At 45.2% G+C, this 106,749-nt stretch overlaps 3 protein-coding genes across 6 annotated transcripts; 2 read left to right on the forward strand and 1 right to left on the reverse strand.

The window, feature by feature from the left end:
- Positions 1-7,489: 7,489 nt before the first annotated feature.
- Positions 7,490-13,661, forward strand: LOC140393841 (uncharacterized). Its single transcript, XM_072480360.1, has 2 exons — positions 7,490-8,263; positions 10,923-13,661. The coding sequence occupies exon 2, from the start codon at positions 11,437-11,439 to the stop codon at positions 12,853-12,855; it is 1,419 nt and encodes a 472-aa protein (XP_072336461.1). The 5' UTR covers positions 7,490-8,263; positions 10,923-11,436; the 3' UTR covers positions 12,856-13,661.
- Positions 13,662-14,235: 574 nt separating this feature from the next.
- rnpep (arginyl aminopeptidase (aminopeptidase B)) lies at positions 14,236-61,119 on the forward strand. Of its 2 annotated transcripts, XM_072480361.1 has the most exons (11): positions 14,236-14,641; positions 21,438-21,578; positions 29,004-29,155; positions 35,206-35,322; positions 39,752-39,987; positions 44,693-44,806; positions 46,575-46,687; positions 51,131-51,239; positions 56,217-56,441; positions 58,160-58,302; positions 59,256-61,119. In XM_072480361.1, exons 1-11 carry the CDS (start codon positions 14,261-14,263, stop codon positions 59,400-59,402), a joined length of 1,878 nt encoding a protein of 625 aa, XP_072336462.1. In that variant the 5' UTR covers positions 14,236-14,260; the 3' UTR covers positions 59,403-61,119. The 2 variants fall into 2 exon arrangements, with proteins under 2 accessions (XP_072336462.1, XP_072336463.1); XM_072480362.1 differs by lacking the exon at positions 21,438-21,578 and having other exon boundaries at positions 14,238-14,641.
- On the reverse strand, positions 59,863-81,464 carry timm17a (translocase of inner mitochondrial membrane 17 homolog A (yeast)). Of its 3 annotated transcripts, none has more exons than XM_072480364.1 (6): positions 81,350-81,464; positions 77,056-77,155; positions 72,690-72,753; positions 70,369-70,497; positions 67,637-67,747; positions 59,863-62,248 (listed from the first exon to the last, which is right to left on the reverse strand). In XM_072480364.1, the coding sequence occupies exons 1-6, from the start codon at positions 81,373-81,375 to the stop codon at positions 62,178-62,180; spliced, it is 501 nt and encodes a 166-aa protein (XP_072336465.1). In that variant the 5' UTR covers positions 81,376-81,464; the 3' UTR covers positions 59,863-62,177. The 3 variants fall into 3 exon arrangements, with proteins under 3 accessions (XP_072336465.1, XP_072336466.1, XP_072336464.1); XM_072480365.1 differs by lacking the exon at positions 81,350-81,464 and adding an exon at positions 81,146-81,293; XM_072480363.1 differs by lacking the exon at positions 81,350-81,464 and adding an exon at positions 81,086-81,135.
- Between the last annotated feature and the right edge of the window lie 25,285 nt (positions 81,465-106,749).

A 106,749-nucleotide genomic window follows, 5' to 3' on the forward strand; every position in this document is an offset into this window, starting at 1 on the left:
TGTCCCTTTATTTACCACCTTTCACAACTTCTGGAAGAGCAAATTGCTTCTCAGGTACAGTATGTAAGTGCCTTTGAAAGTGTAGGCATGATTATATCACAGACAATACACTAAGGCAATTATACGGAAGCAGGATTTCACAAACCTTTCACTATTCAGTCAAAACATGGTATTGCACCTTGGTTCAGGAACCAATCCCCCATTTGTAACATTGTTCCCAGGGAAAAACTGGTTCTGACTTACAACGGTTCACCTTACATAGAATTTCATAGAATTTACAGTGCAGAAGGAGGCCATTCGGCCCATCAAGTCTGCACCGGCTCTTGGAAAGAGCATCCTACCCAAGGTCAACACCTACACCCTATCCCCATAACCCAGTGATCCCACCCAACACTAAGGACAATTTTGGACATTAAGGGCAATTTATCATGGCCAATCCACCTAACCTGCACATCTTTGGACTGTGGGAGGAAACCGGAGCACCCGGAGGAAACCCACGCACACACGGGGAGGATGTGCAGACTCAGCACAGACAGTGACCCAAGTCGGAATCGAACCTGGGACCCTGGAGCTGTGAAGCAATTGTGCTATCCACAATGCTACCATGCTGCCCAACGACGTGGCCTTCAGGAACCAATTGTGTCTTAAGTCTGAGGGTTGCCTGTATGTGCTTTATTAACCATTGTCTTAACCTGCCCTGCCAACTGCAATGATTTATGCACATAAACACCCAGGTCCCCTTCTCCTGCACTCTTTTTAGAGTTGTACCTCCTATTTTATATTGTCTCTTTATGTCTTTTCTGCCAAAATGAATCACTTCACATTTCTCTGCATTAAACTTTGTTTGTCACCTGTCCATCCATTTCATCAACTTGTCCATATCCTTTTGAAGTTCTACATTATCCCCTTCACAGTTCACAATGCTTCTGAGTATTGTGTCATCTGCAAACTTTGAAATTCTGCCGTGTATACCAAGATCTCGATCATTAATATGTACCAGAAAAATCAAGTCCCAGCACTGACCTCGAGGAACCTCCCATTACAAACCTTCCTCCCGCCCAAAAAATATCTATTAACTGCTACTCTCCATTTCATGCCGCAACATATTTCTCTTCACCCCACATTTTCCTCTCTATTTTTGTGCCATCAACAAATTTAGCAATTTGATCCTTTTATCCAAGTCATTGATATAAATTGTGTCACTCCATTCATTACATGTTGCCAAAAATGACCCATTTATGCCAACTCTGTCTCCAATATCTAACCAATTCTCTATCCAAATTAATATGTTACCCCCGACAGCACAAGCTCTTATTTTGTGCAGTAACCTTTGATGAGGCACCTTGTCAAATGTCATCTGGAAATTGAAATACACCATATCCATAAGTCTCCCTTTTATCCACATTGCTCATTACTTCCTCAAAGAACTCTAATAAATTAGTGAAACATGATTTACCTTTCCCATATCATGTTGACTCTGCCTGATTGAATTGAGATTTTCGAAGTGCCCTGCTGAAACCTCCTTAATAATAGATTCCAACATTTCCTTATGACATATGTTGAGCTGTTTGAGGAAGTAACAGAGAAGGTTACTGAGGGTCATGTCGATTATGTAGTGTACATGGACATGCCACATAACAGGCTGTACTCATTGGAGTGTGGAAGAAGAGAGGCGACCTTATGGATACATATAGGATTCTCAGGGATCTTGACAGGTTAGATGCTGAGAGGATGTTTCCTCTTGTGGGAGAATCTAGGACCAGAGGGCATAATCCCAAAGTAAGTGGTCTCCCATTAATGACAGAGACGAGGAGGTATTTCTTCCCTCAGAGGATAGTGAATCTGTGGAATTCTTTACTGCAGAGAGCTGTAGAGGATGGGTCATTATGTAAGGCTGAGATAGACAGATTTTTAATAAGGAAGGGAATTTTTGTGAGGGCCACGAAGAATCCAGCACGAGTTTTAAGGATACAAAGAAATAAGATTTATTTATAATAGCATATATACACACAGCAGCAGCAGCAACTTCGCTTGCTGCTCACTCCTTCCTGCTGGTTCCAAACTGGCCAGCTTTATTTATACAGGGAGTCTGCTAATGATTTATCCGCCCCCCTCATTGGGAAAGCTCATACTCCCACAGGATTGTGGGATTGTCATTAGTCCCCAGTCAATGGTAAGCAGGCAGGTTATAACATCCCTCCCCCCCCAAAGTCCAAGGAATCCACTGAAGGCCCTGGCGAAGGAGGGTGTCGGACTCGTTTTGCCGCAGGCCGGACACCATTTGCACGAGGCGCTGGATCGGGTGGCGTGTAACGAGATGGAGACCGGCCCTTCCGTGATGAACAGCGTAACGGTTGTACATCCACGGCCCGTGGGCCCGAGGATTCTCCTTCTAATGCGTCCTGTGTCTCCACCTCGAAGTCAGAGTCTGCTGCCTCCGTCATCTCGGCGTCTCTACCTCCACACGGTTCTGTAACGACCTGCGCAGGGTTTGAGTGTGGCACCAGAGGAAGATTATGAGGACTACTTTCCATTGTCTCTAGTCTCTGTGGCTGTAGAAATGAGCTCCGGGGGCGGGGAACCTTTGGAAGGGATAGTCTTCTGGTCCGAACGTGGTCAATATGTTTGCGCTGGAGACGATCCTGGGCTTGCACCTGATAAGATATAGGGCCCGTTTGGCGAAAGATTACGCCAGGGACCCACTGGGCACCACCAGCAGAATTCTGAACGATCACTGGGTCACCGGGCGCAAACTGCCAAATCAGCCAATGCCGAGGAAAGCCACGTCCCTGCCGTTCTTGTGTGTGGCGTACTTTTGCGCCAATGTCTGGGAAAACCATGCTAAGATGGGTGCAAAGCCTCCAGCCCATTTGGAGTTCTGCGGGAGCTACCCCAGTCACCACATGGGGGGCGAGCCAGTCTCATGTCCATTGATCCGGAAGACTGCTTCTTTAGGCCTCTTTTGAATGTCTGCACTGCGCGCTCTGCCAACCCATTTGAAGCCGGGTGGTAAGGGGCAGTGCGGATATGGCGTATGCCGTTCATCTTCATGGACCTCGCAAACTCCTCACTTGTGAATGGAGTGCCGTTATCCGTGGCCAGCATCTCGGGGAGGCCATGGCATATGCCGTTCATCTTCATGGACCTCGCAAACTCCTCACTTGTGAATGGAGTGCCGTTATCCATGGCCAGCATCTCGGGGAGGCCATGGCGTATGCCGTTCATCTTCATGGACCTCGCAAACTCCTCACTTGTGAATGGAGTGCCGTTATCCGTGGCCAGCATCTCGGGGAGGCCATTTGTAAAAGACAAACGCATCTTCTCAATTGTTGCGCAGGACGTTGTGCCTTGCATCTTATGCACCTCTAGCCATTTAGACTGGGCGTCGATTAATAAAAGGAACATGGATCCTTGAAAAGGGCCTGCGAAATCTGCATGCAAGCATGCCCAAGGTCGCCCTGGCCATTCCCAGTGATGTAGGGGTGCGGCCGGTAGAAGCTGCTGATGCTCCTGGCAAATGGAGCAGTTTTGGGCCACCTTTTCAATGTTTGTGTCGAGGCCTGGCCACCAGACATAACTCCGGGCCAACATTTTCATTTTGGTCACACCTGGATGCCCATTGTGCAAGTCTCTTAGTATCAGCTCCTGTCCTTTTTCCGGGACAATCACACGCATCCCCCACAAGTATTCCATGGTGAATTCTGACAGCTTGGAGGAAAATGCCCGCAACTCGCCTGGGAGCTGTCTATGCTGCCCACCATACAGGACTATGTGCCGAAGCTTTGACAGGACTGGCTCCGTCTGGGTCCACTCACGGATCTGTGATGCCGTGACAGGCAAGGTGTCCATAAAATTTAGGGTTGCAACCACCTCACCGGTCGTGGGGGTCGACATGGGACCGGTCGATAAAGGCAATCGGCTCAGTGAGTCGGCATTCGCTATCTGCGTTCCTGGTTTGTGCTCCAGAGAATACTCGTATGCAGCGAGCAACAAAGCCCAGCGCTGGATCCGTGCGGAGGCAATGGCCGGTATTGGCTTATCCTCTCTGAAAAGTCGCAGCAGAAGCTTATGATCAGTCACGATAGTGAAATGGCGGCCATACACGTACTGGTGGAAACGTTTCACTGCCAGGCCCTCCTTCTCGATCTGCACATACTTTTTTTCCGCTGCAGTCAATGTGCGGGAGGCGAAAGCTATTGGCCGCTCGGCACTGTTCTCCATCTTGTGGGACAGGACGGCCCCAATACCATACGGGGATGCATCACATGTGACGAGCAAAGGCTTTCCAGGATCATAGTGGGTTAGTAACCCAGACGACGACAATTGTTGTTTTACCCGCCGGAAAGTGGTTTCTTGCGGCTGACCCCAAACCCAGGTGTGATTTTTCTTTAGCAGAAGGTGCAACGGGACCAGCTTAGTTGCCAGATTGGGGAGGTACTTCCCGTAATAGTTTACGAGGCCGAGAAAAGAACGAAGATGCGAAGTGTCAGTCGGGGCGGGGGCCTGTTGAATCGCGCGCACCTTCTCTGCGACGGGGTGCAAACCTTCGCGGTTCACCCGATAACCCAGGTAGACTACTTCCTTCGCCTGAAAGACGCACTTTGTGCGATGTAAACGGACTCCAGCCTCCGAAAAGCATCTAAGGACAGCCTCCAGGTTTTCCAAATGTTCCTGCTCCAACGTCCCTGTGATCAAAACGTCATCTAAGTAGATAGCGACACGCGATAAACCTCTCAAAATGCCCTCCATAATGCGTTGAAAAATAGCGCAGGCAGAGGATACTCCAAAGGGCAAATGTGTATATTCATACAGGCCCCGTTGTGTATTAATCATTACATTTGGTCGGGAGGCAGGGTCCAGCTCCTGTAGGTAGGTAGGCGTGACTCATATCTAATTTTGTGAATGAGAGTCCGCCTGCAAGCTTCGCGTTGAGATCCTCTCTGCGAGGCATTGGATATCGGTCGAGTCGGGAAGCCGTATTCACTAAGTTTATAGTCGCCGCACTTGCGAACTATGGCATCTGGCTTCATTACAGGTACAATTGGTGCTGCCCAGTCAGCGAAACGGACGGGCCTGATAATGCCTAAAGTCTCCAAATGAGTGAGCTCTCCTTCTACCTTCTCAAGCAAGGCGTAAGGCACCAGGCACGCCCGGAGATAGCGCAGCGTGGCTCCTGGTTCGACTTGGATATGGTCTACGGCCCCATCTATCTTCCCCAAACCGGGCTGGAATACATCTGGGTATCGTCCTAGCACCTCAGTCAACCCTCCAGAAACTGTTTGGAGGATGTGCTGCCACAGCAACCGCAAATGGCGCAACCAGTCCCGACCCAACAGGCTGGGCCCATGGCCGCGCACCATTATCTAAGTGGGAAACGCCCCTCCTAGCGTCCATAAACAACAGGGGTCATCGTAGTTCCTGCAATGTCCAATGGTTCCCCCGTGTAGGTGGCCAACCTGGCCTGTGTGTCGGTTAATGTAAGTGTCTGTATACCCTGCTTGATGTCGTCTGGGCGATCACGGAGACTGCTGCGCCAGTGTCCAACTCCATCTCAAACGGGTGACCATTGACCCATACTGTCACCTTAATGGGGGCCACACGGGGAGCTGCCACACAATGCAGTTGCAGGCAGTCGTCCTCTGTCTCCACGTCCTTAGGAGTAGTCGCTGCAGGTTCATCCACATGGAAGGTGCGGCCCCTGGGCTGGTCCCAGTTTCAGTCGGAACGACAGCTCCTCTGGTGCTCCAGGACCGGCGTCCGCGACGGGGTCAGCGCCTACAAGTCTGACACGGACGTGGCTGCTCATCCATTGGCTCTGGAGAAGGCTCCCTTCGGGGAGGAATGTCCGACGGCCACTGGCGTCGATCCGGACGTCGCCTCGCCCAAGGTACTGCAGTCGTTTTTGGACGGAAGGGGTTGCGCCCCAAGGCATGCACCTCCATTCCCTGTAGCTCCTGCACTCCTCGTTCTGCGCTCTCTCGGGCCAATACTATTTGAATGGCCTGTTGAAAAGTCAATGTTGGCTCAGCTAACTTTCTCTGGGCGGCCGCATTGTTAATACCGCAAACCAAACGGTCGCGTAACATTTCTGACAAGGTCTCACCATAGTCACAGTACTCCGCAATCCTGCGTAGCCTGGATAGAAAGTCGGCAAGGGATTCTCCTGGGGTCCTCTCAGTGGTATTAAATCGGTAACGTTGGACTATCGTGGACGGGGTTGGGTTAAAATGTTGCCCCACTAAATTCACAAGTTAATAAAACGTTTTGGTGTCCGGCGCAGCTGGGTACGTAAGGCTCCCAATCACCCCAAACGTATGCGGGCCGCAGGCGGTGAGCAATATGACCACCTGGCCCTCGTTTTCGGTGATATTGTTTGCCCAGAAATAGTAACACATCCGTTGTGCGTACTGGTTCCAGCTTTCCAGCGCAGCATCAAAAACATCCAAACGTCTGTACAGAGGCATGGTGTAATAGAAAACAACCTCCAACCAGTATCCGACAAAAATCCAGGGAAGTGGCTTCAGCAGTGTAGACAGCTATTCACTTTAACCCTCGTCGCCAGTTTTGTGAGGGCCACAAAGAATCCAGCACGAATTTTAAGGATACAAAGAAATAACATTTATTTACAATAACATTTATTTACAATGACATATATATATATCACGGGCTGGTTTAGCACAGGGCTTTGAAAGCAGACCAAGGCAGGCCAGCAGCACGGTTCAATTCCCGTACCAGCCGCCCTGAACAGGCGCAGGAATGTGGCGACTAGGGGCTTTTCACAGTAACTTCATTTGAAGCCTACTTGTGACAATAAGCGATTTTCATTTCATTCATTTCATATCAGCAGCAGCAACTTCCCTTGCTACTCACTCCTTCCTGCTGGTTCCAAACTGGCCAGCTTTATTTATACAGGGAGTCTGCTAATGATTTCTCCGCCCCCCCTTATTGGGGAAGCTCATACTCCCACAGGATTGTGGGATTGTCATTAGTCCCCAGCCAAGGTTTTCACAGGAATCAAGGGCATAAGGCGGAAAAGTGGAGTTGAGGAAAATGTCAGACCAATCATGATCTCATTGAAATGGTTGCGCAGACTCGATGGGCTGAATGGCCTACTTCTGCTCCTACGTCTTATGGTTTTATCCTGGGATTTTTAAGTAGGATCATATGGTGTGAAAACCAGGAGGTTATGATGAACCTGTATAAAAACCTGTTTCGGCCTCAACTGGAGAATTGTGTCTAACACTTCATGAAGAATGTGAAGGCATTAGAGAGGGTGCAGAAAATATTCAGGAGAATTGATCCCAGAAGTGGCACTGCAGCCACATGGATAGATTGGGGAAGTGGGGGCTGTTCCTAAGATTCAATAAGAGATTTCCCCAGAGACACAAACACAAATTCGCTCAGGTGGCCGCCAAATGCTGTGACCTGAATAAAACCAATGTGAAATATGAAGAGAAAATACCGGAGACACACAGCAGGTGTGTGAGAAATGAACATTCTGTGTTGTTTTAGTGTTGTTTTTACATGTATATACTCTGGTTCACAGTTAAGATGTCAACAATGAAGCATGATGGGAAAATTAACATGTCAAGTTCTGAGTAAGCTATAGTGAGCGAATTATTATAACGATGTACCAGAATGACCTTCGGGAAAGAACGGAATGAACAATAACAGAGATTGCTAAGCAAGGGGGAGATAGCAGGTGCAAGCAAAGGGCCCCATTCTTATCTTTAACTGCCGGTCCAAGGATGCACCAGGAGCGGATAGAACTCACTATGCAAGGGAGAGACCAAATAAGGGATCACTGATAAGGGGACTGCCCTTTCTATAGTTTGTGGGATGTGTTTCTCAGGGATGGGTTCCCACGGATTGTATTTGCATGGATTGTATATAACAAAGTGATGCTGTGTGAATTCTTTGTGTCTCTGCTGTTGCTTACTGGAGGCACCCGCTCTTGCAAGAACGATTTGAAAATAAATGCTTCTTCAGAATTTGACTAAGTGTAAATCTTTTATTAAGTGAGCAGTGTTTCTCACAATTGGGGGCTCGTGGCCGGGATAGTTTTTCATTGATCAGGGGGGGCGGCTCAAGAGGAACCGAGAAGACGCGTCCCGTTATTTAAACGGTCTCGTACTTCACCTTGAGTGGTTACCCACGGTCAACTGAACACGTTCCTAGGGTAGTCATTCTGAAGAAGCAAGTAACGGATTATAGTGGCAGGCACGCCGTGAGGGAAGTCAGGCAACTCTGTGCACGGAGCAAGGTAAGAAAAACGGCTTTTAAGTACTACCTTGTTGACTTGGGTTTGTATCTAAACATCCGCAGGGGCGGGTTAATGATATAAGGACTCTGGAGTTTATATCTAGACATCCGTATAAGTGTATGGGCGGATTGATGATATAAGTGCTTTCAGGATTGTGATTGTTGTGACAGGGTCATAACTAGACACTTTACTTAGAAATAAGTGAAAGTTGAGTACATTACAATGGGAAGTAAAAACTCAAAACAAGGTTGTGAGAAACAAGGAGACGGCGTTGATAAGAGAATCCCTAAGAATATCCCACCAGAAAGCCCAGTGGGTCGGATGTTAGTGAATTGGGATTTTGAGAGCCACGTACAAGAATATATATGTCAATGATAAAAGACCCTGTTCAAATAAAGAAGTAAGCTACGCGAGTTGTAGGCTTCCTAGCGGGAACGCCACCTGAATATATCCATTAATCCCACAGGGCGAAGACGTTCGCACAGCCCCTCTTAAATGGGACGTCCTAGATAATTTGCCACCCCCTTATAAGAATAAGTCAAACGACAAGGACTCGCCAAATGACCAACAAATGAATAAAGGCAAATCAGAGAAAGTCCCTGAAGAAGAAGGAGGGAGTAAAATGATATTAAGATCCACAAAAGGACAGATAAAGGAACCAGAAATAACGAAACTGAACCCCCTTCGGGAAGTCCCGATTGGAGATGGAGACATAGGATTTGTAAATTCTCCTTTAAATTCAGGAGAAGTCAGAGCATTCAAAAAAAAAACCAGAAAACGAAAATGATGGTTGCAACTGTAAATGAGGTAGTGAGCAGATACAGAGAGAGACAGAGAGAGATACAGAGAGACAGAGAGAGAGATACAGACAGACAGAGAGAGACAGAGAGAGATACAGAGGGACAGAGAGAGAGATACAGAGAGACAGAGAGAGACAGAGACAGAGAGAGATACAGAGACAGAGAGAGAGACAGAGAGATACAGAGAGACAGAGAGAGACAGATAGAGAGAGAGAGACATACAGAGAACAGAGAGAGAGAGAGATACAGACAGAGAGACAGAGATAGAGATACAGAGAGACAGAGAGAGAGATACAGAGAGAGAGAGACAGGCAGAGAGAGAGAGATACAGAGACAGAGAGAGAGATAGAGAGACAGAGAGAGAGAGACAGGCAGAGAGAGAGATACAGAGACAGAGAGAAAGATACAGAGACAGAGAGAGATACAGAGAGACAGAGAGAGAGATACAGACAGAGAGAGACAGAGACAGAGAGAGATACAGAGAGAGAGACAGAGAGAGACAGAGAGACAGAGAGAGACAGATAGAGAGAGAGAGACATACAGAGAACAGAGAGAGAGAGAGAGATACAGAGAGAGAGAGAGAGAGATACAGAGACAGAGAGAGAGATAGAGAGACAGAGAGAGAGAGACAGGCAGAGAGAGAGAGAGATACAGAGACAGAGAGAGAGAGAGATACAGACAGACAGAGAGAGACAGAGATAGAGAGAGAGAGAGAGACAAAGAGAGAGACTGAGAGATACAGAGAGACAGAGAGAGACAGACAGAGAGAGAGAGAGATACAGAGAACAGAGAGAGAGAGAGATACAGAGAGACAGAGAGAGAGATACAGACAGAGAGAGACAGAGACAGAGAGAGATACAGAGAGAGAGAGAGAGAGACAGAGAAGGCTGCAACATGCCTGGAGTCACTGTTTCAATACAGAGAGAGAGAGAGAGAGACAGTTTGTTACAGAGAAGGCTGCAAATACTGAACTATCACCCGTGGGAAGGCTGAAATAATCATTCGGGAGCAAATAGTTCCCCGATACGGGTTGGTAGAAAATATAGACTCGGACAGGGGAAGTCACTTTACCTCTGAGGTCTTATCAACCGCAGTGTCAGTTCCCTGTCCGGCAAGTTCCCAATATAGCATACAACCCTGCCAACCGCAGGGGCCCAACAACCAGGTATTTCAAAATAATTATTATAATTAATAAATTAATCAAATTTGATACTACTGATTCAGTATTAATAAATTATACAATATAATACAGTCAAACAGTTGATTGATCAGTAACATTTCAATAATAGTATTTCAGCTCAAATTCATCGATTGTAAGGGTTGGATTGCTGCCAAATTCCCGTTATCAGATGTCCCTGAACGATCTGTTTTTTTTAAATCAAAGTTGTTCTGGTTTTTTTTTAAAAGACCAGCTTCCACATGATTTGAAGTTTTGATTTCCAGGCTAATTCTAAACATTTATTTTGGAATATCAATCACAATAACTTATTAAACATATCGGTTTTCTGTAGGTGAATTCGTCGATTCTATTAAAGAAGTCACTACTAGAAGTTTGGAGATAAATTGGGACTTCCACACTCCTTGGCACCCCCCCCCCCCGCCCCCCCTCATCGGGACGGGTGGAAAGGATGAATCAAACTCTTAAAAATCGTTTGTCAGAAATAATACTAGAAACTAGGCTCCCCTGGACAAAATGCTTACCGATAGTCCTTTTAAGAAAAGATTTGGGGCTGTCCCCATACAAAATGTTGTTCGGATTGCCATACCTTGGAACAATGGGAGAATGACCCATTGCCGAATGTAAAGATATTTGTGTAAAGAAATATATACTGGCACTGTTCCTCATTATCATTCCTCAGGAGACAAGGACTGCTAGCGCAGACACCTCCCCTTGAATTCGCAGTCCACAAATTTAAACCAGGAGATTGGGTACTGGTGAAATCGTGGAAAGAAAACAAGCCTCAACCCACTTGGGACGGGCCGTTCCTGGTTTTGTTAACCACAGAGACTGCCATACGAACTGCTGAAAAAGGTTGGACTCATTACAGCAGAACGAAGGGTCCCATTAAATCACCACCTGAACAGGAACAATGGCATGTGGAGGCCACTGAGGAACCATTTAAGATAAGATTGAAAAGACACTAAATCCTGAACTGTTCAATAATATGACGAAACTACAGCTAAAATGGACTATGCAATGTATAATAATATTAATGATGTGGGAGTTTGGAATCGGTCGTATGATTACATTGACAATCCCAGAAAGTCAGTACCCTCAGGTAATACGAACTGATCTGTGCACCCTCAGACTGCGTGTCAGCGGGGCAGGGAAAGGAGTTTAGGGTAGACTCCCTTCATTATTACCGAGGGGGGATGATTACGGAGAGGGAGGGTTGGCTGAAATGGTTCTGCCAATTGCCCAGAGGGGCACCACCGGTTGTCTCCATTCACCAGATTAATGGTTATTCCCCCTCAACGTGCAATGCTGGTACTTGTCACCCCGTATACATCACCGTAAAACACACGGCCTGGATGGAGTCTGGCAATAGGGTTTGTTCACTTAGAAATGAGATATTCGGGGTGATCATGAGAAATGGCAAGACTGAATGCTGCTTCCGTATTTTATTAGACCAGGGAGCAACTCCCACTAATGACACTAGGGGCAACACGGCGAAGAAAGAGAAAGAACAGGGAGTCAAAATAATTGAAGTAAAAGATTTAGAGCAAGCCTTTGAGATAGAGACCGGCTATGAGGAACAGAATGTGTGGATTGAGTGGGTGAGGTATTCGGCCCAGACGCTGAAGAAAGACAATTGTTATGCTTGCGCATCAGGTAGACCACAGGCCCATATGGAGCCCTTTCCACTGGGGTGGACAGACAATAGAGGGAGCATGGAATATATGATGGCCCTGTACCAAGATGCGACAGCCTGGGGCAACAAGACCTGCACTGCCCTATCTCTGATGTTTCCTCCTGTTAATAAGAAACTATCAGCAAATCCTCCCTCCTTCTTGGTTACCATGGCGCATCACAAATCGTGTATAAGTCATTCTGATACGGGGCTAAGTAAAGATATGGGAGACCTCAAGACTTGTATTGAGACTAAGAACGTGACCACCCAGGGCAATTACTCATCACTGAAAATACCACGTGCAGATATATGGTGGTATTGCGGAGGAAAGATTCTAAGGCCCACTCTACCCCCCCAATGGAAAGGGACATGCGCATTAGTTCAGCTCGCCAGTCCGTTCAGTATAGCCTATGAAAGGCAAGAGGAGAGGGGGAGTGTAAAAGGGGGACAATCTAAACGGGGCATACCTGCCTCATTTGATGACAGGATTTACCTGGACTCCGTTGGCATTCCCAGAGGAGTACCAGATGAATTCAAAGCCCGAAATCAGATTGCAGCTGGGTTCGAGTCCCTCTTCTGGTGGGTTACGATCAATAAGAATGTGGATTGGATAAACTATATATACTATAATCAACAGAGGTTCATCAATTATACCAGGGACGCCGTGAAGGGCATAGCAGAACAACTGGATGCAACCAGTAGAATGGCCTGGGAGAATAGATTGGCTCTGGATATGATTTTGGCAGAGAAAGGTGGTGTATGCATTATGCTCAAAGGACAGTGTTGCACGTTTATCCCCAACAACACGGCACCCGACGGATCGATTACCCGTGCGCTACAAGGGTTAACCACTCTGGCTGTGGAAATGGCACACAACTCAGGGGCAGACACATCCATGACTGGTGGCTTGAATCATTGTTTGGGAAATGGAAAGGGTTAATTGTATCCATCCTCACTTCCATCATCGTGGTGGTAGGAGCATTGGCGGCAATAGGCTGCTGCATCATCCCGTGTGTAAGAGGCTTGGTACAGAGGCTCATCGAAACAGCCTTGACCAAGCAGATGCCCCTGGGTCAGGATACCATTTGCCTACTAGAAAGTGGGGAGAATGAAGGGGGGGGGGCGGCCCAATAGAAAGGGAAGTTGAGAGGATGTTGGACAATTTTGGGGTAGCTTAGAGGAGACTACAAAGTGTAAAAAGCAACAACAGTAAAAAGAAAAAATGGGGATTTGTGAGAAATGAACATTCTGTGTTGTTTTAGTGTTGTTTTTACATGTATATACTCTGGTTCACAGTTAAGATGTCAACAATGAAGCATGATGGGAAAATTAACATGTCAAGTTCTGAGTAAGCTATAGTGAGCGAATTATTATAACGATGTACCAGAATGACCTTCGGGAAAGAACGGAATGAACAATAACAGAGATTGCTAAGCAAGGGGGAGATAGCAGGCGCAAGCAAAGGGCCTCATTCTTATCTTTAACTGCCGGTCCAAGGATGTACCAGGAGCGGATAGAACTCACTATGCAAGGGAGAGACCAAATAAGGGATCACTGATAAGGGGACTGCCCTTTCTATAGTTTGTGGGATGTGTTTCTCAGGGATGGGTTCCCACGGATTGTATTTGCATGGATTGTATATAACAAAGTGATGCTGTGTGAATTCTTTGTGTCTCTGCTGTTGCTTACTGGAGGCACCCGCTCTTGCAAGAACGATTTGAAAATAAATGCTTCTTCAGAATTTGACTAAGTGTAAATCTTTTATTAAGTGAGCAGTGTTTCTCACAGGTGGAATTGGTAATTGAAATTAAAGTAAATTAAAAGTTTTAAAACTTTTGAAACCAGCAATTGAGAGGCGTGACAGTGGTTGGAGCGAGAGGGGTGTGGCCATGGCGAGAGGGGTGTGGCCATGGCGAGAGGGGTGTGGCCATGGCGAGAGGGGCGGGGTCATTGCGAGAGGAGCGGGGCCATTGCGAGAGGGGCAGGGTCATAGCGGGAGGGGCGGGACCACAGTGAGCGAGCGGGGCAGAGTGAGGGGGGGGCAATACTGAGGGGCGGGGCTATGCCGAGAGAGGCGGGGCCTTAGTGAGGGGCGTGCTATCGCGCGAGCGGATCAAGGCCTGAGCAATAGGGGCGGAGCTACAGAGAAGGGTCGGGAACAGAGAGGTGGTGGGCGAGCCCAATGCGTGAGGGGTGGGGCCAGACAGAGAGGGGTGGGGGGGGGCAGAGCGAGAGGCGGGGCCAGAAGGACGGAGTCAGGACAAGAGGGCGGGGCTGCGCGGAGTGGGCGGGACCGTTGTAAAATGGGCGGGGCTCAGCGCGTAGTCGGCACTGCACGTGAGGCGATGATGGCGGCGGAGCTAGTCGGGGGTTCGGACACTGCCACCTCCTCCAGCTACCGACACTTTCGGGTCCGGCATTTCCACTTGGAGCTGCGGGTGGATTTCGACCGGAGGCAGCTGGAGGGCCGTGAGGTGTTGGAGCTGAGCTGCGTGCGGCCCGGTGGCGGCGGGGGGGAGCGGGAGCTCCGCCTGGACACTCACTCCAGCCTCTCTGTCCAGTCGGTGACGGCCCGCTCTGCCGGCGGAGATGCCCAGTCGCTGCCCTTTGAAATCCAGCCCTTCACCAACTATGGCGCCACCCTGGTGCTCACCTTAGCCGGCCCCTGTCGACATGGTGACCAACTGGAAGTGACTATCCACTACAAGGCCAACGATGGACCCGGGGTGAGTTCATAGAATCATAGAATTTACAATGCAGAAGGAGGCCATTCTGCCCAACAAGTCTGCACCGGCCCTTGGAAAGAGCACCCTACTTCTGCCTCCACCTCCACCCTATCCCCAGAAACCCCACCCAACTTTTTTGGGTGGCAATTTAGCATAGCCAACCCACTTAACCTGCACATCTTTTGACTGTGGGAGGAAACCGGAGCACCCGGAGGAAACCCATGCACACACGGGGAGGATGTGCAGACTCCGCACAGACAGTGACCCAAGCTGAGAGTTGTTGCTGCTTCAGTTTGAGATTACCTCCAGAGTTAAAATATCCCTAAACTGAGATTGATGTTGTTTATTGTTAGCCTGGGTACTCTTTGAGTTGAGATGCAAATCAGACTTTAACAATCTGGAGAGCCTGAATGGTCCCTTCCTGTGACTTAGTAACTTTCATTTATGGAGCATTATTTGAACGCCAAACAAAATCCCTTCACAAAAAAAATCTGAATGGAAGAAGGGCAGAGGTTGAGTTCAGAGGTTGAGCATTTGCAAGGACAAGCTCTTTTTTTTTAGAGATTTGGGGTTTGCTGAAGGTTGTAGAAGAGATCTTTAAGAAGTGGAAGGATTTAAGGAGATAGGAACTGATGTCCATCTAAATATGGGTGTGTGTTAAACTCTCAACACATTAAACTGGATACGACATCCAACATTTGAAAATTGTGAAATGATTTGCTTCAATGCAGGCTGTAAGTATTCTACAGACCTATTCAAATTTTAATGATTTGGAGGAGGAGAGATAAATAAATTTTGCAGAGCCTTGGGGAAAGAACCAATAGTGTGAACAAAACCTGTTGCTGTGGCTCGGGCACCTGGGGCAGGTTGGTGAGATGGAAACTCTGAAACAATAGCTGTGCAATGGGCAGGTGTGATATGGAAGGTTACACCTGAAACAATGACTGTGTTCTTACCTGATGCCACTGCTCCAGTAAGAGCAGGTAGGTGCATGTGATGAAACATTCAGCCGGTAGGTTGCTGAACCTCTATCTTTAAGCTGAATATAAGAAATCACATCAATGCTTACTAAATTATGGCCTAAGCAAGTCCCTTAACAAGACACTGATTAATTTTACATTTAGAAATGTAAATGTGCAAAGACTTTATAATATTTATATAGGGATCTGTGATTACCAAACCAAAACAGAACCACTGGCCTAGATAAATAGTTTGTGAAATCTATAGATTGCAATGACTGCAAATTTGGACTGCCTTAATAGCTTACTGGTTTTGTAAAATTTCAGTTTCAGTCCTCTTGTGAAACTGGTCCATTCTTTCTGGATCTACTGAGAGGTACCTGCAAAAAGGGGGGTGGTTAAAGATATAGGCTGGAATGTTACGGCTGTTGGGATTCCCTTTTCCTGCCGGCAACGCACCCCTGCTTTCCCGGCTGCGTGATGTGGCTTCAATGGGAAATCCCATGAATAAGCGGCGGGAAGAGAGAATCCCGCCATCAGTAAACGGTGCGCCGTCGAGAAACATGGCTGGGGGACCAGAGAATCCTGCCCATAATGTCAAAAATAAACTATTGAGTGCCCCAGGTATGCAAGTGACAGTGGCACAATAACTGATTTTCTATTTTTTACTGGTCTCTGATACATGGGTTCTAAATTATATTACCCACTGGTGCAGAGAAGGTTGAGTCCATTTAATTGAGATTTTTAAAATTAAGGGGTGTCTATAGTTTGATTGGGGATTGGTGATGTCCTCTTGGGGAATCGGTGATGAGGATTTATCCACTCAAGGTTGTTGCTAAGATTAAATTGAAAATTATATTTTTTGTCATCATGGGTGCCTGGTCAAAGGGATTGATTAAGGCAACATTGGATAAATATTTGAAACAGGACGATTCATTAGGAAAGAGCAGGGCAGTGGTATTAGTTTTGAATTGCTCCAGCATGGAGCTGGCACAGATTCAATGGGCCGAACAGCCTCATTCTGCACTATACATCTTTATCCTTCTAATGATGTCACCATGTTTTAAAATTATTTTCTGAAATTCAGACAGATTTCAGACACCACTTTGGTGTGGAGCAATACATTAATGTGGTTTAGATGATTGGCTCAGCATTTGCTTTTTTTAAACTTTCATTGTCATGTGCCTTGCACAAGATGCTGATGTGTTTCTTTTAAAAAACCTTTTGTGTGCAGAAATCATTGAGTGTAAGGCATCACCAATGAATATTATCTCTTTGTAATTCTTCTCAAAAGCTAAATATATTTAACCTATGCTAGAGATTCATATTCTCAAACCTAACTTACAACTAATTGAATTCAGCTGCAAAACTCTGCAGTGGTTTGGTTATGGTATTTTTAAAAACTTGTGTACCTATCATGTGTAATTTGGTTTAAAATTCATGTATCAAGTAACATGTTGCCTTTTTTGATACTTTGTAAAAGCGTACAAAGATAATTTTTCCTAACTTGAAACTTGTTGCATGTAGTAATGGTCCATAACTTCATTCAGCTGTATTCAATCTAAATGAATCAGAAAGCATTGGCATTCTGAGTGTAGAAAATATGAATGCGAATGAATGGCTTTAAACATGGAATGAGAAAAGGAACACTCATTTTTTAAAAACCTTTTATTGTTACAAGTAGACTTACATTACAATGAAGTTACTGTGAAAAGCTCCTAGTTGCCACATTCCGGTGCCTGTTCAGGTACACCGTGGGAAAATTCAGAATGTCCAAATTACCTAACAGCACTTCTTTCGGAACTAGTGGGAGGAAACCGGAGGAAACCCACGCAGACACGGGGAGAACGTGCAGACTCCGCACAGACAGTGACCCAGCTGAGAATTGAACCTGGGACTCTGGCATTGTGAAGCCACAGTGCTAACTACTGTGCTGCCCATTTCAACAAACCTGTTCCTTCCCCAAACCATATGCAATTCATCCTGTCATGGTCTCCACTTCATCTATTTAATCTCTTGAGAGGAAAAGTTGTATACAATTCTCAAAAGTATTCAGTGAAAAGTGCAGAACGTCTGTTCATTTACACTTCTTATTTGAACCCTGGCCGTCATAGACAAGTGCACCGACCACAGACACAAGCACACCCCTCCCCCAACCAGTTCCTCTGCTTCTTATCACGCTAACTTTTGAACGCAATTTTAATAAACTTTGAAATTGTGCAACTGATTACTGAAGTATAAATACTGGCTTTGTTTGGCTGAATTTCCATCCTCCACTGTAGTGGTGGCACAAATTAATTTATTTTAAATGGGCTATCGTAGAAAGAGAAATCTCCCAAATTGTTAAATATTTGTATCTAAGTAACATAATGGAGCAACTATTCAGCTTTTATTTAAAATTGAACCTTGACAAAATTGAAAATTTTATGGTGCTAAGATGATTTTGTCTTTTAATAATTAGCCAAATTAATTTGGACATGCAGCTTCTGAGGCTATTGTGCCTGTAGTAGCTACTTCAAAGGACAGATTGCACAGTATACCCAATTACCCTGATTAATGACATGGCAATCATGTGCAGTTCGCAGATCTCACATGATATTAAATAAAGTGGATTTCCACATTGTTAAACAAATTGAATTGCATTAAAAACAAAGTATTGTAAATGCCGAGAATCTACTGGATGCCCTGTTTAAACAATCTTGTTTTGTGGGTTGTTACTGAAACCCAAGAGCAAATGAACTATTTTTGAACACATCACTTTAATGGGGAGAGCTGAAGACTGGTACTTTTTTAATGCCCAGTTTTGAGTAGATTTACGGTCGTGGTTCAGACCTTGAAGTTAACACTGATCCATCAAACTGGATTTTATTGGTGACGCTCGTACCAAAGCACTTATAGACAGTTAAGTACTTTTTGATGTGTAGCCATTATGTGGTTATTTTAGTTGCTGCTGTACTCAAATTGCCATAAACAATATTGCTAAACCATCTTTAAAAAACATTAAGCTGGTTTACGTGAAAAACTGCTGGCTGTAAAATTTCCCTAGTTTTGTATCTTTAAAAAAAAAAAAAAAAAAAATTTTATTCTCCTTTTTCACATTTTCTCCCACATTTACACCCATCAACAATAAACATTAATCAGCAAGATATGTCAATCCCCATAATAACAACGATCCCATCCGCCCACCAACCCCCAAACCTCAGCCCACATGTTTACATAAACAAATGACAAAAAGGAATCTGGGATTACCCATAGTCACCCTTAATCTACACAGCCCCCCAACTAATGTTCGATGTTATCCAGTTCTTGAAAGTGCATAATAAATGGTGCCCATGACTTGTAGAACCCCTCCGAGCTTCCCCTCAATTCGAACTTAACCTTCTCAAGGGTCAAGTATTCCAACAGGTCCCCCCGCCATGCCAGGGCACTGGATGGAGAGGCTGCTCTCCATCCCAGCAGGATCCGCCTTCGGGCGATCAACGAGGCGAAGGCTATGATATCTGCCTCCGCTCCCGTTTCCAACCCTGGCTGGTCAGACACCCCGAATATGGCCTCCTGGGGACCCTGGTTTCACACGCACCACCTTGGAAATTACCTTAAACACCTCCTTCCAGTACTCCCCTAGCTTTGGACAGGACCCCCCCCCCCCCCCACAACGTGCTCACACATCCTCTACTCCTTCGGCTCATCCTCGCCCTCGTGAGGTGCGCTCTATATACCACCTTCAGCTGTATCAGCCCCAACCTCGCACATGAGGTGGAGGCATTCACACTCCGGAGCACCTCACACCAGACCCCCTCCTCTATAACCTCTCCCAGCTCTTCCTCCCACTTTGCTTTGATCCCTTCCAGTGGTGCCTTATCCTCTTCCAGAATAGCTCCGTACACCGCTGACACTGCCCCCTTCTCCAGGCCCCTTGTCGTCAACACCTCCTCCAGCAATGTGGAGGCCGGTTCCTCTGGGAAGCTCTGTATCTCCTTCCTGGCAAAATCCCGAACCTGCATGTACCTAAACACTTCTCCCTGCTCTAGCCCATACTTCGCTTCCAGCTCCCTCAAACTTGCAAACCGACCCTGAAGAAACAAATCTTTTAGCGTCTTAATCCCCTTCTCTTCCCATTTCCGAAAACTTCCATCCCACCTCCCTGGCTCAAATCTGTGGTTCCCCCGAATCGGCATTTCCCTTGACCCTAACCCCAACCCGAAGTGTTGGCGAAACTGCCTCCAGATTTTCAATGAAGCTATTATTACCGGACTCCCTGCATATTTCCCCGGAGCTATCTGGAGCGGCGCTGTTGCAAGTGCCTTCAGCCCCGACCCCCTGCACAAACTCTCCTCCATTCTGACCCACTGAGAATCCACCCCTCTGACCCAGCTCCGCACTTTCTCCACATTCGCCGCCCAGTAGTAGTACAACAAGTTCGGGAGACCCAAACCCCCTGCCTGCCTTCCCCTCTGTAGCAGCACCTTTCTCACTCTGGCCACCTTCCCTCCCCATATGAATGAGGTAATCCTTCCCTCAATCTCCCTGAAAAAAGACTTTGGTAGGAAAATCGGTAGGCATTGAAAAATAAACAGGAATCGCGGCAACACATTCATTTTAACTGCCTGTACCAGACCTGCCAGTGACAGAGGAAGGCCGTCCCACCTTGCCAGATCGGCTTTCACTCTCCTCACCAAACTAGTGATGTTGTACCTGCAAAGCCTCTCCCACTCCCGGGCAACCTGCACCCCCAGATACCTAAAATGAGTCCCTGCTCTACGGAATGGCAGCCCCCCCCACCCCTGCCCCCACCCCCGGCCGAGACACCACAAAGTACTCACTCTTGTCCAGGTTCAACTTGTACCCCGAGAAAGACCCAAATACCCGCAGTAGCTCCAATATTCCTCCTATTGACGCACTCGGCTCCGACACGTACAGCAGCAAGTTATCGGCATATAAGGACACCCTATGCTCTATACCCCCCCGCACTATTCCTTTCCATGCTCCCGAACTTCTCAATGCGATGGCCAGCGGCTCAATCGCAAGTGCAAACAGCAGGGGGGACATAGGACATCCCTGTCTCGTCCCACGGTGGAGAGAGAAATATCTCTAACTGATATATTATTTGTGCGGACACTCGCCTTCGGTTCCTTTATATAATAGCTTTACCCAGTTCACAAACCTTGGTCCAATCCCAAACCGCTCCAGCACTGCCATCAGGTACCCCCATTCTACCCGATCAAACGCCTTCTCGGCGTCCAATGCCACAACTACCTCTGTTTCCTTTCTTTCCGCCGGTGCCATAACAACGTTCAAAACCCATCTAATGTTCGAAAACAGCTGCCTCCCTTTCACTAACCCTGTTTGATCCTAGTTTTGTATCTTAACCCTGTCATGGCCCTCTGCACCACACAATTTGAGAACTGGGGTCCGAGACGGTGCATTTTGATCATTACTGGAATTCCACAGTATCACTCGAGTGTGACGAGACTCAGTGAGAGTGATGTAGATAACAGAATAAAATGATGCTTCCCCATTGGGCCTTCATTTCCTGACAGCCCTATTTATCCTCCACACAGCCCCAGCCCCAAGCTGAACATCTTGCCATTCATTATTTTTTCAAAGCAAAATTTAATTTGTACTTCTGCCTCTTGCCACTCCAAATTGCCTGGCTTCATCCGGTACTGACTGCCAACAAAGAGAAGCCTTTTCTGTATACATCTGGCTTTCCTGTGCACAATTTTTCTTTCCCTCCTTCCACACTCCAGGCACGAAGAGCACGTACTCGGCTGCTGTGCACGTAAAATGCTGCAAATCTGCATGAATATGGCTTGTCATTGTGTTCTTTTTGTTAGGTTGTCTGGCTGGATCCTGAACAGACAGCAGGAAAAGTGAAGCCATACCTCTTCACCCAAGGTCAAGCTGTCTTGAACAGGTCCTTCTTCCCTTGTTTTGATACTCCTGCAGTTAAGAGTACTTACTCTGCCTCCATTAAGGTAAAGCCAATGATTTTATTTCCCTGTAAGTTTGATGTAATGTAATAATAACCCCACGAGACCCACAGGGAAACCTGATTGATCGCCCTGTGGGACTCGGAGAATATGAGCTCCCCTGCTGAGGGGCGGAGCCTAACAGCCTCCGGTGGCGGCATGTAGAGGGGAAGTTGCATGTTGGGTAGCTCCTGTTTGAGGCGTGGTTTTATGTGTTTTAAATCCAGTCCTGGGGGCAATTCACGAATGATTGGATATAGGAAGATATAAAGAATGTCAAAAGGTTTAAGGGAAACCGCCGTGAAGAAGGGAGGGAGTGAATGTTCACCGTCGAGTGAAAGGGCCAACCAGGAAGCTAGCAAGATGCTGGACGCTGGGCTGATGGGTGGGGCTGCACTGCTCACAGATGACTGAGGTGGTATCTTTGGAGTTGGAGAAGCAGTTTGCGAAGCATATGGAGACGTTGAGGAAGGTGATGGTGGTGGCTTTGAAGGTATTGGAGGAGGAGGCAATTGCTCCGGTGAGAGTGGCAAAGACATCGGCCGAGGTGAGGGAGCAGGGCGAGAAGATGAAGGGAGTGGAGGAGGCCATGTCACAGCACAGCGATCAGCTCACCTTGATGGGGGATGAGCTGCAGTGGGTGGTCAAGGCCAGTAAGGAGCTTCGAGCAAAGCTGGAGGACATGGAGAACCGCTTGAGGTGGCAAAATTTGAGGATTGTGGGCTTGCCCGAGGGAATGGAGGGCTCGAGGTCAACTGTGTACTTCGCCAAGATGTTGGCGGAACTGATGGGGGAGAGAGAGGAGCCCTCGGTATGAACTGGACCGAGCCCATCAGTTTCTGAGGCCGAAGCCAAAGTTAAATGAGCCGCCAAGGACAGTGATCATCTGTTTCCACAGGTACCACATGAAGGAGAAGGTTTTGAACTGGGCGAAGCAAAAGCAGGAGGTGCAGTGGGCTGGTGCTGGTGTTCATATTTACCAAGACTTGACAGTGGAGCTGGCAAAGAGACGAGCGGCTATCGGCCAAGTGAAGACAGCATTATACAACAGCGGAGTGCGATTTGGAGTGGTGTATCCAGCGAAGCTGAGGGTGACCTATAATGCCAGAGATGTCTACTTCAGGGCAGTGGAGGCATTCGTGAAGGCAGAAGGCTTGGGACAGAAATGAAGCAAAGAACTGTGGACTTTGAAAGAGGAGTTGGGAGAGGGTATAAATGTGTTTTTTTGACCGATATTGATATTTTTTACTTCACGCTGTTATAGAGGTTAAGCTTTTTTTAGAGCATAGAACAGTACAGCACAGTACAGGCCCTTCAGCCCATGATGTTGTGCCGACCATTTATCCTAATCTAAGATCAACCTAACCTACACCCCTTCAATTTACTGCTGTCCATGTGCCTGTCTAAGAGTCGCTTAAATGTCCCTAATGACTCTGGCTCCATCACCTCAGCTGGCAGTGCATTCCACACACCCACCACTCTCTGTGTAAAGAACCTACATCTGACATCTCCCCTATACCTTCCCCCAATCACCTTAAAATGATGACCCCTCGCGACAGCAATTTCCACCTTGGGGAAAAGTCTCTGGCTATCCACTCTATCCATGCCTCTCATCACCTTGTACACCTCTATCAAGTCACCTCTCTGCCTTCTTCGCTCCAGTGAGAAAAACCTTAGCTCCCTCAACCTTGCTTCATAAGACATGCCCTTCAGTCCAGGCAGCATCCTGGTAAATCTCCTCTGTACCCTCGCCAAAGCATCCACATCCTTCCTATAATGAGGTGACCAGAACTGGACACAATATTCCAAGTGTGGTCTAACTAGAGTTTTATAAAGTTGCAGCAAAACCTCGCCTCTCTTAAACTCAATCCCCCTGTTAATGAAAGCCAACACACCATACACTTCTTAACAACCTATCAACCTGGGTGGCAAATTTGAGGGATCTATGTACGTGGACCCCAAGATCCCTCTGTTCCTCCACACTTCCAAGATAACCGTGTATTCGGCATTCAAATTCGACTTTCCAAAATGAATCACTTCACATTTATCAAGGTTGAACTCTATCTGCTACTTCTCAGCCCAGCTCTGCATCCTGTCAATGTCCTGTTGTAACCTGAAACAACCCTCAACACTATCTACAACTCCACCAACCTTTGTGTCATCGGCAAACTTACTAACCCACCCTTCCACTTCCTCATCCAAGTCATTTAGCGTGCCAGTGCTTATGTAGTTACATTGTATATGTTGTGTTGCCCTATTATGTATTTTCTTTTATTTCCTTTTCATGTATTTAATATGTTGCACTGCTCGCAGAAAAATACTTTTTACTGTACCTCGGTACACGTGTCAATAAACAAATCCAATCCAAGAGCAGTGGTCCCAGAACAGATCCTTGCGGGATACCACTGGTCACCGACCTCCAGGCGAAACACTTTCCATCCACTATCACTCGCTGTCTTCTTTCGGCCAGCTAATTCTGTATCCAGACAGCCAAATTTCCCTGTATTCCATGCCCCCTAACTTTATGAATGAGCCTACCATGGGGAACCTTATCAACTGCCTTACTGAAATCCATATACACCACATCCATTGCCTGACCTTCATCAATGTGTCTCGTCACATCCTCAAAGAATTCAATGAGGCTTGTGAGGCATGACCTACCCCTCACAAAGCCATGCTGACTATTTTTAATCAAACTATGTTTTTCTAAATAATCATAAATCTTATCTCTCAGGATCCTGTCCAATATTTTGCTCACCACAGACTTAAGACTGATGGGTCTGTAATTCTCAGGGATTTCCCTATTCCCTTTCTTGAATAGGGGAACAACATTCGCCTCCCTCCAATCATCCGGTACTATTCCAGTGGAGAGTGAGGATGCAAAGATCATTGCCAATGGCGCAGCAATCTCCTCCCTCGCTTCCCGTAGTAACCTTGGGTATATCCTATCAGGCCCATGGGACTTATCTATCCTGATGCTTTTCAAAATTTCCAGCATATCCTCCTTCTTAATATCAACCTGTTCGAGTCTATTAACCTGGTTCACACTGTTCTCATGGGCAACAAGGTCCCTCTCTCTCTCGTGATACTGAAGCAAAGTATTCATTTAGGGCCACCCCCATCTCTTCAGAATTTAGGCACAAGTTCCCTCCACTATCCCTGATCGGCCCTACTCTCACTCGGATCCTCCTCTTATTTCTCACAAGTGTAGAACGCCTTGGGGTTTTCTCTAATCCTTCCCGCCAGGGCTTTTTCATGCCCCCTTCTAGCTCTCCTCAGTCCATTTTTGAGTTCCTACCCGGCTACCTTGTAACCTTCCAGAGCCGAGTCAGATCCTTGCTTCCTCAACCATGCGTAAGCTTCCTTCTTCCTCTTGACTAGAAGCTCCATTTCTCTTGTCATCCAAGGCTCCTTCACCTTGCCATTCCTTCCTCGTCTCAGTGGGACAAAACTATTCAGCACTCGCAGCAAGTGCTCTGATCCATAGCTCTGGTTCCCATCCCCCTGCCAAACTAGTTTCAACCCTCCAGAAGAGCTCTAGCAAACCTCCAACCCAGGATTTTGGTGCCCCTCCAGTTTAGGTGCAATCCGTCCTTCATGTACAGGTCCCACCTTCCCCAGAAGATATCCCAATGATCCACATATCTGAAGCCTTCCCTCCTGCACCAGCCCTGTAGCCACGTGTTCAGCTGCACTTGCTCTCTGTTCCTTGCCTCACTTGCACGTGGCACCGGTAGCAATCCTGAGATCACTACTCTGCTTGTCCTGCTCTTTAGCTTACAACCTAACTCCCTCAAATCACTTTTTAGATCCTCATCCCTTTTCTTAGCTATGTCGTTGGTGCCTATGTGCACCACGACTTCTGGTTGCTCCCCCTCCCCCTTAAGAATCCTGTAGACTCGATCCGAGATATCCCTGGCACCCGGGAGGCAACATACCTTCCGGGAGTCTCGCTCGCGACCACAATCTCCTATCTATTCCCCTAACCATTGAGTCTCCTATCACTATCGCTTTTCTATTCTCCCCCTTCCCTTCTGAGCCACAGAGCCAGACTCAGTGCCAGAGACCTGGGCGCTAGGGCCTTCCCCCGGTAGGTCATCTCACCCCCCCCCCCCCCCCCAACAGCATCCAAAACGCTATACTTTGTTTTGAAGGGGAATGGCCACGAGGGATCCCTGCACTGTCTGCCTGTTCGTTTTCCTTCCCCTGACTGTAACCCAGCTACTCTTGTCCTGTACCGTGGGTGTGGCTACCTCCTTGTAACTCTTCTCTATTACCCCCTCTGCCTCCCGGATGATCCGAAGTTAATCCAGCTCCAGTTCCCTAACACGGTCTCTGAGGAGCTGGAGTTGGATGCACTTCCCGCAGGTATAGTCAGCGGGGACACCGGTGGTATCCCTCACCACCCACATCCAATTTTGATTGTTATTCTTTGTTGCAACGGTTTTCTTTTGTTCAGATGCTTGGGTTTGATTGTTTTCCTGGGACTGGAGGGGAGGGGACGGAAAGCCTTGGGTGGGGTCCCCCACGCTAGCTAACTTAAGTCAGCTAGTGAACGGAGGTGTGGTGGGGGAAGGGACTGCCGACATTGGAGTCTGGCGTGCAGGGTTCGATGGGCCTAGGAGGTGTGTAAAGGGGAGGGGATCGATACTAGGCAAAGTTTCTTCGAGAGGAAGTGTAGAGGGGATTCTGAGATGTTTTGACCTTCGCCTGCAGAGAAATTGTTTTTCACCTTGGGGAGATTAGGTCATTGCTGGTTTGAGCCCAGAAAAGCAGAGAGGCAGTGAGTTTTGGAGAAACTTTGAGAGAGGAACAGAATTCTGATGTGCTGGATCCTGAGTCCACAATTCTTTCCCAGTAGGATAGTAAAGAAAGAGTAATATTTTAAAGAAGAGCAGTCTTGCCTGAAGACGAAGAAAAAGCTGAAACAACCAAGTTGAAGCAGCCATTTGAAGATATTCAGCCAGAGCCTGAAGGGGTTCCAACCGGAACCAAATCTGTTTTATAAAGCAAGTATTACTCTATGCCCTGCTAATTTGAAGATGGATTAAGATCTGTATGTTTATTTTCTTATTTAATAGGAAATGATATAATCTACAGTGCGTAAGGAGGCCATTCAACCCATTGAGTCTGCACCAGCCCTTGGAAAGAGCATCCTACTTAAGCCAATGCTCCACCCTATCCCTGTAACCTAGTAACTCGACCCAACCATTTGGACACTAAGGGGCAATTTAGCGTGACCAATCCTCCTAACCTGCACATCTTTGGACTGAGGGAGGAACCCGGAGCACCTGGAGGAAACCCACTTAGATAAAGGGAGACAATGCAAACTCTACACAGTCACCCGAGGCCAGAATTGAACCCTGGTCCCTGAGCTGTGAGGTAGCAGAACTAACCACCATGCCGCCCATAAATATATATTATATATATATATATATATTTTTTTTTTTTTTCTATAGTTGTGTTAAGTACTAATTGTAAGCTGTTCTTTTTGTGTGTAAGGTTCAAAAATTATTGCATTCATAATAACTTTTTAAAGAAATACCAAAGTCCAATTTGTTCATGCAGTAATTCCTGGAGGGAATCATTCTTTCTGCACAATCGTGAAATAAACTCAAATATTGGGGGTTTCAGTCCAGTACCCAAGCCACTGTTTGGGTCTGGCCTGGGATCGTAAGACTAGATGAACTCACCGCCGCTTTGCATTTACTTGGTGAATAAGCCCCTCTGTTCAAATCCTTCTCGGGACTCCAGTGATTGTAATACATAACAAAGGTAATGGGGGTTGAAAACGGCAGATACTTCGAAAATATACCCAGACAAAAATTTTATGGATCATTTTGAAATTAGTCCAAAACTATGTGCATGATCTTCAAATGAAAAGGAATATTGAACAGAAATGCAAATTACTGCGGTTGCTAGAATCTGAAACAAAAACAGAAAATACTGGACAATCTCAGCAAGTTTGACAGCATCTGTGGAGAGAAAAGGGAGCTAACGTTTCAAGTCTGGATGACCCTTCATCAAAGCTTTGCCAAAGAGCCATCCAGACTCGAACATTAGCTCCCTTTTCCTTCCACAGATGCTGTCAGACCTGCTAAGAATATTGAACAATCCTACATTAAAGTAGTACAGTTTGATATCTTATGAGAAGTGATTGATGATCCGTTTAAGCCTTGTTCATTTTAATACATGCAGATAGATTTATCAATTCTAAGTCACAACATGATTCTAAATGTTTTAAACACTGATTTATTTGTTCATGTCATTTTTGAAATTCACAGTTTTAATGCTACAAAGCTGAGGTCATTGAGGCACACTACGCAGTATTTCCTCTTTCAGTGGTGTCATAAACGTGGTGCCATGAATTGGAATATCGACACATTGCCCTACACCGCCACCTTTAATCCTATTAGAGCATATTTCAAGACATTGAAGGGGGATAATTTACGCAAAGTGTCTGCCTCTGCAAAGCAATTATTGAGATGGTGACAATGGGAAAGGATAAACAGACTACAGCTGTGGTTCTTTAATATTCAGATTTGTCAATTGCTGCAACAGATGTGAAGTTGAAAATATGATGTAAAATTATGTTGGAGTAAAAATGTTCCATAGATTCCACAGGATCAAGAGCACATGAATTAAGAAATACCCAAGCAGTCTGGGCTGAACAAATACACACTTGGCTATGTCTGACACTGGTATTTAAAATCCAGCAATTCTCAGACTGAACCAAATTTGAGCTGTGTTTATAGACTGATGAATATTCAGTGCAGGTCATTTCAAAGCACAGAAGACAATTGAAAAATGGTTTCCAAGTTCCATACTGAAGGAAATCCAAGTATCCCCTCCTCAACAAATAGGTAACCAAACTAATTTGTCTTGGCAGGATGTTTCCTTGCATTGATATTTTCTATGTAAAACATTAAAAATAACAAGTGCAAAATCAACATAGAGGTTTGATACTGCTTACGAAAGCAAGATTCCATGCTTGAGTCATTCTTTAGTCTAGCTGCCCCAGCGCAGGAATGACACTCATCTGCAGTATGACCAATTACAAGGTACATGTTCTATCTACAAAACTAAAGACCAATCTAACCTTTAAAAAATTTTTTTTTTTAAATTTTAGAGTATCCAATTATTTTTTTCCAATTAAGGGGCAATTTAGCGTGGCTAATCCATCTAACCGGCACGTCTTTGGGTTGTGGAGGTGAAACCCACACAGACAGGGGGAGAATGTGCAAACTCCACACAGATGGTGACCTGGGGCCGGGATCGAACCCGGCCTTCAGCACTGGGCCACCGTGCCGCCCTAGATCAATCTAACCTAACGAGTCCATGATTTTTGTTTCAATACGGAAATAAACTAATTATTTTTACTAATTCTTGGACAAATTAGTGTGGAATTTTTATTGTTACTTGTCTTTTTAGGTTCCTGAAGGATTTACAGCAGTTATGAGTGCAACTAAATGGGAACATGATCAAAAGCAAAACATATTCCACTTCAAAATGCATCATCCAATTCCTTCATACCTTGTCGCTTTAGCTGTTGGTGACATTGTATCTGCAGAGGTTGGACCGAGGTGAGTTCTTTCTCTTTATCATTGAATCCCTACAGTGCAGAAGATAGCTATTCAGCCCATCGAGTGCACCGGTCCTCTGAAAGAGCACTCCACCAAGCCCATTCCCCGCTCTATCCCGATAACCCCTTTGGCTAATCTACACATCTTTACACTAAGGAGCAATTTAGCATGACCAATCCACCCAATGTCACGACACCCTGGACTAGTGCATGGTCAATTCCAGCCCCGGAGTCACAACACAATTGAAATTAACTATTAATTTTTTTTTAAATACCCGAAGTCTTTGGTCTTTGGCTGCCTTATAAATACAGTCACCTGGTTGGTAAATTTACACAATTCTTTTATTAATAACAGTAACTTTAATTAAATAAGCAGCAAATACAACTGGTTAACTATTATCTAATTCCTAAACCCACCCACCCCCTATACATGCACACAAGACAGACGAACACCGTGTGGAAAGAGGGCTGTAAAAGAATATCGTTAAAAGTAAAAGGATAAAAGTCTCAGTTTCAAATGGGCATCTTCTAGTTAGATTATTTTCGTCTAGGCCTTCAGATGGGTGTTCTAGTTTTCAGTCTGTAATGGTTTTCACTGTAGATTCATGAAGACTTCTCTGCAGAAACAGCAGGCAGAAAGCATTTTTTGGAGAAAGAGAGAGAGCAACTCACAGCTTCTTCTCCCAGCATTCAGGACCATTCTCCTTCCTGGGTCCTCTGAAAAACCCCACCTGGCTAAACCTAAAAGAGTCTGGTCTCGGGCAGGATACGGTCCTGAGTCAATCCATTGGCTACTTCTATAAGCATATAAAGAGGAAGAGAATAGCTAAAATAAATGTTGGCCCTTAATTGGACAATACTGGTGAGGTAATTATAGGGAACACTGAGATGACGGAGGCACTGAACCAATATTTTGCTTCTGTCTTCACGGTAGGGAATAATAATTTTGCAAGAATTGCAGTTAATGCAGAGGAACTTAGTGTAATAACCATCATTAGGTAGAAGGTATTGAATAAACTAATGGGACTAAAGGCAGATAAGTCTCCAGGACATGATGGCCTGAACCTTGGGATATTAAAGGAGTGGCAGCAGAGATGCTGGATGTATTGGTTATGATATTTCAAAGTTCCCTGGATTCTGGAAGGTTCCGGTGGATTAGAAACATGCTAATATAACTTCCCTATAAAAAGAGAGAGAGGTTAAAAAGTACGAAACTATCGACCGGTTAGCCTGACCTGTGGTGAAGTTGCTGGAATCAATTAAGGAGGAGATGACTGAACATTTCAAAAGACAACAGATCCATCCACCATTGTCAACATGGCTTTATGAGGGGTATGTAATGCTTGACAAACTTGCTTGAGTTCTTTGAGGATGTAACCAGTAAGGTGGATAATGGGGAACCTGTGGATGTAGTATATCTAGACTTCCAGAAGGTGCCGCATAAAAGATTGATCCAGAAGGTGAGATTGCAGGTGGTTGGAGGTAGAATACTAGATTGGATTGAGGATTGGCTGACTGACAGAAAGCAGAGGATCGGGTTAAATGGGTCCTTCTCTGGCTTGCGAACTGTAACTAGAGGGGTCCGCAGAGTTTAGTCCACGTATCTCAACAGTTTAAAATCTATATAAATGATCTGCAAGCAGGGACAGAGTGTAACATAACAATACAAAAATAAGTGGGAAAGCAGGCAGTGAAGAGGAGATACCAATATAGATACACTAGGAGATTGGGCCAAAATTTGGCAGATGGAGTTTAATGTGGATAAGTGTGAGGTTATCCATTTTGGCCAAAAAACTAGTCAGGCAAATTATTATTTAAATGGAAAGCAGATTCAAAATGCGTCTGGCAGCGGGATCTGGGTATATTTGTTCATGAATTGCAGGTACAAAATGTAATCAGAAAGGCAAATGGAATGTTAGTGTTTATTGCAAAAGGACTGGAGTATAAAAGTAAAGAAGTATTGTTGCAGTTGTATAGGGTGTTAGAGTGTTGGTGAGACCATATCTGGAGTATTGTGTCCAGTTTTGGTCTCCTTATTTAAGGAAGGATGTGGTAGCATTGGAAGCAGTTCAGAGGAGGTTCACCAAATTGATTCCAGAATTGAAAGGTGTATGAGGAGAGATTAAACAGTTGGGCTTATACTCGCTGGAGTTTAGAAGGATGAGGGATCTCATCTGGGTATATAAAATGCTAAAAGGGATTGATGATAAAGTAGATGTAGACCAAATGTTTCCCCTTGTCGGGCAATCTAGAACACGAGGTCACGGATGTCGGCTGAGAGGCGGTAGATTTAAAACTGAGATGAGGAGGCGCTACTTCTCACAGAGGGTGTTGAATTTATGGAACTCTATGCCCCATAGTGCGTGGAGTCTGAATCATTAAATGGTTTCAAGAGGGAGATCGATATATTTCTGATTTTGAAAAAAGGGTTCAAAGGGATGTGGGGAACAGGCAGTGAGATGGCTTTGAGACCAGGAAGAGATCAGCTGTGATCTGATTGAATGGTGGAGCAGGCTCGAAGGGTTGAATTGCCTACTTCTGTTCCTAGTTCCTATGTACCAGCCAAACCGAATCCCTCCAATCTTTCGGGTGCCAGGAAGTCTGAGTTCTTCTGTTTAAAAATCTAAATCTTCAGAGCACTGTGTACTATGTTGCAACTTTTGAGTTTCCTTCTTTCTGCTCGACTTAAAGGTATATATCCATTAAATATCCATGGATCAAAAGTGATAACCTCAAAGTAAAAGAATAGGGGGATCGACAGGAAGGGCCCTTACACTAACCTGTACATCTTTGTCTACCTACTTCAAAGTGGTTTGAGGTTAAAAGAACTGATTTGTCCTGTTTTTGTCAGTTTGCCACTTTAACATCGCTCAATTCCCATTGATTTTTAAAAAAAGTTTTTCGGTAGGATGTTTTTCAGGTACGATGAGACAACTATCGGACTGATTCTCTAGTTGGGGAACATGCATTTGGGGCAGACTGCAGATGTCTTCAGAAATAGCAGTGCCTCTGCATTTTCCACGTGCACAGGGGCTGTTATGGTAGCAGGTGGCTGGGGAATGAGGAGTGCAGGAGCTCTTTAAGGACTGCAGTTCATTTTTCTGGGGTGAAAGCTGGAGGGAATTTTCGGTCTAAGGGAACTTTTCATCTTTACAGGAAGAAGTCATTACTTGGCTTAGTAAGTGTCACCAACGTCTATAGGTCTTTGAAGTGCTCACTAGACTGGGGAAAAGTATTAGTATGATTGGCTAAAGTGTTATGTGATGTTTGTACCAGCACTGAGCCCACCATAAAATGAGATATAGTGCAGTGTCAAAGCATTCTATTTGCATATGTGGCACTTACAAAGAAAATGAGACTAGGGACACACTACACTCTGATCAAAGGTTAGCAACAGTGAAGAATGGACATTGAGCAGGTCAATAAACTGATTGCAGCTTCTGTAAAACACATATTAGATTTATTGCCAAAAGGGATGCTTGAATGTTACAGATGGCAGGAAATCAAAAGCTTTGATAGTAAAAATCATGGTGATTAGAGCATATTGTTACATCGTCCGTGTAGGAAAAAGAGGGCTGTTTTACTTTTTTTATTTTTTAAAAAGAGGGCTGTTACTGTAGAGAAACTATACTTTCTACTTCCGGTTCTGTTTGTGATTGTGCAACTTATACATTGGTTAAGAAAATCTTTGATTCGTATCTGCTGCAGGGTTGCTTATACGGTTATCAATGGTCAAGCACTTGCCATCAAGGCTCTGCACTTTGTGGAAGGCTTGTGTAGCTTTCCTGTTCTTCATGGGCAAAGTAGCAAAATATTTCTGTTTTGACATGGGGAATCTTTGCACTGATTGATCAAATAGTGCACCAGAAGTCTGGCTAATATTCCAGTGGTGAGTTGAAAAGTTCCAATAAACACTGACATTTTAGCAAGCAATGCTCTTAGAATCATTGCAGTGAAGAAGGATGCCATTGGTCCATCAAGCCTGCACCAGCACCCCCCCCCCCCCCACTCCCCCATAATAACCCTGTGTAACCCCACCTAACCTGCACATCTTGAGACGCTAAGGGGAAATTTAGCATGGCAAATCCACCTAACCTGCACATATTTGGAATATGGGAGGAAGCCAGAGAACCCAGCGGAATCCTACCAAGACACTGGGAGAAGGTGCAAACTCCACACTCACCCAAGGGTGGGATTGGATTGGATTTGTTTATTGTCACGTGTACGTAGGTACAGTGAAAAGTATTTTTCTGAGAGAAGCTCAACAGATTATTAAGTACATGGGATGAAAAGGGAACAAAAGAAAATACATAATAGGGCAACGCAAGGTATACCGGCATTAGATGACGCATACAGGGTGTAGCGTTAATGAGGTCAGTCCATCAGAGGGTCATTTAGGAGTCTGCTAACAGCGGGGAAGAAGCTGTTTCTGAGCCTGTTCGTGCGTGTTCTCTGACTTCTGTATCTCCAGCCCGATGGAAGAAGTTGGAAGAGTGAGTAAGCCGGGTGGGAGGGGTCTTTGATTATGCTGCCCAAGCATCGGGACCTAATTGAACCTGAATCCCTGGCGCTGTGAAACAGCAGGGTTAACCAATGTGCTACCCTCCGAACTATTCAAGTGCTGTCAAGATCTAGCACAGGCTTCAAGGGATGGCAACATTTAGGGGAATACCACCATCAACAAGTTCCCCTCCAAGCCACACCATCCTGACTTGGAAATATATTGCTGTTTACTCACTTGCACTGGGTCAGAAACTTGCACCTCTCTCCCAAACAGCATTGCAGGTGTTTCTACACGGATTGCAGCAGTTCAGGGTGCCGGTTACCACTGCTTTCTCTGGGGCAATTAGAGATAGACAACAATTGCTTGCCTTGTTAGCGATGCTCACATTTCATAAACAAATTAAAGAAAACAAATCAGCCGATATCAAATCATAGAGACAGTGAAGGCTGTTTTCTCTAATATGGCCGAGGTGTGTTCTGTGTGTAAATGCAAAGCCTCGGAGCTAATTGTGAGTGGGAAATTGTTGTCTAAGGCAGACATTTTTTTTTCTCTTTGCATAAGTATCCTTTTCTCTGCGAAATCCATTCTTCCTGCTTAATTCTACACTGCAACAGTAGGAATTAAGTCTTTGTAGAAACCGGAGTATGTTTGATTCTTTCTCTCGTGCTTCTTTCTGTCTTGCCTTTTCCTTCCTCCTTGCTCATAGTCTTTCATACGTCCTTTTTCATTCATGTATTCTGTTCCACTTTTGCTCGCATCTTTTACTTTTTCTTTTTCTGAAGATGCTTTAAAGCATTTGTTGAACTCTTTCAGTTGGTATGATGGTCCCCTCCCTGGTTATTATTTGAACCATTTCCACAATGGACCTCACGTTTTGACTTTGTAATATGACAGACAGATCACAACTAAATAACAAGTACCATTACTTCAGGTTAACCTGCACATTTAAGCTTCAATAAGAACATAAGAACTAGGAGCAGGAGTAGGCCATCTGGCCCCTCAAGCCTGCTCCACCATTCAATGAGATCATGGCTGATCTTTTATGGACTCAGCTCTTCTTTCCGGCCCGAACACCATAACCCTTAATCCATTTATTCTTCAAAAAACTATCTATCGTTATCTTAAAAACATTTAATGAAGGAGCCTCAACTGCTTCACTGGGCAAGGAATTCCATAGATTCACAACCCTTTGGTGAAGAAGTTCCTCCTAAACTCAGTCCTAAATCTACTTCCCCTTATTTTGAGGCATTGCCCCCCCCCCTAGTTCTGCTTTCACCCACCAGTGGAAACAACCTGAACATTCAATGAATGTTCTCAGAAAATCGCCACAGTATGTGATAAAAGAGAGGTAATAATAGGATCTGGTTGCCTTTAGTTCTGTCTCCTGGGGAAATGATATTAAGCTGGCTATGCTAAATAAGGTTTACTTTCTTAAGAATTATAATGTCTGTCATTGAGTAGGGAAATTATATCAACGAAAGTGCTTGGTTTTCATTGTTCCATTCTTACTGATGAGCATTAAGAGAGTGATCTTATTTCTGGAACAGGAGTCGTGTCTGGACTGAACCCTGTCTGTTAGACGCTGCTAAAGAGGAATATGATGGTGTAGTTGAAGAGTTCTTGAATGCTGGTGAGAAGCTGTTCGGGCCATATGTGTGGGGAAGGTAAATCTGTCTTTCTGCTATCTGTTTTGGTAAAACAAACTTGTCCTGCCCATACACCTTGCTTCACATGCTTTTATTTCAACATTTAAAATTGAATGGGCAGCAAAGTAACACAGTGGTTAGCACTGTTGAATCACAGCACCAGGATCCCATGTTCTATTCCGGCTTGGGTCACTATCTGTGCGGAGTCTGCACGTTCACCCCGTGTCTGAGATTCCTCTGGGTGCTCCGGTTTCCTCCCACAAGTCCTGAGAGACGTACTGTTAGGTGAATTGGACATTCTGAATTCTCCCTCCGTGTACCCGTACAGGTGCCAGAATGTGGCGACTAGGGGCTTTTCACAGTAACTTCATTGCGGTGTTAATGTAAGCCTACTTGTGACAATAAAGATTATTATATTATAATTTTGGAATTTCCTGCGCAAACATTGTATAATCGCATTTTCCATGTAAACAAATTGCTTGTGTAGGACCTCTTATTTTCAATAAGGGAGGCAGTGGCGTAGTGGTATCGTCACTGGACTAGTATTCCAGAGACCCAGGGTAATGCTCTGGGGCCATGGGTTCAAATCCCACCAGCGCAAATGGTGGAATTTGAATTAAATTTTAAAAATCTGGAATTAAGTCTAATGACGACTATAAAATCATTGTTGATTGTTGTAAAAACCCATCTGGTTAACTAATGTCCTTTTAGGGAAGGAAATCTGTCATTCTTATCTGGTCTGGCCTACATGTTACTCCAGACCCACAGCAATGCCGTCAGGGGTGGGCAACAAATGCTGGCCAACCAGCGATAGCCACGTCTCATTAACCAATAAAGTCATTTTCAAATAAGAGACTAGAGTCCAGTGGTCATGCGAGAGTTTTATTGCAAAAACTTGGTTAGTATACTTCAAAAATGCAAACAAAAGAAACATAAGGAATAAAACAATAGAAAGAGAACAAAGATGAAGAGAACGAGCAACATGTGCGGCAGTAAGTTCCAGCATCTGCAGTACTTTGCTTTTATTTACTTTTGTGTTCAATACCTGCACGGCCTGATACTGCCCCCCCCCCCCCCCTTGCACCTATTGGCTTGCAAGTTTTGAATTGTGACTTCTGAATAGTGGTGCTTACCATCACTCACATTGGCATCGAACTTACTGGCTGTATACATTTGCAGTCTGGATCCTAAAAGGTTAGTTAACATTTAACTTTTGTCACCGCCAAGCTGCAAATTTATAATCTGACCTTGACTAAGAACAATACAAGCTTGTATTTCGACTAGTTACAATATTTTCAAAACTTGGTTTTGAACTATTTCTCTGCACTTGTCACAGACTGTTATTGAATCAACTGAGATACACAAGAAAAATAATATTTTTTAACTGAAATTAACTCATTAAGGCAAGCTGCCGTCTTTCTCTCTGTATGAGCATACCTTCCTCCTCCAAATCTTTGCAAATTTGCCAAGTTACAAGCTGCTTGTATATTGACTCTTGTGTGCATATACAGACTTATTAATTTCACCATTTCCTAATGCATTTTTCTGTCTCTCTCTTGCATGTACTCTCTCCCGTGCCTTCTCCTTGATCGTCCTTTTCTTTAATTAAAAATCCAAATAAAGGGAATTTGCATCGTCAATCCACCTAGCCTGCACATCTTTTGGGTTGTAGGGATGAGACCCACGCAAGCAAGGGGAGAATGTGCAAACTCCAAATGGACAATGGCTTGGTGCCGGGATCGAACCCGGGTCCTCGCCGCTGTGAGGCAGCAGTGCTAACCACTGCACCACCTTGCCGCCAAGTTTGTCCTTTTCTTATCTCTCAAAAACCCTTCAACTATAACTCTTCCAATTGCGTTGTCCTGTCTTTCATTTTCTGTTTCCCCTTTATGTCTTTTCTTTTAAAAAGTGCTCTGTAGCATTCATCATACAACTCATAATGATTCTATTAAACAATTACATTTTCTTGTATTATTATGTACTTTTCATAAAGTTCTTATTGACTCCTCCTGCAGTCTGTCTTGACAGCTTGGACTTTGGATATATTTACCATAGAATAATAAGACAGTTTTTTAAAAAAAATCATCTTTATTGTCACAGGTAGGCTTACATTAACACTGCAACAAAGTTACAGTGAAAAGCCCCTAGTTGCTACATTCCGGCACCTGTTCGGGTATATAGAGGGAGAATTCAGAATGTTCCAAATTACTTGTGGGAACCGGGGCACCCGGAGGAAATTCGCGCAGACACAGGGAGAACGTGCAAATTCCACACAGTCACTCGTGGGCGAAATTGAACACGAGTCCCTGGTGCTGAGCCAGCAGTGCTAACCACTCTGAAACTTCTATTATCAGTTTAAAAATCATTCTGTGATCTGTCATTTTCTATGACATTGTTCATTAATTAATGATTTAGCATCTTGTTCTGAAGAACAATTTGCTTGTCTTGCATTTACTGCGCCATATGGGAACAATGTATGCTACATGTGTTGATATATTAATATATGTTGAGAGATTAATTCTGCTGTCTGTTCATTTCGTATATGCACTTTGTCGAAGGGTCATACGGACCTGAAACATTAACTATTTCTCTTTCCACAGATGCTGCCATACCAGCTGAGTATTTCCAGCATTTTCTGTTTTCATTTCAGATTTCCAGCATCTACAGTACTTTGCTTTTATTTACTTTTGTGTTCATATTAGCCATACCTAACAGCCTCCACTCCACTTTTGACAAAGAATATGATGTAGTAATTTATAAACTGGTTACTCCAATATTTCATTTTTATGACGGCAGTTAATGATTAGGATTTCAGTCATTGACCATGGATCGACTGAATTGGAATGCAGTGCTGCAAAGAAAAATGAAAGGAATGGGAACTTTGAGGTAGTAAGTCTATTTGTTTGACAAGATATTGGGTTTGTTAAAATTTCTTCTCCAAAAATAAATCTCCGTTCACTTTCAGGGTTCTTACAAAATTCATAACGTCCGTGTAACTCAGCTTCCTTTGAAAATTCCGGATTTATTCCCTGTTATGGATTTAAGCTTGCAATCTAGGTTATCCCTTCAATGGAGTACTGTGGGGAAGCTGCACTGACAGGGGCACAATCTTTCTAACAAGATGTTAGGTAGCTGGATGTCAAAGATCCCATGGCATGAATTGGACAAAATTTGAGAGATTTCCTGATGGCCTGACTGGTATATTTGCATGTTGAAATTATTCAGTTGTTTACTGTCTGCTTTGAAAGTCGTGAGAACATGATAAACTGCATATAAATGCATGTTTTGACAATAAGTTTCTTTCTTAATACTGATTCTATATGTTCATTGTACGTCAACTGGTACCGGTGAGAGTACAAGTCTGTGGTGACATGCATGTGTTTCTCTGCTACTCGTTGGATTGCAACTGATTGCACAGGGCTCTCAGCTCGATTGCTGTTGTGCTGTTTAAAGCCTGGCAGTCAAATTAAAATAAAAACCTGTTTAGAGGAAGATAAAACTCTTAGCAGGGTATGTGCACATTCTTCAACGGCACACCCATAAGATTGCACGTCTTTGCAGTTACGAAATTAATTGTTGCCGAGGGAATTGTTTTATTGCGAAGTGAGTTCATTGTTTTTGCTACTGTACTGGGCTAACTTATGGGAATTGCTCTTGTCTGACCAGTTAGACTAAGTGTTTGTTATTTTTTCAAAACTTTTGAAAGTTGATGAGTTATTTTCAAAATCAAGGGTGGAGCTGAACTGACAATTGGGTTCCAGAGGGCAAAACTGCACAATGCAGTACAGAAAGTAAAAGCAGAATTCTGAAATAAAAACAAAAGTGCTGGGAACACTCAGCAAGCTGGCCAGTATCTGTGGTGAGATAGAAACTAAAATAATGAGTCCGGATGAAAGGTAAACAATCTGAAATGTCAACTCTGTTTTTCTGTCCATGGGTGCTGCCTGACCTGCTGAGTGTTTCCAACTTTTTTTGTTTCTTTCTGTTAGCCGAGAAAGTAAACTGTGAGTGAATCAGTACTGACAGGACAGCGATCCCACCAGCACTGTCATTAAGCTTGATTTAGCAAGAGATCACAAGGTTTTTTAAAAACGTGCATGTCTTGTTGAATAGACAAACCGATAAAAAGAAGCAAATCAGAGTGCTGTATCTTCACCAAGACTGTTGGTTGCAGCCCACAGTATATAGCTCTGCCCTTATTAATTGCATCAGTTCTTGCATAGTTTATATGTTTTGAGACTGGATCATTCCAACAACCTACCACATTAACTGTCGCCGCCTTCAGAACTAATTTTTGGTGATTAGTGCCATATGTCATAATGAGTGAGGAGGAAGGCAGTACCCCTGTATTGAGTAATGATCTAGTGTAAAAAGACTGAGTATGCAGGTGGGATGGCATATTTTAAGGAAAACCTTGGTAACCCTGAGTTTCTTGTAATATTCTAAGGTATGACCTCCTCTTCATGCCTCCATCTTTCCCATTTGGTGGGATGGAAAATCCCTGCCTTACATTTGTCACTCCGTGTCTGCTGGCAGGAGATCGATCACTGGCTGATGTCATCATCCATGAGATTTCTCACAGCTGGTTTGGGAATCTGGTCACAAATGCCAACTGGGGAGACTTCTGGCTCAATGAAGGCTTTACAATGTATGCACAGCGGAGAATTACAACAGAACTTTACGGTATGCTACTTGAAGAATATACATTATAATGATTCAGAATTTCAATCTCCCAATTCTCATTACTGAAAATGTGATGAGATGCTCACTATTTAAATGTTCTTTTGTACATACCATTCAAGTATATTGCTCAATGAGGTAGAACTGCTACGACACTCTGGGCTCAGACGTGGTCAATTCCAGCTCCACTTGAACAGATACAACTGGTTAACTATTAAATTACGAACCTTGCCCCACCCTCTATTTACGCACAAACACAGAAAAGAGGAGTGTGACCAAAAAGTAATGCTAAAGTAAAAGGATAAAAGTCTCTGTTTTAGATGGACATCTTCCAGTTAAATACTTCTGGTCTCGGCTTTCAGTTGGATGAGGTCCTTGCTTTCAGTCTGTAATGGTTTTCACTGTAGATTCATCAGGATCGTGAGACTCTTCTGCAGATTCAGAAAAACAGACAGGAAGCATTTTGGAAAGAGAGAGAAACTCACAGCTTCTCCCAGTGTCCATGACCTTTCTCCTTCCTGAATCCTCTGAAACCCCCCACCTGGCTGAACCCAATCACTGTCTGTTGCCAGACAGGGTATGGTCCTTGGCAAATCTATGCCTACCAACCAACCGATCAAACCAAATCCCTCCAACCTCTGTGCCAGAAAGTCTGAGTTCTTCTGTTCTAAATCTTCAGAGCACAGTGTATTATTTTGTACCTTTTAAGTTCCTCACTTCCTCTGCTCGACTTAAAGGTATATGTCCTTTAAATATCTATGGACTAAAAATAATATTGACAAAGTAAAAGATACAGGAAATAAGGGAATCAACAGGAATGGCCCTTACACAAGGTTTTTTTAAACCATTTAATTTTTTTTGTTTTCTAAATAATGCATCTCACTATTTAAAGCATATATCTTTAAATGTTAGTTGTTTTACTAGTGTCATGCATGACTTTTGTAAAGCACCAGTTTTTTTTTAGACAAAGTCAATAAAGGGGATTGTTTGCCACCAAAACGTTGCAGCGACCACATTCATTATGGAGATTTTCCTGTGTGAAACATTGTTAATCTACAACAGACCCACAAGGAGGAACTGACTGGAAATTAGTCATAGCTCCACCTTGCAGAGTAGCTGAGAGGAGTTGCGACTCCGTCTCAGCAAGTCATAGGTCAGAGGAGTGTGCGAATAGGTTTCTGTTTGCCTAGTATTTGTTTAAAAAGGTTATTGATAGCTGCAATGTAACACTGTTAAAGGTGGGGTAGGACTAATCAATGTACTGTCATTGCCTTGTGGCAATCCTGGAGAGCTTGATGGAAGGCAAGCTCACCATTGAACAAAAAGATTGTTGTCTGTTCCTCCTTTTTCTCTTGCCCTCCAGATCCGTCTCCTGCCAAACTGACAATGTCCACTTTTTAAAATTAGATTTTTTTCATTATAGATTTTCCAATTTTACAAATAATGCAACACACCCTCAAACCGGTACAAGCACAAAAAAATGCTTTGTGTGCATGAATACAGAAAAAGACAGGAGGACACCAACACAATTGGTTCACCTTAATCATTAAACTTGGTTCCTCTGATTACACCAGAAAAACGGCAGACGGATAAACTAGAGAATGGGGAGAAGAGGATAAAGCCATGAAAACATGAAAAATTGGCACACACCTCCACGTGCAGCAATTGCTCAAACAGCCAAAGGAAATATCGGAGATTTTTGCACCTTGTTCAGGTGTGCACCAAAGCATACCTCCCCCAACTCCAATTATACCAGAGGCGCCAAGGACACAATATAACGTATTTTTCTCAGATCAGACCAGCCTGTACCTCTGCAGGAGCCAGTTAAGAATTAGTTAATCCCAAAACAAAGAAAAAGAAATGCAGAAAATATCTGCAGACATTAATTCTAAGAGGCTATTTTACACATAACCACAGAGTGATCATTATTCCACATAAATACAACGATCAGCAAATATTCATAGCTTATCAAACATAGCAATCATCGTGGTTGGTGTCTCCATACAGAAAACACAAGGATACTAAAAAGAGCAGCGGATCTCAGGATACCAAGATAAAGCCATAAACATATGACCCTATGGTACACACCCTCCCACAAGGTAAAACCTAACTCAATCTCAAGACTTCCAAGTAATGAAAGGATGCCCCAGGAAAAGGGAGACAACAGGATGCTATGGGTTGTGACTTGGTAGTGTACATTCTTTATATACAGGAGCCAGTAAACCAAGGATACTTAAACCATGCCAAGACTGTTTACACAACAGACCTCGCTCCTGTCCTGCCAAATCAGAGGCACCATTACCGGCCCCGCCAACACCGGAAATCTTAAAACCATTTTCCTGCGAGGAAACCCCATCGACGAGGAATCATCAAGACCACCATCAACGGGGGTGTCTTGAGAAGTGATGCAACACTCCTTTCCCCCAACAGGTTGGGAGATCCCCCAGAATTAAATATAAAAAATCAGAGCCTGTATCAGTGCCTCTCTTACCCAAATAAAGAGAGGGAATACCAGGATTAGATAATAGATGTCAGATAAGGTCTAGCAATGTACATTTTTGCAAAAGGATACCAGGGACAGAACAGCATAACCTCATTACAAACAGGACATTGCCTCCCCAAGGAAGCCACCACCTCAAGAAGGAGGACAGCCTGGAAGTCCCTAAAGAAGGCCACTTGAAGGAGGGCACCCTATTCCATCCAAAACATGAAAAACTCTACAAAAATGCTGAACCGAAGCACTCAGACTCACGCTCAGGCCCTGCAGATTGCTTCCAAAGGGGGACCAAATCTTGATGGGGAGAAGTCCAGGAGCCCCCAAAAGGGGACATCTCCAGGGAGGGTGACCTACTCCACAACACAACATACCCTCCACCTGACCCAGGTAAACATAGCTACTACTGCAGTCAACTACTCGCAGTCAAGAGATCACTACCTGTGCAGCCAAGTAAATATAGAAGACCAACCTAAGAAAAGCTAGACATCCAAGGATTAACTACTTTGTTCAGGTGTGCACCAATACATATTTCCTCCTACTCCAACTCTACCAGATGCGAAAACTACAGACAAAAAAGGCACCCAATCTTCTCCAGGATAGAGGATCTATCAGGAGACGAGCAAGGATTCCATCAGATCAAAAGTACAAAAGAAAGACACAACAATAATAATTCTAACGGGGGTGCTTCCTCACTCAAAATGAGGACTTACAAGACCATACCAACCACCTCCCTGCTGTGACGCTACTCACCTTGTCTACAAATAAAGTGAAGATTACCTAAAAAGTGTGCTCCCACAGTGTAAAAGGAAAGATTCTAGCACAGTTTAAAAAAAACTACATAAATACTGCATAACCCTCGTGTCATACAACCAACTCAGCACGATTTTCACGATATTAAAGGATAACCGTCGACAAACACCCCTGTGCTCCTATATCATACACCCGTACCAGGATAAAAGGCAATAACCCAAAATCTCACACATAATCACAAGGCATCAAAGTTCGGGATTAGTGATGAGCTGCAGGATAATATTTGTTTTAAATTTAGTGCACCCAATTAAGGGACAATTTAGCATGGCCAATCCACCTACCCTGAACATCCTTTTGAGTTATAGGGGTGAGACCCAGGCAAACTCTGGGAGAATGTGCAAGCTCCACAAGGACAGTGACCTGAGGCCGGGATCGAACGTGGGTCCTTAGTGTCGGGAGGCAGCAGTACTAACCACTGTACCACCATGCTGCCCTACTGCAGGATAATACAACTATCCACGGAGCTTGTAACAGCCAAAGCCACCATGACAGGATCATAGAGCAACATCCAGGCTTCATCTAGAGTTTCACCAAAGCCCCTGTATCTCCGCCATGTCGTTGCCCGGAGCCCCGGTAATGAGGAAACTAGGCCCTGGCCCTGGCAGATGTGAGGGCCTATCATGCTCGGCTGCCTCCAATGCTTCTCGATAAACATTGAAGACAAAGTGACAGAAGACCAGTGGTCAGGATCCTCGACCAGGCCTCGAAGACCGGATACAGTACTCCATTGAATTAGAAATGCCCAACCTTCAAATTGAGATTGTGAAAGCATAGCAGCCAGTTCTCCGATTCGGCCGGGAGTTCATCCCAGCTTCCCTTGGGAGGTCGGGTGCACGGAATTTCCTTCTCCGGCCCATCTCCCTGAATCAACTAGGAGGTTTGGCGTACCATGCGGCAGGACTTTCAAGGGCTGAAGGTGAGCATCCACCAAGGACATTGCCCTATGGACTGACAGGATTCTCTTCTCTGCTTCATCCATTCTCTATAGGATATCTTACAATTCATCAATGTGAGCGAGCATCAATAACCTGTGCCAAGGAGCTGAGACTGTTGTCACAATTTCATTAAATGGCAGCCATCGACTCAATGCCAATGTCATCTCCGAAGCGTAGACCTGCACCCCAGCAAAACCGCCACTGCGAGCTTGGTCCCACGCCAGCTGCCTCCGGCCCACTCGATCAAACAAGGATTTTCTTGACTTGGTTCCCCATTACCAAAATTCAGCCAGGATCTTCCAGGAATATAGCACAGATCATACATACAGGATAAAATAATTATGGGTTGTACATCATTATAAAAAAAGGATTAAAGGATGAGTAGCGCCACAGCTCACGAAAGCTCAGCTGCTCCCTTGCTTACATCAATTACAAGTACATTTTACTTGTAATGTTTATTTCTCAGGTGCAGCATATACTTGTCTCGAGGCTGCGACAGGAAGAGCCCTGCTTCGTCAACACATGGATAACACAGGGGAGGACCATCCACTCAACAAATTGAAGGTCAAAATTGAAGCAGGTGAGTGCTTGGACACAAGATCTGTTCAACCTGATTTTAATTCAATTTGAATAAATCTTGACACGAGGTTAGTTTCAAGACTCTTAATTAGTGAGTCTCATCTTGTATACTTTTTTTTACCATTAGTAAGTACAATTCAATCCATTTAAATGAATATTTCTACTAAGTGAACAGAAATTAAGGATTGCAGACCCTTTGCTATTTGTATTCCTATCTAACAAGTACTGTTTTGCCTAGAATTGTGTTTTCTATGGTTGTTGCGCTGATTAGACCAGACTGGTTTATTTCTCGCTGTTATAGCCTATTTCCCTTCCTCAAATTTTTTTTAATTAATTTCAGTTTCAATTTCAACTGCTTTATTAACTCCAGTTCCCCTCTCCCGCCCCACCCAAGTATATTAACATAACTCTTCTCTCCTGCTCTACTTACATCCTCCACAGGAATGCGGATGTAATTTTGATTCAGGAAAAGGCTTTCCTTTCAGCTAGCCATCCCTTGATCTAGAACTTAATCCAATGCCCACCCTGCTAGTTGTCTGTCACAATTTATCATTCCTTGCACCTGACACACTTTGTGTGTCCTTAACCCTCGTACTAGGGAAACGGTATTTCATTCAGAGCTTCTAATATTGTATACAAAAAAGGCTGTCTGTATCCTTGATTATAGAATCTTGCACTATTATGTAATTTAGTTGCCTGGGGGCAGCATGGTGGCACAGTGGTTAGCACTGCTGCCTCACGGCCCCGAGGTTCCAGGTTCGATCCCAGCTCTGGGTCACTGTCCGTGTGGAGTTTGTACATTCTCCCCATGTTTACGTGGGTTTTGCCCCCGCAACCCAAAGATGTGCAGGGTAGATGGATCGGCCACGCTAAATTGCCCTTAATTGAAAAAAATGAATTGGGTACCCTAAATTTATATTATAAAAAATGTAGTTGCCTGTCACGCTCCTGGCTAGTCTCTTGTTTTCTGCTGCCAAAATGTACCTCCCGAGTCCATCAAATATCTACAGTGCAGATGGAGGCAATTTGGCCCATCGAATCTGCACCGACCCTCTGAATGAGCACTCTACCTAGGCCCACTCCCCTGCCCTAACCCATGACTCCACGCATTGTTCATGGCCAATCCACCCAACCTGCACATCTTTGGATTGTCGGAGGAAACCCACACAGACATGGGAAAACATGCAAACTCCACACACAGTCCTCCCAGGTCCAGAATCAAAACTGGGTCCCGGTGTCGTGAGGCAGCAGTGCTAGCCACTGTGCCACCCCGTTATCGCTGTTCACCTTGTACTTGATACATCGTGGAATTCTTTGGCTGTTTTTCTACAGAAGGATTTGTAAAATTGCTTTTAAATACTTAATGTGAAACGTAAATGTGTATTCTCAAGTTTTGTTTTGATAAAGGCACCACCGAGATGAAAGATATTAAGATGATTAATGTGTTATATGGAAACTTTTTCCAAATGCTAAACAATTAACCATTTGGTAAACTGTGGGTAATCAGAACTTACTTCACATCCATTTTGTTGAAAAGGAGATATAAAATGGGGATTGGAAAGGGGCTGAGAGATGCTTTTGAAAAATTGAGAAGTGCTGGAGACTTTCAAGCAGCGAGGGGCTGCAAGAGGGATTGATGCATTGCAGGGAGAGGTTATAAAATTAAATGAAGCAAGATCACTCATTGAAATGACGTAGCATAGCCAATTCATTATTGTTAGATTATTCGGAAAATTTATTTTCCTTTAATTGGAATTTTTTTTATATAGGTATTGATCCTGATGAAACGTATAATGAAACTCCCTATGAGAAGGGTTACTGCTTTGTGTCATATTTAGCTCACCTTGTGGGTGATCAGGAGAAATTTGATGCTTTCCTGCGGGTAAGAACCCTTTACTATCAGTAACGTGTTGTTTTGCTTTCATGATGAACTGATTAATCACTTGCCTGGTCCATTTTAGGCAAATTTTAAGGGAATCCGACATGAATTGTCATAGAATTTACAGTGCAGAAGGAGGCCATTCGGCCCATCGAGTCTGCACAGGCCCCTGGAAAGAGCACCCCACCCAAGCCCATACCTCCACCCAATTCCCGTAACCCAGTAACCCCACCCCATCTTTTGGACACTTAAGGGCAATTTAGCGTGGCTAATCCACCTAACCTGTACATCTTTGGACTGTGGGAGGAAACCGGAGCACCCGGAGGAAACCCACGCAGACACTGGAAGAACGTGCAGACTCTGCAGACAGTGACCCAAGCCGGGAATCGAACCTGGGACCCTTAGAGCAACTGTGCTAACCACTATGCTAACGTGCTGCCCATGAAGTTACAGCAATGCTCTAAAATGCCATTTATTTTGTGATGCCCACTCCTTCTCGAGCTTAATTCAGGTTGCTTTTGCCTTTTGAGTCCAGCTATAAAGTCTTAAAATGCTGACTTGCTCTCAAATATGTTTCTCTACTTTCACTAAAAGTGGTAGCCTCCATCGACAAGTCCACATTTTCTGTTTTGTCTTTGAGGCTTTCACCTAGATATTTGGCTTGTGCCCTGTGCTTAAAACCACTCCTATGCAAGCTCCCCTGCTTGCCACAAAGTAGAGTGTGACTTTATACCTGCAATATCTGATAATACAGAAATTCCCAGCTAATGCAATGATAACTTGGTAAATTTGAGACCAACCCTTGAGCAATGCCCTCAAATGAGGAACAACAAATACTGCTTAGAATGTAATTTATGCTTTAACATATATAACTGGCTAGTTAAAACTGACTGATGTGCAGTAACAGCAACTTACACAGTTCTAACTTCCACTCTCCCCTTCAATGCAAAAATAAGGTCCTGACATTTTGTTAACTGAATTGATATTACTAAACCTGAGATGGAGGCTTTAATGTAATTTATACATGGCTATTTGTAATGGCCCATGGAGTTCCCTGAGGACATCTCCATCCGAGCTACAGTATTGGTCCAGTGAACTGGGAGCATGCTGCTTTACGTCACCTGATGTGCCCTTCCAAATTGATAACTGGAACAGAGGAGAATAAAAAGTTACTTCAATTGTTGAATGAAGTTTGTCAAATGAATGAATGTTTTCTAAACCCCACCAACGACTTACCTTAATTTGATTGATTTCAGGACAAAGCAAGCAATACTATGCTCTGTGATTTCCACCAACCTTTTAATAAATTTAGTTGAATAGCGATAATGCCTTTAAACTAATATTTTATGTACCAGGCAATAATGCATACACAATCTGTCTGGGGAAGGCAAGTTTGATGTAACTAAATCTAGTTATCTGAAATGTAACCATGTGTTTTAGCATATGGAAAATATTGTGCTAGAGGAGAAACTATTCTCTCTTGTGCAGATTTATCGGTTAATCTGTAGGATCCCACCGTATTTCACAGCGCGTTAAGGATGATATCAGACATGTCTGATAAAGGGCTTATCTAATTGTATGTATTCACATGTAGATTTATTTAGAGAAACAAATAGTTGAAGTATGATAATTGAACAGTTCAGTAGCGTAGTGAAAGTCTGGTGACCAAGCAAAGATGCAGTCTTTGCTTATCAATTGACCTTAAACTGTTAACATATAAATGTGCTTTCTTCGTTATGTTATTCCTTTCAAGAAAAGGCTTTGATTATTTGTCAGAATATGGGGCGAGATTCTCCGCACCCCCACCGGGTCGGAGAATCGCCGGGGGCTGGCGTGAATCCCGCCCCCGCTGGTTGCCGAAGTCTCCGGCACCGGATATTCGGCGGGGGCGGGAATCGCGCCAGTTGGCGGGCCGAAGTCCCGGCGCTAAAATGCCTTTCCCGCCGGCGTAGATTAAACCACCTACCTTACCGGCGGGACAGGGCGGCGCGGGCGGGCTCCGGGGTCTTTGGGGGGGGGGGGGCGGGGCGATCTGGCCCCGGGGGGTGTTCCCACGGTGGCCTGGCCCGCGATCGGGGCCCACCGATCCGCGGGAGGGCCTGTGCTGTGGGGGCACTCTTTCCCTTCCGCCTTCGCCACGGTCTCCACCATGGCGGAGGTGGAAGAGACTCTCTCAAATGCGCATGCGTGGGAATGCCGTCAGCGGCCGCTAACGCTCCCGCGCATGCGCCGCCCGGAGATGTCATTTCCGCGCCAGCTGCCGGGGCACCAAAGGCCTTTTCCGCCAACTGGCGGGGTGGAAAGTCGTCCGGCGCCGACCTAGCCCCTTAAGCTTGGGGCTCGGCCCCCAAAGATGCGGAGCATTCCGCACCTTTGGGGCGGCGCGATGCCCGACTGATTTGCGCCGTTTTGAGTGCCATTCGGCGGACATCGTGCTGTTTCCGGAGAATTTCGCCCATGATGGTTAATTAAACACCAATTATTTTTCAAAAAAATAGCATGGAAATGACACCAGTTTAGGAAATTTGATTTCATTTCAACCTACGTAAGAAATGTTGACATCCTATTTGTACCTGGTTCAAGCTGCGGAATGGGGTTGGGGGGGGTAATTTTTTTTTTGAGGAGCCCAGTGGCTTTCCCCTGATTTATAAAACACCTTTTGAAATTATAAATTTTCTGATTAGAAGCAAGTAACCTTCCTTTCTACAACCCACCCTGATGGACAAGATGAACGTTATTCATTAACAGGTTTGCAATCAAAAAATTAGCAAGTCACAGGACCATTCAGGATGGGCAATAAATGCTGGCTTTGCCAGTGACTTTCGTAATCCAAGACCGAATGGAAAATAAAATTTTTCTGCTCTTCATCGCTGAGTAACTAGGCTGATTTTAATGACGGTATTGAAAATCGATATTCAAAATTTAAATGTAAACCACTCCTCTTAAGGTTTTGACTTTCTCCCTTGAATTTCTTCATTTAATTTCCTTCTGGCAATCCCCCTGCTAATTGCAAATTGAGCTTTGAGGTGTCCTTTTCTTGAGAAACATTGAAGTTGCAGCACATATTTCCCGAAGGTTTTGCACCCAATGACAATCCTATTTGAAGGTCAGTTTTCTAGCTAATTGGAAGTTAGATTAAACTATCAGATTAACTCAGTTCTGCTCTTTTGAGTCAGAAGATTATGATTTGCAGTGGCAGTTTGGTAATTGAACACTTAATGAGGCAAAGTCCGAGAGAACGGTCGCATTGTTACAGGTGCTGCCCCTTTCGTGAAACATTAAATCAAGTTTTCTGTCGAGTTTAGTGATTTAGGTGGGCATTAAAAATCATAAAGTACTATTCAAAGAAGAGCACAGAATTTTCCCGGTGTTCTGACTGACATTTGTCCCTCAAACAGCACCACAGATTAGCTAGTCATTCACCTCAATACTGCTTGCAGAGTTTCTTGTTCCTATGATTAATGTGTAGAAACTTATCCAAACCTGGAAAGACATTCATTGATGAACATACTTAAGATATTTCCCAAGCCAAATACACCCTGACAAATAACTTGCCTGTGGTGACCAGAGTTAAAATCGGTGTATTGCGGATTAAATTCCCTGGCAAGTAGGTTTCCAATGGACTAAGAAATATCATGCAAAAGATACCAGAGGATGTACATTCTGCCAGATGAGGGAAGCACATGGTGTAAACAATAACATGATCATAGATCATAGAATTTACAGTGCAAAGGAGGCCATTCGGCCCATTGAGTCTGCACCGGCCCTTGGAATGAGCACCCCAATTAAACCCCGCATCACCCTATCCCCTTTATCCCCATAACCCAGTAACCCCACCTAACCTTTTTGAACACTAAGGGCAATTTAGAATGGCCAATCCACCTAACCTGCACATCTTTGGACTGTGGGAGGAAACCGGAATACCCTGAGGAAACCCACGCACACACTGGGAGAACGTGCAGACTCCTGACAGACCGTGACCCATGCTGAGAATTGAACCTGGGACCCTGGAGCTGTGAAGCAACTGTGCTAACCACTTCTGCTACCGTGCTGCCCTAACACTTCACTGTAGAGTTCGCATATTTGTCCCACGTTTGAGTGCTTTGCTACTTTCTCATTGAAAACAAATCCTATTTCTTTCATGGGATATGTGCATCGCTAGCCAGGCAGGCATTTATTGCCTAACCTCAGTTGCCCTTGAGAAGATGCCAGTGAACAGCCATGAGCAAGTGCACATGTGCCACCCACAGTACTGATCGGGAGTTGCATGATTTTGGCCAACAACAGTGAAGGAATGGCGATAATGTTCCAAAGTCAGAATGGTGGGTAGCTTGGAGGGCAACTTGTGGGGTGGTGGTGTCCCTACCTGCTCAGTATTCCCTTTTTGGCATTTGTTTTCATTTGAACAAACTCTTGTAATCTTAATGCACTCTTGTTTGGATGCAGGCCTATGTGGAGAAATTCAAGTTTCAAAGTATTGTAGCAGAGGATACCTTGAATTTTTATTTAAATTATTTCCCAGAACTAAAGGAAAAGGATATTGAAAAACGGCCAGGTAATGCAACATTTATTGAATGTATACTTATTTAGATTTAATCCTCCTGTTGTTACTAATGGGTCAATGACTTATGGTGGTTAGTTATGGTTTTCATAGATATTGTTGCATGGTCTTGTTAAATTTCAGAGACCAACCTGACCCTCATATGGATTTACAAGCATGTAATGAATATGTTTATGGTGCATGTAAGGGATTCTGATAATGTCCGATTTGACATCGCAAGCTCCACTTGACATCTTGTCATTTCATAATTGATAACTCCTTAATACATTAATCATCTGATATGGAGGAAATTACTTAAAATATGTATTTGTTCTCCTTGCCTATTACAAATAAATAAATGACTCATTGCAATTACAATTATCCATTTATGGGGTGTATTAAATATTAAAAATTCTGAGTAGGTTCCAACATTCCATTTACATTTGCATTGAAGATTTGCATCAGACCCTGCAGCATTGAGCATCAAGATTTACCTGCAGAATACTTCTCCAGATGACGCAGTGATCTGTATCAGTAACATAAAAATTGTGCTTCTCAAATGTTTTAGTCTGCAGGACAATCAAATCTGCAGACTCCACCCACTTTAGCTTGTCACTGCAAAAGAAAGTCATCAGAATAAAATAGGAACTATAAATTTTGCTGCCTTGTTTTGCTACTAACTGCAATTAACGTGTGCGAATTTTTAATTAAATATATAGAAATGTTTAATTCATGCCAGAAACTAAAATTTAGACATTTTCATTAATAAAATAAGAGCACACGTTAATTTAAAGTATTCTGATGTTGGAAAATCTTTGCAATCTTTTTCTAAAAAAACTAATACTTTGCAATTATATCAATTAAACCATATTAACTAACATAAATTTTGCTTATTAAAAAAACTGCATTGTTGCTCATGCTTATATTGACTTGTGCCACACAAGTTTGGAACTGATGTGGTTTATGACATTGTACAAATGGTGGAGATTAGGGTTCTGGCTTGTTCTCTCGTGTGGCCTTGGCCATGACATTGCATGTCACTTGGATTTTGCACCTGGAACACACTTGCGAACCACGCTTTTGAGAATTATTGTGTTTTACAAAAAGGAAATCTGCCACGATAATGGCTCCACATTCAGCTCTGAAGTTATATTTTTGCTCACAAAGTCTGCATGCATTCAGCATTGTGCATAGAAATTATAAAATGGAAATAGGCTCTACCACAATGAACGGTTATTAATTACAGTTTGCTACTGTATCCTACTTCCTCATCGTATTCACCTTGGCCACGGAGTTAAAAAAAATCTTTCACTTAACTCGCCACCCCCAAAGCTTAATGTAAGATCAAAATACAGTTGAAGCAACTGTTTTCTACTTCTGTAAGTTAGCTTACAATTTTATACCAATCCATCTGGTGACCACGGGAATTTGTTGTTGATGCAGATTTTGCTCATGACGAAGTATTTACAGAGATTTATGTTTTTTTGTAGAAATCAGTCTCTTTAAAGCCCAGCCATCTTTATCCCAGTTTGCACAGATGCCCTCAACCCACGTCTGTATGCCCAGGCGTTTTATTTCTGTGGTAGATGTTAGTAACAGCTGATTAAGTAGCTTAATTTCTTTATAATGTTGGACTGCTTTTGACTGCCTTGTGTAACATGATGAACGGTGCTGTGATCCAGGATTATTAGCTCAAATTCATCCTCACTCATTGACCTTTCTACTTCCTGCTGGTTCCTTGCTTGATTTGGAAAAAAAGGAGTGTCTCTGCAGGAGGAAGAGCAGGGAGGTGTAAAGCTGAGGAGCTTTACTGCAATCGTTATTGGGTGCATGTATTTCACAATTGTGAGTTTACATAAAGTTTCCATTATAAATATGAACATGGGAATTGATAAGGGGGCAAGTTAGCAAAAACATGAAAACCGGAAGTAAGATTTTGTAGAGGGGAATTAAACATACGTTAAGAATTTTTAAAGATGGGGGCAGCACGGTGACACAGTGGTTAGCACAGCTGCCACACTGCGCCGAGGATCCAGGTTCAATCCCGGCCCCGGACCACTCTCCGTATAGAGTTTGCTCATTTCCCCCCATGTCTGTATGGTTCTCACCCCACAACCCAAAAAATGTGTAGAGTAGGTGGATTGGCCATGCTAAATAGCCCCTTAATTGGAGAAAAAGAATTGGGTACTCTAAATTTATTTATTTAAAAAATTTTTTTTTTAAAGCTATTGGGGTATTGTTGGGCACAGTCATCAATATTTGCATCTTTTTTGAAAATATTTTTTGCCAAGCATCTGCCCAAACACCACCACAACATGCCGCTGCGATAGAGTCTGCATTATTGGGCAGTGCTTTAACATGTAACTTTTAAATAAACTTCAAAAAATTATTTTATAGTTAAAACTTGGAATACAGCAGTGGGTGGCAGTGGTTAGCACTGCTGCCTCACAGCTCCAGGACCCAGGTTCAATTCCGGCCTCTGGTGACTCTGTGGACTTTGCATTTCTCCCTGTGCCTGCGTGTGTTTCATCCGGGTGCTCTGGTTTCCTCCCACAATCCAAAGATATGCAGGCTAGGTGAAATGGCCATGCTAAATTGTCCCTTAGTGTCCAAAAGATTAGGTGGGGTTACGAGGATCAGGTGGATGCCTGGGTGCTCTTTCCAAGGGCCAGTGCAGACTCAATGGGCTGAATGGCCTCCAGAACTGTAAATTCTATGATTCTATGAATATCAGTTTACCCAAAATAAATTTGCAGTAATCCAACTGTGTCAATCCAACACCCAATTTTTAAATTGCTGTAAATGACTCTTTAAGAAACATATCTTTTATTTTTTAATTAGATTGGGCTACTCTAGTCAGATCTTTAATATATTAAAAAGTAAAGTTAATTCAAAACCATTCAAAATAGTTGAACTATTCAGCTTAACTATTGGTTATACTAGGGGGTCGGTTAGCTCAGTTTGCTGGATGGCTAGGTTCATGATGCGGAGTGACGCCAACAGCGTGGGTTCAATTTCCGTGCCAGCTGAGGTTATTCATGAAGGCCCCATCTTCTTAACCTTGCCCCTCACCTGAGGTGCAGTGAACCTCCGGTTAAATCACCACCTGTCAGCACTCTAAGGAGAGAGCAGCCTTTTGTCCTCTGGGCCAATTGGTGTGCAGAGTAGTTTATTGAGCTGCCACTTTATGTGCGAGTCTTTGGAGGAGCTGCAAAATTATGTTAGCTCCTTGAGAATTGTGCTACACAGCCCAGTGCAGAACTGCTCATCAGAGACAATGTTTTTGGAGTTTATTCACTGACTTTCCTGATCCAGCCCAAGGATCAAGTCATTCAGCACTCCAGACCAGATACAAGATTGATTAAAGCACAAAATGCTTGCTGCATTCAAAAATAATTCAGTGTAAAAGATGCACTCTGAAGTGTTGCAAAGACCTGGGCCAAAATACCCCAAGATATTTTGATAAATGGATGGCACATTTTTTTTATTCGTTCACGGGATGTGGGCGCCACTGGCTAGGACAGCATTTATTGCCTATCCCTACTGCCCTTGAGGTGGTGAGCTGCCCTCTTGAATTGCTACAGTTCCCGAGGTGTAGATACACAGTGCTGTTAGGGAGGGAGTTCAGGATTTTGACCCAGTGACTGTGCAGGAACGGCTATATATTTCCAAGTCAGGATGCTGAGGCACTTGGAGGGGAACTTCTAGGTGATAGTGCTCCCAGCTATCTGCTTTTGTCCTTCTAGATCATAGTGGTTGTGGGTTAGGAAGGCGCTGCCTGAGGAGCGTTGGTGAGTTCCTGCTGTGCATCTTGTAGATGGTACACACTGCTACCACTGTTCATCTATGGTGGAGTGATTGAATGTGGAAGGGGGATCAATCAAGTGAGCTGCTTCGTCCTGGATGGTGTTGAGTTTGAGTGTTGTTAGAGCTGCACTCATCCAGGCCAGTGCAGAGTATGAAATTGAAAGATGAGATGAAACTGATTTTAGTGGTTGTGGGTCGAGGAGCAAAATGTTGAAGACTTGTTAGCATATGCTAAAGGTTTTTTTTTTATAAATTAGAGTACCTCATTCTGTTTTTGTCCAATTAAGGGGCAATTTAGCATGGCCAATCCTAGCCTGCACATCTTTGGGTTGTGGGCATGAGACCCATGCAGGCACAGTGTGCAAACTCCATACGGACAGTGACCCGGGGCTGGGATTAAATCCAGGTCCTCAGTGCCGTAAGGTAGTAGTGCTAACCACCGCCACCGTGCTGCCCCATGCTAAAGGTTTATCATGTGCTGAAACCATGTGGTTGGATGAAGAAGCTGTTGGGGATTATCTGAATATTGATGATATTCTGGTTCACTTCCAACTCTTGACAGTGAAATATTGACAGGTCATGAATAAGAATGAAAAGAATAAGAGTGATTATGATGCAGGAAATGAGCAGTGGATGAACAGGAAAAAGTGTCTTAATAACTGTTGCATAAGCAACAGTTGATGTGGGGCAAGAAGAGTTTCAATAGATGGCAGCATATTACATGGGTCGACAAAATACAAGAGGGGCCAACATGTTTGGACTGACGTAAGCTGCAGGACATGTTTAAAATAACTATAATGGAGCCTAATCCTCCACCTTCTGCAGCCTGTGTCTCTTCAGCAGCTACCACCCCTGCATTCCTCCTGGTGATGACTCTTCCTCAGTCGAGATGTAATTTTTAAAAAATGAAAAAGTAAAATAAAACAAAAGTACATAACCCTTTTATTATTTCCCATACTTTATTTCAAGTATTAAAATTGCACAAATCTGATCCCAAGGTTCCTGGATAAGGGGACTAGTACCTGTATTATAATAAACTGCGAATGTCAAAAACAGTGTTCCAGTGATACTGAATGCAGCAGAGTCAAACAAGTCAAGGTTGAGACAAAAACCAGGACTATTTCATATGAGTGAAACATTCTAGTACACTAGCTGCTGAATCATCTCATTTTCCTCTTGTTTAAGGGTTTGAATTTGATGGTTGGTTGAACACACCTGGATGGCCACCTTACCTACCAGATCTAACATCTGGTGATACTCTCATGAAACCTGCAGAAAACTTGGCAGCTCTGTGGCTAGCTGCAGATCTGAGCATGGATGCTATCAAAGCCATCGATATGTCTTCATGGAGAACCTACCAGATTGTGTATTTCCTTGATAAACTCTTGGAAAAATCACCTTTGCCTCCAGGTAACAGCTCATAATTATATCCATCATGTAATAAAGTTTAATATTTCTTCATTACTCCGAGCAAAACATGAAACACACTTGGCAACATTTAGACTGGTATCCTTTATCATTAAAAATATTTCCTTTCAGGAAATTAATCTTTTAAAATTGTGTATTCATAGGTTTGTTTCAGTAAGTCTAAACACTATGCACCTAAATTGAATGTTATTTAAATAAACATGTGGCCCTTGAGTTCAAAATGATTCAAGCTCCTGGGAACACGAGTAGCTTCTTCCGCTCAAGCCTGTTTCACCATTCAATGCAATCATGGCCACTCTGTATCCTAACTCCATCCACCCAACCTTGGCCCCACATCCCAGCAAAAACCTATCAAAGATTTCAAATTATTGAATTAGAATTTATTTCTATGGGAGAATTCCACACATTTAAAGATGGCAGCAGTGTATAGGTACAAAACCTAATGATCAAATTCATAGTAAAGATTAAAGATACAGATAATCTGTGATTATACACTTTTACATTTAGCCTTAGCTCAATGGTGGCACTAAGAGTTATGGTTGTGCATTCAAGTCCCATTCCAGATACATTAGCACATAATCGAAGTTGATTCTAATATCGGCAATAAAATTTGCAATCTGGTTTTGTAGATATTACAAAGTTAGCTGAAATGTACCCAGCGATAACAAAAGCTGAACTATTTATTCACTGGGTGCAGATTGTGAAAAATATCCAAGGGCCACTTTTCAGCATAGCAGAGGGAGGACTGCAGGGTCAATTGTGCCATCTTTTGGACAGCATATTAAGCTGAAACCCAATCTACCCTCTCAGGCGGATATACAATATCTGTTGGCACCCTCCGTGGAAGCCTTCTGATGTCCTGCCCTTTAACCAATGCCATAAAGTTATTAATCTCACTGATCTTTGGTTGGACCTTGTGCACAAATTGTCTGCCAGATTTTCCGACATTACGAAAGTTAACACCCTGCATCAGTACTACTTTGACTATAAAGGTCAATGTAAGTGCAATTCTCTTTTTTAATCCCATCCTTTTCTGCACATTTCTATGTCACCAACACCCTCAGACCGTTCTTTATGCATGCGCCTGATAGTGAGTGTTAGCAGGTGATTCAGCTATCATCGTTGGATCGCTTAGCTTAACAGATATGTAGTTGCTGAATGAGGCTACTTGTTACCATTTAGGAGTGGAAACCTTTGATCTTTTTTATTTTCCATCCCTCCCTTAAAGGGGTGCTCAAGCGTTTTTATTATTTCCCCAGTTCAAGTTTGCTAACTCAGTGGAACAAGGATTGAATCTAAAGTGTATTGCTTTTTATGGTTTGATAGTCACAAGGTTGTGTTCAGGAACAGGACCACCTTCCACAACCACCCCTGCCCCAGCCCTCTTACACCTCCAAACCTTAGGCCAGGCCATTTGTGACATTCTTGCTGTTAGACTGCTAACTCTGCAGGCCAAGGTTTGGATTTGAGATTTTGCTGATCTGGGTGGTTCAGGAATTCCAGAGTATGAAACATGGGAAATTACTGAAGTGAAATGTCTTACATGTACGCATATACTGAAAGGTGGTGTGATATTATTTGGAACCCTTAATAATGCAAAAAGGTATTGTTTCAAAAAAACTATACTGTAGATGAAACATTATTTGCAATATAACGATAATGGATGTAATAAAATTTGAATCCTGCTAATCTTTCTGTAGGTAATGTTGCAAAGTTGGCTGAAACGTACCCTAAGATATCCAAGGCTAAGAATGCTGAACTGCGTTTTCGCTGGGTGCAGATTATTGTGAAAAATAACTATGAGGAAGCATTTGATGAACTCAAGAATTTCCTCCATAGTCAGGTACTTAAATGAATATACTATACTGAAGCCTCTTTTCAGTGTTCTACAAAAACTCTATGCAAGATTATGAAAAATGTAAAATCATTATAGATACACATTTGATGTGGAGTACGTTATTTGTATCTTGTACATTAAAATTGAGTCATTTCAAAATGCATTGAAAACTCAGTAATAACGGAGAGGTGATTACTTGAGGGTAAGTGAGAGATGGAGAATGGGGAGGGAGAGAAAAATCTGGGGAGTAGAACCAAACATTGAAGGACAGAGCTACATAGATTGGTATCACCAATAAAGACAGGTTGTCACAGAAAGAATAAGATTTGAGACATTAAGCGGTTTAGAAAGACCATGTGAGTGAGCTGGGGAACAAAGACAAAGTTGAGAAACAGACAACTTAGGTGGGAGGCACAAATCGGAAAACAAGACTGTGGCACAGAGAAAAATAGTCAAGAAATAGAGACTGACGGTGGGGCAGTGGTTAGCACTGCTGCCTCACGGCACCGAGGTCCCATGTTCGATCCCGCCTCTGGGTCACTGTCCATGTGGAGTTTGCACATTCTCCCTGTGTTTGCATTGGTTTTGCCCCCAAAACCCAAAGATGTGCAGGGTAGGTGGATTGGCCATGCTAAATTGCCCCCTTATTGGGTACCCCAAGTCTATTTATTTTTAAATGAGAGACTGGTTAACATCAAAAAAATTGAGACTAAGAAAGATGGGTTAACATTTCTGCTTATTACTATGCTGTCCCTGTCCTATTATTTCAGTGTAGTATAAAAATGGTCACCATAACAAAAAAGGTGTTACACCACTGGAATTCTGTGTTGCCGAAATGGTGGCCAGGATAGCCATGAGATGACGGTCACTGCTTCACTAGTAGTCAGTCAATAAACCTAGCATTAATTCTGTTTAGTTTCCCTCAAGATAGTAAATTTTGTCACTTGCTCTCTTCACAGGGAAAACAAAAGTACACCGTTCCTGTTTATCGAGCCATGTGGTCTGAAACTGAAGGGACACGTAAACTGGCAGAGGAGACTTTTGCAGCCACGAGGAACCAACTCCACAAAAATGTTCAAAATTACGTGAAGAAAATCTTGGTGTGAAACTATTACGATTCACCTATAATTCCAAGGAAAATTACGTACCTTATTTCACAAAATAGTTTTTTACTTCCCAGCACTCTTTGGAATATTCATACTTCAGCTTTGATATAAACATGATTACTGTCTTCCAATTTGTGTGGATAAAATCAGGTAAATCATTCACTAGTTTTGAATCTTTAAGAGATGTTTGTATTACATTTACAATGAGTTATATACAATGTTCACGTGATTATTTTCCAAAATAAGTCTGTGTCAAGTCTAATAAATTCAACTGCTTGTGGCAAACACACAAGATCCCACAGAATCATTTGTAATACTTTTTTTATACCGTTTAACTTGATTGAAATCCTTCTGGATCTCAACTGTGTCTGTAAAATCTCAGACACTTCGACCAGTTTACTATTCAAATGTTTTACCGAGGTGCCCTTACTTGCAAAACAAACAAAGGACAAAACAGGTACACGGTTTAAATGCAATTTTATTCACAATTCTCTCACACAAAATATGACTCAGACTCACAGCGGAGCTCTAGGTATTAACCGCACTTAGTGCAGAGGCTGGCCAGACTACAATCATTCGATGTGGATATCTTCTCTGGGCTTAGAAACTCAAGGTCCCTTCTGAAGGAATAAACATCTTACCGAAAACATATGAAGCAGGTTTGTCTGATAACGCACCAGCATGAATTGTTTCATCTCCCCTTATGCCTGTAAGACTTTAGTGATCACTGCTCATTATACTGCAAATGTGCATCTAATTTGCTGGCAAACGTTAATCAAAAATAGTTGTTGTGGGCTAGGTACAGTATCTCTTACCAACGGACCAAAGTCACAGATCAGCCCTGATCTCACTGAATGATGAAAGAGGCTCAGAGATAAAAGGCCTGTTTCTATGTTGGGAGGTAGGTTAACTAGGCCCATGGAGCACATCTGGCCCTCACACTGCAGTGCGTCTTGAAGTTGTATGTCATGTTTCTCCGTTCATTGACACAAAAAAGTTCTTAGCTAAGGATTTGAATCAATTTACATGTTAGAAAAGTGGAAAAGGTTCTTTGATCATTTCAATCTCAAACTAAAGTTTCCAACGGATTTTGATGCTGTGCTCAAGTTTCAGCTCATAATGGGTGCAAAACTGCCTTTTACAGCTGCTTCTATGGGATGACAGTGATGCTTCTGCACATTCAATGGCAGGAAAGACACTCCAATATCAGTGTTCTCCCTCAGACCAACATCCCCAGTATTGAGACACTGATCACAGCCAATGAGCTATGGTGGGGAGGCCTCATCACCTGCATACCTGACAAGACTCCCAGACAAGCTCTGTACTCCAAACTTTGCACAGCAATGTTTCAGGGACATCCTCAAAGCATCCCTGAAAATATGCAACATCCCCACTAATCTGTGGGAGTCTCTTACTAGAGACTGTCCAAGCGAAGGCAGCACCAATTCCAAACATCTGACAGGCCCAGGTGGAGGCCAAGTGTAAACAGTGGGAGGAGTATATCTGGACAGACATATCAGCAGTCAGGTTCTTCTGTAAAATTAATTTAGTTTCAACAGAAATAAGTTCTCCCACTGAAAGGCTACAAGACAGATTACATGGGAAGACTTCAATTGCACCTTCTGGCAAGACAAATCAGCTGTTGACTGGATTATCCCAGCCATAATAAATTCTAGGAATTTGGGGGGGGGGGGGGGGGGGGAGAAATCAACAAAAAGCACCAGACTAAGACAAATATTTATTGAGGATATACACTTTCAGTCTGGTAGAACATTCTATTAGTGAAGAAACAAGATCTCATCACACACTGCTATTCTTCACTGCCACAATTGTAGCTCCTAATGGAAATTTGGTACGGTACTATCAAGTGACAAGTTGCTTTGTGCTCAATTTAACACAAGGTGTTGGAAGGACAGCACTTAAGTGACATTTATAAGTACATTGTATTGACCTAGAATGATTGGGTTTTCAAATCTAAAGTATTTCTTGTCAATATTGGAGCCTCAATTTCCATCTTTCATTTGTTACTATGAAGTTGATCTTAGTTTCTTCGCTGCTCAAATGTATGAATTTGAATTCAACTATAAATAAAGTATGTCAAATAATTATCAACTTTATATAACCTTGGAGTCTTAGAAAAACAGTCAGCTCACAGCAAGTGTATTCATAAACGTAGCAGCCAAAGTAATAAATAAACTAAATCCATAAAATTGCTACCAAGTGGATGATTTGGCCTTCAATTTTTGATGTAATGAGATGAAACTCTTGCTCTCTCAATAATAGTTATGACCTTACTCGTTAAAATCAATGCCTGAAAACTACCCTTCTTAGGAAGAGACTGGATGTTGTGATTATATTTTGTTGGATTTGAAATAACAAAAGGGACACTTTCATTAGATTATTTGACCATACAGTTTACAAATATATTCACCAGAGAACTCTATAAAACTCAGGCATAAAATAATCTTGGATTACATAACAGTTCTGATACAAGAGTCTTCATATCAAGGTAAGATATGGTATATACCATATGTACATATATTCCAAGACCATTGGCAGAAAATCATTTTTTTACATGAAATTTTCTACAATGGCCTTTTTTTCTTAAATCACACCAGCCCTGCAGTAACTCACATCAGCCACCTTAAATATGGTTACATATGACTACGTAGGATGGTGCGTTCTTCATAGGATGTCTGGAGTAACTTATTTGTTCCCGTAATAATACTATTAATCCTTCAGCATCCATAAAATTAAAGTATTGCAACCCATTTGTCACTGATATTGCCTATATTCACCAAATGTTGGATTTTGTAGCTGAGTTGGGTCATCTGAAAACTGTGGACCTACACGGGGGAAAAAAAACTCCGATTAAAAAACAACTTTCATATGTTCTCAAGCTTCTCTTCAGTACTGCTAAATCTGATCACTGGTTTTGGTTCAACCCTCGCAAATTCATGCTATACACTTTTAATATCACCAAATACAGAATACTATAGTGCAGAAGAGGCCCCTCGGCCCATCGAGTCTGCACCAACACATGAAAGACCCTGACCTGCCCACCTAATCACACTTGTCAGTACTTTCCTTGAATGTTATGGCATATCAAGTACTCATCCAGGTACTTTTTTTAAAGGATGTGAGGCATCCCATCTCTACCATTCTCCCAGGCAGTGCATTCCAGACCGTCTCAGGGTAAAAAGGTTTTTCCTCAAATTCCCCCCATAATATCCCACCTCTCACTTTGAATTGTGTCCCCCTCATAACTGACCCTTCAACTAAGGGGGACTCCTGCTGCCCATGCCCCTCATAATCTTGTACACCTCAAACAGGTCATCCCTCAGACATCTCTGCTCCAGAGAAAACCCAAACCTATCCAACCTCTCTTCATAACTTAAATGCTCCATCCCAGGCAACATTCTGGTGAATCTTCTATGCACCCCGTCCAGTGCAATTACATCCTTCCAGAATGTGGTGACCAGAATAGTACTCAGTACTCCAGCTGTGGCCACACAAAAGTTCTATACAGTTCCATCATGAGCGCCCTGCTTTTGTAATCTATGCCCCGATTGATAAAAGTGAATGTTCCATATGCCCTTTTCACCACCTTATTAACCCGCTCTTCTGCCTTCAGAGATCTATGGACAAACACGCCAAGGAGCCTTTGTTCTTTGGAACTTCCCAGTGTCAGACCTTTCATAGTATACTTCCTTGTCAAATTATTCATTCCAAAGTGTACCAACTCACATTTTTCAGGGTTAAATTCCACCTGCCCATTTGACCTTCCCATCTATATCTTCCTGTAACCCAAGACACTCAACCTCACTGTTAACCACCCGGCCAATATTTGCAAATTTACTGATCCTACCCCCACATAGTCACCTCAGTCATTTATATAAATGACAAACAATAGGGGGCCCTGGACGGATCCCTGTGGTAAGTCACTGGTTTCCAGACACTAAAGCAGCCATCTATCATCATCCTCTCCAACCGCTAAGCCAATTATCAAATCAACCTGTATCCCATGTGCATTCTTAATAAGTCTCCCATGTGGGACCTTGTCAAAGGCTTCGCTGAAATTCATGTAAACTACATCAACTGCACTACCCTCATCTACAGACTTGGTTACATGCTCAAAAAATTCCATCAAATTTGTTAGGCATGACCTCCCTCTGACAAAGCCATGCTGACTTTCTGATCAAGCCTTGCCTCTCCAAGTGGAGGTATATTTTCTTCTTCAGAAACTTCTCCAGTAGTTTCCCAACCACTGACCTGAACCTCTCTAGTCTGTAGTTAGCTGGCTTGTATCGACAACCTTTCTTAAATAGTGGGACCACATTAGCTGTTCTCCAGTCCACTAACATCTTCACCGTGGCCATTTGTGTCAGAGCGACGGCAATCTCCTCCCTCACCTCCCACAGCAACCTGGACACAATTCATCCGAACCTGGAGATTTGTCCATGTTTAAGCCTGCCAATGACTCGTAACTCCCAATGACAATTTGCTCAAGAACCTCACAATCTCGCTCCCCGAGTTTCATAACTACCTCCTCATTCTCTTGGGTGCAGACAGATGTCAAATATTTGTTCCAACACCCTACCAATGTCCTCTGGCTGCACCCACAGATTTCCCCCTTGGTCCTTAATGGGCCCTACTCTTTCCCTGGTTATCCTCGTCCCATTGATTGACTTATAGAATATCTTGGGATTTTCCCTACTTTTACCAGCCAGAGCTTTCTCATAACCCCTTTTGCTCTCCTAATTGATTTAAGCTCCATCCTGCACTTTCTGTATTCCCTTAATACTTCTGCAGACTTGCTCCCTTTATGCTTGTTAAAAGCCTCTCTTTTCCTTCTCACCGTATCCTCTGGTCATCCATGGTTCTTTAGAACTAGGTCACTGCCACTTTCTTGCAGTTGTATTTAACTTTAGAAGTTTGAGAACTAGTGCAAATTCAAACTATTGCACATCATGACTATGGCTTGTTTAACTCTTGCCAGTCTTTTCAACCAATTTTTCATACTGCAGTCAGATTTGCATTTTTACAATCTAGTAAATTATAACCATCAACATACAAGAAATTGGGGTTGTTACTTTATTTTTCTCTTCAAAACTTAATGGTTAATTTTCATATATGGAATCATCCAAGTCTGGCCGCTAGTTCATTTGATCTTTACATGTTTATGTTCAATTTAAATTCTAATCTTTCCTGGTGTAATTGTCCTTTGTCACTTGGCTAGGACAGTTTAAAGAGCCATGTCTGAAATTTCTGCCTTGGGTATCATCGGCGATCTGGGCCCAAATTGCACTTGGTTTCTTTTTTTTTGTTCAAGTTTCTGCCCAACTTCATTATGTATTGTTCATGGGCAAATCTTCCATAAACATGCAAAAACTGAATAGTGCTTTAGAACTTGTTATTTTTAAAAATTACATTAATACGTCTTGATGGTGGAGTTTAATTTATACAGCTAAAAATGGACTTAGCACAAAAATAGCATTTTTAATCAATGTCAAGATCAACACCTGTGAATTTAAAAGTGGAAAAAGACTTAAAACTTCAGAACCAATTACTAATGACATTGGTGTACAGCAGTTAATTTCTCAGCAAATTAAAAAGTATACTAAAAGCTTTCAAAGCGTATCTATTAGGCTTTCAAAGCGTGTCTATTAGTGTTCTTCCAACTAAAAACAAACAGCCTCTGTGAAAGCCCATAACGGGTGCAATGCAGAAATTCACAATGCTGATTAATTTGATCGGAGGATGGGGCAGTTTTGTGAGCGGGATTGGGGACTGACTTTTAACACTATGTACTTTAAATTAATGTCACAGATAGTGGAAATTCAATTTGCATTGGACATATTTGGTGCTCGAAATATCTTAAATCTTTTGCACTTTGACCAATTTCAGGCAATTTGTGCTGTGAAAAGCAGCACAACCTAGTGGAAACTCCATGCCATGTGTTTTGAGGGTTTTTCTTTAGGGGGTGATGGTATGAGGAAGTGAGCTCAATTTTTCTTTGTAAGTCGTATGTGGTGCAATCTGTCACGATTCTGAAGATCAGCTATAAAAGTTTGGACATCCCTGACCTGCAACATTTAAATTTTATTTTAATTATTTTGTCAGTAGAAACATAACAGACATATGAAAATTTGTAAAGTCCAACCAAAGTGATTCAAATAACAATACTAATTACATACTTATGTCTTCCAGATGATATAACGTTTACTGAAAATTTCAGCTACAAATATTTTTATTTAAAATTTTTTTCCAATTAAGGGGCAATTGCCAATCCACCTACCCTGCACATTTTTTGGGTTGTGGGGGAGAATATGCAAACTCTACACAGACAGTCACCCGAGGTCAGGTTCGAACAAGGGTCCTGGGCACATGAAGCAGCAGTGCTAACCACTGCGCCATTGTACTACCCCAGCTACAATCATTCTAACAAACTGTGGTAACTTAGTCCACAAACAAGGTAGTCAAATGCGTTAAGATCTTCTTTATATCAATAAATAACAACGTTTAACAAAACAGTAGTAACAAAGGAAAACGGGAGCACTAGAACAGGTATGAACTTGCAGAATTCTCTCTTGTAGTCTGAAGCTCCACCCAAAAGCCCACACATTTTCAGAAGGGAGAAAGGCCCACACAAGCTCAGAAGGGAGAAAGGCTTTTAAGAACTTCTCCCCCCACTTAAATTTCAATCCCCCATTGGGATAGAAATACAACAAAAGTAATGTCTTAACTGTCCAAAAGCCTGTCAGGAGCTTTGTGGTTGCATTGCGATCTACACAATACCATTGATGAATCTTGTAGTGGTGGATCTGGAATCATAGGTCAATAGGGAGATTGAGAATCTGCACATCAACATTTCTCTTCCCCCTTCCACAGCAGAGTCAACTGACAAACATGGAAACACAGGAACCACTTCCTGGTGAACTCCGAAAGCAGCATTACCTTCTGCCACGCTATCAGTAACTGTTGCTGACTCAAACTTTTCCTGACTCGGGGTAATACTGCAAGCGAATATGGTCTTGGTATCTGCAAACAACTCTTTCGATTTCCTGTATTATGCCCCAACTCACCAGACCACTTTGGTTTGAAATTATTCCCAGTAACTACCTCTGGTTAATACAAACATTTCTGATGTAGACCTGATCATCCGGTTTGAACTGCCTCTTTTTGGAATAGAAGTTGTCTCTCTTTCTGCTTCTCTTGTCTCCAGCTCACTTTTGCTCGGAGATCTGGATGGACGAAGCAGAACCAGATGAGACTTCGGCCTTCTCCCCAACAACAATTTCGCAGGAGAAAGTCCTGTAGTAGATTCTGATACGATAAGTCTTGAGAGTTTTGTTCTTAAAGCATCACCTGCCATTCTTTTTAGTCCCTCCTTCAGAGTTTGAACAGCTCTCTCGGCCAAGCCATTTAAAGTCGGATGAAACGACACAGTACACACATGACGTATATCATTCTTTTGCATGAATTCCTAAAACATCTCACTGGTAAACGTAGTGCCATTATCTGAAACAAGCAAATCTGGTACCCAGGGGTTGCGAAAATTTGATGTAGCATATCTATTGTCGTAGGAGCTACAAGGTTACTCATGATATGTGCTTCCAGTGTTGGAGTGTTCTAAGCGTTTCTCCCTTCTGAGCGTGTGCTCAGAATCCAAGGACCAAAGGAGGTTGCGTGGGAGAGACCGATCATGTGCGGGCTTTTGGGCGGGACTTCAACATGCAGGAGAGTCCTGCAAGTCCAGACACATTCTAATGCTCCTGTTTTCCTTTGTTACTTTGTTATTTATTTACATAAAGATGATCCTTCTCTTAACACATTTTTGATTACGTATTGTGGCCTCAAGTTACCACACAAATGAAAATGCCTGTTAATAAATATCATTGAAAATTAACTTTTAATGTATTAGCTTGTGCATCTAGTGCAAACGGTTGTTTCCCCAAGTTCTTTTGTACTGCAGAAAGAAAACATCTGATATTACATTTGCAATAATATTGAAATTTGTGCTGTACCAAGTAATGAAATGTTTTCATCACCCCAATCTTAATGAACAATGATATCAACACATAATTCAAATGGGGAGCCGCACAAACTATCAGCAAGAGGAAAGGAAAACTGTCTGAGGGAAGAACCTAAATATCCACCTAGTGGGTTCACTCAGGCACTTATCTAACCATTCGTCCAGGTAAAGCAAAATGCTGTTGTACTGAAGTATTTACCTGTTGGGAATTGTGTTGAAGCAAACCTTGTCAGCATTATTCCAGCTCCTTCAATCAAGGCAAGAAGTATACCTCCCATAGCAGCTGACCCCACCATTGCCATTGGACCATCTAAATGAAAATGCCCACATAGTTTATGCATTATAATAAATACTCCAGCACACAAAGTGAGAATATATCAATCCAGATTATACTGATGATTTACAAACAATTTATTTCATCAAGAGAAGGAATAAAACTGGCTTGTGGTCTTGGTAGTTGAGGGAAATGCAGTGAAAATGGTAACTTGAAGAAAGTCTCTGATAATCTTTTCCAATACTATTCTGTCTGGAAGTTTAAGGAAAATGAAGTTAGGGGAACAGCAGTTGGGCTAAAAGCGGACTAGAAGAGAGAAACTTACAAGTTGAGCAGTTTCTCAACGGTTAAAAGAAGATACCCATGTCCCACAAGATTTTGTTTTGAGATTACAATCATTCACTGTCTACACCAATTATTTGGATAAAGAGCTGAGGAACTAGTGTTCAAATTTGCAGGCAATACTGAAATATGATACATACTAAATGAATCCAAGGACCAAAGGAGACTCCATGGAGAGACTGATCAAATGATTCATTGGACCAAAAAGCAGGAAATGGAATTCAATGTCAGCAAGGATGAAGTAGTACATTTGGATTTTTTAAAAAAACTTCTAATTGGAGATCATTGGATGATGAGGAATTTAGAGGTTCAGATTCTCAATACATTAAAAACAGCACATGGATAAAGCCATAATAAGCCAATGGCTATTTTATGACAAGAGGTATTGAATATAAAAATCAAGATTCAATGGTAAACCTATACAAAACCACAGATGACTTAATTTGGAGTTCTATATTCTGTTGTCCCCAAACCATTGGAAAGATGCCATGAGAGTACAAAGATAAAACTTATGACTTACTGGGATGTTTTTCTGTTGTGAGGAAATATAATTAAATGTAAGACACTAAAAATTAGGTCTAATGGAAATAATAGACAATTTAATAGGTGTTTAAAATGTTGGAGTTGGGTAGAGCAAACAGAAATATACTTCCAGAGTTAAAAGGGTCAACTACGAGGGATAGAGTTGCAGGATAAAATATTTAGGATAAAGTTCAAAATAATTTGTAATTCTATGGAATGAATTATTGAAATTAGTGATAGAATCAATGACCATGCTGTTTTTTGATAGGTTAGATAAGTGGATGAAGCTAAGTAGGATAAAGGCAAATGGAAATCGAGCATTATCATGTGATATTTCCATTATTGCAATATTTTGCTGCTGTGAAATTGATGAAACACGATTAAAGGAGAGATTAGAAAGACAGCATTTTCATTGGTTTCCTGTTTGTCTCAAAAAATAATACATGAAGTCAAGGTTCCAGGGAAGTTAAAATCAGTGGATATTGTTGTAATATCATCTTCAACAAATGCTTCACACCATGGCTATGTCCTAGAGCAATCATATAAGCTTATATATCAAACACATTTTATTTGAAGACAGTAAAATAGAGAGTTGGGTTTCACAGCTTTTAAAAGACATATTCAAACATTCTTAGAAATAGAACATTTTTATAAAGGAATCAAAGCAATGGGGATTATCTCTGGAAGTATTCCAATATGGAGAGCTATTCTTCAAATTCCAGCTAACAACTATAAATAAGGTGCTACAAGACTCATTCAGAATCAAGGATCAGAATATAATCCCTCCCAAATACAGCTCACTAATATGCAATTAAAAGCATTCTAGATGTTTGTGCAGCTTTTGGGGACCACAGGCAAATGTAACTGAAATCCAAACTAGCATTAGAAATTGAGGGATGATCAGCAGCCAGATTTTGCATTGAGACAATTGGATTAGATTTGTTGGGGGGAGGGGGGGGGGCACCACTTGCACATGAAGTACATTTCAAACCGTCATCTTCTCATAATCCACTGAAAACCAATTTTTGGACAATAAAATGGTAATGGGTGGATCTGCAGGCTACATTCAGATTACAATACAAAGTGTACAAACAACTTTGGCATGCAATCCAACAAGTTCAGAGCTAGAATTACGTTGGTATCTCCATGAGCAATATCTCTGCAAGACATTTATTGTGAATGTGAAGAGGTCTATAGAGTCAATAGATCAATTATATTTCAAATTCTAGATTGTGTAAAATGTTCTTTCAAAACAAAGGTGATACAATTCAGCTTCCAAAATTCCCTGACAGCATATAAGCAACAATATTTTTGGATGCCAATAGGTTCTGTCTTCTTGGGTTTGTTGCAGCTTTCAAATTCCTGTTTTTTGTATAAAAACACAGCTAAATAAAATGATCCTAAAATAAGATTCATGGTTTTTATTATGACCCTGATAGTGGTAAATGACAGAACACAGCAATGTGGAAAAGTACGCGGAAATAACAGTGACTTGCAAAATTCAATTCGCCTCCTGAAATGTGTCCCAACAGGCCATTTAAAAAAAAGGATTCTAAATGGCAGACTCCGGTTAAGTCGAGGTATTTATAAAATCAGCTATTCAGTGAAACGCAAAGGATCATCTGTGAATCTAAAGTCTCTTAAGATTCCTATTCTTTACTAATACTACCATTGCCTAACACTACCATTGCCTAACACTACCATTGCCTAACACTACCATTGCCTTGTTGTTGCACACCAAGTTGAGGCATCACTCTGATTCGTGGTTACAAAAATACAGACGTTTCACTTACTTCGTGCAGCTAATATGGCTCCTGTTAAGGCTCCACTGGTTATAGAATTCCATGGATCTTCTTTACCTCTGACCTTCACTAAACCACAGTCAATTGTTGAAAACAGCCCACCCCATATAGCAAAGCTGCCTAAAATAAAAAAAGCGTACGAGAGACCATTAAAAAACTGGTCTAAATTATTGCAAATATTTTGCAGCAGAAAACTGAAACATTCAGAAGCATATTACATGATTAAACTATATAGTACTTTTGCCACAAATTGGAAAAAGTTGTACCTCAGTAGTGAAATAACATTATACAAGTAATAAAAATCAATATCTACATAAAACCCTCGATTTGCTGCCGCCTGATCACAATGGAAAAGGAGTTAAGATTTCACAATAGTTCACATCATTAATTTATTAGTTTTGTTATATTATTAAGCAGTGGAACTGCCTTAACAAAGATAATTTTTTTCTTTCAATCGGGTGTTTTCAATTAGGAAACTCCTGATGCTTGGCAGGCATTAGCATTACCTCACAAATAATACCGGAAATATTCCAATCAAATAACAGTAACTCGTTGTATAATTAAAGTTGTACCATTCAGATCCGCTTAAAAAAACATTATTTGCATTTGTTGGTTATGATAAGGATCACCAGCAATAATAAATGTAGTACTCCTGCAGCACAGAATATTGACAGCTCTGGTGGTGGCAACAAATACTTTGTAGAGGAATGGCCCTCTGTGTGTCTCATTCAAAGCTTGTTTTTTATTGTTAAGAGGAGTAAATATACAATGGCGGCCCCTTTGCAGGACCCGTGCAAAACTCTTCACAATCAATTAATTACTTTTGAAGTAAAGTGACTTGTCATGAAAGAAAAAATAGTTTCCAATTTTTACGTTATTGTAAGGTGCATTAAGTAAATGGTATGAATAAATAGTCAATTCAATTTAGTGGTGTTAAGTGAGAGGAATCTGTAGAATCACTACAGTGCAGAAGGAGACCTTTTGATGCATCGAGTCTGCACCAACCATCCGAAAGAGCACTCTACATAGGCCTAGGCCCATTCCCCCGCCCCATTCCCTGTAACCCCGTGCATTGATCACCTAACCGGCACATCTTTGAACTGTGGAAGGAAACCAGAGCACCCAGAGGAAACCCGCACAGACACGGGGAGAATGTGCAAATTCCACAAAGGTAGTCAACCAAGAGCGAAATCGAACCCAGATCCCGGGCGCTGTGAGGCCCAGTTAGCTAGAACACTGGATGGGCTCCCTACTTTTCTTCAAGTTTTTCCCTCTTTACATCGACTTGAAAAGGTAGGTGATACAATGATGCCTGCTTAACTTCTCACCCAAAACCACTGACAACAACACAGTTCCTCATAGGCACCCTAGATTAAGTGCCCAAAACCTAAAGTAGGCCATAAACTCACAGGTAAAAGTATTATAAATTAAGCCATGCCAAAAAAAGGATAGCTTTGTTGGTATAATTTATTAAATGGTCAACACTCCCAAAATACAGTAAAATAATTTAACAGAATGGCTTTCAGAAAGCCTGACAGAATCCACTTTTCAAACAAACTTTGCCATGGATAAAAGTCATCACAAGGCTCAGAAACCCAGCTCGAAAGACTGCTACATTAAACCACCATTGTTGACTTATACGATTCAGATGGATTTCCCCCCCCTGCCCTCAAGGTATCTCAGCACCCATCTTGCCACTCTAATCAAACAAAGTGTGTACTGCCTGGGCTGTTTCATGTCTGAACAGCCTGGAAGTGTAACAGTAAAGAAAGCCTTCTTTATATTATCATAGAATTCATAGTGCAGAAGGAGGCCATTCGGCCCATCGAGTCTGCACCGGGTCTTGGAAAGAGCACCCTACCCAAGGTCAACGCCGCCACCCTAGCCCCATAACCCAGTAACCCCACCCGACACTAAGGGCAATTTATCATGGCCAATCCACCTAACCTGCACATCTTTGGACTGTGGGAGGAAACCAGAGCACCTGGAGGAAACCCACGCACACACGGGGAGGATGTGCAGACTCCGCACAGACAGTGACCCAAGCCGGAATCGAACAAGGGACCCTGGAGCTGTGAAGCAATTGTGCTATCCACAAGGCTACCGTGCTGCCCCTTTGCAGGACCCGTGCAAAACTCTGTATATATGCCTGTATATTTCAGTATTCAGCTATAATTGCAATAGGCTTGCCGTTCATTCATCATGCATCGACTTATTTCTTGTGAGAAGCAATATAATTCAAAACTAAACTTTTATATTTTTTTCTTTAACTTTAATAGTAAAATGCAACTCATATAACAGACATAACATACCTCCTAACTGTGGTGCTCTGATCTTAACTGCTGTCAGACTGCCATGAAGTCTGTGACTCATTCCCTGTTGTTTAACCAAGAAAAATGTACGTTAATAGCACTTGAAAGCTTAAAGAAATGCAAGCAAATACAAAATTCAGAAGCACCTGTATTATTACAAACCTGTATTGATATTCATAATGCAAATACTTTGAAAGATACTTCACAATAACAATGCAAGAACCTAAAACCAAGGTAAGTTAGAACAGATATATATTCGGGTCACTCTCCACTTTTGTTCTTGTACGCATATTTTTTGGAAGGTTCAAACCAATTCAAGACTACATATGTAATTCATCCAAACTGTACAAAATCAATTGTTTCACAGACTGCTACAATGGCACTGCATACCAAAAATAGTGGATGAAATTGATGATTTTTGACAAACAAAAGCAAAACCTTCCGAAGACGTAGAAGCTGAAACAAATGTACAATAACAACTACGATTCGTATAGCATTTAAAAAAAAAAATGTTTTTATTCTCCATTTTCACATTTTCCTTCACAATTTACACCCCACCCACAAACAGTAAACGGTAACAAATACAAAATCAATCCTCTTAACAATACGAACGATCCCATCCTCCCACCACCCCAAACAACGGCCCACCTGTCAATATATGCATCCAGTAAAACAAACCCTCCCATGGTGGAAACAAAAAACAAAAGAGAAAAAGGAGTCCGGGACCACCCATGGTCACCATTGACCTATAGAGTCCACTCCCCCCCGCCCCCCCCCCCCCCCCCCCCCCCACTCAATGCCATCCAACCTCTGAAAGAGTACCCGTACATGATACCCAAGAGTTGTACCCCCCCCCCCCTCCCAAGTCTCCAACTCCTCCCATCCACTGCCTCTTGTAAAACTTCCCCCCCCCCCCCCCCCTTCAACCTCGGTTCCTTCCCCCCCAACTTTCCACCCCGGCTTGACCACTCGGACCCTGTTCTGCCAGGCTCCAATGGCCGCAGCCTCTCCCCCCCACCTCACTCCCGTTCACTGGCCGGCTTAAACCGGCCAGCGTGGAGGCCGCCGCCCGGGTCCCTTTCCCGGCCCTAGGAAAGCCCAGAAATCCCCTTTTAGCACACAAACCCCACATATCCACCTGCACCCCAAAGAGCCCTCAAGTGAAAGTCCCATCACTTCCCTTGTCCACATATATACAACATTGGCTCCTTTAGCCCATACACCCGCACGCAGTGAAACAAAAAAAAAGAAAATACAGTCAGTCATGAGGTCACATTGGCACATGGCCATTTCTCAATTTCTCAGTTCTGCCACAGTCCTTCTGCCTTCGCAAACTCCTCCGCTGCTTCCGCCGTTTCAAAATAAAAGTCCCTGAGCTTGTAAGTCACCCTCAGCTTCACTGGATATACAATGCCGCACTGCACCTTGCTAATGTACAGTGCCCTCTTCATCCGGTTGAAGGCAGCCCGCCTCCTCGCCAGCTCCACCGTAAAGTCCTGGTATTCACGTATACCAGCTCCAGCCCACTGCACCACCCACTTCTGCTTGGCCCAGCTCAGGACCTTCTCCTTCACACTGTACCTACGGAAGCACAGAGTCACTACCCTTGGCGGCTCACTCGCCATTGGTGCAGGCCTCCACAACCAATGAGCCCGATCCAGTTCATATCGGGAGGGATCCTCCCCCTCCCCCAATAGTTTCGCCAGCATCATGGCAAAATACTCAATCGGCCTCGGTCCTTCAACTCTTTCGGGCAGCCCCACAATCCTCAAATCTGTCGCCTGGATCTGTTTTCCAGGTCTTACATTTTTCCTCGCAGATCCTTGTTAATGTCCATCACCTTCCGCATCTCCTTCCCCATCGAGGCAAGGTGATCACCGTGCTGCAATAACGTCTCCTCCACATACTTCAGCGCCTCCCCTTGCTCTCGCACCTCCGCCACTGCACTCGCCACCGCCGTCATCACCGGGGAAATCGCCTCCTCCACCAGCGCACTCAAAACCTCTCTCATCTCCTTCTTCATTGTCTCCATGTATCTTGTAAACTGCCTTTCGAATTCCGCAGCCATCACCTTAAGTTATTTCTTCAGCCGTAAGCAATGCGGCCTCCCCTGGTGCTCCAGTCTCCATTTTCCTTGGTGACCTTTCCACTCCCCGACAGACCTTCAGCTGTTTTCTTTACGGACGATTTTTTGCTTACCCTCGACATTTTTCTTCACTGTGCCTTCACTGTTTCTTCCTGCTTTTGCCGCCTCCGTGGACCCTGGGACCGGGCTTAAAGCCCCGAAAATGCCGTTCCCGAACGGGAGCACTCCACTGTGCGGCCGCCTCCCGCCTGCCGTCACCGGAGGTCTCTGATTCATATAGCATTTTTAACATGTAAAAACATGTCCAAGGTTTTCAGAGGCACAAGAAAAAACATGTTAAAGCAAGGATGAGGTAGGTCTCAAAGAGGAAAATTTTTAAGCATGGCCAATCCACCTAACCTGCACATCTTTGGACGGTGGGAGGAAACCGGAGCACCCGGAGGAAACCCACGCAGCACGGGGAGAACGTGCGGACACCGCACATCAGAGAAAGTTAAGCGTTTGAGAGAGTTGGTGGTAGTGAGGTAGAGGTGTCATCAGCATTTATGTTGAACCTAATGGGTTTTTGGACATAGATGATAAATATGAGTGGGGGATGGAACAATAACAGATCTTTAGGAGACTCGACAGATAATGATACAGGAAGGAAAGAGAGAACTGTCTCTGGCAGTGAAAACCAGAAAGATCTTAAATTAGACCCAAGCCATTTGGGAGAAAATTAAGGGAACATTTTGTCATACAATGGGTAGCGGAAATCTGGAACTCTCTCACACAAAAGGCTATGTATCTTGGGTTAATTGAAATTTTTAAGACCAAGTTCAATGGAGTCATGAGAAAATGCTTGAAATAAAATCTGATTCTTAAATCCACTGGTTGGAAACCTAAATTGAACTTTTTAAAATATAAACTAAAAAGTGACTTCAGCTTGCAACTAAAATGGCTACACAATTTGTATTACTGTATCTTCCACATGCCAACCTATTTAGATGGAGACCCAAAGTCTATAAAAAGACAATGACCTCAGGGGAACGGATGAACCATTTTTCCTGTCCCCATTAAGACACTCGCCCGAGGTACTCAACTGGGTGGAAGTGAACCATTAAAATCAATCATTTGGATAATGGAGCCCTGGCAAACAGGGATTTCCAGACATGAACTAATCATGTTATAATGGGAATACATTAGCCAAAACAATGTTTGAATCACTGGGCGACTCATGTGTACAGCCCAACCTTTGTGTTTTAACATCTGCTTTTGTTGCAGTACGGGTTAAGCAGTCACGATGCTGAAGGACAATGACCAGAATGGGGTGCCCTCCTTGCTCTCTCTCTTTCCACCCAACTTGCTAGTTTTTGAGCCCTGTTTGCTGATTTTTACTACCCAGGTCCACAGACAGAGGCTTCTTAAAGGAAATCAATCCTGCACTTTTGCCTCCACAAGAACAGGCAAATTATCCATCTACATCTTTAAATTGCCTGAACGAGGGAAGCAGCAGGACTACCAAATTCAGCTTGAAGCCAGCCACGTCAACAACCCCCACAGACTCTAACTTCCCCCTCTATTTGTAGTCTATTTGTGTATGTGTGTGAACGTTGACTGTCTGTGTGCAAAAAGTAAAGCATATATTATTTTTACTTGGATCAGGTGAAGTACAATAAAGCTACCCTCTGTTAAATCTCAAGAAAACCTGCCTTTGTGCGTCTTCTGTGAACACAACATGCAAACAGTTAAACACTCACTGAAATGGCAAGTATATCCTTTACAAAAAAACTATTATGGTCAAACGAGTGGAAAAAGAGGGGAGCCATTCGACCCCTCCTCACCTGATTGTAAAAATGGGTTTTTGCCATGTGTGGGGATTAGGCATATGGAACAACTGAGTTATAAATCAGCCATCTAACTGGATGACAGAACAGACACAAGGAGCTGAACTTCTTATTTCTGTTCTGCGACAGGCAAGCTGGACTTGGCTCAGGGCAAGATATGAGCATTAAAATCTTTGGATGAGCTGAAAGTTCTTGAAGGTTGATGATGAAAGATCAGTATTGGAGTAATCATGTCTGGTAACAATGAAAGCAATACTAGAGTGGAAAGTGAAGAGATTTATAGAAACTGTTCCCTTCCTCAGCTCAGGATACAATACACATTGAAATTAACAACCTGGCATTACAAGTCATCCACCAGAAGCAAAACAAACGATGGCCAGAGTATGAAATAACTGAACTTTTTTATCTACAAAGATCAATATACTCATTTTATCAGGGTTGTGAAATGACTTACCACTGGAGCATTTCTGAAGCCTTTAATAGACTGGAAAATTCCACCACCAATGGCACCCATTGTAAAGGCACCACCACAGTCATCAACTATCCTCCATGGGCTAATAAGAAAAAATAAATACATTACTCAGATGCTGCATATTCAAAATTATAATTTGATCATGTAAGTTGTCCAAGGAGGTACGACAAAGGCACAAATTGGCAATTCACCAATACCTCCGAATGGTCAATTCCATCGCTGCTCAACTGTAGCCTCTGTTCAGCTTAGAATAACCACAATGGACTGTACTTTGTTAAAAAGGCTCTCCACAAAGTGTATTTTAATGTTACAGCAAACTATCAGTGACAATGTTCCTGGAAAGTTATTCCGCAGGAAAAATGGCAAAATTACAATCATTTTCTTTATATCCTCAGTTCATTAAACAACTTGACTTTTCTCATGCCATGGCAGATCACAAACATCACAAGCACTTAGAACATCCTGGGGGTTACCAGAAACTAAACTGGACGGTAGCACAGTTGCTTCACAGCTCCAGGGTCCCGGATTGGATTGTCGGCTTGGGTCACTGACTGAACGGAGTCTGCACGTTCTCCCTGCGACTGCGTGGGTTTCCTCCCACAGTCCAAAGATGTGCAGGTCAGGCGGATTGGCCATGATTAATTGCCCTTAAGTGTCCAAAAAGGTTTGGTGGGGTTACTGGGTTAAGGGGATGGGTTGGAGGTGTGGGCTTAGGTGGGGTGCACTTTCCAAGAGCTGGTGCAGACACGATGGGCAGAATGGCCTCCTTCTGCACTGTAAATTCTCTGATTCTATGACTCACCATATAAATACTGCGGCTACAAGAGCAGGTCAAAGGCTAGGAATCCCATGGGGAGGAACTGGCCTCCCGTCTCCCCAAAGCTTGTCCACCATCTACAAGGCACAAGTCGGTTACGAGGATAGGGTGGGGGCATGGGCCTAGGTAGCTAGGTAGGGTGCTCTTTCCAAGGGTTGGTGCAGATTCAATGGGCCGAATGGTCTCCTTCTGCATTATAAGGATTCTATGAAGTCAGGACTGTGATGGAATACTTTTCCTCACCTGGGCGAGTACAGCTCCAACAACCCTCAAGAAACTCAACACCATCAGGACAAAGCAGCCACTTGATTGGCACCCTACCACAAACAATCTTCACACCCGCCACCACCAACACTCAGTAGCAGCAGTGTGTACCATCTACAATGTGCACTGCAAGAATTCACCAAGGCTCTTCAGACAGCACTTTCCAAACCCATGGCCACTATCATCTAGAAGGACAAGGGCAGCAGATACACGGGAAACACCACCACTTGGGCGTTCCCCTCCAAGTCACTCACCATCCTGATTTGGAAATATATTGCTGTTCCTTCACTGTCACTGGATCAAAATTCTGGAACTCCCCCCCGCCCCCACCCACCCCACCCCCACAACACTTTAGGTGTATCGATACCACATGGGCCGCAGCAGTTCAAGAAGGAGGCTCAACACCACCTTCTTAAGGGCAATTAGGGATAGGCAATGAATGCTGGCCTAGCCAGCGAAGACCATATCCCTTGAATGAAAAAAAAATGACAAAAGTGCAATGTTTAATGCAGCAATTTTCAGTAAATTTGCTCAATTATTAAAGCAGTTCTGGAAACTGTAAGGTTTAGGGATGTCATTTTTACAGGTTACATGGATTCTGTACAAAGCCCTTTGAAATCAAACACACAGAACAATGTCTTAACAGCTTCAACAGTTGCCAAATCAGTCGCATCTCAAAGCATTTCACATATAAATTACTTCAGAAATGAAATGAGCAAATGGCTTTGCAATTTTGCATGTGGCAAGACCCCACAAAGACCAACAACTGCGTCGTCTGATTTTGGTACAACGGTCGAAGGAGGAATATTGGCCGGGGTACCTTACTTTTCCATCAATACCACCATGCACTTTTAAAATATCCATCTGGATCAGTTTGACATTTCATATGAAGTATAGCAAAATAATGCAGGACTCCCTCAGCTTGGTACAGAAGTGTCAACGAAGGGTACATGCACAAATTTTGAAGCAGGCTCCAACCCACAATCTTCCAAAATGCTGCCATTGAGATCAAACTGACAATTCCTAATTCAGCATTCTCTAAAACTGAGGTCGGCTTGGTGCGTGCAAAAAAATTCTTCTGTAGCCAGGCAAAGACCACAGAATGTCATGAAACCTTTGTTCCCACAGTTGACCAAGTTCAACTCAACTCTGACATGCTGAAAACATGAAGCCTGAGTTCCCAGTAAACTATATATTATCGTGATAGCACCTGCATTCCTATAGACCGGTGGTGGGCAACCCATCAGGGTTCTGAGTGTGGTCTGAGTGATATTTAGCTGACCGCCATCCACATGCTGCGTTTTCAGATTCTGCTGGTATCCATCTGCGTAGTTTTTCCCCCCCAACCGGTATTACTAAAGTGATACGTATGTAAAGGGCATGTGAAGTGAGGTGTGCGTTGATTGCACACATTAACCGTGAGAGCTGTGTGCTCCTTGTGTGTCCAATCAAAGCCCAATGGGTATGATGCAAGGCCAGCATGAATATTTACTTTGATTTTACCGTTTGAATTTGATCACAGTTTTATTAATAAATGAATGATTAAGCATTTTCTATAGCTCGTTATTACATATTTGTATTAAATGTATTTAACCTTATAATAATCTTTATTGTCACAAGTAGGCTTACATTAACACTGCAATGAAGTTACTGTGAAAAGCCCATAGTCACCACATTCCGGCAACTATTCGGGTACACATCGGGAGAATTCAGAATGTCCAAATTACCTAACAGCACGTCTTTTGGGACTTGTGGGAGGAAATGGGAGAACCCGGAGGAAACCCACGCAGACACAAGGAGAACATGCAGATTCTGCACAGTGACCCAAGCCGGGAATCGAATCTGCGACCCTGGTGCTGTGAAGCAACAGTGCTACCTTGCGGCCCACCAAGATGAAGGAGGGTCACTCATGCGGCCCACTCACAAGTCAAGATTGCCCCTCAATTTTCACCCCACCAGCCTCCGCCAATTCCAGCACGATGCCACCACAAAACATATCTTCCTCTCATCACCAAGCCAGCAATCCACAGGTACCCTACCGCCATGACATCTGGTCCACTCCACCATCACCCCAAACTCCTCATTCTTCCCACAGCACCTTCCCTTACAATCACAGATGGTGTAACATATGCTCTTTTACCTCCTCACTGTTCCAAGGCCCCAAACACTCCTTTCTGGTGAAACAACATTTCACTCACACATCCTTCAATTTGGTCTTCCATATTCACTGCTCCCAGACTGGGTGGCTGCTTTGCAGAAAACCTTCACTCAGCTCATTCTGCAAGCAGAACTCCCAAACTTCCTGTTGCTCCCCATTTCTACTCAGCATCTTGCTCCCACAATGTCCGTCCGTCCTTGTTCTGCTGTAAATGTTTCAGTGAAGCCCAAAGCAAACTACAATGGCAGAACCTCATCTTCTGATTATGCACGTTACAGCCTTCGGGACTCAACGCTGGAGTTCAACAACTTTACACTGTGAACTTTCTCCTCTATCTTGAACCCATTTTTTAATCCTCGCCCCCCCCCCCCCCCAATAAAACCTGGCTATCTGCCATTTGTTAAGTTTTGCTTTCATTTAGCATTGACCTTTATTCTCCTAGTAACTTACCTTCATGCTGCTATCAGTCATTCACACTGCCATTAACACACACTCTGTCTCATGCCCTACTGCACACTGCATGGTAGCACAGCGGTTAGCACAACTGCTTCACAGTGCCAGGGTTCGAGTGTTAATGTAAGCTTACTTGTGACACTAACAAAGATTATAATTTATTATCCACGGTTGTCACGTTAACTCTGTTTCTCTCTCCACAGATGCTGCCACACCTGTTAGATTTTTCCCCAGCCTTTACTATTCTTAGTTGTGGCTCCTCCACACAATTACCACCCAGCTCCCTCCGCAGAGGGCCAGGATACCGCTCCCCGGCCTACCTGCCTCCAAAGGCCAGATACAACCCTCCCGTCATCGCCCCCAGGGCCGAGAACTCGCACCTCCACCCCAGGCCTCAGCTGGCCGGACACAGGCTCCATCCCGAAGGTCACGGACGCGGCCGCTGAGCCCGGTTTCCACGATGGAAGCTTCTGGATCCCCCCGGGCGGGAGGCACGCCGTTACACGGACCAACAACACCCTCCGGGCCCTGCTGTAACCCCTAATTCTAGGCCTGGACTCTTTCCCCCACCGACACCGGCTCACCAGGGCTCGCGTGCGTATTCCTCCATCTTCCTCTGTGACGTATGTCCTCATCCAGCGTGAGCTGCGGCAAGGCTCGTTTTGTGCGCATGCGCTGAAGCTTTACGTTTCTCCAACCCTGGTGCATGGGATATCTGAAAGGGGTCCCAGTTCATTTCTTCCTTGCTCAAAGGGTGATTTTGGAAACACAAAGGATAGCCGTTATCTGTGGTTCAGAGATAAATTAAAAGTCGAAAGGTTCTTAGGAGCAGCGAAATGCTCTGAGGATCTGAAGCAGCCACGTTAGTCCAATTACCCAACCTTAGAATCAGAGAATCTCGGCAGTGCAGAAGGAGGCCATTCGGCCCATCGAGTCTGCATCGACCCTCTGAAAGAGCACCCTACTTGGGCCCAATCTTCACATCTTTGGATTGTGGGAGGAAACTGGAACAACCGGAGGAAGCTCGCACAGACTTCACATAGACAGTCACTCAAGGCAGGAATTGATCTTGGCGCTGTGAGGTGGCAGTGCTAACCACTGTGCAACCGTGCCACCCCTTATCCCTCTACTCTATACAAATGGTTTACGTGTAGGCTACGTCCCATAGGCATACTGACAACAACCAGCTTTTGTTGCTAACTTTGGTTGGCTCTTAATTTGTTGCCCGTTGTGTCATTACTTAATTTGCTCTGTTTCTATAACCTGTGCTCCAGAGTCGCCAGGTAGCTTTATGATACCGCCACGAGGTTCAAGTTCAAGTACTGATCAATAACTCAACACACCAATTAGTAAGATTCAAATCAAAACACATTTATTATACACAGTCAATCACTACTCATGCATAAAACTCTACTTACTAGACTGTCTCTAACACTAAAAGGCCTATACTTAGCTTCGGAACTGGCCCACCAGGTCAGGGGAACAAATGGCCTTTCGTTCTATTCTGAGTCTGCAGGATTCAAAAGCTGGTGTGGACTGATAGCTAGGAGCGCCTATCTCGTAGCGTGCGTTGATTGGAGACTTACTTGGTTGGTGCGACAGCGAGGCAGGTCACTGTCAAGGGTTGGTTCGAGCTGCTGAGTGACCCTGCCAAGAAAGACGATTTGAATTTGGGGACTACTTTATAGTCCCCAGGGGCTTTGCGCCGTTTGGGGCGGACCCCGTATCTGGTTCCAAGTGATTGGACTGCGTTCCGATGACTTGGATTGATTTCTCCAATACTGGAGCTGTTCCCTGATCGCTGGGCGGTCCCTAGGTGTCCGTTGGCCTTCCTTTGTCTTGGCTCCTGCTGGCGCCGAGGAGTCTGGCTTGGCCTTATTCACCTTAAATGTTTCAATTGTTCCCGGGAATCGCTCATTGATATGCAGATGGCTGATAGTTTCAGCGCTGTCTGGGTTTCTGCAAAGTCTAATACACAAGAGACTTTGCACCTGCTAGATTTTGCCTGTGTTGGCTGAATTTCCCTGTAGTCTTTGCGGATCTCCATTTTAAGTCGGGAAGTGGCCAACCCAGGTGGCTACACCCCCTCCTTGTGATCCCTAACGCGAAGCATGAAGGATCATATAACTGCGTTGTCTTCACTTCCTGACCCAGCGAGCACTTTTCCATGGCCTCTACACTGACCATAACTATGTATGAAAATTTTTAACTAACAATTCTAAGTGGCGCTATGTCACAATAGGGACATGCATTACAACATAAAAGAAACGGTACCTCTAACTATCCTCAATAAACTATCCTCACTCAAACAATCAAAAATAATCTACAACACTTTAAATGTACAAATAGCAGCAACACAGGTTTGTCTGGCTTGGCAGTCAAGCACAGAGGTTTACATTCTCTCAGTTATTCACAAAATGGCGGTGAACGAATGTCCTTTATTGTAGATCAAGGGGTTCGGGGGCCTGGTGAAAACCGAAAATAGGGGATCTCATCTGTGTATACCGGGGTGCGAGAGCGGTAGGCTCTCCTTCGCCATTTTCCTCATGCGGATAGTCCGCACGATGCTGCAGAATATCGCCAATACTAGAAGGGATTCAATTACGTATGAGAGTGAATACCAGGTTATAAACGTATCACACCATGATGGTGTGTTGTTACTTGTCACTGGGCTCTGGGTGCTATGGGGAAGTGAATCATTGACGGCCGCGGGGGGGGGGGGGGGGGGGTGGTTGGGGTCAGGGGGTTCGCATTCACGCGGAACCGGATACAAATTACAATAACGACGAAAAACACGTATGATGTCTTCATTGTTGTCTTCTTCTTTTTCTTCTTTTTCCTCTGGAGTTCCTGAGGTTCCGGAGTTCAATGGACACAGGCATAATATATGTTACTATCTTGTGTAATATCTTGAATGTTAGCATGTCTGTCTTTTTGTGCCAATTTCCCTTTATAATTGGTCACCATGTGTGACTCCCTCAATTTTTTTTTAAACCGAAAATTTGGACTAGACATCTAAGAAAATACTGCCGTACTGCAAGCCGTCTCGCAGCCTGTGTCATTTACCATCCTAGTGTTTGAGGATGTAAATAGCAGAGGGAAGCAACCATAGGTTGCCAAAACCAAACAAAAGAATTTTGAACATAATGAGCCAAAAATGGGGTGCGTATGGGCCGCGGAGGGTGAGATTTGGATGGAATCCCCGGGTAGGACGGTGATCAATGCCGTATGTGCTCTACCCGAGCGTAGCTGACCAGAGGGGGGTCCTCAGGCAGGGAGGGGACCAATGCCGTTTCTTCACTGCCTGAGCAACCAGCAAGAACAGGTAGGAATGTGGTCGTCGTGGCGGCTGCCTCTCGTGATTACCTTCGAATCAGGAGAGTAGTTATGATTGTTGTCTGCCGACAGACTAGGTCCTCTGAACTATTGTCTGGGCCAAACTTGTACCTTTAACAATTTTCTGTCGACAGACTAGTTCCTCTGAACTATTGTCTGGGACAAACTTGTACCTTTAACAGCCGGGTGGCGTTAAAGGAGTGGTGACGTGGGGGTCCTGAAAACTTTCTAGTTTACACACAACACTTAACGATAACATTAACAAACAAACATTGAACAAACATGCTGCAGGTTTCATCAGAAAGGACATCGTCAATCACATTTGGACTGGGGTGTAACTAGCATATGGAGGCAGTGTAGTGTGGCCGAAGAAGAGAGGAAGGAGGAGTGAAACAAAAATGAAGTGGCCTTGCTGAGGTGTCCCTGCCAGGAGAAGTGGTGGGTAAGCGCTCACAGTTTGCATGGGCAGCTGGGACCTTGTAGCTGTTGTGGGTGGTGTTCTCTTTCATATCTGGGGGCTAGTCTAGCTTGTGGGGGTCTCCTGCAATCTCGGGCGAAGTGTCCCGGCTGCCCACAGTTGTAACATGACCCCTGGGGCACATAAGGTGGAGCAGGTTCTCTGGTGCATTGTTCCCTTGGGTATGGTTCCCTGGGTGGGTGGTCGGGGCTGTTGGTGTAATTGCTGGTTCGGTGGCCATTTGTGGGCTTATTCCGTTGCTGTTTCAGCGGGGCTTGACATTCTCGTGCGTAATGTCCTAACTGTCTGCAATTGTAACATTCTTGAGCTTTGGGCTGGTGTTGGCTGTTCCTGCCCTCATTTACCCATGCGGGGTTCTGATGTACTCTAACTGGGTTCATTTCTACCTGCTTGTCATCGGGTGCTATAAATGCGGTTTTGCCTGCAATTGATTGCTCCCAAGTGCGGGACAATCTCTTCAAAACCCATTTTTCATTGTGGGTCTCATCTGAGGGGTCATAATTTGCGCAAGCTTTTCGTCCTGCCTCTGTGGCATGGGCGATAAGGGTGCGGGTCCATTTGGCCATGTTGTCTGGGGACAAATGGGCGCGGTCAAAGTTTTCAAAAATGGCTGTAAAATGGATCCACAGGCGTCCAGCAAACGCTGTGGGGTGTTCTGTGTTCTTCTGCCTGCACTTATTCAGGCCTTCTACTGGGTCACCTCTGTTATAACCGATCGCGTCTAGGATCGCCGTGTGCATCTCTGCAAGGGTGCCTCCTCCTACATTCTGTGGGTCGGGAAGGGCTGCTACAACCGAAGGGTCTAAGCTTAAAACTGTGAGCTTCACTTGCTCACGCTCATCCAGGCCGTACATGGTCGCCTGCTGCTTCACTCTAGCAAAGAGGTGGTGGGGGTCTGAGGTGGGGAGGAACGGTGTGATCTTTTTGCACGTGTCCCGTAATTGGGTCACGGTTAAGGGGGTGGTGTAAAGGAATTCTGCGTCTCCTTCCGATGTGACTGTGCAGTGGGTAGTGACTGGATTCATGGGTGCCTGATCTATCTGCTCTGTGGGGGGTTGGGGTGCTTTTCTCCATTGGGGCTTTCCTTGCGCACATGTTCCCTGTATATATCTCTGCGCGGTTTCGTTTAATTCTTGCCAATCAGGGCCGTCTTCTTCATCTAATTAGGATCCAAAGGTGCTCTGAAACCCATTTTGCACTGAAAGCAAAGACTGCAGTTCCGCAATCTGCTTCCGGCACTTTGTGTGATCTAATGAGCTTTGTCTGTGCTCTGTGATGGCAGTATGGAGTGCTCTTAATGCTGCCTTTAGATCTCTGCACTGCCTTTGCAATGCCTCTACCTGTTTCTCTGTCTCTTCTCTTACCAGGACTGCACGTTGCGTGTCCTGATAGGCCTTATCGTACTGGGTTTAGAAGCTGCTCAGATGCGCTAGACAAGACTGGTGTGCCCTCTTGGCATCATCCACCTCTCCGCCCTTTGCTGCCAACTTCCTTCTCAAATCTATATTCTCTCTCTCGATCTCACTAACCGACCTTGCTCATTCGATGTCTCTCTTCTATCTCTTTGCGGAGCGTCCGAACGACCTCCTCTGTGCCTCGCAATTGTGCCAGACAGGACACGATTGCCATCGGCTTGCGAGCTTTCCCTAAGCTTTTCTTATGGATCTCTGACAGGTTCTCCCACCAATATGTCCTATACTCCCGGGACCTGTTTCCTCATTATCACAGAATTCACTCCAAAGGGGCCATCCTTTCTCTTTGAGATATTTTCTGATCTCTTCTTCCCAAACGGGACACTGTCCTACTCTGCTGCTGGTCGCTGCAACCTCTAATTCCTGGGGGTTCATAAGGCGTTCCATTGCCTTCATTGCCATTTTTCTCTATCTGAATGCTGTTTTAAAATTTGGAATGAGGGGTACTAAGTCGGTGCTGTAAACACGGGTATGGCGTTCGCTATTTTCCGGAATACAAACTCCCGACAGTTTTTTGCAACAAAAATCTATCAGTTTTACCTTCTAGCGCTGTTAGTTACGCATGCATTAGCACGCTTCCGAGTTATGAGGATTGATCAGAACTGCTTGAACACTTGTGGTTTTTCTGTTCCCAATTGGATTCTAATTCAAATTTTGGATTCTCCCGGAGTGGTTAGGCCACTTCTAAGTCGGGTCCCATCAGAATGTTGGCAGTAAATGTTGCTAACTTTGGTTGACTCTTAATTTGTTGCCCGTTGTGTCATTACTTAATTTGCTCTGTTTCTATAACCTTTGCTCTAGAGTTGCCAGGTATCTTTATGATACCGCCACGAGGTTCAAGTTCAAGTACTGATCAATAACTCAACACACCAATTAGTAAGATTCAAATCAAAACACATTTATTATACACAGTCAATCACTACTCATGCATAAAACTCTACTTACTAGACTGTCTCTAACACTAAAAGGCCTATACTTAGCTTTGGGACTGGCCCACCAGGTCAGGGGAACAAATGGCCTTTCGTTCTATTCTGAGTCTGCAGGATTCAAAAGCTGGTATGGACTGGTAGCTAGGAGTGCCTATCTCGTAGCGTGCGTTGATTGGAGACTTACCTGGTTGGTGCGACAGCGAGGCAGGTCACTGTCAAGGGTTGGTTCGAGCTGCTGAGTGACCCTGCCAAGAAAGACGATTTGAATTTGGGGACTCTACTTTATAGTCCCCAGGGGCTTCGCGCCGTTCGGGGCGGACCCCGTCTCTGGTTCCAAGTGATTGGACTGCGTTCCGATGACTTGGATTGATTTCTCCAATACTGGAGCCATTCCCTGATCGCTGGGCGGTCCCTAGGTGTCCGTTGGCCTTCCTTTGTCTTGGCTCCTGCTGGCGCCGAGGAGTCTGGCTTGGCCTTATTCACCTTAAATGTTTCAATTGTTCCCGGGGATCGCTCATTAATATGCAGATGGCTGTGCGTTTCAGTGCTGTCTGGGTTTCTGCAAATCTAATACACAGGAGACTTTGCACCTGCTAGTTTTTGCCTGTGTTGGCTGAATTTCCCTGTAGTCTTTGCGGATCTCCATTTTAAGTCGGGAAGTGGCCAACCCAGATGGCTACACTTTCCTCGACATCTCTTAACTCCGTATTATTGCTTAGCTTCCAACTCCTTGGCTTTCATCAAATATTAGGTAAATGGGCGGCACAATAGCACAGAGGTTAGCATTGTTGCTTCACAGCGGCAGGGACCCGGGTTTGATTCCCGGCTTGGGTCATGTCTGTGCGGAGTCTGTACATTCTCCCTGTGTCTGCGTGGGATTCCTCTGGGTGCTCCGGTTTCTTCCCACAAAATCCCTGAAAGACGTGCTTTTTAGGTGGTTAACACTATTGCTTCACAGCGCCAGGGTTCGATTCTCGGCTTGGTCACTGTCTTTGCGGAGTCTGCACGTTCTTCCCGTGTCTGCATTGGTTTCTTCCGGGCGCTCTGGTTTCCTCCCCCAAGTCCTGAAAGACGTGCTTGTTAGGTGAATTGGACATTCTCAATTCTCCCTCTATGTATCCGAAAAGACGCCGGAGTGTGGCGACTAGGGGCTTTTCACAGTAAATTCATTGCAGTGTTTATGTAAATCTACATGTGACAATAAATATTATTATTGTCAATTGGACATTCTGAATTCTCCCTCAGTGTACCCGAAAAGGCGCCGTAGTGTGGCGACTGGGGGATTTTCACAGTTATGTCATTGCAGTGTTAATGCGAGTCTACTTGTGACATAGGAGAAAGTGTAAACTCCGCACTAACAATGACCACAGCGTGAATTGAAACCGGGTTGCTGGTGCTGTGAAGCAACAGTGCTAACCACTGTGCTACCATGCCGCTCTAAAGATGATTAATATTAGCAGAACGTCCTCCAGGAACACGGATGATGCCTTCAACTGTTCTCGCTAAAACAATTTTGGTGTCCTTATCTGAGGAAGGATGTTCTTGCTATGGAGGGAGTTCGGCGCAGGTTTACTAGGCTGATGCCTGGGATGACGGGACTATCATACGAGAAGAGACTAAGTCAGTTAGGATTATATTCATTGGAGTTTAGAAGAGTGAGAGGGGATCTCGTAGAAACTTACAAAATTAGGATTAGGCAAAGTAGGTTCAGAAAGAATGTTCCTGAAAGTGGGGGAGGGAGTCCAGAACTAGGGGTCACAGTTTGAGGATAAGGGGTAAACCTTTTAGGACTGAGGTGAGGAGAAATGTCTTCACCCAGAGAGTGGTTAAACCATGGAATTCGCTACCACAGTGCTAATAGTCTATACAGTTGAACATCCATGTGATCATCAATAGTGGGGCAAAGGGATTTCAGGAAGAGGCCAACATTGGAGGAGTGCATAATGTTGATAGGGTTGGAGGAGGCAAAACAAAGAGGCAGACAATGAAGTGATTTGAAGACAATGGTGAAAATTTTAAGTTTGAGGCATTGGAGAACCTGCAGTCAATGTAGGTCAGCATGCCCAGGGATGGTGGGTGAAAAGGACCTGGTGTGAGGTGGCATATGGGCTACAGAGTTTTGGATGAGATAAGGTTTATAGAGAGGGGAGATTGGGAGGCCAGATAGGAGAGCATTGGAATAATTGATTCTGGAAGTAAAAGGAACACATGAGGTGTTTCAACAGTATATGGACTAAAGCAGGTTAGAGATGGATAATGTTATACATAGATACGTAGAAGATAGGAGCAGGAGGAGGCCGTTTGGATCTTCGAGCCTGCTCCGCCATTCATCACGATCATGGCTGATCATCCAACTCAATAGCCTAATCCTGCTTTCTCCCCATAGCCTTTGACTCCATTTTCTCCAAGTGCTATATCTAGCCGCCTCTTGAATATATTCAATGTTTTAGCATCAACTACTTCCTGTGGTATTGAATTCCACAGGCTCACCACTCTTTGGGTGAAGAAATGTCTCCTCATCTCTGTCGAAATGGTTTACCCTGAATCCTCAGACTGTGACCCCTGGTTCTGGACACACCTATCATTGGTAACATCTTCCCTGCATCAACCCTGTCTAGTCCTGTTAGAATTTTATAAGTCTCTATGAGATCCCCCCTCATTCTTCTCAACTCCAGCGAGAATAATCCCAACCTAGTCAATCTCTCCTCATATAACAGTCCCGCCATCTCTGGAATCAGTCTGGTAAATCTTCACTGCACTCCCTCGAGAGCAAGAACATCCTTCCTCAGAGAAGGAGACCAAAACTGCACACAATACTCCAGGTGTGGCCCCACCAAGGCCCTGTATAATTGCAGCAACACATCCCTGCTTCTATACTCGAAACCTTTTGCAATGAAGGCCAACATACCATTAGCCTTCTTTACCGCCTGCTGCACCTGCATGCTTATCTTCAGTGACTGGTGCACAAGGACACCCAGGTCCTGCTGCACACTCCCCTCTCCCAATTTACAACCACTCAGGTAGTAATCTGCCTTCCTGTTTTTGCTTCCAAAGTGAATAACCTCACACTTATCCAAACTATACTGCATCTGCCATTGATTTGCCCACTCGCCCAACCTGTCCAGATCATGCTGTAGGATCCCTGCATCCTCGTCACAGTTCATCCTCCCACCTAACTTGGTATCATCTGCAAACTTTGAGATGTTACATTTTGTTCCCTCATCCAAATCATTAATATATATTGTGAATAGCTGGGGTTCTAGCACCGATCCCTATGGCACCCCACTAGTTACTGCCTGCCAATTTGAAAAGGACCCATTAATTCCTACTCTTTGTTTCCTCTCTGCCAACCAGTTTTCTATCGGTGAAATAATAATGCCCATTGTGATGAAGAGGACATGGGTTGGGAGCTGAGCTCTTGGTGAAGTAGGATACCGGAGGTTTCAGTCAGGTTCACCTGAGGCAGTGACCAGGCAACAAGATGGAATCAGTAGTACGGTCACAAGCTTTGTAGCATTCGTTAGAAGGTGATGACTCAGCATTTCCAATGTTGAACTGGAGGAGACTGTCTCCCCTACATCTGGATAATTGGACAAGCAACCTGACAGTACAAAGATAATGTACATGCCAATAAGGTAGTGGAGAGATATAACTAAGTGAACCCATGTCTTTAGATGCTGCTGACCCTTGGCAGAACCCAATAACCTATATCACATCCAGCTTAACTTCACTGACACTTTCCTCAGCAGCTTTCTAAAGCTCTCAAAACTGCAACATATATAGCAGTTCTCCTCCAGTTACATTCACATCATACTAAGCTCCAATCACCTCTTAGCCATAAGACCATAAGACCATAAGACATAGGAGCGGAAGTAAGGCCATTCGGCCCATCAAGTCCACTCCACCATTCAATCATGGCTGATTTCAACTCCATTTACCCGCTCTCTCTCCATAGCCCTCCACCGCCCTCTGTGGCAATGAATTCCACAGACCCACTCTCTGGCTGAAGAAATTTCTCCTCATCTCTGTTCTAAAGTGACTCCCTTTTATTCTAAGGCTGTGCCCCCGGGTCCTAGTCTCCCCTGCTAATGGAAACAACTTCCCTACATCCACCCTATCTAAGCCATTCATTATCTTGTAAGTTTCTATTAAATCTCCCCTCAACCTCCTAAACTCCAATGAATATAATCCCAGGATTCTCAGACGTTCATCGTATGTTAGGCCTACCATTCCTGGGATCATCCGTGTGAATCTCCGCTGGACCTGCTCCAGTGCCAGTGTGTCCTTCCTGAGGTGTGGGGCCCAAAATTGCTCACAGTATTCTAAATGGGGCCTAACTAATGCTTTATAAAGCTTCAGAAGTACATCGCTGCTTTTATATTCCAAGCCTCTTGAGATAAATGACAACATTGCATTTGCTTTCTTAATTACGGACTCAACCTGCAAGTTTACCTTTAGAGAATCCTGGACTAGGACTCCCAAGTCCCTTTGCAATTCAGCATTATGAATTTTGTTTAGAAAATAGTCCATGCCTCTATTCTTTTTTCCAAAGTGCAAGACCTCGCACTTGCCCACGTTGAATTTCATCAGCCATTTCTTGGACCACTCTCCTAAACTGTCTAAATCTTTCTGCAGCCTCCCCACCTCCTCCATACTACCTGCCCCTCCACCTATCTTTGTATCATCGGCAAACTTAGCCAGAATGCCCCCAGTCCCGTCATCTAGATTGTTAATATATAAATAGAACAGCTGTGGCCCCAACCCTGAACCCTGCGGGACACCACTAGTCACCGGTTGCCATTCCAAAAAAGAACCTTTTATCCCAACTCTCTGCCTTCTGCCTGACAGCCAATCGTCAATCCATGTTAGTACCTTGCCTCGAATACCATGGGCCCTTATTTTACTCAGCAGACTCCCGTGAGGCACCTTATCAAAGGCCTTTTGGAAGTCAAGATAGATAACATCCATTGGCTCTCCTTGGTCTAACCTATTTGTTATCTCTTCAAAGAACTCTAACAGGTTTATCAGGCACGACCTCCCCTTACTAAATCCATGCTGACTTGTCCTAATCCGACCCTGCACTTCCAAGAATTTAGAAATCTCATCCTTAACAATGGATTCTAGAATCTTGCCAACAACTGAGGTTAGGCTAATTGGCCTATAATTTTCCATCTTTTTCCTTGTTCCCTTCTTGAACAGGGGGGGTTACAACAGCGATTTTCCAATCCTCTGGGACTTTCCCTGACTCCAGTGACTTCTGAAAGATCATAACTAACGCCTCCACTATTTCTTCAGCTATCTCCTTTAGAACTCTAGGATGCAGTCCAACTGGGCCCAGAGATTTATCAATTTTTAGACCTCTTAGTTTCTCTAGCACTTTCTCCTTTGTGATGGCTACCATATTCAACTCTGCCCCCTGACTCTCCTGAATTGTTGGGATATTACTCATGTCTTCTACAGTGAAGACTGACGCAAAGTACTTATTTAGTTCCTCGGCTATTTCCTTGTCTCCCATCACTAGATTACCAGCGTCATTTTGGAGTGGCCCAATGTCTACTTTTGCCTCCCGTTTGTTTTTAATGTATTTAAAGAAACTTTTACTATCATTCCTAATGTTACTGGCTAGCCTACCTTCATATTTGATCCTCTCTTTCCTTATTTCTCTCTTTGTTATCCTCTGTTTGTTTCTGTTCTGGGAGGAAAACTTTCAATATAACAGTATGTACAAGGTTTTTTTTTTTTGTTTCAACTATTTACAGCAATCGTCAGGAAAAGACAAAATGTTCTCATTAAAAGTCCACATTGTACTGTTAGATCGACGCCACGAGTCGGTCGGGCGGTCTGGTCGTCCGTGTCGATCGCCTCGGCCCCGGTGGCGGTGGTGCTTGTTCCGGTGTTGTCTTCTCCGGGAGCCTTACGGTTTCAGCTTGGGCTTTATTCCTGGTCGGGCCTGGGAGGAGGACTGATCCTCCTGGGAAGGGGGCGGTCGCGGGGTGTGGCGGTGGCAGGAAGGGGGTGGGTTGGGTGATTGGTGTCGGGGTGGTGTGTGTGTTGCCGGCGGGCGCCAGATCTCGCAGAGAGACCGTGTCCTGTCGGCCGTCGGGGTACTCCACGTAGGCGTACTGCGGGTTCGCGTGAAGGAGGTGAACCCTTTCCACCAACGGGTCCGACTTGTGCGCCCGCAGGTGCTTTCAGAGCAAGATGGGTCCTGGGGCCGCCAGCCAGGTCGGCAGCGACGTTCCAGAGGAGGACTTCCTGGGGAAGACAAGGAGGCGCTCATGAGGCGTTTGATTAGTGCTCGTACACAGTAGTGACCGGATGGAGTGGAGGGCGTCCGGAAGGACCTCCTGCCACCGTGAAACTGGGAGGTCCCTGGACCGTAGGGCCAGTAGGATGGTCTTCCAGACCGTGCCGTTCTCCCTCTCTACTTGCCCGTTCCCCCGGGGGTTGTAGCTGGTCGTCCTGCTCGAGGCTATCCCGTTGCTGAGCAGGAACTGGCGCAGCTCGTCACTCATAAAAGAGGACCCCCTGTAGCTGTGGACGTATGCGGGGCAACCGAACAGTGTGAATATGGTGTTCAGGGCTTTAATGACTGTGGCCGGGGTCATGTCAGAACAGGGGATGGCGAATGGGAAGCGGGAGTACTCGTCCACCACATTAAGGAAGTATGTGTTGCGGTCGGTGGAGGGGAGGGGTCCTTTGAAGTCCAGACTAAGGCGTTCAAAGGGGCGGGAAGCCTTAATCAGGTGCGCACCATCCGGCCTGAAAAAATGCGGTTTGCACTCTGCGCAGATGTGGCAGTTCCTTCTGACTGTACGGACCTCCTCTAAGGAGTATGGGAGGTTGCGGGACTTGATAAAGTGGAAAAACCGAGTGACCCCCGGGTGGCAGAGGTCCTCGTGGAGGGTTTGGAGGCAGTTAATTTGTGCGTTGGCACATGTGCCGCGGGATAGGGCATCGGACGGCTCGTTCAGCTTTCCGGGACGATACAAGATCTCGTAGTTGAAGGTGGAGAGCTCGATCCTCCACCTTAAGATCTTGTCGTTTTTGATTTTGCCCCGCAGTGCATTGTCGAACATGAAGGCTACCGACCGTTGGTCGGGGAGGAGAGTGAATCTCCTGCCGGCCAGGTAATGCCTCCAATGTCGCACAGCTTCCACTATGGCTTGGGCTTCCTTTTCCACTGAGGAGTGGCGGATTTCTGAAGCGTGGAGGGTTCGGGAGAAAAAGGCCACTGGTCTGCCCGCTTGGTTAAGGGTGGCCGCTAGAGCTACGTCGGATGCGTCGCTCTCGACCTGGAAGGGGAGGGACTCGTCGATGGCGCGCATCGTGGCCTTTGCGATATCCGCTTTGATGCGGCTGAAGGCCTGGCAAGCCTCTGTCGACAGAGGGAAGGTCGTGGTCTGTATTAGAGGGCGGGCCTTGTCTGCGTACTGGGGGACCCACTGGGCGTAGTATGAAAAGAATCCCAGGAAGCGTTTCAGGGCTTTTGAGCAGTGCGGGAGGGGAAATTCCATGAGGGCGCGCATACGTTCGGGATCGGGGCCTATTATCCCATTGCGCACTACGTAGCCCAGGATGGCTAGCCGGTTGGTGCTAAAAACGCACTTGTCCTCGTTGTACGTGAGGTTCAAGGCTTTAGCGGTCTGGAGGAATTTTTGGAGGTTGGCGTCGTGGTCCTGCTGGTCGTGGCCGCAGATGGTTACATTGTCGAGATACGGGAACATGGCCCGCAACCCGTGTTGATCAACCATTCGGTCCATCTCTCGTTGGAAGACCGAGACCCCGTTTGTGACGCCAAATGGGACCCTTAGGAAATGGTATAATCGCCCGTCTGCCTCGAAGGCTGTGTACTTGCGGTCACTTGGGCGGATGGGGAGCTGATGGTAGGCGGACTTGAGGTCCACGGTGGAGAAGACTTTATATTGGGCAATCCGATTGACCATGTCAGATATGCGTGGGAGAGGGTACGCGTCTAGTTGTGTGTACCTGTTGATGGTCTGGCTATAGTCTATGACCATCCTTTGCTTCTCCCCTGTCTTCACTACTACCACCTGTGCTCTCCAGGGACTATTGCTGGCCTGGATTATGCCTTCCTTTAGTAGCCGCTGGACTTCGGACCGAATGAAGGTCCGGTCCTGGGCGCTGTACCGTCTGCTCCTAGTGGCAACGGGTTTGCAATCCGGGGTGAGGTTCGCAAACAAGGACGGGGGTTGCACCTTGAGGGTTGCGAGGCCGCAGATAGTGAGTGGGGGTATTGGGCCGCCGAATTTGAAGGTAAGGCTCTGTAGATTGCACTGGAAGTCTAATCCCAGTAATGTGGGGGCGCAGAGTTGGGGAAGGACGTGGAGCCTGTAGTTTTTGAACTCCCTCCCCTGCACCGTTAGGGTAACTATGCAGAAACCTTTGATCTGTACGGAGTGGGATCCTGCAGCTAGGGAAATCTTTTGTGCGCTGGGATAGGTGGTCAAGGAACAGCGTCTTACCGTGTCGGGGCGGATAAAGCTCTCCGTGCTCCCGGAGTCGACTAGGCATGGTGTCTCGTGCCCGTTTATCAGCACCGTTGTCGTCGCCGTCTGGAGTGTCCGGGGCCGAGCTTGGTCCAGCGTTATTGAAGCGAGACGTGGTTGTAGTAGTGGAGCGTCTTCTTCGAACCCCGTGGAGCCGTCGACACTGGGGTCCGTTGTTGCCGTCCAAGATGGCGTCGGGGATGAACAAAATGGCTGCCCCCATGCATCGCACATGGCTGGGGGGTCACAAGATGGCGGCGGGGGTGGACAAAATGGCCGCCCCATGCGTCGTACAGGTCTGGGGTGGTCCAAGATGGCGGCGCCCTTCCTCCCCTCGTGGTGGCCGGGACCCAAAATGGCGGCGTCTGCGGGTCGCACATGGGGCGCTGGGGGGGTTGGGGAGCGTTAGGAACGCGCGGGGCTCCCTCATCTCTGGGGACAGCGGTGGTCGGGACCCAAATTGGTAGCGCCGGCGGGTCGTCATACGTGGGGCACGGGGGGGGGGGAGGTTTGTGGGGCGTTAGAGCTGCGCAGAACTCCCTCTTCTCCGGGGAGAGCGGTGGTCGGGACCCAAAGTGGTAGCACCGGCGGGTCATACATGGGGCGCGGGGGGGGGGGGTGTTGGGGAGCGTAAGCGGCGTGCAGTGCTCCCTGTTCTCCCGGGACAGCGGCGACCTCGCAGGACCGGCACACAACCGCGAAATGGCCCTTTTTCCCGCAGCTCTTGCAGATTGCTGCGCGGGCCGGGCAGCGCTGCCGGGGGTGTTTCGCCTGGCCGCAGAAATAGCAGCGGGCGCCCCCGGTGCAACTTGGTGTTTGGACCGCGCAAGCCTGTGGGGTGTCCGGGGGGGGGTTGGTGGGTTTGTCGCGACGGGTACGTACGGAGCCCAATGGGCTGCCGCGCGGTCGGGGCCGTAGGCGCGCGTATTACGCGCGGCCACGTCTAGGGAGGCTGCTAGGGCCCGTGCCTCTGAGAGTCCTAGCGACTCTTTTTCTAGAAGTCTTTGGCGGATTTGGGAGGAGTTCATACCTGCCACAAAGCATCGCGCATTAACATGTCCGTGTGTTCATTTGCGTTCACCGACGGGCAGCTGCAGGCTCGTCCCCAAATTAGTAGCGCGGCGTAGAATTCATCTATCGATTCTCCGGGACTTTGCCGCCTCGTTGCGAGTTGATAGCGAGCGTAGATCTGGTTTACTGGGCTGACATAGAGACTTTTCAGTACTGCGAACGCCGTCTGGAAATCCTCTGCGTCTTCGATGAAAGAGAAAATCTCCGTGCTTAACCTCGAGTGCAGGACCTGTAGTTTTTGGTCTTCTGTGACCCGGCCGGTGGCCGTTCTGAGGTAGGCCTCGAAACAAGTCTGCCAATGCTTGAAAGCTGCTGCCGCGTTCACTGTGTGGGGGCTGGTCCTCAGGCATTCCGGGATGATCCTGAGCTCCATAGTCCTTTTTAGGCACGCTTAATAAATTGTAGCGCACAAAGACTCCGAGAGACGAATAGAGTGAAGTCGATGAGGCTTTATTAAGCGTGACTGTTTCCCCCGCAGTTCAGTAGTAAACTACCTGCGGGGGAGGGCTCCAGGTACTTATACTCCGCCTTCAGGGCGGAGCTAGAGGTCAACGTCCAACCAGGACCCGGGATCTGTCAGCCAATGACATCATGGCTTCACAGTCCCACATGACCCCTAATGCATACTACCACACCTCTGTACTGTGTCTTCAATTACTCCCAGAAACTCCTGCCATTGCTGTTCTACTGTCTTTCGCACTAGGCTCTGCTCCCAGTCGAGTTTCGTCAGTTCCTCCCTCATGCCCCTGTAGTTACCTTTATTTAACTGTAACACCTTTACATCTGATTCTACCTTCTTTCTTTCAAATTGGAGATTGAATTCTACCATATTATGATCACTGCCTCCTAAGTGTTCCCTTACTTTAAGATCTTTAATAAAGTCTGGCTCATTACATAACACTAAGGCCAGAATGGCCTCTTCCCTCGTGGGCTCCATCACAAGCTGTTCCAAAAAGCCCTCCTGTAAACATTCAATGAATTCCCTTTCCTTGGGTCCACTGGCAGCATTATTTACCCAGTCCACCTGCATATTGAAGTCCCCCATGATCACTGTGACCTTGCCTTTCTGACATGCACTTTCTATTTCATGGTGCATTTTGTGCCCCTGGTCCTGACCACTGTTAGGAGGCCTGTACATAACTCTCATTATGGTTTTTTTGCCTTTGTGGTTCCTCAACTCTACCCACACAGACTCCACATCATCTGACCCTATGTCGTTTAGTGCTATTGATTTAATTTCATTCCTAATTAGCAAGGCAACCCCGCCCCCTCTGCCCACCTCTCTGTCTTTTCGATAGGTTGTGAATCCCTGGATGTTTAAATGCCAGTCCTGAACCCTCTGCAACCACGTCTCTGTGATGCCTACCACATCATACCTGCCAGTCACAATCTGGGCCACAAGCTCATCTACCTTGTTCCGTACACTGCGCGCATTTAAATATAGCACCTTTAATTCTCTATTAACCGTCCCTTTTTGTTTTCTTAGTGTGGTGGACCTTGGTTTACTGAGCCTTTCCATACACTGTGTCATATTTTGTGGGATGGGGACTATCGTAACCTCTCCTGAGTTCTGTCTTTTTGTGCTTTTTTGTATTCCTAAGCAGCTACGCTTCCCATTGATTACTTCACCTCTTGGTTCCCTGACTTTCCCTTCCCCCCCCAATCTCTAGTTTAAAGTCCTATTGACCACCCTATTTACTCTTTTCGCCAGAACACTGGTCCCAGCTCGGTTCAGGTGGAGACCATCCCAACGGTATAGGTCTTCCCTGTCCCAAAACTGATGCCAGTGTCCCTTGAAAAGGAACCCCTCTTTCCCACACCACTCTTTCAGCCACGTGATAACTTCCCTTATTTTTGCCACCATAGTATGCCAATTTGCACGTGGCTCGGGCAGTAATCCGGAGATTATGACTCTTGAGGACCTGTTTTTTAAATTTGAATCCTAGCTCTTTATAATCTCTTTCCTCGACTTGCCTATGTTGTTGGTACCGACATGGACCACAACAACTGGATCCTCCCCCTCCCTATCCAGTATCCTTTCAAGCCGGTCAGAGATGTCCCGCACCCTAGCACCGGGCAGGCAACATACCATGCGGGACTCTTTATCCTGCTCACAAAGGATACTATCTATCCCCCTGATAATAGAATCCCCTACAACTACAACTTGCCTATTTACTCCCTCCCCTTCAATGGCCTGCTGAACCATGATGCCTTGGTCAGCTGACTCATCCTTCCTGCAGCCCTGTTCGCCATCCACACAGGGAGCAAATGCCTCATACCTGTTGGACAGGGTCAAGGGCTGAGGCTCCTGAGTTCCTGACTGCTGGTTCCCTTTACCTGCCTGACTTGCAGTCACACCCTGCTGTCCCTGGCCACTGGCAGGATTTAAACTACTTACTCTGACAGGTGTGACTGCCTCCTGAAACACAGTGTCCAGGTAAGTCTCCCCCTCCTGGATGTGCCTCAGTGTTTGAAGCTCAGACTCCAGCTCATCAACTTTGAGCCGGAGCTCTTCGAGCAGCCAACACTTACTGCAGATGTGGTCGCTGCAGCTCGCAATGGGATCTGCCAGCTCCCACATCAAGCAGCTCAATCACATCACCTGACCAGCCATCTCTAATTAATTAATTAGTTTAATTTAAGTTTACGAGTTTAGCTGTGTTTTTTTAAAATTTGGGGCAGATTTGCTATCAACCAATCAGATCACATCTTCCCTCTGACGTCACATTTGGAGAAAAAAAACTGGAAAACAGGAAGTTACCGTTAGGTTTTTATACTCACAGAGACTGCTCCTCCTCCTCCGAACAACTCCCGAAACTCGGCAGCGATCCCCGGGTCAAAGTAGGTTTTTATACTCACACAGAGACTGCTCCTCCTCCTCCGAACGGCTCCCGAAACCTTCCTGGTTACCTCACTGCACCAAATTACCAAGTTTCAAATTCTCACTCTGTCTGTGTCTCACTCACTCAGGCTGTGTCTCCTTGACCAGCACAACACTTTCAGTGCCAACTTGCTTTCAGTTATTTCCACTAACTCTTTTAATTCCAGATTATTTTCCAAATATCCTTTTCTCCTTCACATGAAGTAGCTTGAGATATTTTACAACCTTACAGGTGCTATATAATTGTAAATTGGTGTTTCTGGACACCAATTTACAATCCTATTGGGGGGAAATAAGGAGTTACATCTAGTTCCTTTCATAATCTCAAACCTTCAGCTAGATCACCCTGAAGTTTCTTCTTAAGGAAGAAAGCACAGCTTCCTTAATCTTTCCTCATCACTCAAATTCTTCATACTTGGATATTTGTTGCTTTATTCTATAACGTTCAATATCCTCTCTAAAATTAACTGACAAAAAACTCCAGATGAGGTCTGATTCAATGCCTTGTATAGCAACAGCTGCTTTGGATTTCTACTGTATTCCTTTGTCAAAACAACAGCTGATAGGAATTCACTTTGCACTGCCAGCATTATGAGAGCAACTCTGCCTTTGAACTCCTGACTTCAATTTCAACTCCTACCACTGATGTAATATTGGAGCAACCCATTAAGGCAAAGAAGGGATCTAATAGCATTAAAAACTTTAACTGAAACCAGGAGGAGAAGTTGCAGTTTACATATCAGTTGCTAGAGCAATGAAACAAGAATTTTATGTTGTGATATGAAAGGTCTGTTTCTCTGTCCACAGATGATGCTGAGTATTTCCAGTATTTTCTGTTCTTTTAAACACACGTTTACCAGGAGTATGTTCTGGGGCACATGCACCACAGAATCTTCTGAAATCCGCAGTACGTTACTGAAAGTGACATTAAAGTCTTTAGAAATGTCTTCATACTCAAGCAGAGGCGTGAAGAAATAATATGAAAAATAAATGAAACATCAACCTTTGCACAATTTCTTCATGCTCCAGAATTTTTCATTACATTTTTTTTTAATTGCTGAATATTGATTTTGTTTTTTGAATGAAGAGTAACTTTATAAACAAAATCAGCTATGGCTCTGATAATCTTGAAAAGATATAGACCAATTTTTAATGCACTTCTACAAAATGCATGGAAGGCTATTATTTAAAGATAAGTTCCAAACAATATGATTCACCTGTACATGGATTCAGCTTGAAATAAAGTAGCTGTTCAGCTCCATTAATTGCAAAAATAAGAGGCATTGCAACGGTAGAATTATTATTTTGTAGACACTCCCTACTTATTAACACTAACTTACCAATCATACCAAGTCCCTCCAAAGCTGGTTCCTGAGATCCATTCAGAATCAAAGAGCCTGGCTTCTCCCTTCCAAAATACAAAACCTGGGAACACAGTGCCCTGGTAAGCAGGCTGCTTCAACGTCTGATTAAAGGCACATCCCGATTATGAGTTCACGGGCCAAAGTAATAAAAAGAAAAGAAATGGAACCCAAGGAAATACACAGGAAGGACTCTTACACTGTGAAAAAAATCTTCAGCAAAAACACTTGGCTCAGTTAATTGCTTCTGACCTATAATCGTGTGGGTTCAAGCCACATTCCAGAACTTGGACATGTAATTCAGGGTGATTCTTTGGTGAAACGATGGGGTAACTGGCCTTTGGACAATAAACCAGGCATCTGTCATCCTGCAAATGAAGTGGAGGTTAAAGTTCCCATGGCACTAGTTGAGGAGGACTGCACCTTTCGAGTCCACAAAAAACATCTGGGTCACTACCAGTATGGTGGAGACACACAAACGCCAGCCCTGTTACTCAGAACTGGTACTCTGTACCATGCAGCATGAGGGGAGAACGGAAATAAGAAATGGGCTCTAGAAGGTGTGAGCCAGCTGCCAGAAAGAAGGATTGTGAGGCTGGCGCAATCCACCTGCTGCCTGCCTGTGCTAATCGTCTTTGACGATGGTAACTTTAGCCAAGCGAGGGCCAATTCATTCAGGAAGAAGATAAAAGCTGGATATGAAATATAATTTGCCACTTAATTATTTGTTTCTTCTTGAAGCTTACCCAATGTTAATTTTGCAATCTGAATCCTAGCTCTTGCTTCAGATTTCCACCAGAGGGTGCTGTTTTATAAATGTGGTTCCTTTTTGACTTGTGAAAGCTTATACTTCTTTTGCTGAGTATAGTACCATCGCCTAAACTGGGGTTGCTTAACAGCAAAATGTTAACACAATACTGACGTTCTTCTTAGCTGAATAAATGTACTAAATAGGTATCTGTGGGAATACATTTTGCCCTTGGTATCATACCCTCTCCCTTTATATCTTTCGAAATTTTCCAAGTTGTCTGCCCTTGCTTGTCGATATGCTTATCAAGTTAACCTAGGAAAAGAACACTTAGATGTTTTGTCTTGTATAAATTCCCGTTTTAAATGTGATCTCTGCAATTTGTTCTGAGAAACAGACAAATGGAAGAGCAAGAAAATGCCACCAGGTCCGTCAATGCTCAACCTATACATTAAATAGTACAATCACATGTACCTCCCCAATTTCAAGTAATGATAACTCACCCTTCTATAGATTTCTGCAATTAATAATAATAATCTTTATGATTGTCACAAGTAGGCTTACATTAACACTGCAATGAAGTTACTGTGAAAAACACCTAGTTGCCACCCTCCCATTGATTCTGTCTACACCTTCCGCTGCCTCAGAAAGGCCATTAGACCATAAGACATAGGAGCAGAATTTAGGCTACTCGGCCCATTGAGTCTGCTCCGCCATTCAATCATGGCTGATATTTTCTCATCCCCATTCTCTTGCCTTCTCCCCATAACGCCTGACCCCCTTATTAATCAAGAATCTATCAACTCGGTCTTAAAGACACTCAGTGATTTTGCCTCCACAGCCTTCTGCGGCAAAGAGTTCCACAGATTCACCACCCTCTGGCTGAAGAAATTCCTCCTCACCTCTGTTTTAAAGGATCGCCCCTTTAGTCTGTGATTGTGTCCTCTGGTTCTAGTGTTTCCTACAAGTGGAAACATCCTCTCCACATTCACTCTATCCAGGCCTCACAGTATCCTGTAAGTTTCAATAAGATCCCCCCTCACCTAAACTCCAACAAGTACAGACCCAAAGTCCTCAACCGTTCCTCATATGACAAGCTGTTCATTCCAGGGATCATTCTTGTGATCCTCCTCTGGACCCTTTCCAAGGCCAGCACATCCTTCCTTAGATACGGGCCCAAAACTGCTCACAATACTCCAAATGGGTCTGACCAGCGCCTTAGACAGCTTCAGAAGTACATCCTTGGTCTTGTATTCTAGCCCTCTTGATATGAATGCTAACATTGCATTTGCCTTCCTAACTGTCGACTGAATCTGCAGATTAACCTTAAGAGAATCGTGAACAAGGACTCCCAAGTCCCTTTGTGCTTCTGATTTCCTGAGCATTTCCCCATTTAGAAAATAGTCTATGCCTAAGTTCCTCCGTCTAAAGTGCATAACCTCACACACTTCCACATTGTGTTTCAGCTGCCTCTTCATTGCCCGCTCTCCTAGCCTGTCCAAATCTTTCTGCAGCCCCCTTGCTTCCTCAACACTATCAGTCCCTCTACGGAACTTTGTATCATCTGCAAACGTAGCAACAGTGCCTTCAGTTCCTTCTTCCAGATCATTAATGTATATTGTGAAAAGTTGTGGGGGGCGATTCTCCAATATGGGAGACCAAGTGCCCGCGTCGTCCTGAACGGTGTCCACGTCCACGACGGTGCGAACGGGCCTACGCCGCGGCCAATTCACTGCCTGAGAGGGGGCCAGCAGCGGGGCCGCGAGGAACGCGGTGTGCAGAGTGCTGGAGCGGCGCCCGTCATCGTGCGACGCCACGATGACGCCGCGCCACGTATAAGGAAGAGCGCAGGGTGCACAGAAACATCGGTGGACGACATGGAGGAGCCCCGTCGTGCCGCACCCCGCTTCAGGGACAGTTGACCTGGAGTCACTGTTGGATGCAGTGGAGGAGCGCAGGGCCATCCCTCAACCCCCAACGAGGACAACGGCAGTCAAGCAGCACCGTGAGGCGTGGATGGCGAGAGGTGGAGCCCCAGTCTGCGCTGTGGGGCACATCCCCCGCGTGGGGGAACAGTGCAGGAAGAAGCTGCACAACCTCATGAGGGCAGAGAGGGTAAGTTTCCTGAGCCACGCCCCGGGCAATGCCCCCCCATTGCCCACGCTAGGGGGTGGCGCCGCGAGCGGGGGGCCGCCGGGGGTGGGGGGAGGGGCCGGAGGTGGGGGGGGGCGGCGGGGGAGGGGGGGGCGCCGGGAGCAGGGCGGGTGCCGGGGGTGGGGGGGGGGGTGCCGGGGAGCGGGGCGGGCGCCGGGAGGGTGGTGGGGGGCCGGGGGGGGGGGGGGGGGGCAGGGGGCCGGGGGGGGCAGGGGGCCGGGGGGGAGCGGCGGGGGGCGGCGGGGGGCGGCCGGGGGGAGGTGGGCAAGGGGCCGGGGGGGGGGGTGCAGGGGGCCGGGGGGGGGGCGGCGGGGGGCGGCCGGGGGGAGGGGGGCGCAGGGGGGCGGGGGGGGGGGGGGGGCAGGAGGCCTGGGGGTGGGGCAGGGGGCGTGGGGCTGATTGCACCCGGGACACAAGTGGATCCCCCCCCACCCCCCACCCCCGTGGGCAGGTGCCATGGCGTGGGTCGGAGTGTCCCTTGCGTGTGATAAAGTTGCGTTCATACGTGCATCCTGCAAATGTGCGTCTAACCATGTGCTCCGCCCCCCCCCCCCCCCCCCCCCCCCCCCCCCCCCACCCCCCCAAGGGCAAGACAGCGCGCAAATTTCCGGGAGCGTGCAAGAACCGGAGGTGAATCTCCCCAGCTGCACCCCCTGACCCCATACGAGCAGAGGGCAGGGAGGGAGCACCGTGCCAGGTCGGAGGCGAAGCTCCAAGTGAGAATCCACTGTATGCATGCAGTCCCTCATCCCATCTCTGTCCCTACCCCCCCCTCACACCCCACCGCCTAACACTGCACCACCCCACAGTCAACGCCCTCACTACGCACCCCCTCAATCCCTAACAAACGATGACGCAAGGACTAACGAGACCTGCCTTAATGTGTTATCCAGGGCCACACGAGCACCGCCGTGGGACCGACCGTTCACCACGCCGACATGCAGCACCAACCTCTTCCGGCCGCAGTGTCCAACCGGACAGACGGGGACGACAACGGGCAGGAGAGCCATCCACTGAGGCTGGCACACCGAGGCCTGACACACAGAGGACAGACAGAGACATCAGGACAGACGATGACGACTCATATGAAAGTTTGTCGGACGGGGAGGGGGACAGCTAGTCCAGACAATGACGCACAGAGGACGTCGCAGCACTCGAGGCACGGGGGTAGGGAACCTCGCACCGGCTGTGGTCGAAACCCAGCGGGCCACGGCTCCACACAGGAGACAGAGCTGGGGACAGACGAAGACCTAGCGGCCACGGCACTGCTGTCACCCACACCCCCCAACACCACAGATACACTCACGTCGGTTGGGCAAGTTAGTGGTGAGGCATCTGGTACACATTCTGGTGCGCACCACACAGCCGAACCGGTACAGCAGGTGGAGGTAGGAGAAGCCGAGTGCCTGGACGGTCGGAGGGCAGGACAGGCCCAGCACCCCAGCTGCTGCCCTGACGGCTCCCGCTTTCCTGGCCAGCCCAGGCCCACCCACAGACACGATGCATTTGGCACCCCAGGGGACCAGCCGACGGGATGGACGGCTGTCTTCCGGCAACTGCAGACGCAGCTGGAGGAGTCCATCCGCGTCCAGGAGCGGGGAGTGTTGCCGGTCATGGCTGCCACCCAGGCCGACACCGCATGGGTGGCGACCACGATGGAGGCAATGGGGGAAACGGCTTCGACCATGGGTCAGGTTCTTCAGGGCGTGGGGCTTAGTGCGCACGCGTCATCCGTGGCCCATGACAGGACTGCCCTCTCACAGGCAGCCATGCTCCAGAGCCACATTACCGCCGTGCTCTGGGCTCTGGCCCAGTCTCAGCAGGCCATCGCTGAGAGCATCGGCGGCCTTGTCCATGTGATGGACGGCGTCGCCCAAACCCAGCGGGAGGTAGCGCTGTCCCTGACAGGGATGTCGCACTCCCTCAGCTCCATAGCCGGCAATGTTCAGTCCCTGGTTGACACCCACAGCGGGCCTCCAGGACTGGCAACGCCAGGTATCGGTGGTGCAACGGGGTGTGCCTCCGCGTGCACCACCGTCCAATTGGCTCCCCGGGAGAGGAGGCGGTCCCGGTGCTTGTCCCTATAGCCACAGCAAGGGAGGAACCGGGGCACTCACACTCCCCCCGTCATGTCCCTGGTGCATCTGGTGGGCAGCGGGCAGAGGAGGGTGTCATTACGCCATCCTGCACGCCCGCCGAGCAGCCTGGCCCATCCAGGCCAGGCCGCCCCAGGAAGCGCGCGCTGACGGGAAGCCAAGTCGAAGGGCAGGACTCTCAGCAGTCCGCTCCACTCCTGCTGTACCGGGTGGTGGTGTGGGGGCGTTAGGGGGGGAAGCGGGGGTGGTGGTGTGGGCGGGCTAGGGGGGGGGAAGCGGGAGTGGCGGTGTGGGGGCGTTAGGGAGGAAAGGGAGGGTGGTCGTGTGGGGGCGTTAGGGGGGGAAGGGAGGGTGGTGGTTGTGGAGGCGTTAGGGGGGGAAGGGAGGGTGGTGGTGTGGGGGCGTTAGGGGGAAAACGGAGGGTGGTGGTGTGTGGGGCGTTAGGGGGAAAACGGAGGGTGGTGGTGTGGGGGCGTTAGGGGGGAAAGGGAGGGTGGTGGTGTGGGGGTGTTAGGGGGGAAGCGGGGTGGCGGTGTGGGAGGGTTAGGGGGAAGGGAGGGTGGCGGTGTGGGAGGGTTAGGGGAAGGGAGGGTGGCGGTGTGGGAGGGTTAGGGGGAAGGGAGGGGTGGTGGTGTGGGAGGGTGAGGGGGAAGGAGGGTGGCGGTGTGGGGGGCGTTAGGGGGGAAGGGAGGGTGGCGGTGTGGAGGGTTAGGGGGAAGCGGGGGGTGGCGGTGTGGGAGGGTTAGGGGGAAGGTAGGGTGGCGGTGTGGGAGAGTTAGGGGGGAAGGTACGGTGGCGGTGTGGGAGGGTTAGGGGGGAAGGGAGGGTGGCGGTGTGGGGGGGTTGGGGGGGAAGGGAGGGTGGCGGTGTGGGGGCGTTGGGGGAAAGGGTTGGTGACTGTGTGGGGGGTTAGGGGGGAAGTGGGGGTGGCGGTGTGGGAGGGTTAGG

The sequence above is a fragment of the Scyliorhinus torazame genome, chromosome 17 (assembly GCF_047496885.1).
Source record: "Scyliorhinus torazame isolate Kashiwa2021f chromosome 17, sScyTor2.1, whole genome shotgun sequence".
NCBI classification, from domain to species: Eukaryota; Metazoa; Chordata; class Chondrichthyes; order Carcharhiniformes; family Scyliorhinidae; genus Scyliorhinus; species Scyliorhinus torazame.

Coding starts and splice junctions, on each gene's coding strand:
- LOC140393841 (XM_072480360.1), top strand. CDS start 11,437: ATGATTACGGAGAGGGAGGGTTGGCTGAAATGGTTCTGCCAATTGCCC.
- rnpep (XM_072480361.1), top strand. CDS start 14,261: ATGATGGCGGCGGAGCTAGTCGGGGGTTCGGACACTGCCACCTCCTCC. Junction 21,579..29,003: donor CTTACTCTGCCTCCATTAAG/GTAAAGCCAATG, acceptor TTGTCTTTTTAG/GTTCCTGAAGGATTTACAGC. Junction 35,323..39,751: donor GGGCCATATGTGTGGGGAAG/GTAAATCTGTCT, acceptor TAATATTCTAAG/GTATGACCTCCTCTTCATGC.
- timm17a (XM_072480363.1), bottom strand. CDS start 81,120: ATGACGGGAGGGTTGTATCTGGCCTTTGGAGGCAG. Junction 72,754..77,055: donor GCTTCAGAAATGCTCCAGTG/GTAAGTCATTTC, acceptor GTTAAACAACAG/GGAATGAGTCACAGACTTCA. Junction 67,748..70,368: donor AGCCATATTAGCTGCACGAA/GTAAGTGAAACG, acceptor ATTTTCATTTAG/ATGGTCCAATGGCAATGGTG.